General features: G+C 40.5%; 1 protein-coding gene across 2 annotated transcripts; it reads left to right on the forward strand.

Moving 5' to 3' along the window:
• Positions 1–16,090: 16,090 nt before the first annotated feature.
• SLAIN1 (SLAIN motif family member 1) lies at positions 16,091–70,097 on the forward strand. Of its 2 annotated transcripts, XM_043892334.1 has the most exons (8): positions 16,091–16,938; positions 31,038–31,177; positions 55,371–55,520; positions 56,771–56,920; positions 59,237–59,581; positions 64,168–64,323; positions 67,414–67,696; positions 69,001–70,097. In XM_043892334.1, exons 1-8 carry the CDS (start codon positions 16,322–16,324, stop codon positions 69,074–69,076), a joined length of 1,917 nt encoding a protein of 638 aa, XP_043748269.1. In that variant the 5' UTR covers positions 16,091–16,321; the 3' UTR covers positions 69,077–70,097. The 2 variants fall into 2 exon arrangements, with proteins under 2 accessions (XP_043748269.1, XP_043748270.1); XM_043892335.1 differs by lacking the exon at positions 55,371–55,520.
• Positions 70,098–144,179: the final 74,082 nt, after the last annotated feature.

Consider the following 144,179-nt stretch of genomic DNA (forward strand, 5'->3'; position numbering starts at 1 on the left):
AACCACTGGACCACCAGGGAAGTCCCAATAATGTCTTTCCTTGATGAACAAAGACGTTTAGATATGTGTGGCCATTTAAGTATGATTCTGACCCAGTACACTCATTAATAGGATCCAGAAATGAAGAGGATTGGGGACTTCTGTCCCTGAATAGCTCCACACTAGAGCCAGTCTGTCAGGGGCAAAGCTAGGATAGGAACCCAACATGCTGAAGTCTCTTTCACTAAATGTGGGGTTTTAAAATGAATGCAGTAATCTAAAAATGATCTCACCAGAACAGAACACACTGACAGAATAAGCTTCACATGCCATTCTTATTTAGATAATTCAGTATTTTATTAACTTTTGGCATTATAATGACACACTGCTGACTCCTACTTAACTTGTGGTTTTTATGATTCTGGATCAATTGATGCCATACATTTGCAAAACAAGCTCTGTCCTAGCTTGTATTTCTATAGATTTCCTCTTCCATAACTTATTTTTTTGTACTGTGCACATGTGTCACTATTGAATTAGAGGCAGAGTCCTTCTGGATCTCATTTAACATGAGATACTTGAAAGAGTCAAACCCTGGCACCAAATGATTTTACTAAAGTTGATATGTATTTTATTTGTTATATGTCCCTGATTTACTATATTTATCACTACTCTAAAAAAAGTAAAGTTAAGACAAATCCATATTATTTTCTATATCTTGCTATTTTGTATATGTATTCTAATATTTCTTCTGGAAGCATAGCTTGTTGTTGTTGTTTTAGTTGCTAAGTCATGTCGGACTCTTTTGTGACCCCATGGACAGTAGTCCTCAGTCTCCTCTGTCCTTGGCGTTTCCTAGGCAAAAATACTGCAGTGGGTTGCCATTACCTTCACCAGGGGATCTTCCTGACCTAGGGATCAAACCCGTGTTTCCTGCATTGGAAGGCAGATTCTTTACCACTGAGACACCCAGGAAGTATATATAACATACTGGCCTATAGTTTTTGGTTCCTTTCTAAAACACAGTTCCCTTTTTCACTTTCAGGATTTTCCATACATTCTTTCACTTTACATTTTTGTGTAGAAATAGATTTCATCTTGCACTTCTGTTAAGTTTGTGGGTCCCCAAAACTTCTGACATGAACTGCAAGTTCAAGAGGTCTCCACGACCACTGCCCAGCTCGATAATTCACTGGAAGGACTCCCAGAAGCTGTCATACTCCTGATTATGATTTATTATAGTGAAAGGTTACAGATTAATATCAGCCAAGCAAAGAAGCACACAGGGCAGTGTCTAGGAAATGGCAGGCACAGGTCTTCAGGTGTCTTCTCCAGGTGGATTTGTGTGGCCCATGCCTGTTTATCCAAGCAATTTTTTGTGACAATACACACCAAGTTGTGACAACCAGAGAAGGTCGTCTCAACTTTGGTGCTGAGATGTTTTCACTGGGGTTCAGTCAGCTAAATTTGGTTGATGGCTCACATCGTTGACCTTAGTCTACAGTCCCCCACCTCCACTCCAGATAGGGCTGATACTACATGGCCCAAAGCCTTCACCACAAATCTCAGAGTTAGAATAGAACATCTGGAGTGACTCAGGGACCCCAGACAAATAGAGACACACATAGAAGGCAGGGCATTGCAGGGGTCTCCCAGGAGTCAAAGGCAAAGTGCTCTCTGGGCAATGCTAATCCTTTACTACACAGCTTTCAAGTAAATAGTAATGTAAATCTTGTAAATCCGGAGACACTCAGGGTTCAGTCCTACCACAGTGCTACATTCATTCAAGAAGCATAGTTCAACTCTTGAATTGTAATTAAGGAGAATTCCACCTTTCAGTAGTAACTCTCATAGGACATTCAAGAGGACCCAAATACAAGCTCCATATCCGTTTTTATTAAAGTCCTCTTTCCCCATCCCCAATCCTATCTCCGCCAACCAGAAACAAAACAAAAAACCTCTTAAACTTACAGCCTACCTGATACTGCCCTCTTCCTTTTCTCTCTCTTCTTCCTCATCACATTGTTTAGACATTAATTTAGGCTTAAATTCAGCGCAAAATTATCCACCCATTTTAGGAAGTGGGAAGGGATGGCAGGTGGGGCTGACCAATGCAGATATTCTGTAATAGGCAGGGAAATGGGGAAAATCAATGCATATGCCATTATTAATTATTTTTTTCTGACATAGTAGCTTCCAGTCACTGGGCATCGACTTTGTTTCAGATACTTTACATACATGTGTTTCTGGATCTAATATCTTACCTTTTCCGAGATGTCACAAGGCAGGAGAATTTTCAACAATTGTAAGTGGAAGCAAAATCATTCAAGAAATACTATAAGAATTGCTGCTGATGTGCTTCATTCCATAATACTTTGATATGGTAAAGGAAATACATACTACAGGGGGGAAGATTACATATGTAAGTATCAAAATATTCAGCTTCAAAAACTCCTTTTTCTTTATTATTATTATTATTTTATTTGTGGTTGTCTTCTAGTTCAATGCTGGATGATTAATTTAAGGAGGAAAAGTGAAAAAAAAATTAGGATTCTACCAAGTTTTAACGAACACAGAATACCAAAAATGCAAGCACATATATATTTTAACTCTTTCATTAGGTATTGAGACTTCTATAAATGGGCTTCCCTGATAGCTCAGCTGGTATGGAATCCATCCACAATGCAGAGACCCTGGTTTGAATCCTGGGTTGGGAAGATCCCCTGGAGAAGGGATAGGCTCCCCACTCCAGTATCCTTGGGCTTCCCTGGCGGCTCAGACAGTAAAGAATCTATGTGCAATGGGGAAGACCTGAGTTTGATCCCTGGGTTGGGATCCCTGGAGGAGGGCATGGCAACCCACTCCAGTATTCTTGCCTGGAGAATCCCAGTGGACAAAGGAGCCTGGTGGGCTACAGTCCATGGAGTTGCAAAGAGTTGGACACAACTGAGCAACTAAACACGTTCTATAAACTCTAGTATATATGGGGATGATTGCATCTGTTATGAAGTTCCAATACACTTTATTTAGTAGAGAGAAATGAGCTACAGAGAAACTTCCTACTAGGTATGTACTCTAAGAGTTCAGTTCAGTTCATTCGCTCAGTTGTGTCCGACTCTTTGCAACCCCATGAATCGCAGCACCCCAGGCCTCCCTGTCCATCACCAACTCCGGAAGTTTACTCAAATTCATGCCCATCGAGTTGGTGATGCCATCCAGCCATCTCATCGTCTGTCATCCCCTTCTCCTCCTGCCCCCAATCCCTCCCAACATCAGAGTCTTTTCCAATGAGTCAACTCTTCACATGAGGTGGCCAGAGTACTGGAGTTTCAGCTTCAGCATCAGTCCTTCAGCATCAGTGAACACCCAGGACTGATCTCCTTTAGGATGGTCTGGTTGGATCTCCCTGCAGTCCAAGGGACTCTCAAGAGTCTTCTCCAGCACCACAAAAAGCTATCATCCGTTAATTGTTAAACTGCTCATATACCCCTGTTCAGGGTGCACTAAAACTGAATTTGAAACATAGGTTATACATTCTTTTGGCAAAATAAAGAAACAAACTTTCCTTTCTCACCTCCTCCTCCCCTCTACTCTTCCATCCCCAGCCCACTCCACTTACCTCAGCCTCATGAAGCTGTTTCAATGGAGCAATTCACTATGTTTACATTTTTAAAACACTGACACTGTATTACCAGTGCTTCTCCCTCCTTGGTTGTCATTTTTGAATCTACTCCAATATCCAGGCAGTGCTCGCATGTCCCAATTTATACTATCAATGTTCTCTAAGTTTGTTTGAATCACGATTCCAAAAGCTCTGTCCATTGCCTTTGATTAATATGCTCGTGGCTCTTAATCTAAAGATTTTTTTGCCTCAATCTCTCTCTCTCTTTTTTTTTACCATGCAGTTTTGTCCTTTTGTAGGAGAGGAGGAAATGAAGGAGGGAATGGGGAGAAGGAGAAGTTGAGTTGTTTGTCTCAGAAAGTCTCCTACTGTTCATATGTATATATTTTTTGATGGTTTTCAACATGTTTTTGGCCCTCTTATTGCTCTGTCCTGAGACGTGGTTGAATTTAGGTTTGGTGCTGGCGGTTGTGGTGGTGGTGGTATGTGTATGTAGATGAAGACTACTTCATAAGTGATATTGGGTACTTTCATCAGAAGCACATACTATCTTTCATTTGGTGGTATTAACAATTTCATGGCAATTTCAAAATGTAATGTTTTCATTCTACTTTCCCCTTTTCATTTATTAGCCAGAACACATCTATAAAAAAACACTTTCTCTCATCCATAATTTGGTTACTCTGAATATATATAGAAAAGGCAGGATAAAGACTTTATCCTTTATTTGAAGATATTAATCCCTCAGTCATGTCTGACTCTTTGCAACCCCATGAACTGTAGCCCACCAGGATCCTCTGTCCAAGGGGTTTTCCAGGCAAGAATACTGGAATGGGTTGCTATTCCCTTCTCCAGGGGATCTTCCCAACCCAGGGATCGAACACATGTCTCCTGCCTTGTGGGCAGATTCTTTGCCATTTGAGCTACCAGGGAAGCCTAAATAATAACTTAAAGCCTGAGTAGTCTCCAAAGATTATCTATGTATTTAAGTATCATTTTGAACTCCAGGATTTAAACATTATTTGATGTGTTTCAATACATGTCAGAGACTGTTCCTTATTGACACTTAAGTCGTCTGATCTTTGAATGGTGGGAGCTTATACAAGTGGGCTCCATGTCTTTTCACACAATCCAACTAGACTTTGATAAAAAGTTTCAACCTTATCTAGTATATTTCCTACCTTAGACCTCCCATCAGCTTCTTTTTTCAAGAACCCAGATCTCTCTCTTTGGAAAATTGTGTTTAAAGACCAAATTCTAGGCATTAGGGTAACATCGCTATTAGGTTGATCAATATCTCTAGCCCATGTCAGTGGATAGTGCTAAAAATAAATTTTTTTCACCAAAAATATATATGAATCTGCACTGTTACTACAATTCAATTCAAGGTTGTAAGGTTAAACTCATTTGTCTTAGTGAATATCTCCTTTCCCCCACCGCCCATATTATGGTGCACACATCACAATCTCCAAGTAGCTCTACCAACACCACTATCAGCAAAATATTTCCAGTAATTTCTTCAACTCAAATAAAAGTACCTCTAGGAAAGGGACGGAAACTTAACACTGACAGTATGAATCATTCTTTCTTAGCAAAAACTAATCCACATACCTTAAGCATATTTACTTAGTGTTATTTAAGATCTGTATCAAAATGTTGAAATACTGGGGTATATAGAGAAATTTCTCTCAGGAAGATAACAGAATTTTCTTTGCAGAATTAGAACCTTGTAATTCAAATGAGTCACCAGTAAGTCTATAACTAATTCTTATCTCGGCTACGCATCAACCAGAAGGCTAACATTTTTGCAAAGGAACCCTCTTGTAATGTGACAAGCTTCACAATAAGTTGATCTCCCTCCATGAGAAAGGCCCAGTAGGGGTCAAGCCATACCCGATTATACCACTGTTCAGTCTAGAAGCCCTGAACAGTTACCATAGCCACTTAGAAGCACTGAAGTAACAGATGGTAAATTTAAAAGAACAGCTTTTAAAATTTAAAACAAATCTAAATGTAAACCTTCCTCATCATCTCCAATCCACGCTTTCCCAAAAAAGGGGTGAAAACCATCACAAGTACAATTCTGAGATGTTTATTTAAAAAGTATCCTTTATCCTAGTTTTCAAAATCTACTACAATCCAATCAAACAGTGGTTTGTCCTTGGTGGTGTTTTCTTATTTTTTGGTAAGGTGTGCATGAGTGTTAAGTTGCTTCAGTAACCTCCAACTTTTTGTGACCCCATGGACTGTAATCTGCCAGGCTCCTCTGTCCATTGGGATTCTCCAGGCCAGAATAGTGAAGTGGGTTGTCGTTGCCTTCTCTAGAGGATCTTCCCAACCCAGGGATAGAACTTGTGTTTCTTACATCTCCTGCATTGGCAGGCGGGTTCTTTACCACTAGCGCCACCTGGGACACCCAACGGAAACATTACATAATAATGAATTATACACAAAGAAGATATAAATCATGAACATATATGCATAAATATACAACACAACAAATATGTATGTTCATATAAACAATATCAAGATAGGACATTCAAACACTTTTCAACCAGATAACTGATAATCTAGTAAGACTGTAGAAGATTTGAATAACAGTGATTTGATTTCAAATAAATTTATACAAATTATATATTTCATAAAGATTTTGTTTAGATAAGTAATATTTATATGTGTATAAATCTATATTGTTTGTATCTTGCACCTAACAAATATAATTACATGTATTATTCAAGCACACTTGGAATATTTCCAAATGCTGGCAGTATCCTAGGATAGAAAAGAAGTCTCACCAAATTTCAATGAATCAATTACTCAGACAAGTAGAAATGCTGCCTGATCTCACTTATATATGGAATTTAAAATCAAAGCACAATAAAACAAAACAAAAAAAATGAATTCACAGATACAGAGTACATGGTTTGATGGTAGAGAGGTGGTCAAAAGGTACAAACTTCCAGTTATAAAATAAATAAGTCATGGGGATATAATATTCAGCGTGATGACTATAGTTTAAAAATATCATGCTATATATTTGAATGTTGCTGAGGGAGTAGATCTTAAAAGTTCTCATTACAAGAAAAAAAATGTAAATACATGAGGATATTAGCTAGACTTACTGTGGGGGTCATTTCACAATACATATGATTGTTGAATCATTATGTTGTATGCCTGAAACTAACATAATATTATATGCCAATTATATCTCAATTTAAAGAGTCAGTGAATCTGATTTATATACACCATGACCTCTAATCACAATGCTATTAAATAAGGAATCATTGAGAAATCTGTGTGCAGGTCAAGAAGCAACAGTTAGAACTGGATATGGAACAACAGACTGGTTCCAAATAGGAAAAGGAGCACGTCAAGGCTGTATATTGTCACCCTGCTTATTTAGCTTATATACAGAGTACATCATGAGAAATGCTGGGCTGGAGGAAGCACAAGCTGGAATCAAGATTTCTGGGAGAAATAGCAATAACCACAGATATGCAGATGACACCACCCTTATGGCAGAAAGCAAAGAAGAACTAAAAAGCCTCTTGATGAAAGCAAAAGAGGAGAGTGAAAAAGTTGGCTTAAAGCTCAACATTCAGAAAACTAAGATCATGGCATCTGGTCCCATCACCTCATGGCAAATAGATGGGGAAACAGTGGCAACAGTGGCAGACTTTATTTTTCTGGGCTCCAAAATCACTGCAGATGGTGATTGCAGCCATGAAATTAAAAGATGCTTACTCCTTGGAAGGAAAGTTATAACCAACCTAGACAACATGTTAAAAAGCAGAGATATTACTTTGCCAACAAAGGTCTATCTAGTCAAGGCTATAGTTTTTCCAGTAGTCATGTACAGATGTGAGAGTTGGACTATAAAGAAAGCTGAGTGCCTAAGAATTGGTGCTTTTGAGCTGTGGTGATGGAGAAGACTCTTGAGAGTCCCTTGGACTGCAAGGAGATCCAATCAGTCCATCCTAAATGAAATCAGTCCTGAATATTCATTGGGAGGACTGATGTTGAAGCTGAAACTCCAAGACTTTGGCCACTTGATGCGAAGAGCTGACTCATTGGAAAAGACCCTGATGCTGGGAAAGATTGAAGGTGGGAGGAGAAGGGGATGACAGAGGATGAGATGGCTGGATGGCATCACTGACTCGATGGACATGGGTTTGAGTAAACTCTGGGAGTTGGTGATAGACAGGGAGGCCTGGTGTGCTGCAGTCCATGGGGTTGCAAAGAGTCGGGCATGACTGAGTGACTGAACTGAACTGAGTAAAAAATAATAAGAAACTTTAGATATATATTTAAACTAAAACTATATTTTTAAATTACAAATGAACTCAAGATATGATCACAATGAATTTCTAGCCAGATAACCATAAAAGCAGGAAATTCCAAAATTCAAGGGAGTCAGCCAAAATATTTAAGATAAATCTCAGCCTTCAATTTATTTAGTAGCAGGAAACATTTACTTAAAATTGCATTGTAGCAGGCAGTGCTGTGGGCATCTCCAGTGGCTCAGACGGTAAAGAATCTGCCTGCAATGCAGGAGACCTGGGTTGGATCCCTGGGTCAGGAAGATCTCCTGCAGAAGGAAATGGCAACCTATTCCAGTATTTTTGCCTGAAGAATTCCATGGACAGAGAAGCATGGTGGGCTACAGTCCATGAGGTTGCAAAGAGTCGATTGAGGGACAGACTTAACACTTTTCACTTTTCACTTCAGGCAGTGCTGTACGCTAAATAGTCCCAGTTCTCCTTCAGGTCACAGGATACTGTTGCCAAAACTCAGCCTCTGGTCACTGGTGCCGATTAGAAACGTGGGGACAGAGTTTTGGGTAAAGGAGCAAAGAGGAGCTTTTATTGTTTTGCCAGGCAAAGGGGGCCACAGTGGCCTAATGCCCTAAAGATTGTGCCCTCCAACACTGGAGAGGGTAGTGAGGAGTTTTATAGTGTTCAAAGAGTGGAGTGTGATCAGCTTGTGGACAGTTCTTGGATTGGTTGGCATCAAGGTGAAGCTTGAAGTGTCATCAACCTTCTGGTTTCAACTAGTCTAGGGTCCATGTTCTTGTGGTCAGCAGCTTTCATCTGGAGGGGGTCTGCTTCCTGTAAAAACATCTCAGGCCTGTGTGTCAGGACTTTATCTATATCTTTCAGGGAACTGCAAGTCCAGTGATTCTGCTCTGTGGCAGAATTATAATCTAAATTGTTACCAGTCCCCCCTTCCAAGAGCTATTCTTTGTTTCTACACCTCCACATTTCCCAATCATTAACTACTGAGTCAGCATTTCACTTCAAGAGACAAAGGCATAGGGGTTTGTCCACAGTTTCAGTTCCATGACATACTCCTGTTGCTTTAAAAGTATATGTAACCCTGTGGCTTGCTTTGGTCAATGAAATGTGGGTAGAAGGAATTTTTGCCACTTTCAGGCAGTAGCTAGCATGCGGTTGTCCAGGTATTTTATTCTTACCTTGGCAATGATGCATGCTAAGTCGCTTCAGCCTTGTCTGACTGCAGCCCTATGGGTTTCAGCCCACCAGGCTCCTCTGTCCATGAAATTCTCCAGGCAAGAATGCTGGAGTGGATTGTCATGGCCTTCTCCAGGGGATCTTCCCAGCCCAGGGATTGAACCCGCATCTCTTACATCTCCTGCATTGGCAGGCGAGTTCTTTACCACTGGCGCCACCTGGGAAGCCCCTGGCAATAACAGGCACCTGAGCAAAGATGACAGTCTTACGAGTCCTGCTCTGGCTCTCTTCCTGTGTGTCCACATGTGCAACGCCAGCTCATCCTAGAGACAGATGGCTACCATCTCATTTTCAAGTTAGGTTTCCACATTAGACTCTGTGGAAGATGTCTGTTTTCAATGAACTAAATTAATTTAGACCTCTCTTCTTTGAACCTGTATTTGCAACCTGTTGATCTCATCACATACTGAGCCTGATCTTTTAAAATTTTATTGTTTGTTGTTCTCTCTGTTCCAGGTTTTCAGTAGCACATGGGAACTTTCAGACACTGTTTTCATGGACTAATAGAAAAGTGCTTACAATTACCATTAAATAAAGCCTACAGTCTGAAAACAGAGGCTTTAAACTGGCTACAAAGCGGGAAAACTGTCTAGTATATAACCCCTGCCACCCACCCCCTATCCTATTTGCTGTTCTTTCGTTCTCAGAGTAAATATACCTCTGAGATATTTTGCATTCTGTTTTGATGAAAGGGATCATATCTTTTAATAAAGTATTTTCTGGGGCCTTCCTGGTGGTCCAGTGGCTAAGAATCCACCCTTCTAATGCAGGGGGCTCAGGTTCAATCCCTGGTTGAGGAACTAAGATACCACATGCCACGTGCTATGCTCCCCCATATTAGTTCATAATAAAGTATTTTCTGTTAATTGACACTTCCTTTCTGAAACTAAACAAACAAAAAATATTCCTGAAGATGAGAAGTAAGAACATGTTTGTAATCACGATGACACAGTCCTTCAGTGACATGATTATAACTGTTGCCTCCATGAAGGATTTAGGATGAGTGAAATAGTGAAATAGTGATACCCCTGGTTATGGGTATCAATTATTGCATTTTCTGAAAATTCATTATGTGCACTGACCATTGTTAGGCACTCACTGGAGGTTTATTTTGAGTAAACTTGCAGTGACTTCTTTGAGACTGGCTTATACTGATAATTTCTAGAATGTGATGATGTGCCAAGAGAACACTGCACTATATTCTGTATTGCCTTTTGCTTAGATTCCCATAATGTCCTTGCAGCTATGCCAGTAACTTGAAAGAGAACTAAAGGATCCACTATCATAGGAGGACTTCTTGCTCTGCTGTGTCAGACTTTCAAATGATTTCTAACTTTGATTTGTAACACTCCAGTGCAATCACAAATTTTTTGCAAAGAAGTTGTTTTTTTATTTTTTTAAAATAAAAGCTCTGGAAATTATCAAAGGAAAAAAGAGCTCTTTTGAATTAAAGAAAGAAAACTACCACACCGACTTTTATGATAAGAGAAACATTTGAGGAAAACAAGAAATTAGATTGTTCAAAATTCAAACACTTTCAAAAACTCTAGACATCCAGTGCAATGGTAATACAGAGTACCAATTTTTGCCACCAAGACTCAAGTTATACCAGATTCCTTTTTCTCTTATAAAGTTTAAAAAATGAAGGAAAAATGAAAAGATGCCTATTTTTTCAAGGTTTGAGTAACTTTATATGTTTTCTTTCAAAAAGAACAACTTGTTCAAAAGTGTCTGTTTTAGTTTTGAAAGTTTCAGATTTTGAAATGTTTATGAACTTCAAAAAATTATTTTTACAGCTTTGAATTTTTAAATACATCCAAAATCATGATGGGATCTGTTCAAACCCAACATAGGCTGTGACTTGGTTTCTTCTGAGTATTCATTCTTAAGAGCGGTATTGACATGTGAAGAATCCAAATGGCTAGAAATACAATACAAAGCAGGGATAGTTCATGCTGTTTTGTTATCTGTGCAGAAATAAGCATTGAATGAATAGCCTTTGTACTGTCAGAAGTGTTGTACCAGCACTGGCAACTTTGTTGATTTTGGAAACCTACTGTTTTCTCATCTGTGCTTGGTGACTTTTTAAGTTCCAGTAATATTTGCTTGTTAATGAATCAGACTTTGTTCAAGGCATTCCTGGCTATTGATTTTGCATAAGTCAATAGTTTTTATTGATAAACCATTAAGAACAGAGTATGGTATTCTGCTGGATTCAGCTTAAGACCAGAAAAGACATACTGCAATTAACAAGCTGGGACTGCTTAGCTTTCAATTCCTGGCTCTGCCACTTTGTGGCTGGGTAATTTTGGGAAAGGGCTTCCCAGGTGCCTTAGTGGTAAACAATCTGCCTACTGATGCAGGAGACACAGGAGACAAGGGTTCGATCCCTGGGTCAGGAAGATGCCCTGGAGGAGGAATTGGCAACCCACTCCTGTATTCTTGCCTGAAAAATCCCATGGACAGAGAAGCCTGGTGGGCTACAGTCCATGCGGTTGACTGAGCGACTGAGTACACAACTTTGGGTAACTTGTTTGACTTCCTGTGCCTCAGTTTCCTCATTTATAAAACAAGACTAATTATAGAAAGTACTTCAAAGGGTGTTTGATGATTAAATGAGTTAGTACAAGTAAAGGGCTTAGAACATGTGGCATTTAGTAAGACCACTAGCTACTGTTAAGGTAAGTATTTAAAGTTTCCTTTTAGTGGGCATGGTAGATGTGTGAGTGATTCATAAAAACAAAACAAAGTGACCACAGAGGAAATGATATTGACCAGGAGTTAGAGAGCTCTGTGCTGTATCCTACTTCTGTTGTTGCTTTGATATGTCCTAGATTCTGTCTGATAAATGAATATCACAATACTTGCCCAATGCCTCACAGCTTGATAAGGAGAATCAAATGAAATAACATATACTTTCTACATGAAATCTTCCCAAAACTTTAGCCCAAATTAATTGTTCCTTCTTGGGCACTCCCTAGGCTTTCGACTTGTATTTTTATCATGACACATAACACACTAAATCTTAATCAATTGTTTATATGCTTCTTTCACCAACTCGATAAGGTCTTGGTGGTGGAGACACTGTCTTACTTTTAAAAGGTTATCTAGCATCGTGACTGGAACATAGTAGATACGTGATAAGTGTTTATTAAAAAGGAGTCTGACAAGGATACCTTGCCAAGTCAACAGAATTATTATCATTACTATTATTGTTATAGTAACTACTACTATATGGGACTTTACAGGGTATAATTACAGGGGTTGTTGGCGTGAATTCTAGTGGTAGAGTTGGGTGGGGTCTGAATAGAACAACCCACACAGAGAATCATTTACATAAATTCTGGCTTCATATATTTTTGTTTTCTCTCTGTGTTATTCCCTTACTCTAAAATCCACACATTAATGCAGCAAGCATATTTCTAGCTTTTAATTGGGTCAGATGTGAAATAATTATCATGGAGTCTGCAAAAAGCCTTCTAATCCTCCCATGCTGTTACCATATGACAAATGAGGCTTATAGAAGTAACCGACTAGGGTCTTGTCTAAATTTCAGCTAGAACTTGGGAATTTATTTATTTATTCATTGAGTCTTTAAAAAGACACTTCAGTGTGTTTTTGCTAAGTGCTAGACTTGCTAGGCACTGGACAAGGGTAGTGGGGATCCACATTATTCAAGACTATTTTGCATGGATAAACAGGAATCCCAATTAAGAGGGAAAAAATAAAATCAAAGACTGTGGTCCCTCTAAATGAACTTGAAAATGGAGCTGGGGATCTTTAATCTTCAGCTGATTTTCTCAGGTGGCACAGTAGTAAAAGAATTCGCCTGTTAATGCAGGAGATGCAAGAGACACAGGTTCGATTCCTGGGTTGGGAAGATTCCCTGGAGGAGGGCATGGGAATCCACTCCAGTATTCTTGCCTGGAAAATTCCATGGACAGAGAAACCTGGCAGGCTACAGTCCACGAGGTCACAAAGAATTGGACATGATTGAGCACACAACCTTTAGTAACGTATCAGGTGATTTTCTCACCTTGTGGTATTTGGATTTATCAAGTTGAATGAATGTAGTGGTCATGTTAGGATATATCCATTGCACTGATGGAAAATCTGCATTTAAAACATAAAGGGCTTACTCTTAGTGGAATTTCACTCTAAGACAAAGGCATAAAGAGAACAGTGGCTGGGCCACTAGAAACCGTGCCAAGAATTGTTGTCGTTTTCAAGCCTGAATTGGGCAAGTAATCTAACTTTGTTAGCTTATCTGTGAAACTAGGATAATGGACTGTTCCTAGATTTACTTGGAGAATCAGATTTACAGACTCAGGAAGAAACTATGCTGTCTTTGCAATTTTGTGGCTGAATCAATTTGATGTCCATAGATACTATTACAGGTATATGTGAAAAATACAAATCAAAATAAGTCATTTTCTCTTTTGAATCTCACGAGAGTGACCCAGTGACCACAGTTCTGGAGTGTAAGGAATGGGGAGCACTGGTGAAATACCTGCTTCTTTATCTGATTTTGAATGTGCTATAGATGGATAATTCTCATCAATTTATGGTGTTGCAAATGTATCCTTAAAGTATAAAGTTTTTAATGAGATATGCGCCTTTATTTTCCATATCTTGTTTGTAAATCTCTGCAATCACCCCATGTATTTCATTTAAAACAAAAATATTTTAAAATTGAGAAGCTAGGCATGAAATTTCTTTCAACACACAGAGCTTACAAATTTGCATCAAAATAAAAAAATCAAGACTGCTTAATTGAAACCTTGACACCATCAACCTCTTTAATTATGTGTTAAAGAGACAGGCATCCTGGAGATAAGCAACTTAAAATCAGGGTGCACTTTGAGTGTTTCTGGTGTGTGTACATATGTAATCCCAAAAGGGAAAAAAAAAGAGGTGCTTTCATAGAAAAGTAAGAGATGATTTAAAATTTCTCTAGACCTCAATTTCTTCACACTTTAAAAACAGGAAGAGGGCAAATTTTCCTTTTTGGAAGAAGAATGCGGAATAGAAATTTAGGATGGGAACATTTCATCTCTTTGCGATGTCTGCATTTCACTAATTGCTACTTAGAAAACAGTTCTCCGGCTTGACTACTGATGGCTTGGATGTATTCTATACACCTTACTGAGTATATGGGGGAGGAGCGGGATTTTTTTTCTCTCCTCCAGAGTATATAAATTTTGCAGAAAAATGACTCCTTTTCTTTATGTCTTAATTCTCACTGTCTTCGCTCTTTTGCGACTATTCCCAATTTCTTTTGCTAACGTGGAACCCAGCAGCTCTTTGTTCTCATTGTATCTGTTGTCTTCCTTTCTTTGTGTTGCAAGGATACTGCTCTCTGCATCTGCCACTGAGCATGCGGAAAATCCTTCCATAGATTCTTTACTTTAGGACTTTCAGTAGAATCACTCCACTTCTCCAGGTTTTAGTAATAACCAAAATATCTAGAAGCTAGACTGAAACTTGGAAAGGTGATGGGTGATACAGGTGGTTCCGGTGGTCTAGCAAGCTGGGACGCTTGGTAGGAAGACTCAGGGAACCTATTACACATATTTATCTGATTTACAGAAGATCTCACCAAGCAAGTGAAAGGGAGACCACCCTCCCTACACACAGAAGTTGGAGATATAAATGGGCAACAGACAAGACACAAGTGTTTCTGAGCAGGAAGGCACAGAGCTGTATGTGTCATATAAACCAACAGATACAATATGGGAGCAGTTCCAGAGGGATGTGGTACATGAACACACAGACTGGTATGGAAGAGTCCCAGAGCTTCACTAGATAGTGTACCATCTGAAGATGAGAGCCAGTTGTACGGAAGTGTCTTATAATAAAGCCCTCAGATTTTTCTCCGTGTTAAACACCCCCAAATGCTACGTCAATATCAATGGAATGAAACTTAACTCAATTCTTCTGCTTAAGAACCCTCCCCCAACCCCGTTTTAAAAGCAGATCTATCAATAATTTCCGGAAGACAGAAGAAAAGGCAGTTCGCAGGAGAGACAGGGGTACCGGGGTCAGAGTTCCTAGGTTTTCTGCTTTCCTTCCCCACCCCCACCCCAGCAAGTCTGACCTAAGAGCTTGTAAATTATTTAACAGATGGAACATCATTCAATTTTACTCATGTTTCTCCCACAATGATTTTTTGTCTGTTTTGTTCACTTGAATGCTTGGCCAACTCTTAGAACGGTATCTGGCGCAGAGTTAGGAGCTCAAAGATCTTTTGTTTAATGAATGTATGAAAATATACATGGTATAAAAATACTCTTTTTCGTGTTAAACATTGGTGGTAGTAGAACAGTTCAAATCGGCGACTTTAGAATAAGCTGAACACTTGGCTCCTTACCATCTGGTCACTCTCCCCCTCTTAATGAGAGGGCGATTTTCTTTCTCCTGGACTCCGCTCTCTCACCACTGTTTTTGCACTACCAATTAGGGGTTAACAGCATCATCTCAAAGCCTTTCCGCTCCCCATTTTTACTTTCTGGTACTCAACGTTCCCTGGCCTTTTGGATTTCTATTGGTTTAACCATCTAGTGGCTAGTAGATGCTGTCGTTCAGCACAAGCGCTCTTGCAAAAGAACAAACCTGCCTGCATTCACTGGACCCCGCCAAGGCAGGCACCTGCAGCGCCTGCTTTTTTGGAACCCCGCCCCTGGCTCCCAAGTCGGCGCAGTTAGCTCCCCGGCCGCGGCTGGAGGAAGTGCCGGTGGCGGGAAAGTGCAGGCCGGGTCCAATCAGGCACCTGGGATTGGGTAGCGTGGGCGGGGGCGGGGGCCCAAGGACCCGGGCCCGCGCCCCGCCCCTCGCGAGCGCCTCGGGCCCCCACCTCAAAGGCTGGAGCTACACCCCGGCCCCGCCCACCCGCAGCCCGCGCCCCGCCCCGCCCGGGGGCCGCGGCTAAAACCCGGAGCCTCCACGGCGCCCAGGGGACTGGAGGAACGCTCTGAGCATGTGCAGAGCGGCTCGGCGGCGGCTGCCTCGGCTGGAGGCTGGGCCCGGGTGCTGATGCGAGTCGCCCGCTCGGCCTCCGCCTAGCGTGGTCTGCCGTCCGGGCCGGGGCGGTAGGGAAGGGGCCGTAGCAGCTCCCTGTGGCGCCAGGAGCCGGCGCTTCGGCACGCCCCCTCCCCCTCGCCGGGCGGCCGAGGCGCCCTCTGGGCCCACGATGATGGCGGAGCAGGTGAAATGCGCTTCGGCGGGGGGCGGCTCCGGAGCGGGCTCCGGGCAGGTGGTGAACACCGAGCTGGAGGTGAAGAAGCTGAAGGAGCTGGTGCGAATGTTGGAGAAGCAGAACGAGCAGCTGCGGAGCCAGACGGCCACCGCGTCCGCCGCCCCGCACCTGCTGCTCCTGTCGCCGCCGCCGCCGCCCGCCGCGCCGCCGCCGGCCGGGGCCTGTAGCCCCTTGGCCCCGCGGAGCCCTCCGGCCGCCGCCGCCGCCGCCTCGGGGGGCCTGGGGCTGGGGCTGGCCTTGGCCGCGGGGGGCGGCGGCGGCAGCGGCGGCTCCAGCCCCGCTTTCCCGGGGACCTACTGCCTGCCCAGCCCGGCGCCCTCCCTGCTCTGCAGCCTGGCGCAGCCCCTCGAGGCGCCCTTCGTCTACTTCAAGCCTGCGGCGGGCTTCTTCGGCGCGGGCGGCGGCGGCGGCGGCCCGGAGCCCGGGGGCGCGGGGACACCGCCGGGGGCCGCCGCCGCGCCCCCCTCGCCGCCCCCCACGCTGCTGGACGAGGTGGAGCCGCTGGATCTGGAGAGCTTGGCCGCCTGGCGGGACGAGGACGACTACACCTGGTATTGCCGAGCTCCGCTGCGACCCCCGGGGAGGGCGAGGGCTGGGCGGGAGACGAGGCGGGGGGGCGGACTATAGCCATCGGCCCTAGACGGGGTGACCTGGCTGGTGCTGAGCTGGGCGATGAGCAGAGGCTGTTGACCAATGTGGAAACCTATTTTCTCATAGCTCAGGCTGATCCATCAACAGGCTGACCCGTTGTCTGGGGATGAGCTGGTCCTTTTCATCTCCTTGTTTTGTCTTTGCTGATGATTGGGTACCAAGCTCCTCGTTAGCGTTAACTGCAAAATCCACAATGTCTTTTTGTCACTCAATCCTGCTTTTTTTTTTCTTTTTTCTTTTCAGTCTTTTTGGGGATGGGTAGGGGTTGGCCTCTATCTGCGCTGTTAGTGTTCTGCCCTTCCTAACCAAGACTGGGCAGCATTGGCGTGCTGAGCATACCTCCTTGGTACCCTAAGCCACCTAGTGATGGCTCTCTGTCTTCATTCGCTGCATCTTTGATAGCTTCTCACTTAAGAGACTGACTTGCTTTTCGCAGTGTGCGGAACTCACTGGCTTTCCTATCAGTAATGGTGTCTTAAAAAAAAAAAAAAAAAAGCTTTTCAGGGAATGGTGTGAGCAGCTTGAAGGACTTACCTAGGACCCGAGGAACTCGCTTAAAAAAATAAATTGGTGATTGAAAAAAAGTGAGAGAGAAGCTGCTTTTGTTTTTTTTTTTTAAGGAACTTCAAGTTATCGGAAAACTTGAGGCTGGCAGCCCTTATTCGGTTGAAATCTGTCAGCTCTATTTTCACAGATCAGTGAGGTACCTGGGGGCGGTAGTGGTTGTAGTTCTGATTTCTTTATTTTTAATGGTGCTTGCTCATGGAGTAGTCACTTCATGCCTTTTGGTTGGTTCATGTTGTCCTCCGGCACTAGAGGCAGTGTGATGCGGTCAGATGAGTAGACCCTTCAGATCAGGTGGGAGTTAGGTTCAGGCGTGCTGAATGAACAGCTTTCACCTCTACTTAACAGTGGCATGAAGAATTATTGTAGTCCTTTTCTCTTTAATCTCAGGTCCTCTTCCTGTCTTCAAGCTGGGTTTTCCTCACTATCTTTGTGTTTCTATCCCATGATTGTCTCAGGAGGGAATGAGAGATGGAGAACCTTTTTGGTTCCTTTTTTTCGCACTCTTATGGTGAGAACTGTGACTGTTAAGTTCACTGATTGATTCTGAGAGTCAAAATACTTGGAGCTCTTTTTATAAATAGGCATAGTCATCCTCCTTTCGAGTCCTTTCAGGCAGCTGGGCAGGAGGCGCAGGTTGTAAATGTTGAAGCCACTCACTGCTTTCTGGAACTTTAAGCTATTCTTTAGAAGATACACCTTCATTTTTGTAAAGTCCAGGCTGTATTGTAACCTCAAATTCAGCCTGAATATGCCCTCATGGTGGTTCTTAAGGTAGTTCCTAGTAACTGTAAGCCCTCTCGCCACTTTCAAATTATTTTAGATTGACTTAGTCCCCACTTGGCCTTTTCTGGAGATGTGTACTTAAATAATAGAAGGAAACTTACTGTATTTTGGATGGGGATCGATCCTGTGCTTTAAAACTATTAGCATTTTAAAACTTATTATGATACACTTACTATTTTACAAGTGTATTAGATTTACTAGCACATACATTGTGAATATAATTGTAATATTTTCTTTTATTAAGTGGATTTCAACTATATTTGGTTATTCTCCAACTGGTGCTAGTATTTTGATACCTAGGCTTTCCATTTGTAGTTAAATTTTTGTCAAAACAGCATTAAAGTGACTTAAAAAATCACCTACTTAGTGAGATTAGCCAGTTAGCACTTCAGATGATTTGAAGCAAATCTAACCAGGTTTGAGTTGTAGCACGATTTACTGATTTCACTCATCAAGTAGATAGGTGAATGAATAAATCAGTGCCTTGACACTTCACAGGTGTTTCTACAGACAAATGGCGCACCGTTTAGAGGATCTTCCACAGAACAAACCAGGGTTAGAATCCCAAGTGGAAAAACAGGGAGGGGTTGTTAATCTTAGTAGGATGGACTTAAATTTTTTTTTTTTAAAGTCACCTGATTTATAGAAAACTTCCTGTCGTAGCACTTTTATACATTGAGATTTTTGTATTGCAGTATTTGCTTTATTGCTGAACAAGCAGTCAATGGGATTTACTTTTCAAAACTAAGCCCACTTGTTGATGCTTGAAAAGTTCTCTGATGTTCCTTCATCCCTGTAAACCTCCTGTCCCACCTTGGTGATGTCATTTGGCTTCCCTGGTATGTTTGCAGGAGAGCAGCTTCACTTCCCACCCCTATTTATAAGAAGCAATTGAAGTTGACAAAATATGTACTTGATTATTTTAAAAATATTTAAAAATTTTACATTTTCATGGTAAAAGACAAAACACAGAAGTGAATATAAAGTCACAAAGGTCTTCCCTTTTGTCCTTGATTTACTACTGTGACTGAGTTAGCCCTGTAACCTTCAAGATAATGATACAAATTAACATGCAGATGTGCCCATCAGTACTTTTACACTTAGCTTTCATTGGATGTATCTTGCCAATTTGTCCCCCTGTGCAACCAGTTGGATCATTTTTTTTCCCCAAACTTTAAACTTTTTATTTTGTATTGGATTATACACTTTTATTTTGTATTGTATTTTGTATTGTATTTTTTATTTTGTATTGGATTAACACTTTGTGGTAGTTTTAGGTATACAGTGAAGGGGTTCAGCCATACATATACATGGATCCTTTCTCCCCCAAACCCATTTCCTATCCAGGCTGACACATAACATTGAGTAGAGTTCTATGTCTTATACAACAGGTCCTTGTTGGTTATCCATTTTGAATATAGCAGTGTGCACATGACCTTCCCAAACTCCCTAACTATCCCTTTGCCCCGGCAATCATAAGTTGGTTTTCTAAGTCTATAAGTCTCTTCCTATTTTGTAGGTAAGTTCATTTGTATCCTTTCTTTTTAGATTCATTATTAAAGTAACACTGTTAAGGAATAAGTTACTGTTAATTTTTATTACCTACAATTTTTCACGCATATTTATCATGACTTCATCCTAATGGGTTAAACTAATTGATTATTTAGAATAGTACTTCCTGCTTAAATGTCATAGAGAAGAAAGTTCAGGAAAGAAGATTCACAAATGTAGGTTAATCATTGAACATTTTAGAAGTTCTTTTATGTAAGTCTACTTCTTCAAATAAAATCTTAGAATATAACTGTTCATCTTCTATTACAACCTAGGCAACATTTGGCTCAAGAGTTATGAGTAGAAAACAGTGAATAACGGAATAATATTTGCTTGGTGATAGTTTATTAATCAGTCAGATCTCATAGGCCTTTTTTTCCAAACAAGTTATTTAACCTAAAAGCATCTTCTGATTAAAAAAAAAACTGGATGTAAGAATGATGTGTTCTGCTTTCTGTTTTGAAGAAAAGCTTTGAAACAAAACAATTGTCTTATTTCTTCAAATTCTTATCTTAGTTGAATTTTAAAGTGTTTAACTTTGCCTCAGAATAGTCTGGTTATTTTAGCACAGTTCTGCTAGAATTAAATGTGTGAAAATTAAGTTGATGCTGGTTTCAGAATCTTAATTCTTAAGTCCAGTTATTATAATCCTATAGTAAACTTTACATCCTGCACTACTGTTGATTGCATCATATTACGAACTTGGCAGCCTTAGCTCTCCAGGAGACCACAGACTAGAAAGTACAGGGGAGAAACTGATCATCAGTAGCAAATTAAAAGCTCAAAAGGACTAAAGTCCCAGTTGACGCATGGATGATTTGCTGGTCTGTACAGAAGAATGTTTTAAAGGGCTCTGTCCCAGTGTTACCAGGCTAAAAAGAACCAGGGTCCTTCTTAGGACCAGGAGAGGGAATCAGATGGGTATGAAGTGGCGATGGGCACAATAAGTCATTAAGTGCATGCTAGACTTTTCTCTGACCTATTTCAGTGTTAAGGGACTGAAGCTCCAAGGAGAAATTACTTACTTGAACTTCTTCAGTTATTTACTGAAAGAATTGACTAAAAATCAGATTATTTATGTGGATTCAAAAGTGTTTACACCATTGATTATTTTTTTCCTCCAGGCATGGTTGTGACCCATTAGTATGCTGTGAAGTCCATTTCATGGACTGACCTGTGTTATTTTTTAATGAAGTGCAATAGACTATAAAATCAGGATCAGAGTGCCTTGTATCTTATAATGCAAACATGGCTTGATTAAGCTTATTTCAGTTTTATGTGTATATGTCCTGCGTTGAAATAGTAAGTGCACTTGTGCATTATGGCTAAAGTTAGAATTTTCTAACTCCGATTTGTTCTGTTTTAAAGCAAAATGGATTTGGAAAAACAAGTAGAAGAGCACAGTTCCCTGAGGATAGTGCAGCGCTGGGGCATCTCAGGACCTGCACACCTCAACGAGAAGACGAGTATATTCAGACAAAGCCAAGATTAAAACGTGCCAGCTGATATAAATTGTAACCATATAAGGAAGCATTTATTTTAGTGGAGTGGCGGTTAGCAGAGTATTGGGGTTTATGTAAAAGGGATGTGGCAGGGATTTTAACTTGCTCAGTTGGGAAGGACAGGAGAAAAGTCCGTAATGATACAAGGGTAAAATGGTGGTATATACAAATTACGGAAAACTTAGTGAATGAGATATTCATCCTCCTTGTGTAACCTCAAGACCCTGGACAGCTGGCTAAAATCATTGCCAGTTTTGCATCAAAGCTGTTGAACACCTTGTGCTATGCATATGGCACAGCTAAATTAGACCGCCTAAACTGGTTTTTTTTTTCATAATTGATTTTCAGTGAAAAGACCAGAGGGTACTTCACTTTCTGACAATGCTAATTGAAAATATGCAGTGTTTTCTCAGTGCAAGGGGAGTTGACTGAAGTCTGTGCTGACGTGTCTTTTTAAATGAATAACTTTGAATCCTGCAGGGAGACGTTGAAATAGAGTTTAGATCTAAATGTGGAGGGGGAGGGAGTGTCTGCTTTAGCACGCTTCAATAACTAAAATTTAGACTTGATGTATCCTTTTAAATAGCTTAGTGGGGGTAGGTCTCTGACCAGCTTAACCCTAGCAGGTGCTAGTGAATCTAAGCTGACTAAAGATTGATTGATTGTGTTAATCAGCTACCGTGTTTTACCTTTCCTTAATATAAAACTTCTAGTGATTGACGCCTCTTAAAATGGCTTGTCTGAAAATTGACACATTTTCCTTTTCTGTGATTGGTCTGTGATATGCCTGTAATTGTTTTGCTGTAACATTTAGTTTTGATTATCTGTAAGAAGGTTGTTTTTAGAACCAAACATTGAGATTAGCCAAGACAATTTTTCTAGACATTTTGAAATACTTCATTTGAAGCATGGAGGGTTATTATGGTGGACTTTGAATTATTTCTTTTGGAAGGTTTGAAGAGAGGGGAAGGAAAATTAAAGTATGACATTTTAAATGATAGCTTTTCTAATATTTGTAGGATCCTCAAGGTTTAGACTAAGGCTTTTTAGAGATTACTGCCAGATTCTAACATACCATCAATGAAACAGTAGAAGGTGAAAGAGCAGTTGGTAGGAGATATGTTGTATTAACAGTGGCAAATTAGGATATTGTAAATATTGCTGGCATTATAATGATGAGGTGAACTTTATGACTTTTTAGAAGATAAGAGCCATTTACAAGAAATACAGGTTTTACCTTGCTTATGTAATTTTGAAGACATACTCAAGGAGTTTGTAACTACATGGTCTTCATAACTAATTGCCCTTTACCTCCTTTTAAATCCAGTTCTAGGCCTAGCCAGAGAAATAGTAGGCTCAAAACTATCCTGGGAACATTATTCAGAGGCTGACTTAAAAATGATCCTTTGTCTTCATGCCATATATTTTCATAGTGCTTCTAAAGTTCTTTCAAAGTAATACAATAAATACCATGTAAACAATACAAAAAACTCATGTACAGAAAGCAACAGTCCTCAGCTGTCTCCTACCCCTGAGTATTCAATATAGATTCTGCTGTATGCTCCTTTAGCAGTTTCTTTGTTCTTTATTTCTATAAGTCTTTATACTACATGATCTTAAAAAGCTATAGACTTGTAGAAAATAAAGACTAAGTTTTCTTCCCTTCATCCACCATATGTTCTTTCCTTTCTCATAATGGTTTTCATAGTTTTTTTCCTTAAATCATTAGTTATTACTGTTATTAGCTGAGCCCTGTTAATTGTATGTTACATTCATTTTCTCTAATCTCTTTGTTCTTCCCAAGAGTTAGTAACAGCCTTTCTTCTCTTGTCACTTTCTTTAATCCCTTGTTACTAATTGTTTCTCTAAAAATGCCCCTGGAGTCATAAAGTTTCTCAAGAAGGTGAAAAATATTTGATAATACCTTATATCTGTTTTTTTTTTCCATTTATTATTATTAGTTGGAGGCTAATTACTTTACAATATTGTAGTGGTTTTTGTCATACATTGACATGAATCCTTATATCTGTTCTTAAAAATTTACTTTGTGGTGCCATCCATTCTAGAACCCTTAATTCCATTGCTCCATCCTTCACTGTTGGCTCCTTAGACTAGAAGCACAGTGCTGTTGTCATTGGTAATTCCCTCTGTTTCTAGCTAGTATTGATCTCCTCTTTCATAAACCTTTGTCTCAGAATTTCATTTATTCTTGTGGGTGGGGTGCAGCCTCAGTAGCTTTCTGGGAAATAGGGCATGCATGAGAAGGACTTTGAAACCCTGTGTATTTGAAAATGTCTGTATTCTATTCTCATACAAGAGTCATAGTTGGGCTGGCTGTAAAAGTCTAAGCCAGTTATTTTCCCTCATGTTTAAGGGCCCTGTTCCATGGCTTCAGTTTTTATTGTTTTACAGCTGTTGAAGTGCGCTGTGATTTGGATAGTAAATTCTTTGTGACTTCTTTAGTTTTTTTCTTTATCCCTGGGGCTTTTAGGTGTCATTGTGTACCTTGGATGGGTCTGTCTGTCCATTTGTTGCACTGGGCGTTTGTGGGTGCCTTCAGTCTAGAACTTGATGGCCTGCCTTCAACTTTGGAAAATTTTTGGCCTTTAAAAAAACTTTCTTCACTTACATGTTGTTGAGAACTTAAAATAGTCAGATGGGCCCTGCCTGGTACAATCATTTAATTTTCTTATCCCTCTCCTCCTGTTAATCTTTGTGTTTTGCTCCTGGAAGACTTCTTCAACTTGATCTTTCAAGCTCACTTATTGAATATTTTGTTTCTTCTGTTAACAGTATAATAGTTTCATTTGCCAAGAAAGAAGGAACGACTTCTTTGTAAATATCCTGGTTTTATCTTGTGAATACAACATTTTTTCCTCAGATGATGTCAGTTACAATTGTCTTGGACTTTTCATCTGTTACCTGCATTGTTTTTCTCTTCAGTTCTTTTTTCCCCTTCTAGTTTTAGTCTCATGATTTTACTTAAGAGGAATATTCCCTGTTTCTGATGTCTCTTGTTGTCTGTTAATACCCAAAGGTGGTATTGAGATTGATTTGTCGGGGCTCTGTGTGGGTGGGTCTCTTTGGCTGACTCTACTAGAGATGGGGGGTGGGTGTGGTCAGCTTAGGTTCCATTACCTCTGGGTCTTCTCTTGGGTTCACCTGTGCCTCCAAACATAAACTTTCTGTACTCCTGGGAGATGGAAGGCAGGCAGTTTTCGGAATGTAAAGGGGAAAAGGGGACAAGTTAGCAAGAAGATTTCCAGTTAGTCCCTCTGGTTCAGTGAGGTGCTTCCTCTCTCTTTGAGCTAAGTTTGGTGTGCCTGAAGTCAGGGTTTCTCTGGGTCAGCCTTACCCACACAGTAAGCCTCTGGTCTGAGGTTGTGGAGGAGGAGTGGTGGGACTGTGAGTATGGAGTCAAGGAGGTGATCTGAGGTCCCAGTTATTCCTTAGGCAGACTTTCAAGTGAATTCTTTGCTTTCAGTTACAGGCTCACCTCCATATTCTGTGAACAGCAGGATAGGGGTGAGACATAGTAGCAGAAAGCACGCATGGACAACGGAAGATGAAAGAGAGAACTCCCTGTATGTGACCATGGCAGAGTGGGTCCCAGGGCAGTCACAGATGCCTCTGGGACGTGAGTGCTGCTTTTCAGCATGCTGGAAGGCCATGTGGTCAAATGAGAGAACCAGATTACGTAGGCCTGAAGAGATTAAGGACGTCTTTCTAAGGGGATCCCCTGCAAGCGAAAAGCAAAACGCACTACCAAAAAAAAACCCCCCGACTGGTGGGAGTGTGTGAAGTCCCGAGGCAGGCTGGTTGGTGGAGGTCCCTAGCGGCAGGACGAAGGAGCAGTTGTCCCGGGAGATGCTGGAGGTGATGTGCAGAGCAGCGCTTCACGTGGGCCCTGAGAGGTTTGTCAACAAGCCAAGGCTCAGACAGCGCATGAACTTGTGTGTGTATTAAGCAGTGAGGAAATTTCATTAAAAGAAACTGAAATATGAGGAAGTTGCACGGTGACTAGTGTTGTGGTTCACGTCTGGGGGGCTGTGGCGCCTGCCTGATAGACGGCAGCTCCGGGCTCACCCGAGGACAGGAGGCAGTCGGCTGCTTATTGTCTTGTGACATTTTTAATAAAGATTCATTACTGGGTAAGTGAACTGTAAGGTGCATATATTTAAAGTGTACTATTTTGTATATATTGGCATATGTATAATCCATAAAACTATCACCACAGTCAAGATACTGAATATATTCCAACCCTCCAGACTTCCTTGCGGCCCCTTGTATTTCCTTCTCTCCTGATCCTGACCACCTCCAACTCAGCCGCTGGTCTGTTTTCTGTCAGTCTAGGTTAGTTTGCATTTTCCCCACTTTTGTTGCAGTGAAACCACAGAGCATGTCCCTTTTTTGTTTGGTCTGGCTTCTTTAAATCAAGGTACGACAAGTCCCCTACATAAATGAGTTCTGAGAGTGCGTTTGTAAGGCCAGCAGCTAGCCTGGGTGCTCCACCAACACAATCAGCTATGTAGTACTGTGCTGTAATGGGTTTGTAATACTTTTAACACAAATAAAGTTAATACATAAAAAAGAAAACACTTTTAAGCTTTCAGGATAGTACCTTAAAGAGTACAGTAGTACAGTACAACAGCTCCACCATTGTTTTGCCTTGCTTCACTCTCTGTTATTGTCACTTTTGTTTCCATTGTTATTGCTTGTCACTTCTTAGTACACACTACATCGCTGCGGCTTTTACGCTTGCTTCCATATATCCTGGGTTTAAAGATACTGTCCTCTGTACAGTCCTACACAGTAAAGTACACAAAAGAGCCAATTAGAGAGGATGCATGCACGTTCACTGACAATATATGTCAGTCACGTGAACTATTATAACTTAATGTGATTAGTTAGACATGAACGCATGTTTGCATCTTTGAAAGTTTGTGAATTGAAGGTTCGGATGTGGGAGACTTTAATCATTTTGAAATTCATGTGTTGTTGCATGAATCACTAGTTCATTTCTTTTTATTGTGAGGGTTTTAGATAATAGGGACACAATAATGGTTTGTCTTGTCCGTTCATCTTTTCATGAACATTAAGGTTTTCAGTTTGGGACTCTTAAGAAGTCTTTGTGTGGACACACAGCATTTGTGTCTTTCTGGTAAATACTTTATGACTTTTGAGTGGCTGAATCAGAGAGTAGGTGTATGTTAATTTTTAAAGAAGCTGCCAGAATCTTTTCCAAAGTGGCTGGGCCATTTTATAGTTCCACTGGCAGTGTAGCAGAGTTTTGTTTGCACCAGATTGTCACCAGGGCTTGCTATGGCTGCTCTTCTCCTTAGGCATTCTAATAGCTGTGTCTCACTGGGGCTCTCATTTTTCCCTAATGAGTAATGGTGAGCATCTTTTCAACATCTGTTTGCCATCCATAGATCTTTGGTGAAATGTCTTTAAGTCTTTTGTCAATTTTTTTTTTAACTGGGTTGCTTCTTGAGTTTGCAGAATTTCGTATATATTCCCCTTACAAGTTCTTTTTTATCAGATAAGTGATTTGTAAGTATTTTTTCCCAATCCATGGTTTGTGATTCATTCTCATCAGTCTCTTGCAAAGAGCAAAGAGACTTGTTAGTTTTGGTGAAGTCCAGCTTGTTTGTTTGTTTTTTTTTTCTAGATCATGCTTTCAGTCTAAAAAATGTATCTAAGTAATACTTGACAACCCAAAGACAGCAGGACTTTCGTCTATGGCTTCTTCTAAAAGTTTTACAGTTTAGGTTTCACATTTTTGTGATCTGTTTTGAGTTAACTTTGGATATTGTGTCAAGTATGGATCAAGGCTCACTTTTTGCATATATTTGTTCCAGCACAGTTTGTTCAAAACACTGCCTCTTGTTCATTAAATTGTCTTTGTAGTTTGTAAAAAATCAGTTTTCCATGTATTTGTATTTCTATTTATGGACCATCTATTTTTTCCATTGAACTATTTATCTTCATGCCATCCTATTGATAAATTGTCTTCATTACTGTAGTCTTGTAATAAGTCTTAGTTAGCAGCAGCTCTCCAAATTCATTGTTTTGGCTATTCTAGGATCTTTGCTCTTCTATATTAATTTTAGAATCAGCTTTTGCAAAAAGCCTGCTGAGATTTTGATTGGATTTTTGTTAAATGGATCACTTTAGGGATAAGTGACATCTTCACAATATATAGTTTTCTGACCCATGGACATGGCTTGTCTTTATGTATCTTTTAAAAAATTTCTCTCGGGATGATTGTAGTTTTCAAGGAAAAGGTCTTGGCATCTTTCGTCAGATTTATCCTTAGGCATCTTATGGTTTTTCCTATGCTATTGTGAATGGGAAGTGAAATCTCAAAAATACTGATTGTTACTAATTTTTTTTTTTGAGTTGCTCTTTTCTTTTGTACTTTGATCTGGTATCCTACAATTTTGCTGCTAAACTCACTTATTCTAGTATTTTTTTTTTTGTATATTCCGGGCTTCCCTGATAGCTCAGTTGGTAAAGAATCCACTTGCAATGCAGGAGACCCTGGTTCAACTCGTGGGGCAGGAGGATCCCTTGGAGAACGGATAGGCTACCCACTCCAGTATTCTTGGGCTTCCCTGGTGGCTCAGCTGGTAAAGAATCTGCCTGCAATGCAGGAGACCTGGGTTCAATCTCTGGGTTGGTAAGATCCCCTGGAGAAGGGAAAGGCTACCCACTTCAGTAGTCTGGCATGGAGAATTCCATGCACTGTATGGTCCATGGAGTTGCAAAGAGTTGGACATGACTAAGCACCTTTCACTTCACTTTGTATATTCCTCAGTGTTTTACATAGATGATCATGTCATAAAACAGATACACTTGTTTCTATCCAAGCCAAATTGTTGCCTGATTGCAGTGGCCAGAACCTGCAGACCTTGTATTGTTCTTCATATTAAGGGGAAAGTGTTCAGTCTTTCACCATTAAGGAGCCTTTTTTTTGTGGTGATAGTGTCCGTCTCTTGCGACCCAATGGACTGTAGCCTGCCAGGCTCCTTTGTCCATGGGATTTTCCAGGCAAGAATACTGGAGTGGGTTGTCATTTCCTTCTCCAAGCTTTTTTTGTAGATGTCTTTAATAAGACTGATGATGTTTCCTCCTGTTTTCAATTTGCTGAGTTTTTATCAGGAATGGATGTCATATGTTTTTCTTTGTATTTTGAGATTATCGTATGGTTTTTCTATTTTAGTATATGTGGTAAGTTACACTGATATTTGAATGTTAAGCCAACCTCTCATTCCTGGGATAAATCTCACTTGGTAATGATGTATTCCTTTTACATATGGTTGTACTGAATTCGCTAAAACATTTAGACCTATTGCTTCTGTGTTCATAAGGGGTGTTGGTCTTTAGTTTCTTACCTTGTAATGTCTGTATCTGGTCTGGGTATCAGGTTTCATAGCTATGCTGGTCTCATAGACTGTTAGGATGTGACTCTCTCTCCTATTATTTGGAAAGAATTTGTGAAGAAGTGGTGTTCTTCAGATACTGGTAGAATTAGATAATGGAACTTTCTGGGCCTTGGCTTTTCTTTGTGAGTAGGTTTTGTTTCTCTTTGTGTTATTTTTTTAACATGTGTGTTTATTTTTAAAGTGCACATGTAGGCAGCATAACTGGGTCTTTTGTGACCCCTTTAAACATGAGGAGAAACTTGCTCACATGCCCATCAGAGTATTTCCCGTTAGTTTTTATTGTGCAGTGTGTTGAGGGTGTGTGCCTAAACTGATCATTGGGCAGATGGGATTATGGAATTGGCACAGTTGACTCAGCCCAGCACATCCCTCTCAAGGTAAAGGCCAGACAGCAGTATCAGCATTACTTGAACTTGTTAGACGTTGAGATTCTTTGATCTCACTCCAGACCTACTGAATATGGTAGGTTGGAGCTACCTGCAATAATCAGGTGTTAGCAATTTATGTTTTAACGAATCCTTAGATTTTGATACGTCAAAGATTGAAAACAACTGGCCTAGACTAACATTTACCTAGGGGTTTAGAGAGAGCCTTGCGGTAATAGTTCAGGGGTCTGACAGCAAGGAGGGGTGAAAGGCAAGGATCCACATAGCTTGGTAATCATCTTTCCATAGCAGGCCAAGGTGCGACTCGGGAATAAGAATTTTGAACTAACCAATATACTGTCAATGAAGGCAGGACTGTGGGCCACATTCTAAGGGAATAATGATATATTAGGAGTACTATTAAATTGATTGAAAAAGATATTTTGGAACCTTCCTCTCTAACAGGAGTCAGCAAACCATGGGCATATTGGACCTACTGCCTGGTTTAAAATCTAGCTGAACAGCTTAGATTTTTACATTTTTAAATGATTGGAAAAAATCAAAAGAATACTATTTTGTGACATGAGAAAATTATGGGGAATTCAGCATTCTGTATCTATAAATAAAGTTTATAGGAACACAGCCATACTTACTATTTATCATCTGATAATTTTGGGCTGCAGAGACAGAATTAGATAGTTAGAGACTGTGGCCCCAAAGCCTATATATTTACTAGCTGGTCCTTTATAGAAAAAAGCTTGCCAACCATGAACCGTAAGGATAATTTGCTAAATAGTACATTCCCCAACCATCTGGGATAAATTACTCTAATAGCTGGTGGACCAGACTGTAAGGTAAAAGAATGAATAACGAAGTATGTTATTTCAGGAATACCTCCACATTAGAATTATGGTAACTTTGCTTGAAGGAGTTTTACTTTAATGAGATTTGTAATTAGAATACAGCTTTATATAGCAAGGTCAATTACTGGAGCCTGTGATTGTAATTTTCTTTCTTCCTTTTTTTAGTCACCTGCTGGTTAAGCCTGAAGATAAAGCTTTTTGTATTGCCCTATCACTGGAAAATATTCTAAAATGTACCTTTGAACAGTACATCCAGGAGAGAAAAATCCATGTTATGACTTGTAGTGCCTCTGGGGTGGTTATCCTGCCCACTTCTGTATAATAGTGTGGGTGCTGGAGTGAGCTCTTCATAAAACAGATTTTTGAAAGTGGTCAAGTTTTAATTGGGAAGTAAGGACCTACCAAATTTCGTATAGATCTGAGACGGGGGACATACCTGATATACTTAAGGGTTGAGAGAATCAACATATAGCTGACTTTCATTTGTTTTTAGACTTATTTATTAAAATGCAAATCAGATTTGCCTTGTTTGCCACATCATGTTTATATGCATTAGCCCAGGGTCACAGAAAATGCTGTCATCAAAGAGATGAGATGAAAATGTCCATTTCCAGAAATACAAGTGAGCTGGTCAAATCATCATGGTGGCCCCTTCGCGGTCAGTTCAGTAACAAAAGCCTTAGATCTCTGACCCGCTGAGACAATGTTCCATAATTTTTTGAAGTCCTCCTTGCCACCAAGCTACAGAAGGTGTCATCTTCTACTCTGGGATGCTTGTCGGTTAAAAATAACTTTGGTATTTTGTAATAATTAAATGTTAAGTTATAGAAACTGTTAAATACATGTTGTTTTCTCAAGTAGAAGAGAGGTAATCTCCATATAGCTATATAATCCCTATAATGTAGATTTCTTTTTTTAAGGTTGTACGTTGGCTCTTCAAAGACATTCCTGTCATCAGAGAAATCCCTGAGCCCTTTGCAGTGGTGTAGACATGTCCTAGATAACCCGACTCCGGAGATGGAAGCGGCAAGGCGTTCCCTGTGCTTTAGACTGGAGCAAGGTAACCGCGACCGTCTACCCACCTCCTCAAACCCCTGCCACCGTCCACTGGGTCTTGTTGCTGGTTTTGGAGCAGACACTTAACTGAAACACCTTACCCTGAGGGGCGGGCGTTGCATGCAATTCACTTCACATGTTTACGCAAGAGGGTTTCTCAGTGTAGAATACATTTAGTTCTGTGCTTGTTTTCAGTCTGTTTTCAGCTCCTTTTAGTTAGTGTTGTGGGAATACATATGATTTTTCTATTTTTTTCTTTGTTTAAAAACATACCACTAAATAAAATGGGTCAGTCTTACATTCTCCTCAGGTGGTTATAAGATTGTGTGGCTGAATTCCAAGATAGCAAACTGGGGTTCCACTGGGATCTGGGTACAGACCTTTTGAGTTCCCTAAATGTTTACTTGGATGTGTAACTGGAACTCCTAACCTTTATAAACTATGAGATAGTCTTCATATTCTATGTAACATTAATTATAGAGCCCAACATATATTTAAAAAAAAAAAATCAGGATAGTTGTAGCAGGGAAAGAAAAAGCAAAAGGACTGAGCCGTACTCAGCTCTTGGCTATTTTGATAAAGGAGGCTAGTACTTAAGGCTGTGATTACTGAGACTTTGCTTGCTTCCTGTGCTCTTGGTATCTGTTTCATTATCGAGGAACACTTTATTCCATGGATCACTCATGTCCAGATCACACTGGAGCTTAAAAACAGGGTGAAGTGTTAATCTTAACCCTCCAGATGAAAGAGTCAGAGTTGTTGGGAGTAGGGCCAAGAGAATCTACATTGACATGGTCACGAGTGCAATTCTTAAGCACGTTGAGGTTTGAGAACATGGCCTATGAAACTCTTGAAGGGTAACGAATGCTTATAAAATGTGGACATGATAAGACAGCATTTCTTGAGCTTTTAATTCGGACAGTCAGAACATTAAGTTCTTGACGTCTTTCATTGTGTTCTAACTGTGCTTATCTAAGGCAGTGACTCCACTCACTTTTAGGGGTGAGAAAAGGGATGGTTAGAGAAGTTTACAGTATTAATGAGGACACAGTGGTCCTTGGAAGCAGAGCCAGGGCCTGGGTCTCCCTGACCCTGAAGACTGGTCTTAAGTAGTAGTCCATACTGCTTTACTGGCATAGTTAACAGAAAATGGGGACAGACAACTGTTTTAAATATATCATGCTCAGTCATGTCCAACTCTTTGTGACCCCATGAAATGTAGCCCGCCAGGGCTCCCCTGTCCATGGGGTTCTCCAGGCAAGAATACTGGAGTGGGTTGCCATTTCCTCCTCCAGGGGATCTTTTCAAACAAGGGATTGAACCCGAGTCTCCTGCATTGGCAGGTGGATTCTTTACCACTGAGTCACCTATGGGGAAGGCCAAATTAGAAATCAGCAAGTTTTACTAGCATTTTAACTAAAACGAAATAAGTGATGTAGTAATAGAAAGTTTGAAGAGTGGAGTAGGAACAAAGGATTTCAGTTCAGTCGCTCAGTAGTGTGGAACTCTCTGTGACCCCATGGACTGCAGCATGCCAGGCTTCCCTGTCCATCACCAACTCTTGGAGCTTACTCAAACTCATGTCCATCGGGTCAGTGATGCCAGCCAATCATCTCATCCTCTGTCGTCCCCTCTCCTCCCACCTTCAATGTTTCCCAGCATCAGGGTCTTTTCAAATGAGTCAGTTCTTTGCATGAGGTGGCCAAAGTATTGGAGTTTCAGCTTCAGCATCAGTCCTTCCAATGAACACCCAGGACTGATCTCCTTTAGGATGGACTGGTTGGATCTCCTTGCAGTCCAAGGGAGTCTCAAGAGTCTCCTCCAGTGCCACAGTTCAAAAGCACCAATTCTTTGGCACTCAGCTTTCTTTATAGTCCAACTCTCACATCCATACATGACTGCTGGAAAAACCATAGCTTGATTAGATGGACCTTTGTTGGCAAAGCAATGTCTCTGCTTTTTACTATGCTGCCTAGGTTGGTCATAGCTTTTCTTCCAAGGAGCAAGTGTCTTAATTTCTTGGCTTCAGTCACCTTCTGCAGTGATTTTGGAGCCCAAGAAAATAAAGTCGGTCACTGTTTCCATTGTTTCCCCATCTGTTTGCCATGAAGTGATGGGACCGGATGCCATGATTTTAGTTTTCTGAATGTTGAGCTTTAAGCCAACTTTTTCACTCTCCTCTTTCACTTTCATCAAGAGGCTTTTTAGTTCTTTTTCGCTTTCTGCCATAAGGGTGGTGTCATCTGCATATCTGAGGTTATTGATATTTCTCCCAGAAATCTTGATTCCAGCTTGTGCTTCTTCCAGCCCAGCGTTTCTCATGATGTACTCTGCATACAGAGTGACAGTATACAGCCTTGACATACTCCTTTCCTGATTTGGAACCAGTCTGTTGTTCCATGTCCAGTTCTAACTGTTGCTTCCTGACCTGAATACAGGTTTCTCGGGAGGCAGGTCAGGTGGTCTGGTATTCCCATCTCTTTAAGAATCTTCCACAGTTTGTTGTGATTCACACAGTCAGAAGCTTTGTCATAGTCAATAAAGCAGAAATAGATGTTTTTCTGGAACTCTCTTGCTTTTTCTATGATCCAGTGGATGTTGGCAATTTGATCTCTGGTTCCTCTGCCTTTTTTAAAACCAGCTTGAACATCTGAAAGTTCATGGTTCATGTACTGTTGAAGCCCAGCTTAGAGAATTTTGAGCATTACTTTGCTACCATGTGAGATGAGTGCAATTGTGAGGTAGTTTGAGCATTCTTTGGGATTGCCTGTCTTTGGGATTGGAATGAAAACTGACCTTTTCCAGTCCTGTGGCCACTGCTGAGTTTTCCAAATTTGCTGGCATATTGAGTGCAGCACCTTCACAGCATCTTCTTTTAGGATTTGAAGTAGCTCAACTGGAATTCCATCACCTCTACTAGTTTTGTTTGTAGTGATGCTTCCTAAGGCTCTCTTGACTTCACATTCCAGGATGTCTGGCTCTAGGTGAGTCTATCTGGGTCATGAAGATCTTTTTTGTATAGTTCTTCTGTGTATTCTTGCCACCTCTTCTTAATATCTTCTGCTTCTGTTAGGTCCATAACATTTCTGTCCTTTACTGTGCCCATCTTTGTATGAAATGTTCCCTTGGTATCTCTAATTTTCTTGAAGAGATCTCTAGTCTTTCCCATTCTGTTGTTTTCCTCTCTTTCTTTGCATTGATCACTGAAGAAGGCTTTCTTATCTTCCTTGCTCTTCTTTGGAACTCTGTGTTCAAATGGATGTATCTTTCCTTTCCCCCTTTCTTTCGCTTCTTTTCTTTTCTCAGCTGTTTGTAAGGCCTCTTCAGACAAGCCATTTGGCTTTTTGCATTTCTTTTTCTTAGGGTTAAAACTTTGGTGACAGATGCATGTGTAAGAGGATGGCCAAGACTCTGCTCTTGATTCTAGTCCCATTTCCTGATTGGCCCTAAGCAAACTCCCTGGGCTCTTCTCTTTCAAGGCTTGTATCCCTAAGTTTCCTTATTCAGACACCTCTGATTCCAGGACTTCTTATGTGTATGTTTTCATCTATGCATTTGGCTCAGTTTCATTTGAAATAAAAAAAAATAAAATTCAGAATTAGAATCCTTTAAGTTCAAGGGTCAACGACATGAAAGGGATCAGATAGGAAATATTTTAGGCTTTGTTGGGCCATCCAATTCTGCCATCCTAGAAAACAGCTGTGTATACAGATATTAGTGGACAAGGCTGTGGACAGAGAATTGAGTTTCCATGGTATTTTTTTTTTTCATGTGTCGAGAAATACACTGTTTTTTAAATTTTGCTTTTTACCTTTTTTAATGGTTAAAAATATTCATAGTTGGTGTATTATTAAAAAAAAAAAAAAAAAGCAGGATGGATTTGGGCCACCCAGGTCATTGGTTTGCCAACCCCTGCTTTAGTTCACTTGCACACAAGGTGATTTAACACAGTGTAACACTGCAGCTGAAAAATAATCCTAATCGTTGGTTATTTTTGAGATTTTAGAATTTATTACCTAGTTTTTCTTCTAGTTTTTTACTCTAGATATTTTATCTAGATATTATCTAGATTTTATCTAGTGCCTTATTATCTAGTTTTCGTTTCATTGGCAAGGGGCTCAAGTAGAATCGTGAGGTCAGGAGGACATGAATTACAGTTTTATTCATAGTGTAATTTAACTTTCATATGAAAGTATTTCAGCAGAGAACTAGCTTCTCAAATCCAAAATTAGTCTTTTACTAAATTTGTACATAAATCTAAATCCTCTTTTGCTATGACATTAAATGCTTTTGTTCCAAAGATCCATGATCCATAATCCCGTTATGAGATAAGAAAAACGGATTAGAATAGGTGGTCCAATGGATGAAAAACAGTTTTTGAAGCTTAATATGTTATATTGCACAATAGGTCTGTAGTTTAGTAAGTATTAGTCCTCTAGATGTAATAAGGAAAATAGCAAGTTCCCACCCCATTGTCCCATGCCCATTTTATTACCCAGATGCAGTTTCTTAAAAGCTCTTGTGGTTTTTTTGTCTACCCTGTTTTTAAATTCCGTGCTTTTATGGCTGTTGCCTGAGTTACTCAGTCTAGTCATTATCGGTTGGCTTTTTACTTTGAGTGGTGAGGTTTCATTTTTAACTCCCACCTCTCACCCTCTCCAGCTAGCTATTCTTTTTCTCGGCATAGTCTCCCATGTAGCTTTTACCAATCTTGGGATACATCAGTACTGATTATGATAGCAAGAGTCATATCTAAGCCATGCAATATTTTATCATTGTTTCTTTTTTGTTTCATTTAACTTTGTTTTTCCTAGAGTGAGTGACCTTTGTAATTAATTTATCCTCGGACTCTCCAAATGAAACCTTCGCAGTACGGTTAGATGTGGACACCCACCAAGGGTTTTCACTTGGTTTAACTCTTCCTCCTGGTAGAGCCCTCTGTTCTCCCCACAGCCGTACCTGTGCGCATCTGTCATGGTGGGACTTCCTTTTGCCCTCATCCTGGGAATTCCGCCTCGTGTCTTCTGCATCATATTGCTAATAGCGGAGGCTTCCTTTTCCTTAACTTCCCTAGTTTAGTGAAGTGTATTCGCTGTTGCTTTTGTGGGGAGCAGGAGAGGAAAGAGGCTATGTGGGAGGTAAACACTGAGAATGTCATATGTCTGAAAGTGACTCTGTTGTACCTGTCTTTCACACTTGATTGTTCTTTGGGCTGCATTTAGATTTCTTGGTTAGAAACCATTTCCAGCAGTTGAGAAGGTAGTGTCACATTATGTTTTAGCTTGAGGATTGCTGTCGAAGTCCTATACTGTTATCATTTTTTATCTCTCTGCTTAAAATACACTGGATATTTTAGAATGTCTTCTTCCTGGTATTTTGAAATTGCTTTTTTTTTTGGTGCTAGACAGTGGGCACTTCTAATCTGGAAACTTTAGCTCTGCAAAATCTCATGCATTGCTTCTTTGCAATCACCCTGCCCCTCCAGTTTTCTCTGTTCTTTCTTTCTAGCTACTCCTTCAGTTAGATGCTGAATTTCCTAGACTCCTAGACTGGTGTTCAGATTTTATATTTTTCTCTCCTTTTTTTTTTTTTTAATTCTTTATTTTTTGGGGGGAGTATTCTACTTTCTTGAAGATTTAAAAAGCTCATCTGCTAAACTCTTGCCACGTATTTATTATGGACCTGCTATGTGTTGGGCACCATTGTAGGTGATGGGGATCCAAAAGTGCCCATAACATATTTGAAGTCTCTCCTCATGGAGTTTACAAGCTAGTTTGCAGATAGTCTTTTGATCCTCCTGTCTTTTCGTAAGGCACCCTTATTTGTGTCAAGTATCATTAATCTAGCAGCTTTGTGTTTCAGTTTAAGTAATGAAACCTGTCTTTGGTAAAGCAGGAGAGGAGCAGCTGCATGAGCCAGAAAGGGAGCCCAAGGGTTTTGGTGCTTTTCCCATACGCTTTGCATTAGTCATCTTGTGTCTGCTCCCACAGACTCCCTGTGGGTAGGGTAGGGTAGGGTAGAATGCCTACCCTCTGTGGTACCTGTGCCTTCAGTTTCAGAGCTTTTCCAGGTCCTTGTTCGCTTATCCTCCACTGTGGACCATCAGAATGTTGAAACCCAGCTGGGTCCATCACCTAATGTTTATCTGGTTTTTTAATTTCTAAATAAAATGATTCTTCTTAGTCTGATAATATCTCCTGTCCTATTCGATATTCCATGTGGATTTAGACTTGGGTTAGCTGCAGTTCTAGAGTGGTTTTGTAAGAGAATAGAGGAGAAATCACAATTAATCCTCCATACTGAAGAATTTTTATTAGAGTAATTACAGCGAATTGTTACAACTAATTAACTGGCATCAGAAATTACAGTTTTAACTTAAACTTTATTTATAAAATAGCATGCATGGTCAAATGGAGTAATGTGTGCCATGTATTTTAGAAGTTTCAAGTAATTCAGTCATAAAGTGTTTGCTTTTTGTTTAGACTTCATTTCTCTCTTGAATCATCAGCATATTCACCTAACAAACATCACTGACCATCTTCTTTGAGACCAGGGTTGTATCTAAATTGCCCAAGGACAGACTCTGTTCTGTTGGTCTTACCAACTGTAGAAGGGAGCCTGACATATAGTAGACACTGTTAATGTGGAATGAAGGAATGTGGTGGGGAGGTTTTGATCTAGTGGATGCAGTGCTTCCTAGTGCCTCAGCCCTACAGAGCTCTGTAGTCAGGCACGTCACGTGTTCCTAGTGTCTTGCTTATAAGTGGGGCCATCTAACAGATTTCACAGGGCTATTAGAAAGATTTCAGGACATGTTGAATGTGAACCTAGTTTGAAAAATGGGAAGTGCTATGTAATTATATGGACACATTCCTAATACCTAGTTCTTTCTTTAGAGACTGAACCAAAAAATACAGGGAATCCTCTTAGTTTGGCTATTTATAGACAATGAATAGTGGTTTTTTTTTTTTTTTTCCCTCCTTTGGGGGGTGAGTCTGTTTTCTCTACCTATAAATAAAGATACTTGGTACAGCTAGGGGTCTCAAATGGAAGTTTTACGAGCATAGTTTATTCAGTAATAGTAGAAAATTCAAGAGGACCTCTTTAGTATATTCTTTCCTTTTATTTCTTGTTGGATCTGTATTCCATTTCTGACATACTTGTCTTCATTCTTGCCCACTTCCCCCACCCCTTAGAATATAAATAACAAATACCCATAGAACTTTCACAGGTAGCTTTAACTCACATGATATCCTAAATTGGAATAAGGCTAATCTAGAGTCTTTTGTTAAGTCCATGTCATGAGACTGGGACATTAAATAGCCAAATAACGATCAAAAAGTTTATCTAAGTAATATGAAACACCCAATAATGTGGCTCAGTTAATTTGGGGCCAGTTAATAAAAGCTTATCTTGCCTTAAGATTCTTGAATGTCCATAGCTATTCAATCAGGACAGGTCACACTTGAGGAGCACGGGTATAGTTTTCACCAACAGTGTCACCCTGCACACCTAGCCATCTTGGGTCATGTTTCCCTGTGACTGTCTCTATTTCCCCTGTGATGGTGTCCTAAGCAAATGTGAAGAGTGAAGAGATACTGCTTCTTTATGGAGTTTTTCCTCTTATCTTCATATGACATCAGTTCCCATTCTTGTCTCATTGTTATGATGGAGTGTGTCTCTCTACATTTAGCCAGTGAAGAAGGAAGTTGTCAGCCAACCCAGTGCTCTGAAGGTGGCCTTTTTCATTAGCAAAAGCCACAGAGATTGAACTGAGACGTTAAGAAGCTTATCAAGTGTCTGTCTCCCAGAACCTGTCCAGTTTCTCCTTGCGTGGCCTGAGATGCTATCTCCATCAGCTCGTGTTTCCAGTCTTGAGGTGCTCTTGTCAAATTCAGAACACAGAATTAAAACTGAGTCCCTGCGGTTCATTTTAGGTAAGCTTCGTACAGGGTTCCCTTTCTCGTTGGAGAAGTAATCTGGAATCTCACTAAAATGTTTGTATGGAGACAGGGTCTCTTGACATTTGCTGTTATCTCTCCGTGCTGGAAATCGAAGCTTCATCGTCATGGCCGTGTGCTTCCATCACAGCCTCGCTTTGCTTCGGGATTCAGGATAGCTCCAGCGTGTGTGCCTCGTTATTGGGGAGGATGTTGAGTACAGGCAGTAACTCACTAATAGGGACTATGTTCCCCTGAAATTCAGTTTCCATCCCTTTATATCCAGCAACATGGATATGTTATTTGCGAGATATTCCTAAATAATCGCCCTTGCTTTTATTTTGTCAATTATGCATGTGTTTCTGTTTGGTTTAGTTTTGTTTTGCATTTCTACCATGATTAGAAATAAGCTTATTTATTAAAATAAGCAATAACTTACATGACAGTACATAACATTTGTTATAATGAAGACATAATTGATATGCTATTTTGTTATCTACCCTAATGAGAAAAAACAGATCCTCCCAAAGCAGTTGTTGACTGCTTTTCTCGCAGCTCTGATGACTGACTGCACTTGTCTCTATGGCAGTAGAATTTCCTTTTGGTAGGTGCTCATACCTGTTTCTTGGGGCATCTCTGTGTTTAGTCACTCCTTTGTGTCTAACTCTTTGTGACCCCATGAACTGTAGCCTGCCAGGCTCTTCTGTCCATGGGGTCTCCCATTCAGGAATACTGGAGTGGGTTGCCATTTCCTCCTCCAGGGGATCTTCCCTGCCTTGGATCAAACCTGCATCTCTTGCATCGCAGATAGATTCTTTACCCACTGAGCCATCAGGGAAGCCCTGGGACCGCTCCGAGACAGTCCATTTCTGCAAGAATTTGTAGACACCTTTCCTGAGACACTAGGCCTTGATCAGAGATGGTTCAGATGCTAAATCATGAACTAAATGTATGGAACACTTGCCCAGTGCGGGCGCAGTGCTGAGGGCTAAGGGTGCAGTGGTGGGATGAGCTTTCCACCCGGCCTTTGCAGATGTGATCCTGCACAAGGGACGGGTGACGGCGATAGCAGCTCTCGTTCTTTTTCCCTTTCCCTTGACCACTGTTCCCCAACCCTTTTGGCACCAGGGACTGGTTTTATGGAAGAGAGTTTTTCCACAGCCCGGGGTGGGGGGTTTTGGGGTGATGCAAGCACATGGCATGTATTGTGCACTTTATTTCTGTTACCAGCCCCACCTCAGACCATCAGGCGTTAGATCCCAGAGGTAGGGGGCCCCCTGCCTTAAAACAAGCACCGTGATGTTCAGGGGCCTGAGGGGGTGTGGCCGGGAACTGCTTTCCGGGGGATGTGACATGTCAAAGCCTCAGCAAAAGTTCGGCTGGTGACAGTAGGGGAGGAGGGCAGGGAGCAGCCCAGACCCCCAGAGCTACTGTAGGAAGGCCCTGAGACGGGACGAGGCTCGTGATGGAAGAGGTGCCGGCAGACCATCGTGGTGGGAGCAGAGTGCAGGGAAGTGAAGAGAGAGAATGTAAGCTGAGTGACTCGGGAAACTAGGGTCGAGGACTCTGGACTCTCTTGAGATGGTTGGGAAGCCCTTGAATAGTTTAGGCAAAGGAGTGGCGTGACTTTGGACAGGAAAGCTTCAAGGTACTGTCTGAATTGGCTTACACGACTGAGCGTTTTATGAAATCTGGCAAGATTTGGAAAGTTGAAACAGTGATTTTAGAAATTCTTTGGCATGTTAAAGTTAGGCTTTAGCATTTTTTCAGATAATTCTTTAACTTGTTCAGTTGCTGAGTTGTGTCTGATTCTTTGTGACCCCATGGACTACAGCATACCAGGCCTTCCTGTCCCTTTAGCTTAAACTTGAAAATGTTTCCTCCTGCTTCTCTTATTAACATCCTGAATTTCTTGTGTGACCTCCTCTGAGAAGCAGGAGTTTAAAATGTGGCCAAACACTTCATTGTGCTTAATTTACTTTGAAAATATAAGGCTTTGATAGAATACATGGCGCTTTAAACTAGTATATAATGGCAAGTGTCACGTGTTTGATTTTTGGAGCTCCTGTCATCGTGTGTTGGATACTTGTGAGCTTAGTATTTTTCCACTTGTTTCAGCTGTAAGATTGTAGTTCAGTGAACTGGGGTGAGTGTTAAAAGTGTAAATCGTTTGACATTCAGGTTTTAGTAGTCTTGTGTGTGGCTGTGTATTCATATACATGTGTAAGTATGCACACGCAGTGTGACCATGTGTGGTCTTCCATTTGCATTGCATATTTTGGATGATGAAAGTGGAATCAGGAAAAGGATACTCTTGCAGTAGGAGTTGCTAGTGTGTGCTGAAGCTGATGACCACAAGTGGTGGGGGTATCTCATCTTTAGGGTAAAACCAGATATGTATTCTTATAGGAAGCAGAGAGATCTGACCGAGAAGCAGAGCTCGAGGCGACGCCAGGTGTCCATGTTAGACTGAGGAAGCGAGTAGGAGGAGTATTAGAGGAACTCTGAAAGCCTTCCACCTTCCTCCCCTCAGAGAGAGACCTCCTTCCGCTGTGTGGTTGGGAATCTCAGCCACTCTGCTGCTCCGTGTCCAGGCACCTGTGGGGAACTTGCTTATGGAACAGTCCACCTGTTTACGTAGTGGCTGTTGTCCGTTTTCTTAGAGGCGGGTTGGGGTGATACCTATACTAGTGCAGAAGAAACTCATGCTAGTTACCTATCAGATTGACTTAGTCTTTATTCATAAATAATGAACCAGCAACTAGGTCTCACTTGTGTTTTGAGAAACTTAAGAGCATGAACAAAATAGATCAACGACTTTGTAGGAGGAAGTAACTGTGGGAATAGAGGGCTCAATGTGATCCAGTTCAAGAGGGTGATACAGTTTTCAAACAAGAACAGATGGCTCAGAAGAGCGGTGGTCAAAGTATTACTATTTTTAGCCATTTTTAACTTCTCGAAAGTACTGAAGTAAAAATGGAGAGGGCTAAGAACCACACCACTTACCTGAATTAGGCAAAGGAATCTCCCCAAAAGAGAAGTTGAGAGAAGTTAGGGCACTTGGAGGACAGACCCAGAATCTCTCATCTTTAACAGTTTTAGATTCAGGAACAAAAGGATCAGTAAATAATGGCAGAAATTCTCTTTGAGCTGAAAAAAGACAAGCCCTCAGTGTACACTAGGATAGATGAAAAAAGACCTTGACATCCTGGTTTAATTCAGATTTTCCAGGGTTAAAGAGAAAAATCCTAAAAATATGCTAAGGAAGAAATAAGTTGTCTTCAACATTAGTAGACCTTAGACATTGCTTAAGTATTCAATACTATCTTAAAAGTTTTGAGGGAAAGTTCATTTCAAACTTTAATTTTGTACCCAGGCAAATAATAAGTTACGGAGACAAGTGGAGGAAGTTTTTGGATCTGTGAAGACCTAGAAAATTTTACTTTATGCACCTAATTTTCATGATGGAAAAAGTACCAGGAAAAAGATGCATCAGCTCTCAAAAACATTGGCCACTGAGATGACCTAGGAGAAGGCAAGAAATACAAGAAAATGAGTTGACCCTGCAAGCTGGCAATGTTTGGGTCGAGTGCCAAAGAATTACTTCTCTTTTTGCTTTTTTTTTTTTGTCCTTTCACAATGCTCAGTTCTCCAGTTAATGGTACTTACTACACCAAAACACTGAAATGCCACATTTATGTGGCTTAACCGTCGGTGGTCACCTTAAAGCCCAGCTTTAGCACAGAATGAATTCGCAGGAAGCCTTGAGAAAAGTGAGATAGAACCATCAAGTCTGCAGATAGAAGGTTGGAGAGGGTGAGCATGCCCTAAATGTCGAAACTTCTCACTGCAGGGGGTCAGGTACAAGCAAGCTGGTGGTTTGTCTACTTAAAGTTGCACTTATATGTAAATTACATAGTTGTTGTGAATTCCAAAACAACACTCCTGGAAAAGGGATCTGGCTGTTTTTGACCTTTATGTATATTTTAATGTTCTTCTCCATGCAGACATTTTAATAAAATCATGGAGGTGGTTAGTTTTAGGGCTGAAAAATGTTTCTGCTTTGTCAAAACTTGGCTGTTTAGGTTTACTTTCTACCACCACTCAAGATTAGTGGGTCAGAGGCCTTTTCTGCCACTGGAATGTTGGCCACATATATTGTGTCCCTTCCTGACAGAAGAGTACCCCAGCTCATGAGATACTAGACAGGCAGGATGGTCCAGAATCCATTTCTAGCACTCTTCTCTTTAGGAACTTCTACGTGCTATCTGTTGGCCTCCTGGGCTTGGATTCTTAGCACACTGGATGTTTTCATGGGCAGAAAGACTCTTACTTGTTATCTGGGCTTCCCAGGTGGCTCAGTGGTAAAGAATCCACCTGCAGTTCAGGAAAACTAGGTTTGATCCCTGGGTGGGGGAGATCCTATGGAGAAGGGAAAGGCTACCCACTCCAGTATTCTTACCTGGAGAAATCTGTAGAAAGAGGAGCCTGGTGGGCTGACAGTCCATAGGATTGCAAAGAGTCGGAGACGACTGAGCGACTAACACTTTCTTTTCAGTCTGTCCTTAGTGTTGGCTGGGGGGAGCCCACTGTATTCTGATGTGAGGTCATCTAGCCTGTTTCTTCATAGCCTCAGAATCTGTAACATCTTCCCTGTCTTGTTACTGCCGTATAGAACTTGCGAGTTGTTCTGACCAGCTGTCATGACTTGGCTCCAGTCTAAATTGAGAACAGCTGTCTGCAGTCCACACGACAAGATCGCATCACGGACAGAGCCTTAGGTCACTCTCTTGCCTTGTTCTTTGCGGGTTCCATTATCACTTTCACATAGGCGCTCTTCTCACATTCTGTGGCCATCTTCACTGCCCTTAAATTTGATGTAAGCCATAGCAATCAGACCTGGGGAAAAATGACTTCTCCGAAAGGGAATTTTTAAACATGCCTTTGAAGTCTAGTTACTACTAAGTTTAGATTTATTTTTAACCTCCCCTGTTAATTGCAGATGGAAAGTCTGATGATGATGATGATGATGATGACTTGTGAAACTGTAGAGGTCACTCCAGCCCTGGATGACACTGGATTTGGTCCATGTGCACTTAAAGCTGGCAGCTTGTCTTCAGTTCTGCCCAGTGATTAAGTGGGAACAAGCTGACAATCCACAGAATTTCTCTTCCCATCCCTCGTTTCCCAGCTTGACTTGTAGACCACTGTCCTGGTTAGAGAAGACCTGAGAAGGACCCAGGGGTAGCTGCGAGAGAAGAGTGTTCAGCATGTGGTCTTGGGACGGGTGAGGGTCTGAGAAGCAGCAGAGGCCTGATGCCTGAATCATGATGATGAACCCTTTAACCAGCAACGTGTTTATCTGTGAAGTTCAGATTAAGAGTGATTATGAGATTGATCCTTACGGAATAAATGTTAAGTAATGCTCCTTCGTGGTGAAATTCTGTAACTCGTATTCAACAAGTATTAAACGTTTATCTGCTAATCTTTGGGGGTATACACCATCTTTTAGTTCCTTTCAAATCTAATATATTTTAAATCTTAATCCTAATGTTGAAATTACTTTCTTGACTATCTCTAGGTATTATTTATGCGTAAATGAACTCTTTCATTAGATGTGTCTTAATGGTGATAGTCATGTTTCTATAAATTATTTGTAAACTATGACACTTGAATATAATTAGAAGTTTAGAGTATTAGCATGCTCTGGGATCATAGGTATATATATATTATATTTATGTGTAAAACATATATCATAATTTTAAATCATTATATTTGTCATCATAGGTTGAATGAACTGAACTCGGAAAAGATTCAAGTTAACCTAGTAGGATTTTCTGGCTGTAACTGGAAGATGGAGAGACTTGGGTTTGAGAAGTAACTTACTTTGATTAGGTAGTCTGTAAGAGTACACCAATTGAGGACCTCGTCATCTAGTTCTTTAATCTTTCTGTGAATCCACTGGCACATGCGTATGAGCTGAATCCTCTTTACTTTGTATTTGGGAAAGAGCACTAATGATCGCCTATTTCATAGTAGCAATAGGACCTCCTAGATCCCATATGCTTGTTTATCAGGCCATGGAGAAATTAATGCTACTGAAGTCCACCAAGTAATAACAGTGAATCAGATAAGCCACAAGCCATATGTTACTACTCCGGGGGCCTGGCACAGGTGGGAGCCAAGTCGGCAATGCTTGCGTCCTGTTAACTTAAGTCCAGAAAGTCTTTACCTCTGTCTGTGCAGTCAGTTTGTAATAGTGAACCTGTAAAATGCTGTCTTTGCCCAGGGTTTTTAATTCCCATGTTTAAGCTTAGTTCAAACATTTGAATGCATCTGTGTGCCAAGCATTTCTACCGACTGCAGAAAAAAAAGCTGTAATATGATCACCTAGGAAGTTTATTCTGGAGAGGATGGTTTGTGAAAACAGACCTCTTCCTGCCCCAGTGACTTGTGGGCTTGGATCAAAATGCTGTGGTCTGGATACAGCTTCTTGCCAATACAAGAAGAGTTAACGTCGCCTGTCCTTCAGTGATCCTGGAGCCCCCTGTAACTGGTGTTAGTAAAGGGCCGTGTAGTTGAATTCCTCTGCTTGTCTTAAAACTGAGCGCTGCCTGTGTGCTAAGTCGTTTCAGTCATGCCTGACTCTTTGCAGCCCTGTGGACTGGAGCCCACCAGGCTCCTCTGACTGTGGGAATTCTCAAGGCAAGAATACTGGAGTGGGTTGCCATTCCCTCCTCCAGGGGATCATCCCAAACTAGGGATCGAACCCGCGACTGTTGCATCTCCTGCGCTGGCAGAGGGGTTCTTTACCACTATCTCCATCTGGGAAGCCCTGAGGGCTGCCTGCCTGTTGTATAAAAGAAAGAATAAAATTAGAAGGATTGAATGTTTGTTAATCTCTCCTTGCTTCCTTTTCCTCTGCCTTCTGGGACTCTGTGGGAAAGAACATCATTATTTAAGAACATCATTATTTAAGAGTCAGAGATATGACTTAGGAGCCTGTGGTTTTGAAGAAACAGTATTTCTTAGAAAAATGTGTCATGTGGGACATTTGTTTCCTCTGAGATAGTCTTTGGGTAAATAAGTGAGAACTGTTGACCTATCCTGGTCAAACTGTTTGAAGGTTCAAGATTCAGTACTTTGTTTGAGTTGGTTAACAGCTGAGGAAAGATTAAGCCTGTGGACTCATTTAAATGAGCTATAATGTAAAAAGCATACGCGTCATTTTGAGAAGAGAGGCTAAACGGCCCAAGTATTAGGAAAAGTGGATCATTTCGGCATTTTTCCTTTCTCCCACCTAGCTTCCAGAACATTTCCCTTAGAAGTTATAAAATATCTTTGCCCCAACTTGCTGTCAATTTTCTGTAGTTTTCCTTAAAAAATGTTCTGTGGATTGTGAATACAGGCTGCAAACTTGTGTCTCACACTCGCCACAGCCCTGCCTGTTACGAAGAGCACACCTCTTCCACCGAGAACGCAGGAACACAAGGATGCTACGTAGATTTGCTCCAGATCTGAGAACTAGCATCTGGCAAAATGGAGACTAGAACTCTGGCGTCCAGTGTCTTTCAATCTTTCGTTGGTCTTTACTACAACATGTTAGAAAAAAATGACAGTGAAGAGGCATGCTATCGGCCATCATTGTTATATCTCAACCTGTGACAGACCCTTGCAATAGAATATTAATCCTGTGTATCAGAGGGAATATTAAAAAACTGGTGTGTGTATTATTAGTCCGAGGGCTGGCAAATGATGGCCATATCTGGCCTCCTACCTGTTTTTGTATGGCCCCTTTCACATTTTTAAATGGTTGAAAAAATTAAAAGAATAGTATTTCATGACCCATATTTTCTATTAAATCCAGCTCTTGGTATATGTAAAGTTTTGTTGGTGCCATAGTCACTCATATGTACTTTGTCTATGCTTAACTTAACGCTGTGATGGTAGCGTGGGCAGAGTTGAGTGGTTGCAGCACAGACCTAATGGTGGCAAAGCCTGAAATATTTACTGCCTGGCCCTTTACAGAAAATGTTTGCCAGTTCTTGTGTTGGCCTGTTGCTGTGATCTCTGACTTTTGTTGGCATTGAACACAGCCATCTAGCCCTTGCAGACCCGTATCTGACTCCTTTTACTAAGATCTTACCCTGTATCTCTCAAATTCCCTAGGGGCAAATAACCTTCAGTCACTAGAGTTTTTATTTTTTCCCTTACTACTTATAACAAGTGGTCCCTTTGACATTTCTATGAATAATACAGCCACCACAGTTCAGCTGTCTTAACCCAATAGGACATAAATGCCCTGTAGAGAATCATGAAGCGGACACTTGCTAATGTCGTGTGTTCTGTTTAGGACTGCCTGTTGAGATTAGTTTCCTTCCAGAGAGATGCTGTCCAGACTTACCTACATAATACCTTATACTTGTCCCAGGCCATTACTACTTCACAGATTTTTTATTCCAGCCTCTACCTTCTCAGCATGTTTGTTGCCTTCTAATTTACAGATGAGAGGCCACAAAGCCCACCTTCACCTCCTGCCTTCTCTGCTGCTTCCCCCTTTCCCACACTTAACGCGCCTTCCTCCAGCCTCTTTCCCTTCCTCGCTGTCTCCCCGGGGGCTCCCATTCGTGCCTGTGGCTTCACCTGACAGGTACATGTTGATGTCCTGTGGCCTCTTTGTCTCTAGCCCTCTCCCCTGAATTCTGACTCGGCTGGGCACCAGCATGTAGGCATGTCCTTGAATTCAGTTCATTTTTTCTTAAGCGTGCTCATCTCGTATCTCCCATTTTAGTGGATGACATGTGTCTTAGAATCCATAGTGTTTGACTTTGCCTTCCTTCTTCCCTCTGCTCCCTGTATTCATTGAGTCACCAGGTATCTCCGCTTGAGCTTGGATGCCACTTAACACGTTCTCACCCTGTGTTCTGCTGATACTTAATTTGGTGCCTTGTGAGGGCTCACCAGCTCCGCCATGAAGCCTCCTGACCAGTCCCCCAGTCATCAGTCTCTACCCAATTGGTGCATCATCTGTATGGCTGTTTATGCCGTCATCAAATAGCATAGCTGGTCATGACTTTCTCCTTTACAAAGTCAAAACACCAATTGAACATTAAAGCCAATACTGCATACTAGCAGTCCCCAACCTTTTTGGGACCAGGGACCAGTTTCCTGGGACACAATTTTTCCACAGACTGGAAGTAGGGGGATGGTTTTGGTTTGATTCAAGTGCCTTACCTTTATTGTGCACTTTATTTCTGTTATTATTACATCAGTTCTGCCTCAGATCACCAGGCATTAGATCCTGGAGGTTGGGGACCCCTGCTGCATGTGACAGGACGTAAACGGATCCTCCCAACCTCTCTAGCCCTGATTCTTCTCCACATTCCCTTTGCTTCTGTCCTAACATTGGCCATTCTCTGAATATGCATCTCTTGTTCATGTCTTCCTGGCTTTGCATGTGTGATACAGTCGAGCGGTTAGTGGGAAGTGCTCTTATAGGTACAGTTCTTCAGCTGGTCTCAAGCTGGACTGACATGTCTAGACTCACCTTTGTCTTCAAAGATACACTAAGTTGTAGTTATAATAGGTATAAGAAAGTTGGCAAAATCATTTAGATGTGAAAGTAGGAATGGTAGAATGGTTTGAAATAGGGAAATATTAGTGAAGCTGCCAAGATTTTAACCTTGATTTTAATGCTTAATGTGTTGCGCATTGTATTAGGTACTCGACTGGCTCTGTCTGTAATGAGGGGAAAGTGTGAAAATGATGCTTTGAACAGTAGAGCATTGCTTTATTTTGAACTTTTATAGGTTGATGCATACTGTCCTTTTGAGGAGTATCACTAGGATTTTCACATTAGATCACTTATTCTTTTTATGTGAATTAAGCCATGCTGAATTATTAGATTTTGATTATATGCATGTGTGTGTGTATATATATATATATATTCAACAAAAACTCGAATATTTACTATGAGTCTAAGCAAAGATCAGGATATGGAGTGTCTCTGTTTTTGGAAAAATTTTTGTTAGGAATATTTAGTGTGGAAAATTTAAAATATTTACATTCTTTTTTAAATCTCTCCCATTACCTATCCTTTATGGTTTTTTTTTTGACATTATCACCACTGGAGCATTTATCAAATTGATTTTTGCAGAGGGAGTCATATTTTGCTTAATGATGTATAAAAAATAGCTTTACAGATATAGTGTAATTTTTTTTTTAAGTTAGACAACTTTGAAGGTGTACATAAAATAACTTGATAGGCCATTATACACTCAAACTAGCTTCTCTCTAGGAAGATGAGGGATCCACCACAATTTAGTATTGATACTTTGTCACGTTTATTTCAATAGAAAATGCTTATTAGAAGGTGGCAGAGTTGAAAAGCTTCACTTCAGTCACTCAGTCCTGTCCAACTCTTTGCGACCCCATGAATTGCAGCACGCCATGCCTCCCTGTCCATCACCAACTCCGGAAGTTTACACAAACTCATGTCCATTGAGTTGGTGATGCCATCCAGCCATCTCATCCTCTGTCGTCCCCTTGTCCTCCTGCCCCCAATCCCTCCCAGCATCAGGGTCTTTTCCAATGAGTCAACTCTTCACATGAGGTGGCCAAAGTTTTGGAGTTTCAGCTTCAGCATCAGTCCTTCCAATGAACACCCAGGACTGATCTCCTTTAGGATGGACTTGTTGGATCTCCTTGCAGTCCAAGGGACTCTCAAGAGTCTTCTCCAACACCACAGTTAAAAAACATCAATTTTTCAGTGCTCAGCTTTCTTCACAGTCCAACTCTCACATCCATACATGACCACTGGAAAAACCATAGCCTTGACTAGATGGACCTTTGTTGGCAGAGTAATGTCTCTGCTTTTTAATATGCTGTCTAGGTTGGTCATAACTTTCCTTCCAAGGAGTAAGCATCTTTTAATTTCATGGCTGCAATGACTATCTGCAATGATTTTGGAGCCCAAAAAAATAAAGTCTGACACTGTTTCCACTGTTTCCCTATCTATATGCCATGAGGTGATGGGACCAGATGCCATGATCTTAGTTTTCTGAATGTTGAGCTTTAAGCCAACTTTTTCACTCTCCTCCTTCACTTTCATCAAGAGGCTTTTTAGTTCCTCTTGACTTTCTGCCATAGAGGGGTTTCATCTGCACATTTGAGGTTATTGATATTTCTCCCAGAAATCTTGATTCCAGCTTGTGCTTCATCCAGCCCAGTGTTTCTCATGATGTACTCTGCATATAAGTTAAATAAGCAGGGTGACAATATACAGCCATGACGTACTCCTTTTCCTATTTGGAATCAGTCTGTTGCTTCCTGACCTGCATACAGGTTTCTCAGGAGGCAGGTCAGGTGGTCTGGTATTCCCATCTCTCTCAGAATTTTCCACAGTTTATTGTGATCCACACAGTCAAAGGCTTTGGCATAGTCAATAAAGCAGAAATAGATGTTTTTCTGGAACTCTCTTGCTTTTTCTATGATCCAGCGGATGTTGGCAATTTGATCTGTGGTTCCTCTGCCTTTTTTAAAACCAGCTTGAACATCTGGAAGTTCACGGTTCATGTATTGCTGAAGCCCGACTTGGAGAATTTTGAGCATTACTTTACTAGTGTGTGAGATGAGTGCAATTGTGTGGTAGTTTGAGCATTCTTTGGGATTGCCTATCTTTGGGATTGGAATGAAAACTGACCTTTTCCAGTCCTGTGGCCACTGCTGAGTTTTCCAAATTTGCTGGCATATTGAGTATAGCACCTTCACAGCATCTTCTTTCAGGATTTGAAATAGCTCAACTGGAATTCCATCACCTCCACTAGCTTTGTTCGTAGTGATACATTCTAAGGCCCACTTGACTTCGCATTCCATGATGTCTGGCTCTAGGTGAGTGATCACACCATTGTGATTATCTGGATCATGAAGATCTTTTTTGTACAATCCTTCTGTGTATTCTTGCCACCTCTTCTTAATGTCTTCTGCTTCTGTTAGGTCCATACCATTTCTATCCTTTATCAAACTCATCTTTGCATGGAATGTTCCCTTGGTATCTCTAATTTTCTTGAAGAGATCTCTAGTCTCTCCCATTCTGTTGTCTTCCTCTATTTCTTTGCATTGATCGCTGAGGAAGGCTTTCTTAACTCTCCTTGCTGTTCTTTGGAACTGCATTCAAATGGGAATATCTTTCCTTTTCTCCTTTGCTTTTCGCTTCTCTTCTTTCACAGCTATTTTTAAGGCCTCCTTGGACAACCATTTTGGCTTTTTGCATTTTTTTTCCATGGGGATGGTCTTGATCCCTGTCTCCTGTACAATGTCACAAACCTCCGTCCATAGTTCATCAGGCACTCTGTCTATCAGATCTAGTCCCTTAAATCTATTTCTCACTTCCATTGTATAGTCATAAGGGATTTGATTTAGGTCATACCTGAATGGTCTCATGGTTTTCCCTACTTTCTTCAATTTAAGTCTGAATTTGGCAATGAGGAGTTCATGATCTGAGCCACAGTCAGCTCCCGGTCTTGTTTTTGCTGCCTCTATAGAGCTTCTCCATCTTTGTCTGCAAAGAATATAATCAGTCTGATTTCGGTGTTGATCATCTGGTGATGTCCACGTTTAGAGTCTTCTCTTGTATTGTTGGAAGAGGGTGTTTGCTATGACCAGTGCGTTTTCTTGGCAAAACTCTATTAGCCTTTGCCCTGCTTCATTCCGTACTCGGAAGGCCAAATTTGCCGGTTACTCCAGGTGTTTCTTGAGTTCCTACTTTTGCATTCCAGTCCCCTATAATGAAAAGACGAGCTATTGGTTGAAAGCTTAACCAATCCCAATTGTATTCTTAACAAGAAAGCTTTAGAAAGTCTTTAGATGTGGGGAGTGGAGTACAGGACAGTGGATAAGGGTATGAGTGAGATCATCTGTAGTACCTTTCAGATGTTGTATTTGGTGAAAAGCCACTGCACTACTTGAGAAAGGAAGAGAGCAACACAGTTAAAGTGGTCAGTGACCGACACAAGCCTGCTAGTGATGCTCAGAGCAAGCTGGCTGAGGGTGGCGTGAGTGGCTGGAAGTGGGTGAAGGAATAGATGTGATGCTTTAGCAAGAGATGGCCAGGGTATTGGTCAAGGAAGTGACTGTAGGACCACACGGGTGCAGACAGAAGTGTTCTGGCAGAAAGTTGGACTTAGGTATTTAGGGATGAATGACTTGCCGAGTCAAGACTTGCCAAACAAGTTTGTTTAACACAAGTTGAAGAAGCCCTTTACTTAAAACTCTGGAGTAGGGCGATAGGAAAATTAGCTGTTGAGAAGTTTATCACTCATTTTGGCCTTCATCAAAAAAATTGTCTTGCTGCTTTCTTTAGTTCAGTCACTCAGTCATGTCTGACTCTTTGCGAACCCATGAACTGTAGCACACCAGGCTTCCCTGTCCTTCACCAACTCCCAGAGCTTGCTCAAACTCATGTCCATTGAGTTGGTGATGCCATTTAATCATCTCATCGTCTGTCTTCCCCTTCTCCTCCTGCCCCCAGTCTTTCCCAGCATCAAGGGTCTTTTCCAGTGAGTCAGTTCTTCGAATCAGGTGGCCAAAGTGTTGGAGCTTTTAGGACTGATTTCCTTTAGGATTGACTGGTTTGATCTCCCTGTGGTCCAAGGGACCCTCAAGAGTCTTCTCCAACATCACAGTTCAAAAGCGTCAATTCTTGGACACTCAGGTTTCTTTACGGTCCAACTCTCACATCCATGCATAGATTCTTAGAGTCATTCTGATCATTCTATCAAGCCTCTCAAATAATTTGACATCCTTATATGCAGAAAATTAATTAAATTAATTGGAAGAGGCAAAACTGCCTTATGAAAAGCTCTTTTGTTTGTTTCTAATCTCTGTGAAAATGCTTCCCGTTAAAGTTGTTCTAGTTCTTCAGCCACAGAGTGAAGAATAACTAGGATGCAGTGGCTTCCACTCTACTCCCCTCTCCTCCTCCACCACAACCTTGGGCACTAATACAACATCACTGTTTTGTTTGCTTGCCTCCGCAACAATTCTCCTCCCTTTTCTTAAAATCCTCCATGCCAAGAGGACAATGCAGAGCTTTCTTTCTCGCAATAGATGCTAATTGTGTTCTCAGTTGGGATCTTGCTTCATAGCCGTGATCACTGTGCCATTGTGCTGGGTGGCTGGGTCACAGAAGTCATTGTGCAGAGTAATGAATGCTATTTAGTTGTGATGCCTGGTCGCCTGCATCTGTGGGTGAGAACACGCAGTCACTGTAATCTGGTGAGTGATCAGACTGGTGTGACGTAACATCATCTGTTAAGCAAGTGAGCAGTCACAAAGAGCAGTTGGGTGTTTCTTGTTTCTTTAATATAGAATTGTTAATGAGAAACTTTGAAGGTATGAGACAAACTACATAGTGGGTGTTGCATCTTAACTGCTGTTTCTCAGTGTATCTGGGCCTCAGTTTACGTATCTGGTGGTTTAGGGCAGGGAATACCAGCTCTGCACATCTCTGCTCTGGGCAGGTTGGGAAGGACTCCTTAACCCCCTTAATCCTTGCATGTTGGATAAGGGTCATGACTGGTGTCAACCAGGAACGTGGCTTCCTGGCAGAGTCCAGTTCTTGAAAAGTGTGGATTCTGAAAACGGAATCGCTGAATGCAAATTCCTCAGCGAGTTCGTTCTTCTACATAGGGAACAGGTACTTCTGTAATTGTTCATATGGGATGTACTGTTTCTCAGGAATTCTTGATGAAGTAACAGGAAGCATTTTGCTCTTGTAAATAACCTTGGTGATATTTTGCAAGGACCTCACCAGCCCCGGGATTGAAGCTCATTAACTTTCTTGCCTGCCCACAGCTTCTTCTTTTCCACCCTGCTGCCCCCCATTTTTGAACACTTTTCAGCTATTTGCTCATTAGCATCGCTCATTAATAGTGTCCTGGGGAGTGCATTTCAGAGCAGTCCTTTTTATACATGTTTCTGCAAGTTTTGTCAAATTTCCAGCAAATATAACCAAGTTACTGCTCAAAGTGAAATCTAATTTATATTTTTAATCTAATTTGTTTTTTATTTCTTCCCTCCTATCCTGCTTTTATATATACTAAATATCCACTTAGTATACATCTAAGGGATTGCTTTTTAGAAAAGTGTTTTTTGACTAGCACAGTACTCCATGAAGAGAGAGGGAGTGATTTTAGATGTGACTTAGGTTTTTTTTTACAATTTAGAGTGTTTTTATGATCCTGAGGTCCTGGGAATTTTGGAGGAGGGAAATACGTTAATTAGGACATGTGAGATAATGTACAGTTAGATCACCTGCCCATGCAGGTACATTCCTTTTTGTTCCTTGTTTGTTTCTTTAGTCGCTAAGTTGCGTCCGACTCTTCATGACCCCGTGGTCTGTAGCCCGCCCGGCTTCTTTGTCCATGAGGTTTCCCAGGCAAGAATACTGGAGTGGGTTGCCATTTCCTTTCTTCCTTATTTTATAGTATTAAATTAATAATATGTGTAATCCTACCTTTAAAAGTTACGTATATAACACATTCAATGCAGAAAATTTGGAAAATATTTTTTTATAAAGAAAAAATCCACAGATTATCAATTATCTCTATGCCTGCTATCTAAAATAACTATCAGTAAGTTTTGGTGTATATATACCTTTGTGTTATTTTTATAGATCATTTTTCCATAAAATTTGTTTTGGCCTCAAGCCCATTCAGAAATGTGGTAGTCATTTTAAGTTTCTTCCATAATCCATGAACAAGTTTTCATAAAAATATTTTGATCAACATTTGTTAATATTAAATGGATTGAAAATAAACCTTAGGAAAAAAAAATAGGACCATTAACAGTTAATATTAAAAGAACTTTCGGGGTAATTATAAAGATAAATTGCTTTGAGTTTTTCTTTTGACCTTAACATTTTATATTATTAAAACATTTAAGTTTTTGTGCAGAAATAGAAAAACAGAAAACATTCATAATGAGGAAATTAAAGACAAATTTTCATTGTTATTTAGACATACTGACTGTAATCAAGGTGCTACTGATTGATTTGTTCTTAATGGTGGTAGAAATAGGACCCTTCTTCACAAATAGCCCACTTTTACATGTCTTTCCCTAAGATGGATGAGAGGCAGTTAAGAGTGGAAAGTTGCTTTGTCTCTTCCTTTTTTAGCCCCTCCCCTTCCTCCCTCTGACCAGTCCGCATTTGCCTCTGCATAGCTAACTGCTGCTGTTTGTTTTCTGCTTCCGTGACAGTCAGCCGATGGCGAAGTCTCTTCCCTTCAAATGTCTCACTGGCTTTTCCTTATAGTCCTGTGGCGAGACTCAGCCCTTATAGCAATGGCATTAATACTCCCAGCTTCTCTAAAACCTCAAATAAAGCAATACTAACACCTGAAAGAACAGGTAATATTTCAACTTCTTGATTAGCTGCTTGCTTTGTGAATCGGTCACCAAACACAGCTTAAAAAATAATCCACTTTTCATTGAAAAGCTTGAGGGTAATCTTTTCACGATGGGGAGTTTGCTGTGCACCTACTTGGGGTATGAAAAAGGCTAGCATTAATTTATACTTAAAGATCATTAATCTCTTCATTGTGTATAGCAGGCAGCTTTCCCTCCTTATCAAATGTATATATTACATATATGTATTTCCAAATGTGCTTTTAAAATTAAATGTCAAACAAAATAGAGGTACTTTCACTATGGTTGAAGATTATAAGACTTTTATATCTTGTTTAAAAACTTTTTGATAGCTTTTAAAGTCAGGGTTATATAGAAAGAATAGTCATAGTAGCTTTTTATGTGATGGCCGTCTCAACATTTCCTTCATTGTTTGAGCACTGGTGTGATTCCATTCTTATAATTTTCTCTCTTGGGTCCTTTCTTCCTTGGTTGTTGTATCTCAAGTCACTACTTACTTTCACGAGTGACTCCTGGTCTCCTGTGATGACTCTGTCATCATAGACGGAGTGATAAAGATTTATGACGGTTTTGTATGTGCTTTTGTGTGGACGTGTGCCTTTTATGTGTGATATTCTTATCCATGTATCACACTGCTGTTTGCACCTGTTTAAAAACTGTACCAGATTAAAATTTATTGTAAACTATATAATCCATTATTACCAGTGAGAAGCATGTCTGATTATTAATTGGAAGTGTATAGCATGTGCATCTTAATACCTGTAGGTATATACTTAAGCTAATGGGATGCAGGTTTAGCATTATTGATTTTTCTTGCCTTATGGTGGTAAAAAAAAAAAAACACATAACATGAAATCCACTGAAATCTACCTTCTTGACAGTTTTTTTGTGGTGTACAGCAGAGAGTGGTTTTTTGAACTATGAAAACTCAATTTGAAAAAAAAACCCAGAAAATGAGTGGTTTTGTGTATATGAATTACAAACATGTGAAAACATGCATATTGTCTGGCCATTGTCTTGTCATAGTGGTGTGCTGGTCATTTTTTGGTGACTTATGAAAACAGGGAAAGTACAGAGGAGTCTTTTTTTTTTTTTTTTTTATCCGTCAGCCACTCTATATGTCCTTTGAGTGGAGAATGCCTTGATTTGCTGAGTGTTGATGTGTGAACTGTGAAGCACATTCAGATAGCAGTTCTTCAGAGTTAATAACGAACACGTTCCCTCGTTTTCAGGTCACACACCCAGGGGCTCCCCTCTCAGTCCCCAGTCGTCCATAGACAGCGAACTGAGTACTTCCGAGCTGGAAGACGATTCTATCTCCATGGGATACAAGTTACAGGACCTCACAGATGTTCAGATCATGGCTCGTCTGCAAGAAGAAAGTATGTTCTTTTTAAACTAGAAAATGTGTTAAACTAGAGGCTTCTACTTGAAATCTGAGATTTCAGGCATTTCTCCCCCAGGTAATGGGCAAACAGTTCTGTTCTTTCTCTTATACCATCCTACTCTGGAGGTGGAGCAGTTAATTAAGTGCTTCTCAGTCTCATGACCACTGTAAAGTATTAGATACACTCCAGCCAAAACACGTGGATGTGAAAACATTGCCAGTGTAGCCACCGTGGAAACAGTTTGCCAGTTTCTTAGAGAAACTTCCGTTCCTATAAGGCCCAGCACATCATATTCTTGGGCATTTATCCTAGAGTGATGGAAACTTGTGTTCAAAAACACAAAAGCATGTACATGAATGTTCACAGCAGCTTTTATTTATAATAATAGCTAAAAACCAGAATGATCTCTGATGTCCTTCAGTAATAAATTGTCAGTCAAGCTGTGGTACCTCCATACTGTGGAGTACTACTCAGCAAGGAAAAAGAAGGAATTTTGATGGACATACCATCTTGGGTGTGTCTCCAGGGAATTATGCTGAGTGAAAAAGATGCCGCAGGTTGCATACAGTATAATTCCCTTTAGATAACATTTTAGAAATGGATGGCATAGTAGTGGCTGTTGGGCTCAGGGACTTGGTGTGGGCTCTCAGGAGGGAGGTGGGCATGGTTATAAGAGGGCAGCATGAGGGGTTTGGGGAGCTGCGGCATTTTTGACTGTGGTGGCAGGTATACCAGTCTACAGGTGATCAAATTGTTTAGGATGTAATACTGACACTTGTACATATATATATATAAATAATACTGGGAAAATCTAAATCAGATGGTTTGTATAACTGCCAGCATTTTAGTTGTCCTTTTATTCTATGATTTTGCACAATGATACCATCAAGGGAAAGTGGGCAAAGTGCATACAAAAAAAAAAACTCTCTTATTCCCAAGAACTACATGTGAGTGTGCAGTTATCTTAATAAAAATTCAACTAAAAATGCCTTCTCAGATGCAAACTTTTATATATAGAGAGAGTGGATAAACAACAAGGTCCTGCTGTATAGTAGAGGGAACTATCTCAGTATCCTGGGACGGACCATAATGGAAAAGAATATGGAAAAGAGTGTATATATGCATGTGTAACTGAATCACTTTGCCATGCAGCAGAAATTAACAAAACATTGAAAGTTAACTATATTTTAATAAAAAACATACACTTCTCAAAATAGATAATTATGGAAGAGGAGTTAATTAGAAATGGGACAGTTTAGGGGATAATTGGAAATGGTTGTACAATAAAGTTACAACAAATAATCTGAGAGTGAACGACTTCCATGGTACTAATGGTATCAAAAAGCGAAAGAAGATGTAGATCACAGAACTGGGCTAAGCTTATTTTGGAGATAGCTTCTCCGGCCAACATAAATAGAAATAGCCAAGTATCATTTGAGCAAAACAGTTTTCCTGCTTTTAGAATTGGGCAAGGCTACTGTGAGAAACACCGTATTGCTTGTGCAGGATTAAATAAGATAACATTTTGAGAGGAGAAGTGATTTTTTATATTTTGTAACAGTAAACTGACTGTAACTCTTTCTAAAATACAGGTAGCTGAGAGATGCGATGTCAGCCTCAGAAATTAAGTAGTCAGGCACAGACCACTTTAAAAAAAGTTGTGAATTGGCAATGAGATAAATAAGTAGAGACTTGCAGGTTGACTGTTTTTAGATGACTGTCATTGAAGATGACCCCAAACTACTGAAATTTTGAAGTGTCAGCATGCTTTGAAAAAGGTAATATTAGTAACATAAAGAACAAGAGAAGTGACCTTGTTAAGAAAATATTGTGCCTTAGGTTTTGAACTTTCCTTTGACTTTGAAAGCTGGGGTGGGGAGCAGGAGGACCTCCTACCTGGGCAGAGAGTTGATTCTTGCAATTGTCTAACTCACAGTTAATACTCCTAATGATGATGAATAGGTTTTCCTAAGCAGCCTTCCTAAGCATCTCTCCAGATTTCGTCAGGAATTGCTTCGGGATATTGACAGACCCTGATTGATGACCTGGAGCCATGTATTTAATCACCCCTGGAATTAGGGCAGTTGTTTTTTTTTTTTCCCCCTAAAACAGGATAGTCTAGTATTATCTGTCTGGTAAGTAAATATGTCTGTCTTCTTGGGATTTAATAAACTAAGAACAATCCAGTGGGTCTCCATTTGAACCGTGCTTGGTATGAATTTTCCTGCAATATTTGATGAACTAGAACTCAATAATTAAGCCAAACTGAAATGCCTCCTAAGGTAATAGTATTTCTTGTTGTTCTCACAGGTCTCAGGCAAGATTACGCTTCTACTTCAGCATCCGTGTCGAGACACAGTTCCACTGTGTCGCTGAGTTCAGGAAAAAAAGGGACATGTAGTGATCAAGAATATGATCGATTCAGCCTGGAGGACGAGGAGGAATTTGATCATCTGCCACCACCTCAGCCCCGTCTTCCAAGATGTTCCCCTTTCCAAAGAGGAATACCCCACTCACAGACTTTCTCCAGCATTCGGGAGTGTAGGAGGAGCCCCAGTTCCCAGTATTTTCCTTCGAATAATTACCAGCAGCAACAGTACTATTCACCTCAAGTCCAGACTCCAGATCAGCAGCCAAATAGGACCAATGGAGGAGGTAGGTTGTATGCCGCTTTGGTATCTGGTATGCTTAGATCTTTCGTTGTGTGGCGAAGAAATGGGTTTTAAGGTCAGTATAAATAATGGGTAAATGTTTCCGAGATGAACTTAATTTTAAGTATAGCCTCAAGACCTTACCAGTTCAGTTGGTGTACACTTAAGTCTCTAATTGATCAGCTTCTGATTATGTGTCCGAGACTTAGAGATTTACAGCTTCAAGAAAACCTGTGTGATGTAACAGATGGAGTCAGAAATGGGAAGCACCTTTATGTTGCGCCTGGTACAGGTGTAGTGCGGCAGGGTTGCGTGAGTTGAGGGTCTCAGGGAGAGCTTCAGAGAGCTGGAGGCACAGGCCTCCACCCCCCCTTGTCTTTCTCAATACCCCGCATCTCTCCCCGCCTGCCTCTGGCTCAGAGCGATGGGTGGTGAGCCGGGACGACGGGGCTTGGCCAGGATGCTGCTCGTACATGTGGAGACCTAGTGGGTGCTGGGGTGTGTCTTTCCCCTGACTCCTCGACATCTCGAGTTAAGGTCTGCACAGCAGTGCGGATGTGGAGGCTGAGGTTGTGTGTGGTAACAGCGAGGCGATGTGTCCTGATGTCAACACAGAGGGTGGGAATATATGTTACCCTCTTTTGTATTTTTTTTCCTACCTCCCTCTTCACCATTTATCTTCCTTCTCCACTCCCAGGAGTTATAGATCATGACTTCCAAGAACTATATGGGGAATAATCGTGTGATATTTTAGCCTGGTATGTTTTTACAGTAATGATCAGTCTGACCCTCACACACAAATCCTGAAGCGTATGGAGAGACAAACCATATTTATAAACTAATATTTTTGAATTATTATGTAGCACCATTTCTCACACCTGGGCCCAAAAATGATCATTTAAGGAAGTTATTTAAAAATATTGCAAGGGCAGATACAAATTGTGCTAGTCACCACCTGCTAGCATGTACTAAGTTTTTACTTTCTCTTCCTCTGTACTTGTAATTATTCATGCTAATTGAGAGATCATTTGAACATATTTAAGGTTTAATAGTTAGCACTTATCTCTGCCTAATACTTGCAGATTTCAAATCTAAAAGAAAACAGTGGCAGGTGAAGTGACTGCCACTGATGACCAATTTATTAAAGCTCATAATGTCAAAGACAGTAACTACCGAATCATTAAAACTGCGGGAGCGAGCACCCAGAGTTGTTCCCATGAAGGGTTTTTTTTTTTTTTTTTGGTCACATCCTGCCTGTCCAGCAGATGCGCCCTCTGCATCTTGATTAGTATTGCCAGTGGGATCATTGTTCCCCCTTAGAAAAGTGGTGTTAACTTACATTCAACACCATTATGAAAAGGATTAGGTTTACCTAAACCTGTGTTACGATGGTTCCTATTAGGAAAATGGAAACATAACTCAGCCTCATGCCTGACTGTGGTAGTTTTGTTTCTCTCAAAGGGCTGGTCTCCACATGCAAAGGAAATGGAAGATAACAGCAGTTCTCTGGATTGAACTTCTGGCTAATCAGCTTGATGGCTGAGCACACAGCTCTGAAGGCTGGTAGATGCTGAGTTGCCAGCCTGGCTTACCACTTACACCTTTCCCCGTCTTCCTATGTCTCTGAGTTTTCATTCTAAATGCAGACAAGTAACATCCCTTTCTTAGAAAACTCAGATATAATTGGACATCAAGTCATCTGGTATACGTTCTCCTTCATTTAACATGTAATCCTTTAACCTAAGTTTGTTATAAGGAATCAATGAAATGATGACTGTTTCGCCTGAAACAAAAATTGCTGAAAAAGTTTAAAGTGCCAAAAAGTAAAGGCTGTATCCTCATCTCCACTTTTTTTTTTAACTTTTACTGATATGGCTCAGATATCTGAACCTTCATTTGCTACCACAGTATTATTTAAACAAAACTGTAGAATGAGAGTTGTAACTTGAAAACAAATCTATCAATTATTTTTCTAAATTATTAAAATAATATAGATGGAAGAAAATAATTGTTTTATTACTGATCCAATTTAATTAAAAATAAAACAGAAATGTGTGTTAATACTTAACTGTTTCCATAGCTCCTACACTGCCTGGGTTCAAAAGGGAGGGCTCTTCAAAGTCCTCGGAATATTTCTGGGGCTCCTGGGATTAAAAGGAGCACACAGTAGTCCCTCCTTACCTGTGACTTCGGCTGCCCATGGTCATCTGCAGTCTGAAAATGTTAAATGGAAAATTCCAGACATACACAGTTGTAAGTTTTAAAGTGGGCGTTGTCCTGAGTACTGTGAGGCAGTCTTGTGCCTTGCTGCTGTGTCCCAGCTGGGACACGAGTCAGCCTTTGTCAGGCGTATCCAGGCTCTGTATGCTGCCTGCCTGGCATCCCTGTGTGGGAAGAATGTCCTATATATAATGCTCACTGTATGTGTTAGTCACTCAGTCCTGTCTGACTCTCTGCGACTCCATGACTGTAGCCCGCCAGACTCCTCCGTCCATGGGCTCCTCCAGGCAATACTGGAGTGGGTTGCCATTCCCTTCTCCAGGGGATCTTCCCAACCCAGGGATCGAATCTGGGTCTCCTGCACTGCAGGCATACACTTTACCATCTGAGCCAGCAGGGAAGCTTTATAAAGTTCAGTACTATGTATTAATACTGTTGATGGATTTGGGCGTTCCCGAGGGTCTTGAAACGTATCACCTGCTGATAAGGAAGGGAGAGACTGCTGTATTTGGAATAGTTTGCTAGGTGCGATAAACGATGAAATCTTACAGGACATTTGCTGACTGTAATTTTTAGGATTTGGCGGGGGAGGAGGGTGATCAGCGACATGGTGGTGTTAGCCTGAGGACCTGTATTGACGGGAAGGCTAGATTTAGATGTTTGGTGGGTAACTGGCTGCTGCCTTTATTCCTTAATGGATCCCTAAAGATGGATAATAGAAGGAAAGATTGAGGAACAATGGTCTAGACTATAATCCCACTGAGAATTGGAAACTCACCTGCCTAACACACTGTATACCATGAGTGAGTGAAAATTGCTCAGTCGTGTCTGACCCTTTGTGACCCCACGCACTATACAGTCCATGGAATTTTCCAGCTCAGAATGGGGAATGGGTAGCCGTTCCCTTCTCCAGGGGGTCTTCACAACCCAGGGATCGAACCCAGGTCTCCCACATTGCAGGCACATTCTTTACCAGCTGACCCATAAGGGAAGCCCACTGTATAGCATAAATATGCATTCATTCATTCATTCCACAAAGTGAGGAATGGTGTCCAAGAGGAAGGACCAGCATGCTCACGGATGCAGGAACGTGTGAAGTATTTGGAAGCTCCGTGGTTCACTCTGGTTGGCGAGCAGGCTGTGAGGCAGGGGCAGGAGGTGAGGGTGGAGAGGTCTGCAGGGACCACACCTTGGAAGGGCCTTTGCTCAGCCCAGGAGCTTGGGCTTTCAGAGGAAGGGGCGTGATCGGAGGGTTTTAGGAAGCGGCTGGAAGTCACCAGCTGTATGGAAGGTGGGGAGAGGAACAGACGGTGCACAGAAACCCGTTAAGAGGATTTTGTGAAAGTGTGGGTGACACATACTGAGGTCTCTGCTCGGGAGGTAGAGGGAGATGTGGTAACTACCTACGAGGCAGAATTGACAGGACTTGGAGCTGAGGAGGAAGGGAGGGGAAACTTGGAAGATTACACCCCTTTTTAGATTAGGTGACTTCAGGGATCTAAGTGATGTGGATGGAGCTGTGTGTGTGTGAAGGGGAGAAAAAGGAATCAGGTTTGTCCTTGAATGGGTTTTTGCTTAGTATTCAAATATATCTGTTTTCTGAGCTTGAATGACCCAATACATATACGTTAATTTGGCGGGCATGGTGTTAATTAAGAGAAAACTGTCTACTTTGTAGAGGTACAGCCTTGTGTGTGCATCCATGCCAAGTTGCTTCGTGGCTGAATTAAAATTCATCAAGGTCTGTGCGTGGCTTACTCTCTGCTGCCTCTTAGCGGTAGAAGGTGTATTCAGCAAGAAGAAGAAGGGGAAGTGTTTGAAGTCTCTGAAGGTTTGGTGGCATACTCATGACCCTTAAAACTTGGCAGAAGTTAATGTGATCATGTTGATGTGATGAGTGGCTATCTCAAAACATCTCAAGTTAGAATTTTAAGAATTTCTTCCTTTTTGATGCTCTAGCAAAAGTTTCAGTAATCGTTGGTTTGACACCTCTAGGTGTTTTTTTTTTTTTTTTTAACTAACATGTAACAATTTCTAGGTTTTTTTATGTTAATGGCTATAAGATTATTGTCTAACCTCATTTCAATATAATTTTATCTAAGAACAGACAGCTAATTGACTAACTAATCCCTCCCTCTTTTATAGAACAGATGCTTTCCATTAACTGTTTGGTGGAGCCTTTTTGAAGATATTAAGTGTCTCCCTATACGAGGGGTAATCAGTTAGCTTCTTAGAGTTCATAACACACATGATAATCTGTTTGTCATTGAATAAAATATGATTTCTCTTTGTATTTACTTTTAAAATCTAATGTCTTAATCAGCATAAAAGTAGCGATTCTTTTTTTAACACAGTAAAATACTTTTCTAGACAAGCTCCGAAGAAGTATGCCTAACCTAGCTCGGATGCCAAGTACAACCACTGTTAGTAGCAACGGGAGTTCTCCAGTCACCGTGCGGAATAGTCAGAGTTTTGACTCAAGCTTGCATGGAGCTGCAAATGGAATTTCAAGAATACAGTCTTGTAGTAAGTATGACAGTTTTTTTGGTATTTCTTAATTAGTTGTAACACCATTTGGAACATACCTTACTATTTCATTTTTCTTTCTTTCTCTGAACACTACAGGAAACTTTTCTCCTTGTGACTTTTATTTTGTATTTCACCATTAAGTAGTATTTTCACCAGTGCATATGTTACCAATTAATAATTAGCAAATTATATGTTAGCCTTTATACCTAAGGATGGAAGTAAAAGCCCTGAAAGGTGATCTCTCTGCTCATCATACAGAAATGTTCCCTGTGCAGTCCTGCCTCTTTCTAGCTATGCGCTTGATGTGTTTACTCGGAGGAGAGCACAGCTGTTCTGTCCAGCTCCTACTGTGGTCTTGTTGTGCGTCAGTCCGTAGCTTTCCTGGGGCAAATGAAGTTCTGTTTCCGTGCGGCTGAAGAGTAGGGTTCACCTGCTTCATTGCAGTTTGCCCGCAGTCTTTCATTGTCTGTATGTTTTACCCAGTGACGAGCAGCGTGGTGAGAGTACAATCTAGCATTTTTGTGTCCTCACTTCGTGTGGGGATGTCGTGGCCCCATGTTCCCCGCCCCCCACTCATGCTGCCTGTGTGGGTAGTTGGGGCTAAGTCCAAGACTGACCGCTGGGAGGCAGCTTCAAGGCCACAGGCCCAGTATTGATACGCCCAGACCTGCAGGCCAAGTGTGTGGCCAGGCGCCGGCAACCAGACGTCTTCAGGTTGCACCCAGCAGACCCCGTGGAGCCCCTGAGAGACCCCGGCTGCCTCCAGCGCGTGCTGAGGGTGGCTCAGGATTGTGGTTGCCGCCTGTGCCGTTCACTGTCACACTTACTGCCGCGTCTGTCTTCCATCCTAGCTTACTGGCTCGCCCTAGGCGTGGACCGTGGTTCCTCTGACTTTCTGTCCCCAGCACCTGACTTGCTGCTGGGCACATTGAGCTCTCAGGAGCTGTTTGAGCGAATGTATAAATGAATGCTGTAGGGCTGGATCTTAGGGCTTCATCTGTTAACATTTGAATTAAAGGCTTGTGTAAAGACACAGAAGATAGCTAGGAGCTAATGGTGGGGAACGGAGGACTGCTTTCTAGTTTTCTGTCAGGAGGTTAGGACAGATGGCCAAACACATCATGATGAAATTTAACTGAGAGAAAAGTTCTGTGCTTGAGTATAAAAGTCAACAGTATCAACAGAGAAGGGGAAAATACAGTAGTGACAGTAGCAAACAGGGTAACGATTAGGAGTTTTTGTGAACTCTTCATTCATTGCGGATCAGTAGCACAGTCTGAGTGCCAGAAAAATGTACGTAACCCAAAATAGGACATACCCTACAAACAATGGAAAGTCTTGATGGAAGTCCTGAAAAAATGATGAGAGCATGTCAAAAGGATATAGGAAACAACTTGATGAAACTACCAGAGACCAAACTTGCGACAGATTGAGCCACAGAATAAATGATTATATTAAAAGATTATAACCCATAGATTAAAATAAATAATCATAGGTTCATACTTAGTTGAATAAATAAATGGAGTAGAGGGGAAATTCTCCTTTATAGAAGAATTGCAATTAATAAACATAAAGAAATGAAGAAAATAGAAAAATCATTGTGTATAACTCAAGCATAACAATGAGAGAAAAACAAACGAACTTGAGTGCTACTGTGTAAGAGGAGGTTAGTCATGAACTTGTTTCAGATCTCAGGACTCTGTTCTCATTGACTTTCATCCCTAAGCGAATATCCTTTGTATATCACGAGTGTATATAAACATTGTGCATGTATATAAACATCATGTCTGTGTATCATGAAGAGCTAGTTCTGGACTGGTGTGCCTTCTGGAGTGAACAAAGTGAGCAGAGAAAGTGGAGAGACAGCATGATACAGAGGGAAGACACTAGGTTTGCAGTCAACAGCTTGAGTCTGGGTCTTGTCTAAGTCATAAGTTTATGGGAAACTATCCTTTCTGATCCTTGCTTTCTCATTTGTAAAATTAGGATTGTGTCTATTAATCTTGACTAGTTTCTCTTATTTCTTTTTAAACTCAATGTAGTTATCTATCTTGTGTGTAGGAGAGTTAATGTGACTAATAGGCCTGCCTTTCTGAAATAACTCTTCTGGAGTTTCATTTTAAATGATACACTTTTTGAACTTTCATTTAATCTGTAGATAAATTTTAGAATTGGTATCTTAACAATATTAGTTTTCTAATTCACTAACATGGAATATTCCATTTACTTAGATCTTATCTGTCAAAGTTTTGTAGCTTCCTGTGTAGAGGTTTAATACAGTTATAGTTCAGTTTATTCCTAACTATTTTATCTTAAAATGCTTTTATAAGTAGTATTTTTTTCAAATTTTAGTTCACTGATAACTTAGAAATGCAACTGATTTTTTTCTGTTTTGATGTTCTGTTCATCAGCTTTGCTAACTTCATTTATCCTAATAGTTATAAATTTGGAATGTACTTACAATACATGTGAATGCCAACGCATATTCAAGAATGTTCATAAAACCCCAGACTTAGAAGTAATCAAGCTTTGCATCATCAGGAGAGTGGATTTTAACATACATCCCATGGAATACCACACAGCAATGCAAATATATGGATAAATCTCAAAAACATAATGTTGAGTCAAGGAAGCCAGTCAAGGAAGAGAACATACTCTGTAATTCCATTTACACGAAGTTCAAAATAGGAATAACAAATCTGTGGTGATAAAAGTGAAAGTAACAGTCACTTGGGGGGCGTGTTGACTGGGAGAGGACATGGGAGAAGCTGCTGAAGCTCCGGCAGCGTTTGCTGTCTTGATGTGGATATGGTTACATGAGTCTGTTCATGTCACAATTTCACTCTAGGCTTAACATGTGGGTGCCTTTAGCCTGGCGTGCTACAGTCCATGGGGTTGCAGAATTGGATTAGCACAATTTAGCTGCTAAACGATAACACTTTATGTATATTGTGTTTCAGAAGAAACTAGGCCCAGTATGTAGATACTTTTATATGGACGTTTAAAACCCTTTCAGACAGCATCAGCGTCTTTGAACACGACACGTGCAGACAGAGGTAAACGTGCACATGTTCTTTGTCCTCCTAGTTCCGTCCCCAGGACAGCTCCAGCACAGGATCCACAGCGTGGGACATTTCCCAGCGTCAGCGCGGCAGCCTCTTAAAGCCACGGCCTACGTGAGCCCAACCGTCCAGGGCAGCAGTAACGCGCCCTTAGCCAGCAGCTTACAGCTATACTCCAACACGGGGATCCCCACCCCCACCAAAGCTGCAGCTTCCGGCATCATGGGCCGCAGCGCTCTTCCAAGACCTTCACTGGCAATAAATGGGAGTAACCTGCCTCGAAGCAAAATTGCACAGCCTGTCAGAAGGTGAGAGCCTTGGTCCGTTCTTCCTTGTAGCCCCGTTCGTCATCTGCAGTTAGAAGCCGCTCCAGGTACCACCCTGACGTTCCCTCTGTCTAACCCTGGTCGGGTCCTCTGCCCCTTCTGGCCTGACTCGTGACCTTCTGCCCCTGGATTCAATATTTTTCAGTCTTTTTTTGTTTTAATCAGAATGGGCACAAATGATGTTAGGCATGTACACAACACACCCTCCTCCCATGGTCATGATTTAAAAAACATCTTAGTGATATTTAGTTGGGGCTTTATTAGCTTATGTTGGGAACTTTGGTATGTTCCAGGTAGAATTTTTTGAATTCCACATTGCTTGCCGGGCACATGTTCAATGAGCTCACGGTCATGTTATGGCCTTTCTGAAGTGGGTCTGCTGGAGTGTTTTACGGTTAAAAACAATTCCATAAAAGTGAGTTGACAGATTAGATGATGCAGCAATGGAGGCAGTAAATACATACAACTCTTACGAGAAATTAGTATTTGAAGGAGGAGAGGGAGGGGAAGCCATGATGACAGTTTGCAAAGGATGTGGGAACAAGAAATTTTTCTTTGTTTATGCATTAGGTATGTATAGTTTGTATTTTCTGATGCATAATAGGTGCTCAGATCAAAAGCAAATTCAGAAACTTTTGCAAAACAAAAGTAAATAATCTTACTATCCAGATAGAGATCACTTTTGTGTGTGGTTAGTTCAGTGCAGGGCTGTGTTTCATTCATGACTGAATAGAATCACATTGTTTGATGCATATATGTTAACTGTGGACAGTATATTTGTCCTTGGATGTCTGTCTTCAAACTAATCTGGAAAGGCTGTCATTGCCAGATAGAGGGTCTGGTTCCCCAAACTTAGGCAAACATTGGTTTTAACGCTTTTTAAAAATTCGCTGCCAACATAATAGGCAAATCTCTTGATTATTTGTAAGATTGAATACAAATAGAATTACATGAAGACATTTTCAGTGAAGCAACCACTGATATTTTCAGGCCATTTTTCTATCATGTTTATCTTTCTCTGATTTTAAAATGCTCTTACTACACTTCAGGATATTGGTCATTTTCCACTTACATTGCACATCTGCCTGTGCACACACAACACTCGTGGCAACGTGCTGAGAACTGGGTTTTCCTGCAGATGGGCATGTTGACGGCCGGAACCACAGGGCACATATGGGAAAGTGCCAGCAGGCTGTCACTGCTGGGGCGGGGGCGGGGAGATCAGAGAGAGGGACGGGACTGGTGGGCTTACTTACAAGCCGTTTCCTTTTTTAATCCCTTCACAGTTTCCTTCAGCCTCCAAAACCTCTGTCTTCACTCAGCACGCTGAGGGATGGAAACTGGAGAGATGGTTGCTACTGATGCAGTTTTCTGTACCCTTGAGGAGCGGGAAAGAGCTGGAAATGAGGGTCAGGTTACCCAGCTGGCTGGGTAACAGTGGGTGTCAGGATATTCTTCCCCTTCTGCATTTTAACACATCTACTGCATTGTTTTTCAATGGACCAGTCACCAGAGACTAATTATTGCACTTAAATATTTGCCTGAGATACTGCAACGTTCACAGATCCACGGTTGCAGTATTGTGAGACTTAGAGCTAGGAAGTTTTTGTAGAACTGATAATGTACCTGAATCCTTTTTGAGAGAATTGAGATGTATCCATAATGCTTTCTTTGCCATCTGAGGTTTTTGTTGTTTTTTTTTTTTAACCTGTTCAGTTTACTTACGTGTTCTAAACATCTTCCCATTACATATTCTGTATTTTAATACATTGCATAATTACAACTAGGTTATATAACATATGCTTTGAAATTTACTTTTTTATAGTTTACAGGAATTTTATTTTTTGTGCCTATTTCTTTTTACACCTATGTGAACCACTATGGAACAACTTAAATTTTGTGCCATAAAAATATTTTTGTGGTAAGGTACTATTTTTTTAGCTCTAGGGATATATCAGCAAAAATCCATCACACAATTGAGACATAATTTTCTGTTGAATGAGCACAATGTAAGCTGAAGCATTGCAAGGAGACAGCCAGACAGCAGCGTGAAATGGGTCTTGTTGTTTTCATTGTTAATTTATTGTCATTCCTGGCTTTCATATTTATAATGGCATCACGAGCTCATTGCACTTAATACCTGCAATGTTTGCTACTGTACCACAATTGATTTTCAATACTTTTACAGAGGATGAAACTGTAACGTTTTATTAACAATGCTTCTGGAAATGAATGCATTTTAAAGCAAATAAATCTTTTTGATAGACCTTTTACAAAATCCATTTGCACTAATGTATGCTTTCTTATGGGATATGACTTAATATTTGTTACTGTGTACACCGCTGTTTTGGAATGTTCAGAAATAAAGACTATTTCGGCAATATCAGGTCATGCATGAATGTGCAGCATAAATGATACCAACCCCACACCTACGTTTCACCGCAATTGTGGAAGTTGCGATGCTCTTGTACAGGTCAGTCAGACCTAAAGTGGGTAGGCAGAGTATTCACATTTGTAAACAACTCTTTCAAATGCTTGGGATAAGAGATGTGAGATTTTAGTTTTGTAGTGGGGTTTGGGTCCCACGTAGGAAGGTCACTAGAACCCAAAGAAGCAGAAACCCATTCCTGGATGAATACTGTCAGTGGAGATGCCAGTATTTTATGGGGGTTGAACTTGAGGTACTTTCTCAGTGTCAGTAAAACAGCAAGGTGTTATTAGTCTACACTTTATTCGCTATATATTGGAAAACTTTTTGCCAAAAGGTGCAATGGAAAAGTTAGGTAAAGGTTTTAATGCGAAGTTTTAAAATTGAGTTTTTCTGAAGTTATTTGAGATTTTTATTTTTAAAAAGTGTGCCTTCCTACATAGTTCCATGGAGAAAAACATTGAAGCTGACTTTTGAATCCAGGTGTATCTGATCTCAGAAGTCTGTTTTTACCACTACTGTGCTCTTCCTATGAACATACATAGTCAAGTCAGTACATTTAATAAAAAATGAGTTTATATTCTACTGAGAAGATGAAAGAATTCAACTCATTTGCAAATCAAATATTTCATTTATATTCAAAAAAGTCTGTTCAGCCCTTGCAGTAAAAACCAAAGATCCCTGCACCTTGGAATTTACATTCCAGTTAGGAGAGAGATACTAAACCACGTACAAGTCAGTAAATTGCAATACGTTAGGTCTTCAGTGCTATGGCAAAAAAGGAAAAGGAGCTGAACATAAGGGGAGTTGAGAGAATGGAGATGGGGAGAGATCACACTATTAAGTGGGGTCATCTGGGTGAATCTCACTAAGAAGTTGACACCTGAACAAAGACGTAGAGATGGAGGGTCAGCCCTAAAGCTAGTTCACAGCCTCTTTCACCTGGAATTCTACTGAACACAAAATGATGTTGGTGGTCATTTTCACAATTCTCCCTAGGGTGGTATAGAACATTTATTCTAGATGCATAGAGGAGAATTTAATGTATTACATCAATAGAGGTCCTAGGGTAGAGCTTCTCAAAACGTGGTCCTCACATTAGCAGCATTAGAATCAGCATTTCTTGGAAACTTACTAGAAATGCAGATCTTTAAGCTCATCCCAGACCTATTGACTCGGCCCTCTAGGTCGTTTGAAGAGCCACCTTTGGGAAGAGCTGCTGGAAAGGAGGAAGCCACCTAGGCGAAGCCTTAGGGCAGTGTACATCTCTCTGGGATGTCTGAGGAAGAGCAGAGAGGCCAGTGTGGCTGCAGGCAGAAGGAACGCGAGGGACGTGGGAGACATGAGGTCAGAAAGGAGACAGGGAAAGGCCTGTGGAGGGCATGTGGGCCACAACGAGGCTTTGACTCTCTCTGGAATGGGAGCTGTTCATGGTTTTGAGCGGCAGCGTTCATGATTTGACTTTTTTAAAGTATCACTCGTATTTGGTGGGAGCAGACTAAGAAATGGAGATACATAAAGATGAACTGTTCAGTCTAGGCAAGAGAGATGATGAGCTAGGCCATCAGGATAGCAGTGGAGGAGATAAAATGGTCAGATTCAGGCTACCTTTTAAAACTGTAGCTATCAGGATTTTTTTGTGGATTGGATGTACTGTTAGAAACCGAAAGGAAAACTCCAGGTGTTTGGGCTGGCCACTAGAAGGATGGAGTTCCTCCAACAGAGATGAGGAAGCTGTGGGTGGGGAAGGTTTGAAAACCATGGTTCTCTGGTTGAGCTCACGGACACCCTGTATCTCGCGTGCAGTCCTCACGCTGGGTAATAAACCAGAACTCACACAGGGAAAGGGGTCCCGAGAAGCTCAGTTCTCCAGCACAGAAGGGAACTGTGGTGCTGAGTGGAACTCAGCCAATCTAGCCCAGCTGACATCTGTACTAGTTAGCTGTTGCCACATAACAGGCTTCCGTCGTGGCTCTGTGGTAAAGAATCTGCCTGCCAGTGCAAGAGACACAGGTTCCATCGCTGGGTTGGGAACATCCCCTGGAGAAGGAAATGGAACACACTCCAGTGTTCTTGCCTGGAGAATCCCATGGACAGAGGAGCCTGGTGGGCTACAGTCAGTGGGGCCGCAAAGAGTCAGACACGACTGAGCGACTAAGCACAAAACAGCCTTATACTTTTATGTTTTGCTAACTAGAGTAGTTTTTTCCTTCAAGAGTGTCACGGATATTCTTGTTCCTTTGCATTTCCATATGTATTTTTAAATAAACTAGCCAGAAAAACATGCTGTTGGAATTTTGATGGGATTGCATTGAAATTATAATTCAATATGTTGGAAATTGACTGTTTACATATTGAATTTTAAAATCCTCAATATGGTCTACCTCTTCTTTTATGGACTGAGGTATTCTTTAATCTCTCTCAATAAAAATGTGCAGCGTCTCCCCGGAGGACTGAAATGCATTTTGCGAGATTAATTTCTAGGTATGTGATGTTATACTTAACGATATTTTAAAAACTTCATTCCTAATGGTTGGTTTCAAATGTTTTATTCAACCACCTTAAATGTATGTAAGTTATGTTAGTTTATATTTAGACTCTTCATATACACAGTCAAATGTATGAATATTAGATTTCTTTCTTTCCTATCCTATATCTTGCCTATGATCTTCAATGAAGTATTACATACAAATGATAACAGATATCAATCTTTCTGCTAATTGAAAAGCTTTGTGGTTTTATCACTAGGTTTCAAATTTGCTAAGAGCTGTTTACCATAAAAGAATGTGAATTTTAACAAACTTCCTGCATCTCTTAAAATGTGATTCTCATTTTTTGAAAATTTATTTTTAATTGGAGGATAATTAGTTTACAATATTGTAATGATTTTTGCTATATAACACCATGAATCTCCACAGGGATACACACATCCTCTTCCTTTTAAACCTCCCTTCCACCCCTCCCCATCCCACCCCTCTAGGTTGTCACAAAGCATTGGCTTTTTGATTATCTCATTTAATCTATTAATATGATGACTTTATGATGGATTTTTCTAATGTTGAATCAACCTTGAATTATTGAGATAAATCCAACTTGGTCACAATGCATTATTCTTTTTTTAAATAGATTAATTTGATTTACTAATATTTAGAAATGTTTTGTCCAATTTTTGGAATAAAATTGTTCTGTACTTTTTCTTTCTCAAACTGTCCCTATTAGGTTTTGGAATGAAGATGGTGTTAGTCTCATAAAATGAATTGGGGAGTACTTTGTGTTTTTGTAGCTGGGAGGATTTATTTAATATTGGAGTTATTTCTCCCTTACGTATATGATAAATCTTAGTGGTAAAGTCACTGGGGCCTGGAGTCCAGTCAAGTCATGTTTTTAAAATCTGATGTTGTGTTTTTTCTACTTCCAAAAGCATGATTAAACCTCTTACTTTATCGGTGGATTATCTATATACTCTTTATAGTTCTGTCAGATTTTGCTGTATGTCTTCTTACGCCACATGATTTGGTGAGTACATATTTAGTATCTTTCATCTTCCTGGCAAAGTGAACCTGTTATCCTTGAACTAGTCTTCTTTATCTTTTTTTTTAATGTCTTAAAAATCTGTTTTTCAGATTTTAAATAGCTACATATTTCTTTTAGTGTTTGTATGATATATATTTTTAAACCTTTGCTTTCAAACTTTTATTATTAGGTTAAACAGCATGCAGTTCGGTATTTTTTAAAACCTATAATGAAAAAAAAAAAACCTATAATGAAAGTCTTTGTCCTTGAACTTGATCGTTTAAGCCATTGTATATAAAATATTACTGACATTTAGATAGAAATCTATCACCTTCTTATGAGTTTCGTTTGTTACATCTATTCCTTCTCCCCCGTTTTTGTCTTCCTTTAGATCATTTTTTCATTCTACCTTTGTCTCTTATTCATTTGTAAATTATACCCTTATCCTCCTTTGCTCTTCTTTTAGTGGTTAACCACCAAAATGACAATTTGTGCTCTAAGCCTATCAAATAATAATTTACCTTTATCATCCTCCTAGGTAACAAAAGGACCCCCCAAATCACCTTACATCTAATCCTTAAATTGTATGTGAAATTCATGATTCAGCCAGAGACTAGGGAGAAGAGACAATATCTAGATTTTGGGGACTCCCTAAAATTCAGAGAAATCAGACTTAGTCATGTAAGCAATGCAACACTGTATGATAAAATATATATTTAGAGAAAGAGTGGTGACCAGACCAAGGGAATGATCAGCTCTGTAAGGTCAGCAATTTGGTCTTAAAGCAGGTTCTGCGTTCACTCAGCCAACAAATCCCTGAGGCTGTCAGGTTTTGTTCTAAGAGGCTCCCAGGGTACCCCAGCCAACAAGTCAGTCGTGGTCTCTTACCTTCGTGAAAGTGCCATTCTTGATTCTAGTAAGAGACAAATTCAAATCTAACAAATACCATGTCTTTCCTACAAAGGAACAAGCAAGGAGCTAAGATACAGAGTAACGGGATGGGAGGAGTGGGGAGGATGCTCCAGAAAGGCCTTTCTGAGAAGAGATTTAAGCCGGGGATGCATATGAATTCATCAAATGAAGGCAAACGGGAAGGTTATTTCTGGTAAAGATGAAAAATTTGGAGTGTATACAGGGCCAAAAAAACGTTGGTGGGGCTGGACCTTAGTGGCCCAGCTGGCTCTGTGCTTTGCGGGCCCAGTTCACAATGAACAGTGTGAAAACAATTACAGGATGGCCGCAGTCCAGCATTAAACCAGCCACGGGGCCCTTCTGAGCACCAGGCTACGTGCCACTGCACAGATCCCAGGCCCGCAAAGCCAGCCCTGGCTGGAGAGAGCATGAGCTGGGGCATGAGCTGGTGGAACCTCAAGTAAGGAAGGGCTTTGAATTTTACTCCAAGTTCAATGGGAAGCTACTTATTAATAGTAACACTAACACTCATATTTCTCTTCCTATTTGCCAGGCACTCCATGAAGCTCTTTAGAAGTTTTCTCCTAATTTAATCTTCACACAGTTTGATTGTTCTAAAATTATACCTGTGCGATTTTAATCTGTGGAAATGACTGAGTGATGACTTCAGGAGGTTGATCCACTGAAAGAAGACTTTTATGACTCACATTTCCGGAGAGGAAGGGGCAGGTCACAGCATGCAGAGGCAGAAGTCTAGGCTGGAGTCTCTAGCTGGGGTCTCTGCAAGAAAGAACAGCAAGGCAGAGTAAACAGTCTAGAACTGGCTGATCTGAATAGTTCCAGGGGTGGGGGGTTGGGGGGGTGGCGAGGGGAGGTTGCTATTGCGTGTTTCTAGTTGCCTAGTACTTGGCCCTGGTTTGATGAGGACGGGGGAGTAATGGTTTGGTGTGTGAGAACTGGATATAAGAAGGGGTTGGGGACCCAGCCTTGGAGCAGCCAGTCTGCCCACTCAGGAGAGAGGTCAACAGTTGGTTGATAGTTTGACCCTGTGATGAACGGATGCCAAATAGACATAACAAATCTAAGAAAGCATAGTTAAAACACCCACTGATGTAAATACTATTGAGTGTGTCTGCATGTTCAGTCATATACTCAGTTGTATATAACTCTTTCAACCTCATGGACAGTAGCCCTCCAGGCTCTTCTGTCCATGGGATTTCCCAGGCAAGAATACTGGAGTGGATTGCCATTTCCTCTTCCAGGGGATCTTCCTGACCCAGGGATTGAACCATAGTCTCTCACATCTCCTGCATTGCAGGTGGATTCTCTACTGCTGAGCCACCTGGGAAGCCTCTGAATACTATTAGCATCCCCACTTTATTTTGTTTTTCTACATCCCTAGGATTTATTTTATACCTGGAAATGGATACCTTGTGACCCTCTTCACCCATTTTTACCTACTCTCCACCCCCTGCCTCTGGGAACCAGCAGTTTGTTCTCTGTATTTAGGAGCTCGTTTTTGTTGTTCCTGTTTAGAGTCCCCATATACATGAGCTCATATGTTGTGTGTCTTTCTATTACCTATTAGAGAAGTTAAACAATTGTCACAGGGCTATTGGGTGTCAGAGCTCAGATGTGAATCCTGGCTTTTAACCAAAAAGTAACTTGCACAAATACGAAGTTAAAATTCATTTTACATGGAGAAAGGACTACAGAGAGCCAAGTGTGGAAGTGAGCACAAAGTGGGGTGGTCATTCCTTGTGGAGGGGGCAGTACATGAGCAGGGAAATGGCATGTGCCAAGAACAGATGCTAAAATGCTTGGTGAATCTGGTGAGCTATTCCATTTAGCAGCCTGCTGTGTGCAGCGGAGCACTGGAAGAGACTCAGCTGAAGGTGTGGGCAGGGGCTAATTTAGGGGGACTTGAAACCCATGCAGAGTACAAAAGGGAGCCAATCCTTGCCGAGAGAAGCCAGGAAGGCAAGAGTGCTGTCTAAGACAGCGTCAGCCTGGGCTCAGTGCAGGGGCCACAGACTAGCTGTTTTGAAGCAGAAGGAATTTGATGGAGGAAATGAATGCTTATAAGATCACTGGAAAGACAGGTGGGCCACTGAGAACTGCTTCTCACCCCACATCGCAGACCAGGAGACGGGCTAACGGTACCAGAGATGGGGCAGATGGAATCGGAATCTGCCCCGGAATCCTTAGCTCCACTAATGCACCACCCATGCTCTGGTCCAGGGGCCAGGACACGCTGGATCCAGGCTTCATCACCGTGCCCTCCAGATCTTTAGCAACAAAAAGCAGATGGACCATGCGCCCATATATCCCACCCATGAAAGTGCTGATCAGATAAGGGACTCCTGCTAATGTTGCCATGGAATAAAGCCAGTGCCTCCATGTTTGCCCAGAGAACGTCAGATGTTTGGTAAAGAGTCCATCTGCCAACCCAGGAGACACAAGAGGTGTGTTAGATCACTGGGTTGGGAAGATCCCTCCTAGAGTAGGAAATGGCAACCCACTCCGGTATTTCTTGCTTGGAAAATTCTATGGACAGAGGAGCCTGGAGGTCTATAGTCCATGGTGTCGAAAAGAGTCAGACACGACTTAGTGACTGAACAAAAATAAAGAGTCAGACACGACAGAGCATGCACATGCCCAGGGTAATTACACGTTTGCAAGAGCATCTGACCAGTGGACCCTCAGCTGCATCTGGAATCCTTGCAAGAAAGTCTGAGGGATGAGGGTTTCAGCTGTCCTCTGCAGTGGAGGGAGCCACCCCCATCAGACCACCGCATCCACGTCCGCCACAGAGATGACCCTACTTGCCCGGCGGACAGTGGATAAGGAAGAGAAAGACATGGGAGACGTGAAGAAGGTAAGACAGGCAGGGCTTGGTCCCTTACCAGAAAAGACTTAAACCAGAGCTAAGCCAATTTAATACATGGGCTTGGCAGAGCCATTTCTGTGAACGTTGTGTCCAATGATGAGAGGTGAGTGGGGGCTGTGGTCCGTTCTCTGCAGCCTCCCGGATGAGAAGCTAGCACAGGTGTGTTGCTATGACAAGGGCATGACCCAGGTGACCACTTTTCTCACTCTGATGTCATTTTCCTCATCTCTCACTGCTTGGCAGTTAAGTCAGTGACACAGAAGGGCTGCATTCCTGCACTAGTAGCTGGGCTACTAAGGACAGATCTATTCATCTGACTTTCCCCAGAGGCAATAGACTCTGAACATTCACTGGAAGGACGGATGCTGAAGCTGAAGCTCTAATACGCTGGCCACCTTATGCAAAGAGCCGACTCATTGGAAAAGCCCCTGATGCTGGGAAAGTTGGAAGGCAGGAGGAGAAGGGAATGACAGAGGATGCCATGGTTAGATGGTATCACCAACTTGGTGGACATTAGTTTGAGCGAACTCCGGGAAAGGGGGAAGGACAGGGAAGCCTGGTGTGCTCCAGTCTGTGGGGTCGCAGAGTCAGACATGACTGAGTGAATGAAAAATACCTACAGAGTCAGATTCTGAGACAGTGGTCAGCAGTTTAACTGGGAGGTGTGGGGTGTGCCGCAGGTGAGTGGGAGTCAGGGGAGAGCCAGGAAAGGGGGCACTCAAGGGGGTTTATTTGGCCACCTGCCAAAACTGAAGCCCGTAACTATACTCTGGGAAAGAGTGAACACGCCCCAGAGGGTCTCCCGCTCAGAGCTGAGATGTTTGTTCAGCAGCTCGCAGTAGTCAAAGGGTGTTAAGTCCCCAGATCTCCCCATCTGCTATGTTGTGTGACAAAGCTTTGCCTTCCCAAGCTTCAAAGAAACTGGAGCCTATTATACAGAGTGAAGTAAGTCAGAAAGAAAAACACCAATACAGTATATTAACACATATATATGGAATTTAGAAAGATGGTAACGATGACCCTATATGCGAGACAGCAAAAGAGACACAGATGTAAAGAACAGCCTTTTGGACTCTGGGAGAAGGCGAGGGTGGGATGCTTTGAGAGAATAGCATTGAAACATGTATAGTATCATATGTGAACTAGATCGCTAGTCCGGGTTCGATGCATGAGACAGGGTGCTCAGGGCTGGTGCACTGGGATGACCCTGAGGGATGTGATGGGGAGGGATGTGGGAGGGGGGTTCAGGATGGGGAACACATGTACACCCATGGCTGATTCATATCAGTGTATGGCAAAAACCACTACAATATTGTAAAGTAATTAGCTTCTAATTAAAATAAATTAATTTACAAAAAGAAAAAAAGACACAAGTGGCTGGCGGTCAGTGCACACTGCTGGATCAGGGTCTGAAAACTACTGATCCCAGCCCACAGCACATCTTCCCGCAATCTTCATACAAGCTAATGGTGACTTTAACACTTTTATAGAATTGTGTAGAGCGTATGTGACAGAGACCATGGATGGCCTGCAACGCCTAAAATGTTCCCTTTGTAACCCTTTACAGAAAAGTTTTCGTAACCCCTGATGTGGATTATCTTGCAGTAACAAAGAATCTCCACATTTCAGGCTAAAAACAGCCATTTCTCTTGTGTGCTCTAGGGCAGGTGCCCCCAACCTTCAGGATCTAATGCCTGATGATCTGAAATGGAGCTGATATAATAATAATAATAATAATAATAATGAGAGAAATAAAGTGCACAATAAATATGATGTGCTTGAATCATCCCCAGACCATCCCCTTTGCCCAGTTCTGTGGAGAAATTGTCTTTCACGAAACTGGTCCCGGGTGCCAGAAAGGTTGGGGACCGCTGCCTGGGGTCCAATGGAATCAGAGGAGGCTTTGCTACACGGTGGTCATGCTGCCCCTTCCAATAACAGGACTTTCTCAACAGGGAGCGGCAGGGCTCATCAGAGCAGGGAGAGAGGATTCAGAGTCAGAGGCCAAGCCCCGAGTACTCCAGACCGAGAGGGACGTGGGCCGTCTCCGCTGCATGTACCCAGAGCTGCCTCTCTGGCTGCACAGGCAGTAGGAAACGTCATCTTCTGTGTCCAGGAAGCAGAAGAGATTTGGGAACATTGGTGAGCTCTGCTCAAGGCTGCCCGCGTCCTTTCACATCTTCCCTCCATTTCCCCAATATAATTAAACAAGATTTTACTCTCAGCAATATTGACTTCGTATGCTATATTTTCCAGGAGACAACGACTATTTCATGTCTTTATTTTAGACTTTTTATTTTGTATTAGAGTATAGCTGAACTGTGGTGTTGGAGGAGACTCTTCAGAGTCCCTTGGACTGCAAGGAGATCCAACCAGTCCATCCTAAAAGAGATCAGTCCTGGGTGTTCATTGGAAGGACTGATGCTGAAGCTGAAACTCCAAAACTTCGGCCACCTTGTGCGAAGAGTTGACTCATTGGAAAAGACCCTGATGCTGGGAGGGCTTGGGGGCAGGAGGAGAAGGGGACGACAGAGGATGAGATGGCTGGATGGCATCACCGACTCAATGGACATGAGTTTGAGTAATGTCCGGGAGTTGGTGATGGACAGGGAGGCCTGGCGTGCTGCGATTCATGGGGTCGCAAAGAGTCGGACATGACTGAGCAACTGAACTGAACTGGACTGAACTGAATGGCTGATTAACAATGTTGTGATACTAGTAGGTTCAAGTGGACAGCAAAGGGTCTCAGTCAGGCGTATTCCTGTATCCATTCTCCCCCAAACTCCCCTCCCAGCCAGGGTGTCACATTAACATAGAGCAGAGTTCCCTGTGTTATGCAATCACCATTTCATTTAAACAACTGCTCTGTATTCCACACAGCTCTGATAGTCAAAAATATCAGTGATCCATCAATGCCAATTTTTCTTTATTTTCCTTGAGGACATTCCTCTGGAGCCTCCTCAGTTCTGTTGTTACCCGAGTCTGTTGTTACACAGCTGAGTTCCCTTGGCTTCTCTCCTGGATTGGATCTCGTGTTTCCTAACACCAGATCACTCTCAGTTTATTCCTGCGTTTTCATGGAGCACACTTATTAGTATTTGGTTGGCCCAAAAGTTCGTTCGGATTTTTCAGAGATGTTACAGAAAGACCTGAATGAACTTTTGGGTCAACCCAAGATTGAGGGCAGGAGAAGGGGGTGACAGAGAATGAGATGGTTGGATGGTATCACTGACTCAATAGACATGAGTTTGAGCAAACTTCAGGGGATAGTGAAGGACAGGAAAGCCTGGCATGCTGCAGTCCATGGGGTGGCAGAGTTGGACATGACTTAGCAACTGAAAAACAACAATAGTGTCCTTGAAAAAGGGTAAACAGAAGATATATTGCTTTGAAGACATATCAGGTTTAAGAATGCTTTTGTTAAGGTGCTACTACTAAGGTAGCTAAGGTCACATAGAATTCCAACTTGAAAATCATTTACATTTAGAATTTTGTTGTCATCATTTTATTGTCTTCTAGAGCCCAGTGTCATTACTCAGAAATCCTATGCTGTTCTTCTTCTCATCCTTTATATTTCCCCTTTTATTTTCTGACCCTTTGGTGTTCCAGTTTCATTGTATTTGAATAGTGCCCAAAGGGGCCTGGAAATCTGAAAACTGTCAACGAAATATTACTCAGTTGATTTAAGAAAGAAATGGAAAATTTTACTGGAGCCAAATTGAGGATTATGATACAAGAACACCATCTTGGCAAGTTCCAAGAACTGGAGCTTCTTTAAATATGTGTGTGTGTGTGTGTGTGTGTGTGGCAGGACTGTACTTTAAATGAAGTATTACTGACAGTTACAAAATCCAGATTTGCAGGTACAAAGTGGTGGGCCATAGTGACTCTTCGCAGGATCAAGAAGGAATGTTCTCTTTTAAGGAGCTGTCTTATGGGTGCTAGGAGAACTCTGTGCTTTATGGCAGAGCAGGTATTTCTGCCCATGGCTGATGCATAACTGCAAGGTACACAGTGTGCGGTAGAGAGGACAGAAGAAGCCAAAGGACGGAGAAAAATTTTAAGTTTGTATTTTTTTGGCCTTGCCATAAAATATGAATTTTATTTTACAAAATTCATGCCCATTTTCTGTGTTGTAATTCCCCGGCTTCTCCGTACTTTTTCTGTCCTCCTTTCTTAGAACTGCTGTTAACACTACTACTTTTCCTATCTTTCTTCTTCCATTATCCATCCTTTTGCATTTCTCTCCTGAGATCTGCTCTAATATGTTTCAAACAGTTTTGATTTTTTTATTTAGGCTATTTTGAATTCCTATGACCTCCTTTTAGTGTTCTGTTATTCCTTTTTCATAGTATTCTGTTTTATTTTTTCATGGAAGCAGTATGTTCTTTTCCCTTTCTGAGAAACGTAATAGAGTTGTTTGAAATTTTCTTCCATTTCTTTTATTTTCTTAGTTCCTTCAAAGCTTCTTTTTGTTTCTTTCGGCCTTTCTCTGGCATGTGGAGACTGACAATACTTAGCAGTGAGGCACTTAAGCTGATGGAAAGACAGGCATGTGTCTATGGGGCTTGTTGATCGATGGATTCTTTGAATGCTGAATGTTTCATCAGTGGCTTTTTGTGATCTTGGGATAACTCCCAAGTGTCAGAGCTCTAGGGTGGTTTAGTGTCTCCAAAGAGGGACCCTCTGACCTCTTGCTTTGGGGAAGTAAGCTTGACGGTAGGTCCTCCATTGTGTGAGGAGGATGCTGAATCTTCTTGAGTCCTCTGACCTCAGGATAGCTTCTCAGCATCCCTTTCCTCTGTGTCTTGTGGCCCTGGAGGTGAATCATTATTCATTTTATCCAAAAGGAAACACCCTATCTCTTAAAAGTGTAGGCTATGGTTAGTCCCTTGATTTCATATAGTGAAGGTAAGGACCTAAGGAATTAACTGCTTTGTCTGTCATCTTTTAAATAATCTTCCTGTTTTCAGATTCTATTTCTTCCCCACCCTCCCCTCTATGGTCTGGGGTTCTGCAAACTCAGTCTTCTTGATTCTTGCTGGTGTCTGCAATGCAGACACACTCTAAATATTTTTGGCAGGGACATCCTACAGAATGAAAAGATGTATTTGCAAACCACATATCTGACAGGGAGTTAATATCAAAAATATATAAAGAACTCACACAACTCAATAACAACAAGAAAAATCAAATAAACCAATTAAAAAATGAGTAAAGAGTCAAACAGACCTTTCTCCAAATATGATAGATAAAAGGTAAACAGGTATATGAAGAGAATCTCAACATCTTTAGTCATTAGGGAAATGCAAATTAAACCATAATGAAATATCACCTCATACTTGTTAGAATGACCATCATAAGACAAAAGACAACAAATGCTAGCATGAATATGGGGGAAAGTAATGCTTGTGCATTGTTGGTGGGATTGTAAATTGGTACAACTACTATGGAAACACTATGGAAGAGCCTTAAAAAATTATAAATAGAACTCCCATATGATCCAGCAATTCCACTTCTGGGAATATATCCAAAGAAACAAAAACAGTAATTTGAGAAGATATCTGTATCCCCATGTTCATAGCAACATTATTTATAGTAGCCAATACATGGAAATGACCTGAGTGTCCATAGATGGATGAATGGAAAAAGAAGTTGTGATATATATATGTGTGTGTGTGTGTGTGCATATATATGTAATTCAACCATAAAATTGAGAAATTATCACCACTTGTGACAACATTGATGAATCTCATTGAAGGCATTATGCAAATTGAACAAGTCAGTTAGAGAAAGGTAAATACTGTATGATTTTACTGTGTGGAATAAAAAAAAAAGATCTCAAAACACCAAACTCATAGGAAAATAGGTCAGGCTTGCAGTTATCAGAGGTGAAGGGTGTGGGTGCAGGAGGGGAAATTGGAGGAGGCTGGTCCAAAGTTACAAAAGTAAGTTTTAAAGTAAATAAATCCTAGGGATGTAATGTATAACACGATGACTACAACTGACATTGACACAGATACATACGTTAAGAGAGTAAATCTTAAGAGTTCTGATCATAGGAGAAGTTTTTTTCCCCCTTTTTTTCATTATATCTATACAAGAAGATGGATGTTAGCTCAATCTATTGCGGTAATCATTCACAATATATGTAAATCAAACCATCATGCCCTGTGCCTTAAACTTATTCAGTGATATATGTCAATTATTTCTCATAAGGTTGGGAAAAAATTAGCAAGTTGAATTCAACAATGCATTAAAAGCATCATATATCCAGGTCAAGTAGGGTTTATTCCAGTGATGCTGGGCTGGTTCAACATCTGCAAATCAATGTGAAATATTACACTAACAAAATGAAGGGTAAAAATCATATAATCACTTCAACAGATGCAGAGAAAATATTTGACAAAATTCAACATCCATTTATGACAAAAACTTTTCAACAAAGCAGGTATGAAGGAAACATACTCAACATAATAACAGCCATATATGACAAGACCGCAGCTAACATCATACTCAATGATGAAAAGCTGAAAGCTTTTCCTCTAAGATCAAGAACAAGACAAAGATGCCCACTTTCAACACTTTTATTCAACAAAGTATTGGAAGCCCTAGCCATGGCAGTTAGGCAAGAAAAAGAAAATGCATTCAAATTGGAGAGGAAGAAATAAAACTGTCATTATTTGCAGATGACATGATATTACACATAGAAAACCCTTAAGTTGCCATCCAAAATTGTTGGAATAAGTAAATTTGTTGTAGGATGCAAAATCAATATTTAATAATCTGCTGCATTTCTATACATTAATAATGAACTGTCAGAGAAATGTTTTTAAATTCCATTTACAATTGCATCAGAAAGAATAAAATACCTAGGAATAAAATTAACCAAGGAGGTAAAATATCTGTACACTGAAACTGCAAGACATTAAAGAACAAAAATGGAAAAGGACACAAATGAATGGAAATATATTCTGTGCTCATGGGTTAGAAGAATTAATATTGTTAAAATGTCCATACTATCCAAAACAATCTATAGATTCAATGCAATCTCTATCAAAATTCCAGTGGCATTTGTTATAGAAATGGCACAAACAATCCCAAAATTTGTATTGTTGTTGTTCAGTCGCTCAGTCATGTCCAACTCTTTGCAACCCCATGGACTGCAGCACTCCAGGCTTCCCTGTCCTTCACCATCTCCAGTAGTTTGCTCATGTCCATTGAGTCAGTGATGACATCCAACCATCTCACTCTCTGTCGTCCCCTTCTCCTCCTGCCTTCAATCTTTCCCAGCATCAGGGTCTTTTCCAGTGAGTAGACTCTTCACATCAGGTGGCCAGAGTATTGGAGCTTCAATTTCAACATCACTCCTTCTAATGAATATTCAGGATTGATTTCCTTTAGGATTGACTGGCTTGATCTCCTTGCAGTCCAAGGAACTCTCAAGAGTCTTCTTCAGTACCACAGTTCAAAAGCATCAGCTCTTTGGTACTCAGCTTTCTTTATGGTCCAACTCACATCCACACATCACTACTTGAAAAATCATAGCTTTGACTATACAGATCTTTGTTGGCAAGTAATGTCTTTGCTTTCTTATATGCTGTCTAGGTTGGTCATAGTTTTTCTTCTAAGGAGCAAGCATCTTTAATTCATGGCTGCAGTCACCATCCACAGTGATTTTGGAGCCCAAGAAAATAAAGTCTGTCACAGCTTCTATTGTTTCCCCATCTATTTGCCATGAAGTGATGGGACTGGATGCCATGATCTAAGTATTTTGAATGTTGAGTTTTAAGGCAGCTTTTTCACTCTCCTCTTTCACCTTCATCAAGAGGCTCTTAAGTTCCTCTTCCAAAATTTGTATGGAACCATGAAAAACTCTGAATAGCCAAAGCAATCTTGAGCAAGAAGAGCAAAGCTGGAAACAGCACACTCCTTGATTTTAAACTCTATTACAGAACTACAGCAATTAAAACAATGTGGCAATGACATAAAGACAATACATAGGTCAATGGTACAGAATAGAGAGCCCAGAAATAAACCCACATACATTACCACAGAGAAGCTAAGAACATACAAGGGGGAAAGGACAGTTTCTTCAATAAGTGGTTTTGGGAAAACTGGAGAGCTACATGCAAAACAATGAGAGGATCACTATCTTACCCAAGCGCAAAAATTAACCTTAACTCAAGATGGATTAAAGACTTGAACATAACATCTGAAATCATAAAACTCCTAGACGAAGCAAGCTCTTTGACATCAATCTTGGCAAAGAATTTTTAAAATCCAACAAGAAAACTAACAAAAACAAAAATAAATCAGTGGGACTAGATCAAACTAAAATACTTCTGCACATCAAAGGAAACCATCAATAAAAAGGCAACCTACTGGCTGGGAGAAAATGTTTTCAAATTGCCTGATAAACGGGCTTCCCTGGTGGCTCAGATAGTAAAGAATCTGTCTGCAAGGCAGGAGACCAGGTTCAATCCCTGGGTTGGGAAGATCCCCTGGAGAAGGAAATGGCAACCTGCTCCCAGTATTCTTGCCTGGAAAATTCTACAGACAGAGAACCCTGGCAGGCTACAATCCATGGGATCAGAAAGAGTCAGACATGACTGATTGACTAACACTTTCACTTTCATCTGATAAATGGCTTAATATTCAAAATATATAGAGCTCATACAACTCAATAGCAAAACCCCGAACAGTCTGATTTAATAATGGGTAGAATATCTGAATAGACATTTTTCCATAGAAGACATACAGATGGCCAACAGCTACATGAAAGCTGGCTCAACATCACTAATTGTCAGGGAAATGCAAATCACAGCCACAGTGAGGTATCTCACACCTGCTGGGATGGCTACTAGCAAAAAGACAAGAAATAAGCGTTGGTGAGGATGTGTTGAAAGGGAGCCCTTGTGCACTATTGCTGGGGATATCAGCCAATATGGGAAACAGCACGCTGGTTCCTCTGGGGGCTCAGACTGTAAAGAACCTGCCTGCAATGCTGGACACCCAGGTCCAATCCCTGGGTAGGGAATATCCCCTGGAGGAGGGGATGGCTACCCATTCCAGTATCCTTGCCTGGAGAATTCCATAGACAAAGGAGCCTGGTGGGCTAAAGTCCATGGAATCTCAAAGAAATGGACATGACTGAATGACTAACACATTTCACTTTTATGGCAGTTCCTCAAAATATTACAAATAGAACTACCATATGATCCAACAATTCAACTTCTGGATATTTATCCTAAGAAAATGAAAATACTAATCAAAAAGTTATATGCACTCCCATGTTCACTGCAGCATTATTTACAACAGCCAAGATATGGAAAAAACCTAAGTGTCCATGGAAGTATGAATGGGTAAAGAACTGTGACATATGTATATCATGAATGAAATACCCACACCCAGTAGAATATTATATATTATGGGTAGACCTGGAAGCTATTGTGTAAAGTGAAATAAGTCAGAGAAAGAGAGAAATAATGTATGTTCTTTTATACATGGAATCAAAAAATAATAACCAAGCTCTTAAGAGATTGGTGGTTACCAGAAATGGGAATGGGGGGATGTGGGGTGAGAGAAATGAGTGAAGAAGTTCAAAAGGTTTAAAAATCAAGGAAAAAAGAGATATAGCTTTTCACACGTTAACTTATTTAGCATGAAATTCACATGTCTATACATGTAGGAAGAATTTCATTTTGCTAGCTTCTAGCTCTTCCTTTGCTACATGATAAACTTCTAAATACAGCAAATATGAGGCTAAGATATGGGCTTCCCTGGTGGCTCAGTGGTTAAGAATCCGCCTGCTATGCAGGAGAGGTGGGTTCATCGCTGGGTGGGGAAGATCCCACGGAGGAGGAAATGGCAACCTACTCCAGTATTCTTGCCTGGACAGAGGAGCCTGGTGGTCTGTAGTTCATAAGGTGGCAAAGAATGGGACATGACTTAGAGACTAAACAACAACAGCTAAGATACGCATGTGTTACATTGTTCCATCACTTGAATCTTGCACCACTTACACTTCACAATGCCCATTTCTTAATGTGCATTGGTCTTGCTGAGGATCTTTTCAATCATTTCTAATATTTTCTACTTATTCTTTTCTGTTCCATTTTATAGCTCTTTAAAAAAGTTTATCATGACTCACAAAATGAATTTCAAAAATTGATTTCATGATCCATGGTTTGAAAAACATTGTGAAGGGACACATTTTATTTAAATGGATCATCTGGAAACATTTTAACAAATATATTTATGAAAAAAAATTATTTCTGAGGAATTAATACAGACTAAATTATAGGTACAGATGGGTCAACAAAAGTGTAATCCTCAGGAGTTCACTTAAAATCCTTAGAAGATAATTAGCAATACCACTTCAGTCCACAGGAGGGCAGCATCTGTTTTAGTTATATTTTAGGATTCGCTGTAAACGTGCTCCCTTTTGCAGAGAACAGGAATTCTGTCAAGTGAATTATTTATAGTGTACTGGTGTAAACAAAAAGTGGTTTATGCTTGGTTGTTGAGAATCAGTCCTGTCGATACCAAAAGAACTGCCATTTATTTTGGGGTCGGATCCAAAAGAATCAGTTGAATTCTCTTTCCTCTTGGCATTTCTCTTATTTCATTTTCCTTTTCTTTTTTGTCCTTTCTGTCCATCTCTGGCCTATGTTCTTGCTCAGGTGATCCATGGGAAGCCAAATTGCCATGCGCCCTGAGGAATGGAGTCATCAAGCCCAGATGCCGACTCAGATTCTTTGTGGTGACTTTCTGAGTTTCCACGCTGAACTTGGACCTCTACCACCCGGCTTGCTACATGTGCTAATAATCAGAGGCTCTTGTGGTACCACTTGGGTGGACCGATGTCACTCTCTTAATTAGTGTGAAGCGGAGTCCAGCCTGGAGTGAGTCAGCACATGTGAAAAACATTCTTAGACTGCTAGGCCTTGTAAGGCTTAAAGGTAATGATGAATAGGGAAAGGACCATGGTATTTTGAACCCCTTCTTGCCTTTACTCTGGACGCACTACCATCTTGTGGGGACCCACTAGACCATTTAATATTGTGGTTGGATTTGACCTCACCCTGCGGCTCAGTCACTAGGAAGGAGGCAGGAGGGCCTGAACATTCTAGTGGGTGTGGAATGAACTCCCTGCCTCTTGTTTCACTTAGGTCTGTATTGTCACAGGTTCTAACCCTGACCCTTAGTGAGTATTTGTTTCAGATGATTCTGTCTGGGGAGGGGCTGGGTGAACTGGATCCTGTTTCCACATTTCTAAAGGGCCTGAAGGGCATCAAGGGCAGCTACCCCCATGGAGTTCATCTCTCTTCTTCTTACCAGTGCGTCACGTGCAAAGTTTCTGCACTTGCTCTGCTTCCTCTTGCCTTCGAGCCTCTGCCTCTGTTGCGGCTCTGCTCAAACTCACATTCCTCAACCCTCTCCTTGTCTCCGCGCCCTGCTTCAGGAGTTACCTGAAACCACTTTTGAGAGGGCTGGCCTGTGGCTGGTGGGTCTCATAGCCTCTCATCAGCTGGCGTCATAGGTGCCTGTTGACTTCTTGGTCTCTCACAATAGACGGTGGCCCCCCACCCCCCAAGATGAAGGCCATGCCCTCTTACTAGACCTGTTGTGGTGCCAGGCACCTAGCAGGCACACAAGCCCTGTTGTGTGAATGAAGCAAAAAATAACTGCTGATGCTCTGGTTGACCCTGAGTTGATAGACAAGGTACTTAACAGACAGGTTGGTGCATAGTCAAACTTGTAGGTAGACAGGTAGGTGTCCAGGGGCTTAGATGTATTTGGATGGAGAAGGGTCCAGCGTGGGGTGGGATGAGATCAAGAAACTGTGGGGATGGGAAAGCTAAGCTGATGAGGGTGGACACATGAAGAGTCTGACGAGGGCTGGGGGTGGGGGTCACACATGCAGCTGAGTGCTTCTGTTCTGGAAGGGACAGGTGACAGGCCTTCAGCTTGGTGGCCTTTTTCTTTGGTTGCTGGGACCAGTAGGCAACGCAGGAGGCCTACCGGCTGCCTGGGGTTGGGAGGAGGCGCCTCTCAGAAGGGCAGCCCTGGAAGAGGGTCGCCCTCTGTACTCTGGGCACTTGACCTGGACCCTGAGTGGCGTTTGGACAGTAGGAGCCTGCGGTTCTGGAGCAGAGGGGGAGTAACACACTGCCTGGTGAAAGATCCTCCAAACTACAAAATTGCCAGAGCGAGGCATTCCCGGTTTTGATTTTACTCCAAAATGCAGACTCCTTTTTTATTCTTCTAAATATCTCATTATAAAACTCCAAGCTCCCCCTCCCCAAAATAGAAGGGGGCTTCCCTGGTGGCTTAGTCGTAAAGAATGCGCCTGCCTATGCAGGAGACACGGGTTCGATCCCCGATCTGGGATGATCCCACATACTCCCGGGCAGCTGGGCCCGTGAACCACAATTATTGAGCCTGTGTTCTAGAGCCCGGGAGCTGCAGCTACTGAAACTCTCGTGCCGTAGCGCCCGTGCTCCGCAACAAGGGAAGCCACCACGGAGGAGCCCGTGCGCTGCAACCAGAGAGGGGCCCCACTCGTCACAGCTAGAAGCAGCCTGCAGGCAGCAACATAGTGAATAAATAAATTAAATATCGAAGAAAAATAAGGGGAGAAAAGTCTTAAAAAAAAAAAAAGCAAACACCTCTTACTGTAATTCTTTAGCATCATACACCTCTCTTCCCCATCTCTCAAGTCCTAGAACCTAAAAAGGCATCACCAACCCTCATGTCCTCAGAGGCTCAGACACCAGTTTCCAGGAACAGCCCAGCTACGCTGAGTTCATTTTCTCCTCTTTCCTGGAAGGCAGCCTCTAGGGTTGGTGTGGCCCAGGGTGTCTGAGTCAACCCCCTGCTAAGACCGAAATAGGCAATTGTTTGAAGGAGAGCAGTTCAGGACGTGCGTGTGAGGAACAGAGAAATGATGTGTTTCCATAGTTAGCGAATTCCAGAATCAACGATTTTAAACCACAGTTTGAAGATACCTTGGAAAAAACTCTCTTATTAAGGCCCATAAAGAGCCATATTCTAGAAATTGGAGAGCTTCTCTGAATGAAAATCTCCTCCCTTTGGTCATGGAAGGGCACACCCTTAGGAAAAAAGAACCCTCAGAAGGTTAATAAATGAATGCTTGATTGCTTTGCTGCTATTAGAGATATTTTTAGTTGCTGTCAACAAACTTAGTTTTTCTTAATTCAGAATAAATGTCTGGGAAGGCACATAAGGTTGTTACAGATGCACAAGTAAACTTTAGGCAAGGGGGTGAGTTGAACATTTGTCCTTTAAGTTTCTTTTTTTTTTTCCCCCATAACTATAGCCAAAAGGAGGAGATGGTTAAAATAACTAAAAAGTAAGACAGATGTATGCTATGGGGCTTCCCAGGTTATCGCTAGTGGTAAAGAACCTGCCTGCCAATACAAGAGACATGAGAGACGTGGCTTTGACCCCTGAGTCAGAAGATTCCCTGGAGGAGGGCATGGCGTCGACTCCAGTGTCCTTGCCTGAAGAATCCCACGGACAGAGGAGTCTGGCAGTCCATAGGGTCGCAAAGAGTTGGATATGACTAAAGCAACTTAGCAACACACATGCATGATACAGTAAAAAGATTCAAGGATAAAAACACTCATTGAGGTAATTTTTATAACAATAAAAAAAAGGAAATAATCTAGTTGGGGATCAGTAGGAATGTGGATTAAAAAAACCCCTGGGACACAGTGGAGAACTATGGTAGCTAAAGTGAATGGACTGCAGTCTATGAAATAACATGGAAAAACTTTGGAAATGTATCTTTTCAACTATACTGAAATCCAATCAGCATAGAATGGAAACATAGTTTTGAATGAAGGAAGTAAGTGGCAAAGGATTTATGCAAAATGATAAAATTTTAATTTGAAACAAAGTGATACATTGCATCTTGTTTATAACAAAAACTTGCAAATACTTACAAGGAAGGATAAATCCCACATTCAGGATACTGATTGTCCTGGGGCTAGGAGGGGAAGGAGCTGGGGATTGCGATTGTAGTTAAAACTGTACATGTTGTACTTTTTAAAATAAATTTCTGAAGCCCAAATGGTAAAATGTTAAAGTGTATCAAATTGGGGGGATAGATACACAGATGTCTATTGTATTACGTTTTGTTCTTTTTGGTGGTTTGGAACTACAGTCATAAAATTGAGATGCATCTACAAAGTAAGCCTCAGATAAGGATTATTGTTTTTTATTTCTTTATTTTGGTTGTGCTGGGTCTTGATTGCTGAGCATGGGCTCTCTCTAGTTGCGGCGAGCAAGGGCTACTCTCCAGTTACAGTGCATGGGCTTCTCATTGCGGTGGCTCCTCTTGCTGTTACTTCCAGGCTCTAGAGCACAAGCTCAGTAGTTGCAGGGCACGACTTTAGCAGCTCCTCAGCCTGTGGGATCTTTCCCAACCAGGGATCAAACTCATGTACCCTGCATTAGCAGGTAGATTCTTAGCCACTGGATCACCGGGGAAGTCTCAGAATTATTGTTAAAAGACTCGGTTTATCTGTCCTCAGCCTCTTCAGATAGAAACCCCATTTCATTCAATTGTGCCTAGCTGATTCTGTGCCTCTGTGAAATCAATTGGGGAAAGGAGAGGCTTCCAGAGGTTGTGGAAATGCAAACCGAAGCAAGTCTTCAGCAGCCAGGAGGTTTTTATTTTCTCCCAAATGGGGACTCTGAATGGAAGGACAGTCTTTGATCTTCCTATATTCATCCAGCATATCCAGCCAAGTGCTAGGAACACAAAGGCAGCTAAAAATATCAATAACAAAGCTTCTGGTTGTCCTTCTGAGCAGCTCAGGGCAGGTTCACATGGATTCCCTCCTGTCGCCTCACTGGGGTCCTGGGAACCTGATTCAGATCACATTACCAGCGTCTCTCTGTCTAATCACAACGGGCTTGTCCTGTTCAATATGGAATCAGGAGGGCTTTGTTCTAAGAGAGATGACCTGGGACATCCTGCTGAGATAGGTTGGTCTGGATTGCGTTTGGCTCATCTCGTTACAGGACTGATAAACGTCCAGAACAATGACCGTGTGTTTCTCTGTTGGATTTTATTGAAAGGATCTTGCATCCAATTCTTCTGACTGTGACGTCTTTTCTCAGTGCCTGCCTGACAATTTCTGAGGGTTTTCATGGTTTCTGTCTATAAACCAGCATTTTGAAAATTCTCTGCACGAAAGATGTAGTAAGAGTCGTTGTTCAGTTGTTCAGTTGTGTCTGACTGAGACCCCCATGGACTGCAGCACGCCAGGCTTCCCTGTCTTTAACTATCTCCCTGAGTTTGCTCAAACTCATGTCCATTTAGTCAGTGATGCCATCCAACCATCTCATCCTCTGTCATCCGCTTGTCCTTCGAGTAAGAATTACATCAAGGTGATTCAGGAAAATGACATGTCTGTGCTTATTGGGCCCAAGTTCGTTACTCTCTAGGCAAGAGAAGGCAAGGTGACTTGCTTAGCACAGTCCATTGGATCTGATTTTTATGTCACAGGTTAGCTATGAAAGCAGATGGCCAGAGAGGACCAGAACACTGAGCGTGTGTTACACTGCAGATATCTTTCTGCCATTAACATCCTAATTTCTGATAATGTTCTTTTGATTCACAGCAGATGGTTTGATTGTTTCCAAAGGATTGAGAAAAAACCCTGGACATTAGAATGAAAGTCTGATAGCTCCTTTAGGCTGGTGAGTGGCAGTCAAGTGGGTGTGGGTTCCACTCTAGGCCCAGCTGCCTCACCAGGAAAAATGATTTTAAAGAATGCAGAGAAAATAAAGACATCAGCCAATCTCTTGGGGGATGGTAGGTAGCAAACTATGATGTAGGGAATGATCTCTGTGGGGGCTAAGGAGGCAGAAGGGAAGTGTGGAATCCCAGAGCCCTTTTTAAAAAATGTATTTTTATATCTTTATTCACAAGGACATTTGGTCAGTAATTTCTTTATTTAATAATTTTATTTTTTAATTCATTTTTAAATTTTTGGCTGTGCTGTGGCTTTGTTGCTGAGGAGGCTTTTCTCTAGTTGCAGCAAGTGGGGGGCGGGGGGGAGCTTCTCCTTTTGCAGAGCACAGTCTTTGGAGCACAGGCTCAGTAGTTGTGATGTGAGGACTTAGTTACTCTGAGACATGTGGGATCTTCCTGGACCAGGGATCAAACCCCTGTCTCCTGCATTGGCAGATGGATTCTTTACCTCTAGACCACCAGGGAAGCCCTCAGGGTTCTTCCAGTGGGAGCACCACTGCACGGTGTCCACTCGAAGGGGTGGGGTCAAGCAGCAGGTCGGGTCATGATGGGAAGGAAGAAGAGATGTGATTTGGAGGAGGAAGACGGGAAAACTAGTATTGCTCATGGCTTCCGACGTGACATGTCAGCTAGACTCGACTTCTGATTTTGGTGGAAAAGGAAGAGAAAGACACAGATTTGAGTTCTTACTGTGTTCTGGGCACTTCACTGAACACCTGAAAATAAATTTTAAATCACTTGTCAAACATGTAATTATATATTTTTAGGTTAATCTTTTCAGAAGAGAAAGCTAAGCTTAGAGAAATTTACTTCTCCAAGGTCATGTAGTAACTGGGAGAGGTGGAATTTAAGTCTAGGTTTGTACTTGACTTCAAAGCCATGTTTATTCTATTTGCTACTCACTATTTGGACCATGGAGTGGATCATAATGCAAATGAAGGCATCTGTGTGCACAAACACAACACACACATTCACTCACTCATATGCTTTACACAAACACAACACACACGTTCACTCACTCATATGCTTACACTGTGTTTACAGAGGTGACAGCTTGGTGTGTGTCCCCCAGTAACACAGGCTGATCAGCTTGAAAGGATGGGAAGAAAATATTAGACCCTTCATTTACACTTTCATCTCGGGTTTTTAAAGTGACTACTTTCTGTGCTTGTTATAATCTAAATACTATATTATGTACATTATTTTTACATATATATGTATGTGTGTATGTATGTATGCCTGTGTCTGTTTATATAAATGCACATGATGTGTGATCAGAAATGTTTGACGAGTGATGATATAGACCAGGGGTTGGAAATTACAGCTCATGGACCAAATCCAACCCACTACCTGATTTTGTAAATAAAGTTTTAATGGATCACAGTCATGTTCATTTGTTTACATATTGTCTGTAGCTGCGTCAAGTAGTTGCGAAACAGACCACACGGCCTGCAAAGCCTAAAATGTTTCCCAGGTGGCCTTTTACAGAAAACGTTTGCCACCCCCAGATTTGTGCAGTAGAAGTAGACAGTATAAGGTTCAAAGCAAAAGCTTTGCCCAAAAACATAAACTGTTTTTCCATCACAGTTCTTCCCAGAAGTTTAGCGGAGCCTAATGGGTGTGTGTGTGAACTCAGTCCTGCCTGACTCTTTGTGACCCCATGCACTGTAGCCCACCAGGCTCTTCTGTCCTTGGAATTCTCCCAGCAAGGATACTGGAGTGGGTTGCCATGTCCTCCTCCAGGGAATTTTCCCAATTCAGGGATCCAACCTATGTCTCTTACGTCTCCTGCATCGGCAGGCGGGTTCTTTACCACTAATGCCAACCGGAAGCACAGTAGGGCCTAACAGAAGTGGCTAAAACCTAATGTCTCATCTCAACAATCAGAAGTCAACATTTTAATTAGTACTTGATATCCCATTACCTAAAATCCTAGCATCTTATAAACCTATTCTGTGCAAAGCATGTTATGGTGAGCAGGCAAAAGTGTTAGCACAGAAAAAGTAAAGGGAGATGTTCAATAAGGAACAAAAAAGGGATACTTTCTATGAAAGCCAGGATTAATCTACCTGCCTGCAACGCGGCTCCCCAGCACACCTCCGCTTATCTTCCTTGGCTGCAGGAGGTACAGAATTAGAGCTGGAAGCTCAGTCTTGCTTGGTACTTGGTCAGCGTACAGACCAGCTTGGCCTCAGCTCCACGAGCAATTTCTGGAGTAATTCTAGGATTTGTTCTGCCTGGGGCTCAGTTTTCCTGTTTATGGTCTCATTGGGATGAGCTACTGAGTTAGGGTTGCAACCCAGCCAGAAGCTACTGAGTTAAGGTTGCAACTATGTTTTAACCCTTACCTGCCCTGATACCTACAAAAATGGTTTTCTTCCTTCCTCACTCAAAATTTTCCAGGATCCTGATGTCTCCACAAGGGGATCTGAATCAATGCCTTGTGCGTGCACATGCTAAGTTGCTTCAGTCATGTCCAACTCTTTGTGACCCCATGGACTGAAGCCTGCCAGGCTCCTTTGTCCATGGGATTTTCCAGGCAAGAATACTGGAGTGGGTTGCCATGCCCTCCACCAGGGGATCTTCCCGATCCAGAGATTGAACCCATATCTCTTACATCTCCTGCATTGGCAGGAGGGTTCTTTACCACTAGTACCACCTGGGAAGCCCCAAACCTATGCCTTATTTTAATAATTCACAGACTCAGACCTCTTCTCAGTTAAAGAGCCTGGATCACAACCACATCTCTGCTTGAACTCAGACACCATGCTTTGGGCTGCTGGCTGTTCTTAGCCTCAGAACTAGCTTAGCCTCTCTGGCACATTCCATGCAGATCCACGCTTGTTGCCTTCCTCTGACAGCCCATTTGGAGGCCTGAGCATGCTTTGCAAGTAAGAACATAAGGATTATGCCTGCAGTCTTCCTGAGCAGTAAAATTCGAGCTTCAAATATTTGAAATAAACAGGGCAACAGAACAAAGTCACTTAGGAGATAAATAAGTCACAACTGAGATGTTTCTCAAGTGATTAAGCATCTTGCCTATAAGCCTAGTTCTTCATGTTGAATTCCTAACAGCCTTTTCACCCCTTTCAGGTCAGAAGAGTTGGCGTGAGGTCTGAACCCTCTAACTAGACAGTGATCAGAGATGAGTAATTCCCTCTAGCCATGACTCCTATGCTCAGTGGAGATTGTGATTGCAATACCACTCCAGGCTTCGGAGGCTCTCATCAGGGTCCCCAGTCTCCGAATTGGGGAATGTCCACTTAACCCTACTGAGTCAGTTAAGCAAAACTTAGTATTGGTACCGAATTGCTACATGATATTACATGGCGGTGGGTTGACCAAGCTGCCACTCACTGTTGTTCCATCACCAAGTTGTGTTTGACTCTTAGTGACTCCATGGACTGCAGCACACCAGCCATTCACTACTTCGTTGGTACGGATGCTCACAGATTGTTACCTTGCTTTTGTTTGGGTAACCTTAAGATAAAACTAATGATCCTTTGGGATCTGGTCCTTTATAATTCCTTTCTAAAGAGTCACCACATCATAGAGAGTGCATTCAAGAAGATGGCTGGTTTTGTTCCTGGTCTTCCTCTTCTTACTCTCATCCCTCTAGCCAGACAGATTCTTCAGCATATAAATCAATGAGATTTCTCCCCTGATTCAAATTTCTTATGGTTTCCCAGAGAAATAAGACTCACAAGTCCCTGCAAATCTTCACCCCCCTCCTCTCATGCTTTAGGCACGTCCATCTTCTCTGCTCATTTCAACCTTAGAGCCTTTGTGGGTGCTGGTTTCCCCGCCGGGAATGCTCTTCCCCAAGATCTTTGTGTGATCGCCTCAATATGATCACCTTGTCTTAGCACAAATGTCAGCTCCTCAGAGAAGTCTTCCTTGACCACCCTAACAAGATAGATACTCTTCCTGCTTCTTACTTTCTTCCCCAGTTACCCTATTTTACTGTCTTCATGGCACTTATCACTGTATGGATTTATGTTGTATTGTTTATGCCATTTTCTTTGCTTGCTTTTTTCTTTTTTTAAATCATTCATCCATTTATTCATTTATGTCCACATTCAACAAGAATAAATTCCATGTAGGCAGAACGTCATTTGTCCGGTTTCCTACCTTATATTCAGAGAACAGTATTCTGTTCTTAGTAAATATTTTTGGGCAAAGGATTAAAGCAACAAATGAAGCAATGGGGTAGTTTTCTTTGCTTCTTGCATCACTTATCTTCTTCCAGTGTTTCATTTTCATGAAATTCTCATGTGCATCCTCTCAGCCAGGCCCCATATTTCACAAAAACCTTCTAGAAACCTCTAAACTGACTTTGAAGTCAAGATTGACCTCATCCCTGTAGACAAATAGGAACATCAGTTTCTCTCAGCTGAACATCTCTATTTCTAAAGTGCTAACAGTAGCTCCTTTGACTTTCACCCCATTAAAGCCTGCCCACAATTCTTAACAAGAAGGCCCCCAAACCCCCTCTGCTAAATGCTTACATATTCTCATAAATGTATCAAATTAAATAATGGAAGTTGAGCAGGCTGTGGAAAGTTTAACATATTGTGCCAATTAAGATTACATGTGCATTTCAGAGACATCATGTCTTATTGATTTTGAGAAATGTGCTATCTTAAAAGAGCCCAGATACAAAATGGAAGCCAATAGCAATTCCTCAAATGTGTTTAAACCATACATTTTTAATCGATCTCATGCAGGTGTATCAGCAAGAATTTGATCAGAGAAGCAGAACCATACTGAGTGATAAAAAAAGATGTATAATAGCGATTTGACTTTGTGTAATTGTGGGAACTTGTTAAGTCGTTATGTAAATACGCTGCCTTCATGGCGGGTACTGGGCCTGGGTCAGCTGGGAGAAGCCGGAGGGATGAAGGGCATGAAGTGTGGAAGGTGAAGGACCAAGTGAAACCTAGTGAAGGTTGGCGGGGACTTGTGTCGGTCTCTCGCTGGAACTCAGGGTGGTCTTCTTCGACTGCTTCCATGCTTTCTACTTTGATGGCGTGGATAACTGCAAAAGAACCGATGCTCTTTGCCGTGTGGGAGCTGAAGGATAAGATCTGAGAGGAGCTGAAAGAACTGAGGCCGGACGTGGCCCCACACCGCCAAGGGGAGCCAGCGCATCTGTGACAATGTGCATGATGTGAGCCACAATGGCGCTTGACGCGCAACCAGTCTTCCCGGCGTAAACATGGCTGCCGCTCCCCTTTCACCTTCTAAGTCTTGAATGCGTTTCTCTTTCAGCCAATTCCAGCTCAACTCATTCAGGGGAAAATGTTCCTGGCTCAGCTGCGCTCACACAACCCCAAGTCACCGTAGTAAGTAGCAGATTTTATAAAACACTACCATCCACACAATCATAAATGTCTACTTCTTTGAAGCTGATTGATTCCAGATCATTCTGGGTAACTCATTTACACTTTACCTCCAAGCAGTGCCTCACTTTTCAGAAATCACTTAAATATTGCACTGGCTAATTAAGGGCATTTTGATGATAGCTCTAACTGGCTTTTATGCTATTATGTCCTGGCATAATCTACCTTCTTCTTATTTATTTATTTATTTTTGAAGATTTATTCATTTTTGGTTGCATGGGGTCTTCTTTGCTGCCTGCGGGCCTTCTCTAGTTGCGGTGAGCAGAGGCTACTTTTCCTTGAGGTGTGTGGGCTTCTCATTGCTATAGTTTCTCTTGTTGCAGCTCCCAGACCCCAGAGTACAAGCTCAGCAGTTGTGGTGCAGTGGCTTAGTTACCCTGGGATCCTCCCGGACTAGGGATTGAACTCACGTCCCTTACACCGGCAGGCGGATTCTTAACCAACAGACTAGCAGGGAAGTCTAGTCTTCTTATTTTTTAATTTAAAAGAACTGAATATAGAAAACTCGACCAATCAAAATGATCCTTGATCAATGTGCATACCTATATTCTAGTTCTAAATCTATGAAGTTTTATAATATTTATATTTTCAGATATAAATACTGAACTCTTTGTGGATGAAATGACATGATGTGTGTGATTTACTTCAAAATGATAAGAGAAAGAAGGAAGTGCCAGGGAAGGAAGGGAGTAAATAAGAAATACAATAGAAAATAAATTAATAATTGCTGAGATTCATAGTTGTTGAATGTGGGTAATGGGTTCGTTACACCATTTCCTCTACTTATGTATATGTTTGAAATTTTCCATAGTAAAGTGTTTATAAAAACAGTTGCTTGCCAAAAAGTTTTGGCTATTGCATTTTGTTTTTTCTCATTTTATTATTGACTAAGAAAAATGAGGTGCCTTCATTATAAGATCCCCAGGGAGACAGAGCCCTCTGCCCATACGATAATTTATACCTACTGGTCTTCATAAATGATTCTCCCCAGCCCTAGCTTCTGGTTGCAGTTCCAGACCTGGGAATGTTTGTTCACTCACACAGCAAGACATTATCCAATATGCAAAATGTAATACAATCCGCTGTTTTAAGTGAGGTGCTTCACTCTTGACCTCCCTCAGCCCCTCTTCTGGCAGAGCCTTTCTGGTCCAGTTTCAGAGAGAATTAATCTGCCTCATGTCTGTGTTGGTCACCCAGCTGTGAAAGCCAGGGAGTGGACTTGGAAGTCTGTTTCTTACAAAGATCTGAATGAATTCTGTTCAATCAGCCCCCTCTCACATCCTTTTGAGAACTGACTTCAGTTTTTGGCCCCGTTAAATCAATTATAATTAGTCCTTGGAATTTCCATCTTCCAAAATGATATTGATATATATTGTTTCCTATTATCCCATCTATAATGCTTTTTGTTTTTATTAATTAGTATCATTTTTATCCTTCATTCCGGATTTTAGGGCTGAGAGGGAGCTAGAGATAAGCACATTTGTTTAATCCGATTCCTTTAGCTGAAAATCCCTGCTTGAGCCTGTCAGCCCAGATCATTGCCTTCCTTTATTTTCATAGGACTCATTTCTGGTGTCTTGTGTGGATCTACCCTTCTTCCTCATATACTAACTGGTTGTATATTTTGAACCATGCCAGCCTGGACTTGCAGTATCTGCCAGGCTCACCTGCTGAACCAGATTCCTACTTTTAGAATCTTTTGATCAGTATGGTCTCTTCAGACACGAGTAATGCTTCCTTGGATAGAATTATTATCTAGCTTAACCAAAGCACTCAGAGTGATCATTACCATCAGAAGTATCAAGACACACTGTGGAAGAGACACTGATGTGTACTTTAAAAGCAGAAACCAGGAGAATGCTACCTTCTGGAAGCTTACAGTGTCAAATCCTGCTTGCAAACAGCAGCTCTGAGAGTCAGCTGTGTACATTAATAGGTTCAGTAAAAGGGGTTGGCTTTTTCTTATAGGGATCAAAGGTTCCTTCTGGTCATTTTATTTTTAGTATGTGAAGCATCTTTGGAGTGAGTGACAAGCTTCCAGAGGTGGTGATGATAGCTCCCCTCTGTCCACCTTGTAGAACTGGTGGAGAGGGAAGCCAGCAAAAGGAGAAGCCAGGGCATTGGAAGAGATCCTGGGAAGTTTTGCCTGTGGAATGAGGGGTGTGGGGAGGTCCTTTTCCCATCCCCCACCACAATCTCAGTTTTGTTGAGATCCAGAAGGAATTATGATCCTGAGCCAATTTGTAAAGCTGCATTTGGAATGTGTACTTGGATTTAGACAGTGCTCTCTACTAACACTAAAAGAGTGGTTTTGACACAGCGTGCATGCGTGTGTGCTAAGTCCCTTCAGGGGTATATGACCTTTTGTGACCCCATGGACTATAGCACCCCACGCTCCTCTGTCCATGGGATTCTCCAGGCAAGAATATGGGAGTGGATTGCCGTTTCCTTCTCCAGGGCGGGGGGGCCTTCCCGATCCAGGAATCGAACCTGCATCTGTTATGTCTCCTGCCTTGCCAGGAGCATTCTTTACCTCTAGCATCACCTTTGACATAGCTATTAAAGTTAAATACTTAAAGGAAGATAGTCCCTTATTCTGCAAGCCCTGGTTTTTGCTTCTTTATTAATACTTCTTGTTGCAAGCTCAGAGCCTTCTGAAAATAACACATTATTTTTCTCCACTTTCTTTTGCTTCTGTCTCCTCTGCTTCTCTCCAATTATTATTTTACATTCCCTGGTAGCTCAACTGGTAAAGAATCTGCCTGTCATGCAAGAGACCCCAGTTCTATCCCTGGTGGGGAGGATCCCCTGAAAAAGGGATAAGCTATCCACTCTAGTATTCTTGCCTGGGAAATCCTGTGGACAGAGGAGCCTGGTGGGCTACAGTCCATGGGGTTGCAAAGAGTTGAACCCAGCTGAGCAGCTACGCACAAGCACATCACAACATTCACTGAGTTGTTGATATTAGAGATTAAGAAGAGTAGTAAGACATATCTCTTGTCTTCAAGGAGCTTGCCATCAATACAAGAACATTGAACTTTGGGGACTGGTATTCAGTTAAGAAGACCATGTGCATGATGAATCGCTCAGTCGTGTCTGACACTTTTGTGACTCCATGGACTGTACCTGGCCAGGTTCTTCTGTCCATGGGCTTTTCCAGGCAAGAAGAATGGAATGGTCTGCCGTTTCCTCCTCCAGGGGATCTTCCCGACCCAGGGATCAAACCAATGTCTCCTGCATTGACAGGTGGATTCTTTACCATTGAGTCACCTGGAAAGCCCTCAGTTAAGAAGAGGAGCTAAAATTCCAAAAAGAACCAGATTTTCATTTTCCATTTTCTTTTTTCTTTAACCTGGTGCTCTGTGACAATCTAGAGGCGATGGATGGGGTAGGGGTGGGAGGGAGATTCAGGAGGGAGGGGACATACCTATGCCTATGGATGATTCATGTTAATGTATGGCTGAAGCAACACAATATTGTGAAGCAATTACCCTCCAATTAAAAATAAATAAATTAAAAAAAATTTCATTCTCATTGTCTGCCTCACTTTGTGTCTGTGCAGAGGCATTGTCACCATCGTGTGCCAGCCTGCCAATTTCCTATGGATAACTCACATGTGACCCACATTTGCCCAACTGCCTTGCTTTTTCACAGAAGGATGTGTCGTCTTTGGTTGGGGTTTGTTAGTTCTTACTGAGGAAGTCTGCCCCAAACTCAGCCATCCTTTTTGTGGGAGGGGTGTCACCCTTCCCTTCGGAAATAAAACCGATTGTAAACGAACTTCTCATCTGTTTCACATTTCTGTGTGCACGACTCATGAGCTTAGAATTGCTTTCTTCCATTATCTTAATTGAATCCATCTCTACATGTAAACATTTTAAAAGGAAATGTGAATTGTGCAAGGGTAGACTCGGACCCTGAGTTTGAGGCCTCTTTTTATTATTAATTGGCTGCATTTCCCATGCTGCTCAGGCACGTTTTTGCCTCAGTTTCCATCCTGGGAATTCCCTTTAGAGTAATGGCTGTTTATTTCATGAATGTTGCAGGTAAGAAAAAGTTTGCATGAGCAGGCATGAAACATACTTTCTGTTTAAACCACTTTTGAGACTGGAATATCACAAAATATGGCTTCCCATTGCCCCAGCATAAAACAAAGATGTATAATATTTTATATTTCCTCTGTGTAGTTCAAAGTTTGTTTTGAATTTATTAATCAGTTGCAAGCCTCCTTTCTTATTTTGGGGGAAGCTATATTGTTCTGATGAGATAAAATAAGCTTAAAAGTGTCCAACTTGTGAAGATAAATTTTTCTATGCCTTATAATTCCCTGTCTTCATTTACTTCACATTATGCCTTTTCTTCTATATCCATATGTTATTTTTGCCTGATTAAAGTGAAAGTAACTTTTAAAAGTCTAACAGTGAGATTAAATTTTCTCCTTGTTCAGACTATAAAAAAAGATCTAGATAGGTCCATAAGGTTGTAGGGGATAAAATTAAGATATTTTGAAATATCTTGATTATTTTTCTTTTAAATTAAGATATTTTGCATCTATGTACTACATATCCATAGTTGTTTCTGTTCTTATTCCACCTTAATAGGAAAATCTGTTTCCATAAAATAAACAGTAGTTCCACAGCCATGGATTCTTTATCTTATGAGACTAAGGATTACTATGATGCCTTGAGACTATTATTCAGTTTACCAAAATCTGGTTGTTTGTACATAAATTTTCAAAAATTGCATGAAATCATGCATGTCATTCTCCACAAAGCAGACAGTCATCTTTTAAAACATTATTTAAATAATGTCTCATCTCTCCTTAAGGTCCAATGTAGATTTTCTATTGTATTTAGAACAGAACCCAAACTCCTTCCCGTGGCCTTTGAGGCCCAATGTCACTTGACCCAGGCCTCTTCTGCACATTTTTTTCCCCTCCATTTCCTTCCACTTACTATATTGCCCAATACTAACTCATTGATTCATTTATTCACTTGACAAGTGTTTTTTGAGGACCTAATATGTATTAGGTACTGTTATATATGGGGCTTCCTCGCGGCTCAGGGGTATAGAATCTGCCTGCAGTGCAGGAGATGCAGCAGACATGGGTCCAATCCTTAGGTCAGAAAGATCCCCTGGAGGAGGAACTGGCAACCCACTCAAGTATTCTTGCCAGAACAATCCCATGGGCTTGGTGGGCTATATAACCCATGGTGTTGCAAAGAGTCAGTCATGACTGAACATGTATGTGCACTGTTCTATACACTATAATTACCACTTAGAACAAATGCAGCAAGTCTTTTCTCATATGGAATTAGTAACTTGGGTGACAAATAATAAACACAATAATATGTTATGCGTTAAGACATCCAGTGGAACCAAATACAGTGTACACTTCAGAGCAAAGATGGAGGAAGAGCTCTGATTGGGTAGTAAGGGAGGCCTCTTTAACATGATAGCATTTTAAAAGAAGTGAATGGAATGAGAGGATGGATGAATGAGGAGGTTTGGAGAAAGAGCATTCTAGGCAGAGGAAACAGTGAATGCAAAGGCTTGAGGTAGAAATAAGTTTGTGTGTTTGATGGACCAAGAGAAGGGGGTGGAAAAGAATGAGTGAGGGAAGAATGGACTATGTGATTGTAGAGACTGGCAGGACCAGGTCATGTAAAAACTTGTAGATGAAAAGCTGGATTTTATTCTGAGTGTGTTGGGAATGTATTTTCAAAGTGTAAGAGAAGAAACTAGGCTTGGGGGCTGGGGTGGTGGTGGTTACTGCAATTGTATAGGTGAGTGTGCATGTAGGCTAAGTCACTCCAGTCGTGTCTGACTCTTTGTGACTCTATGGAGTGTAGCCTGCCAGGCTCCTCTGTCCATGGGATTCTCCCGGCAAGAATACTGGAGTGGGTTGTCATGCCCTTCTCCAGGGGATCTTTCTGATCCAGGGATCAAACCTGCATCTCTTATGTCTCCTCTGTTGGCAGGTGGGTTCATTACCGCTAGTGCCACTTGGGAAATGTATAGGTGAGAGACGATGGAATCTGGGATTAGGAAAATAGCAGTAGATTGTGAAGAAGTGTCTGGATTCTAGAATTTTAACCCTGAAATTTATTATTTTGTTTTATAATTTTTTTCACTGAGATATGATTAATGAAATTGCAAGATTTAAGAATGTGCAATGTGCTGACTTTATATTTGTATACACTGTGAAAATATTCCCCTCAAAGAGTTAATTAGTATTGATGCATTCATCAATTCACATTTTTACTGGATTTTGTTTTGTTTCAGGTGAGAACATTTAAATTCTCCTCTCTTAGCTGTTTCAGAGTTTTTTTTTAAAGATTACATCAAAAGTATTACTATTGGATTTGATATACTGTGTAAGATGTCAATGAATTTAAGGATGACTCCTGCAGTTTTAGCTGAAGCAAATGGATTAGTGAAGGCTCCATTTACTAAAAGTGGAAAGATTGAGAAAGTATCATGACTGGGGGGAAAGCAAGGGTTTTGTTTTTTGTTTCTTTTTTGGATACATGGAATCTGAGCTGCCTGTTAGACATTTATTGGAAGATGTCTAGGCAATTCAAAATGTAAATCTGAAGCTTATGATGGAGTTTGTGTCTGGGATATCCAGATGGTATTTGCAACTGAGAGAGCAGGTAAAATAAATTAGAGAGCTGATGTGGCTAAAAAAGGGGGAAGAAGAGGAGAAACTGCCTGCACAAGAGGTTGTGGAGGGGATTAGTTGAGGCAGAAGGAAAACCAGACTGTGCAATTTTCTGGAAACAAAGTTACTGAAGACTTTCAAATGGAGGAAATAACAGTGTCAAATCCTATCAATCAGGTCATGTGAGGTGAGGACTGTCTGGACAACTGGATTTGGCAGGAGAGAGCCACTGGTCACCTTGACAAGAGTCACTGATGTGCAGCAGTGGGGTGGAATTTAGCAAATTGATATTATTTAGCAGTTTAGCAGCTGGCTTGGTCTTCCCTGATAGCTCAGTTGGTAAAGAATCCACTTGCAATGCAGGAGACCTCAGTTCAATTCCTGGGTCATGAAGATCCGCTGGAGAAGGGATAGGCTACCCACTCCAGTGTTCTTGGCCTTCCCTTGTGGCTCAGCTGGTTAAGAATCTGCCTGCAATGCAGGAGATCTGGGTTCGATCCCTAGGTTGGGAAGATCCCCTGGAGAAGGGAAAGGCCACCCACACCAGTATTCTGGCCTGGAGAATTCCATGGACTGTATCAAAGAGTTGGACATGACAGAGTGACTTTCACTTTAAGAAATACTTTGAATTAAAAAATAAAGCAGTATTATTTTTGTTTCAGCTCAGTTCAGTTCAGTCGCTCAGTCGTGTCCGACTCTTTGCGACCCCATGAATTGCAGCATGCCAGGCCTCCCTGTCCATCACAAACCCGTAATGCATTAATGTTAAGATTAAAATAGCTGAGGTTGCCAGAGTTCAAGGTCTTTGTGAAGTTGCATGAAACTTCGAGTTCATAAAATAAATGAGTACAGGAGGTGGGTTCTTCACTGATAGGTGCTCAGGCTCACAGGCAGTGTGGGATAAAGTGATTGCACATAATTTCCAGGGTCAAATAGTCAGTTCAAATCCTTGATTTCCTTCTGTCCAAACTTCACTCAGTCAACCCCTTGAGTTTTTATTTCTTTGTACATAGTAGGAATAATATTGGCAATGTCAAGAAATTGCTACTAGAATTTACTGGAATAATATATGTTAAGGGACCAGGAGCACAGTCCCTTACCTTCCCTCTCTAAAAAGTTTTAGAAAAGTCACTCAAACACCACCTGTGTCACTGTGTGCTGAAGCTCATGCCAAAAGAGGGGCTTCTATCTCCTTGGATTTCTCTTATTCTGGAGAAATAAAAATAGTTCAATTAAAAATGTCAGCTTCATCCAAGTGTGCATAAAGTTAGTAGTCCCCATACTTAGAACACTTTCCCTGGAAGAAGCTATCCTGTTGTTTTCTTTTTAAAGAGAAGCAACGTCTGGATAAACAATGAGATCCTACTGTGTAGCACAGAGAAATAGATTCCATATCCTGTGATAAACCATAATGGAAAAGAACATATATGTATAACTGAGCTACTTTACTGTACAGCGGAAACACAACATCGTAAATCAACTAGACTCCAATAAAAAAGAGACGCCATCTCTGTGCCCTGTCCCCAACCTCAATGCCTCTCCCTCTCACCTTGCTCCATCTCTCATCTCTCTCAACATTCTCCTAAGTTTTCTGTACATTTCTACTTTCTTCTGTCTACTTCCCTTGGTTTTCTGATTTTGCAGATGATGTGAAGATGCTGGGAAAGATTGAGGGCAGGAGGAGGATGGGGAGACAAAGGATAAAATGGTTAGATGGCATCATTGACTCAGTGGACATGAGTTTGAGCAAACACCAGGAGTTAGTGAAGGACAGGGGAGCCTGGTATGCCGCAGTCCATGGGGTCACAAAGAGTCAGACAGGACTTAGTGACTGAACAACAAATGTGTGTGTGGGGGGAGGGGACATCTTAATTTGTAAAGACGTGGTTGACACCAGTGATGGCTGCATCAGGTGTTTTCTCTAGGAATTCCCACCAGGTGATTCCCTGACTCTCCTCAGGCTCTTCTGTGGCTGAGGACAGAGAGGACTCATTCCTGTTCTTGTGTTTCACATAACATGATAGAGGACCTCCGTGGAAACTTCTATGGATCTTACCTGTGATCCCTTTCAGACTCCTCCCTTTTCCCCAGACTTTTCCTCTTTCCGTGAAATATCTTCTTAGTTGGGGAATCTGAGTCCTCAACAGCTCATGGAGCTGCAGAATTCCTGCCCTCTTTGCATGATTCACCAGGCTGTCCCTTAACTCCGATAGTCCTCCCTCCCTGGCTCTATGATGCTTTCTGGCAGCCAGTCCTGGTCCTCCTGTGTAGGACTGTTCCTGCATAGTCATTGCTTGGGATGTAGAAGACTTTTGTGCTGAGTGACAAATGATGACATTTCAGAAAGCTGAGTCCTGGAAGGGATTACTCTCCCAAGAGTTGTGAGTTCCGCTGCCTCTTTTGTTTATTTCGTGGAGGTGAATGAGCCTACAGAGACAAGATGTGCTCCAAGACGTCCCTGCAACAAGGTTGCAGCCCTGGTTTTTGCCTAAGTTGTGTCTGTCACCTCCATTGCTGCTCACAAAGAGGAAGGTGAGGCAGGCTTTGCTCTGGACTCATTGAGAGGTGCAGGAGGAAAGGGGACCCCTACACTGACCCGAGCTGGGCTTTCTCTGTCTCTTGTAGGTAGTCAGATTTTCTGTGCCTATGTCCTTGGGGAGCCTTCAAGTGCTTACATGAACTTGACAAGCACCTGTGATTTATATTAGGAATCTTGCCCAAGTTTGTACAGTGAACTTTTGGTTTAGACTGTGGGGGACATTTTGAGCTGACACTGAGAAGGCTGCTTGAAAACCAGATGATGTAAGTTGAGGTGTAACTGCTCTGAGTTGTTTTTAAATGGAGTAAATATGAACTTCTAGAAACATGTACTCAGAGCCAGTGTGGAGGTTCTTGGCTAAGAACAGATGGGGATGGGAGATCCGTGTGAACTCTGAAAAGCCTTGCTACCCACATTTCAGTTTTCACTTATGCTTCACAAAGAAGCATCTGTTACATAAACCACAGAAGCCCATCAACAGTACTGAATCTTGAAGCTCAAGGTGGGTTGAGAAGCAGAGTATCAAATGTGGGTCTCATGATTTCAATCAAGTCCTGTTAGAAAGATTCATCTTTACAAAATGAATTGTATGTTTGGAAAAAATAACCTTGAGAAAATTCCCACAACCAATAACTGAAGGAAATATTTTGCATTTTAGGAAAGTTGCAGCCTTTTATGAACTTGAACTTGCAGTGTTAGCATCCCAACATCTTATAAAAGAGCCAGATGAGTGTATTTGCTGTTCTAGGTGAATCACTGGGTTACAGGAAATGTTTTAAGGCTAGTTTTGGTTTTCTTTTTAAGGAAGTATCAATAGTTTTAAATAACAAAAGCAAATTCACCCAACTTGCTACAGAATTCTAATCTACAGAGACTTGACTGTTTTCAGAGAGTAAAAGTCACTCAGTTGTGTCTGACTCTTTTGCGAGTCCATGAACTGTAGTCCTCCAGACTCCTCTGTCCATGGAATTCTCCAGGCAAGAATACTGGAGTGGGTTGCCACGCCCTTCTCCAGGGGATCTTCCCAACTTGGGGATTGAACCTGGGTCTCCTGCATTGCAGGCAGATTCTTTACCGTCCGGGAAAGACTTGAAAGCCCCAAGCCTATGACGGTTTTAAGAACCCCATAAATCAGCTTTATGTCCACCATGTGAAAGTTCTAAAATCTTAGAAGAAAAGGTTAAAAGTAAAATCTCAAAGGCCACTCTTGCTGCTGTTTTTCTACATAAAATGAACTACAATAACAGCAACAGAGGAACAAGACCAAAATTCCAACCCCAACTGCAGACAACTGCCAGATGGTTCTTATCTCATAAAAACTCACATAGATATCAGGAAGTCACATCAGACCTTCTGTTTTTTTTTGTTTTTTTGTCGTGTTTCTACCACTTGTTATCTTATCTATAAATTTTCCCCAGAGTGGGAATTAAATAAGATCCTTCCTTCTACATTTGTTATCTACTTTAGGAATTAAGGGGGATCCTACTATCTTTTCTCATGAGATTGTGAAGTGTGATGGTTGATGAAAAGTGCTCAGTTGCAGGGCATCAGATTCAACTAAACACCAGCTTCTTTGGTCCCCAAGACACTATGGAGGGCACAGAGTTTGGAATGTTCTCTACTGTGAAGTTCCTGGGGCCCTTGGGGAGATACAAGCTCCTGCAGAACTGCATTTGAGCAGTGACACTTCAGTAGTTGTTTTGTTTCTCTGGGTTGAGATCAGAAGTTTTCTTACATGGAACATGTTCACCATTGTGAAAGCCCATCCTGTCAATGGTGGGACTTCCCTGTTGGCTCAGTGGTAAAGAATCTGCCTGCCAAGCATGAGACACGGGTTTGATCCCTGGTCTGGGAAGTTCTCCTGGAGAAGGAAATGGCAATCCACTCCAGTATTCTTGCCTGGGAAATCCTATGAATGGAGGAGCCTGGGGGGCTACAGTCCATTGGGTTGCAAAGAGTTGGACACAATTTAGTGACTGGGCAAGCAAAAAAAAAAAAAAAAGGGAAAGAAAAAATGGTAGAAAGAATTCTACCTGATTCTAGATGCTGAAGATAATTCAGCTCTATGAGTTTGGCTACTGGACTTCTCTCTTTAGCAATACAAACCATAGGAGAGTTTAAGGCTATTCAGGATGCTGGCTATAGTGTCACACGTTTAAAATGATCAAAAGGCTTCATGTTTTCCCAAAATTCCTATACAATTGTGTTAACTCATGTAATAAAGAGCTATTGTTTCTCTAAAGGATGATTTTATATGAAAATTTCCAGGGTATTTCACATAAACCCTCAAAGATGGAGTGTTGGTAAAACACGGCATATGCTGCATATTATCAGTCAGTTTTTGCAAGAGTAGTAATTGCTCCTATTGCACCATAGTCATTTCTCTTTTTATGTGTGTGCACGGTCTTGTGTGCAGAGTGTGTGCGTAGTACTTTGGCCACCTGATAAGAAGAGCTAACTCATTGGAAAGGACCCTAGTGCTGGGAAAGATTGAAGGCAGGAGGAGAAGGGGGTGACAGAGGATGAGATGGTTAGATAGCATCACCGACTCAATGGACATGAATCTCAGCAAACTCCAGGAGATAGTGAAGGACAGGGAAGCCTGGCATGCTGCAATCCATGGGGTCGCCAAGAGTTAGACATGACTTAACAACTGAACAACAACAAAATAATCTTGTCTTAGTAGTTACCAAGCACCTGAAAAGCAGAGGCTCTATTATGGTTTTTTTATTTACCTTTTCTAGAGACAAAATGGAGGCTCCATTCTGGGGTATCTGCTACTGGAGGAGAGGGGCTGAGGACAAACCCACGTTAGCTCTGAGTCCTTGTTTTGTACCCTCATCAAGAGCCAGGACTTTGTGAGGACCCTGGGGGTGTGATGATGACATTTTAGACACCTTTACACAGCTCTTGCTTTATGCCCATGCTCAGAAGACAAATCCTGGGTGCCTCTTCAGGGAACTAACGTTGTCCCACTCTACCCATCATCTTTCTTACTTTCTGCTTTATGTCTTGGCTCATGGCAGAACTAGATGAAGTATTTTTTGTTGTTTGTTTTACTCCTGAGAGTGGCAAAAATAACTTCAAGCAATCTTTGCTTTCCAGTCTATGCTTAAACATATTGAAACACATAATTGACATCTAGCACACAAGAAGACTGACTGTATGCCAAGTACAGAGAAGATGTTGTATGTGTTTTTTATTCTCAATCCTTCTGTTCTCGCCCACCATAATCAGCATGGTGACCGTCTTCCTTTTCTTTGATGTAAACAAGTGAGTTTCTATCTCATTGCCTTTAAATCTGCTGATGCTTTTGCCTAAACTGCTTTGAAATGCTCCTCCCTCTGCCTTGTATAACTGATGCTGCTCATCACTTGGGTCTCAGCTCAGTGTCACTTTCTTAAGGAGACTCCTATGACCAACTTCTCTGTCACAGCATTCACCACAGTTACTCTATTGGAACGATCTTGTTTATTGGCTTATATTCTTATTTTCCATCTCCCCTCATAAGAATATACACTGCCGAAGAGAAGGAGCCTGCATGTCTGGTTTTCTGCTCTGTTCCTAAGTATGCAGAGCGCTTTGTAGTATGTACACAACCTACTCTACTGGTTGAATAAATGATCTCATGATTCGATAATGAATAATAGTTTGTAACAACTGTATGAAATATTACCTTTCTCATTAATAAGAATTGAGAGTTGGGGAAATTAAGTAATTAGCTTGATATTGCAGAGCCAGCAAATGGAATGTTTTGTTACTGAATTTGTCAGATTTTCATGATTATCAATAGCTCTATCTTTGTTCCCATTTTTAGCCTTGTCACACAATCACAAGAATCACCTTGAAATGTGAGTAACGAATGTGCTTAACCCTAGGACATTGACTCATTTATTTATACCTTGATAAACTAGTGAAATTTCAAGTGACTAGAATACACACTCTGAATCTAGATGATGTTTGTGATCAAATCAGTGCAAGAAGATAAACATCCCAAGAGTAGATGAGATTTAAAATGTAAGATGTACATTGGGGTGCATGTTATCTTTTTGAAATAGTGTTTTAATTTTTTTCGGGCATTATACCCAGGAGTGGAATTCCTGGATCATATATTTTATTTTTAGTTTTTTGAGGAACTTCTGTTTTCTTTCTCACAGTGGCTGCACCAATTTACGTTACCATCGACAGTGTACAAGGGCTCCCTTTTATCCTCATTCTCACCACATTTGTTATCTGCAAGCTTTTTCATGCTAGCCATTCTGACAGGCATGAAGTAATATCTCATTGTTGCTTTGATTTGCATTTTTCTAATAATTAGCAATATTAAACATCTTTGTAAGTGCCTGTTAACCATCGGTATGTCTTTGAAAAAATGCCTGTTCAAGTCTTTTGCCCATTTTTTTTTGAACTGTAAATTATGATTTAATTTAATTCTGACATTTCAATGTTTTAGTAAATGATAGTGTTTTTCTTCTTTTTCTTTTCTTTTTTTTCATTTATTTTTATTAGTTGGAGGCTAATTACTTTATGATTGGGTTGTTTTCATGATATTGAGTTGTATAAGCTGTTTATATATTTTAGAATACTAACCTCTTGCTGCTCATATCATTTGTGAATATTTTCCCATTCAGTAGGTTGTATTTTTGTTTTGTTAATGGTTTCCTTTGCTGTGCAAGAACTTTTAATTTGAATGAGTCTTATTTGCTTATTTTTGGTCTTGCCTTAAGAGACAGATCCAGAAAAATATTGCTATGATTTATGTCAAAGAGTGTTCTGCCTATGTTTTCCTCTAGGAGTTCTATAGTTTCAGCTCTTATATTTAAGTATTCAATCCTCTTTATTTTTGTATATGGTGTGAGGGAATGTTATAATCTCATTCTTCATGTATTTGTCCAGTTTTCCCAGTACCGTTTAGCAGCACTATTTACAATAGCAAAAATATGGAAGCAACCCAGATGTCTATCATCAGATGAACAGCTAAAGAATGTGTCTTATGTACATATACAATGGAATATTACTCAGCCATAAAATGAATGCAATTTTTCCATTTGTGCCAACATCGTTAGACCTAGAGAATATTATGCTTGGTGAAATAGGCCGGACGATGACAAATACTATATGACATCATTTATTCATGGGATCTAAAAATTACAACAAATAAATTAATATAGCAAAGAAGAAACAGACTGATGTAGATAACAAACTAGAGGTTACTAGTGGGGAGACAGAAGGGGGAGTTGCAAGATAGGGGTATGAGATTAAGAAATGTGAATTACTATGTATAAAATAGATTAGCAATAAGGATATATTGTACAGCACAGGGAAATATAGTGATTATTCTTTAATAACCTTTAATGGACTGAATGATCCATAAAAATGTTATGCTGTACACCAGAAACTAGCATAACACTGTAAATCCACCATCAGTTCAGATCAGTTCAGTAGTTTAGTCGTGTCCAACTCTTTGTGACCCCATGGACTGCAGCACTCCAGGCTTCCCTGTCTATCACCAACTTCTGAAGTTTACTCAAACTCATGTCCATCGTGTTGGTGATGCCATCCAACCATCTAATCCTCTGTCATCCCCTTCTCCTCCCGCCTTCAGTCTTTCCCAGCATCAGGGTCTTTTCCAGTGAGTCAGTTCTTCACATCAGATGGCCAAAGTATTGGAGTTTCAGTTTCAACATCAGTCCTTCCAATGGATATTCAGGACTGATTTCTTTTAGGATGGATTGGTTGGATCTCCTTGCAGTCCAAGAGACTCTCAAGAGTCTTCTCCAACACCACAGTTCAAAAGCATTGATTCTTTAGTGCTCAGCTTTCTTTATAGTCCAACTCTCACATCCATACATGACTACTGGAAAAACCATAGCTTTGACGAGATGGATCTTTGTTGGCAAAGTAATGTCTCTACTTTTTAATATGCTGTCTAAGTTGGTCTTAGCTTTCCTTCAAAGGAGCAAGTATCTTTCAATTTCGTGGCTACAGTCATTATCTGCAGTGATTTTGGAACCCAAGAAAATAAAGCGTTTCACTGTTTCCACTGTTTCTCCATCTACTTGCCATGAAGTGATGGGACTAGATGCCATGATCTTAGTTTTCTAAATGTTGAGCTTTAAGCCAACTTTTTTACTCTCCTCTTTCACTTTCATCAAGAGGCTCTTTAGTTCTTCTTCACTTCCTGCCATAAGGGTGGTGTCATCTGCATATCTGAGGTTATTGATATTTCTCCTGGCAGTCTTGATTCCAGCTTGTGCTTCATCCAGCCTGGCGTTTTGTATGATGTACTCTGCATACAAATTAAATAAGCAGGGTGACAATATACAGCCTTGATGTACTCCTTTCCTGATTTGGAACCAGTCTGTTGTTCCATGTCCAGTTCTAGCTGTTGCTTCTTGACCTGCATACCCATTTCTCAGGAGGCAGGTCAGGTGGTATGGTATTCCCATCTCTTTAGGAAATTTTCACAGTTTGTTGTGATCCACACAGTCAAAGGCTTTGGCGTAGTCAATAAAGCAGAAATAGATGTGTTTCTGGAACTCTCTTGCTTTTTCGATGATCCAGGGGATGTTGGCAATTTAATCTCTGGTTCCTCTGTCTTTTCTAAATCCAGCTTGAACATCTGGAAGTTCACAGCTCATGTACTGTTGAAGTCTGGCTTGGAGAATTTTGAACATCACTTTGCTAGCTTGTGAGATGAGTGCAATTGTGTGGTAGTTTGAACATTCTTTGGCATTGTCTTTCTCTGGGATTGGAATGAAAAGTTACCTTTTCCAGTCCTGTGGCCCCTGCTGAGTTTTCCAGATTTGCTAGCATATTGAGTGCAGCACTATCACAGCATCATCTTTTAGGATTTGAAATAGCTCAACTGGAATTCCATCACCTCCACTAGCTTTGTTCAAAGTGTTGTTTCCTAAGACCCACTTGACTTCACATTCCAGGATGTCTGGCTCTGGTGAGTGATCACACCATCATGGTTATCTGGGTCATGAACATCTTTTTTGTCTAGTTCTTCTGTGTATTCTTGCCACCTCTTCTTAATATCTTCTGCTTCTGTTAGGTCCATACCATTTCTGCCCTTTATTGTGCCCATCTTTGCATGAAATGTTCTCTTGGTAGCTCTAATTTTCTTGAAGAGATCTCTAGTCTTTTCCATTCTATTGTTTTCCTCTATTTCTTTGCATTGATCACTGAGAAATGCTTTCTTATCTCTCCTTGCCGTTCTTTGGAACTCTGCATTCAGATGGGTATATCTTTCCTTTTATCTTTTGCCTTTAGCTTCTCTTCTTTTCTCAGCTATTTGTTAGGCCTCGTCAGACAGCCATTTTGCCTTTTTGCATTTCTTTTTCTTGGGGATGTCTTGATCCCTGTCTCCTATACAATGTCATGAACCTCTGTCCATCGTTCTTCAGGCACTCTGTCTTTCAGATCTAATCCTTGAATCTATTTGTCACTTCCATTGTGTAATTGTAAGGGATTTGATTTAGGTCATATCTGAATGGTCTAGTGGTTTTCCCTACTTTCTTCAATTTAAGTCTGAATTTGGTAATATGGAGTTCATGATCTGAGCCACAGTCAGCTCTTGGTCTTGTTTTTGCTGACTGTATAGAGCTTCTCCATCTTTGGCTGCAAAGAATATAATCAATCTGATTTTGGTGTTGACCATCTGGTGATGTCCATGTGTAGAGTCTTCTCTTATGTTGTTGGAAGAGGGTGTTTGCTTGAATCAAGGAAAATCAGAAGTGGTCCAACAGGAGACGGCAAGAGTGAACATTGACATTTTAGTAAGTGAACTAAAATGGACTGGAATGGGTGGATTTAACTCAGATGACCATTATATCTACTACTGTGGGCAAGAATCTCTTAGAAGAAATGGAGTAGTATAATAGTCAACAAAAGAGTCCAAAATGCAGTACTTTGATGCAATCTCAAAAACAATAGTATGATCTCTGTTCATTTCCAAGGCAAATCATTCAATATCATTGTAATCCAAGTCTATGCCCTGACCAGTAATGCTGAAGAAGCTGAAGTTGAACAGTTCTGTGAAGACCTACAAGACCTTCTAGAAATAACAACCAAGAAAGGTATCTTTTTCATTAAAGGGGACTGGAATGCGAAAGTAGGAAGTCAAGAGATACCTGGAGTAACAGGCAAATTTGGCCTTGAAGTACAAAACACAGGTCAAATACAGTGTAGGTCAATAAAAAAATGTAGGATGAATCTCAGATAAATACGTGCAATGCTCATCAGAAACTGGTGCATATTCTTGAATGAGCTGCAACTTTGGTTTTACATTGTCTATAAGAGAAAAAAAAACACCACATTCTTTACAGTGTTCATAAGGCAAAAATTAACCAATTATTCTAAAGTAGAGCAATTTTGAAACCCCAGAAAAGTATCCTTGGCTTTTCTCTTAAAAGGTGCTATACAGCATGAGAAATAACTTTTTCTGTTGCATCTATATGGTGTGCTTACGTTAGTCTCTCAGTCTTGTCTGACTCTTTGTGACTCAGTGGACTGTAGCCTGCCAGGCTCCTCTGTGCATGTAATTCTCCAGGCAGGAACACTGGAGTGGATTGCCATTCCCTTCTCCAGCATCTATATGGGAAATAAACCCAAAATTCTCATGTTTGTCTCCCTGGTGGCTCAGTCGGTAAACAATCTGCCTGCAATATGGGAGACTTGGATTTGATCCCTGGTTGGGAGTTCCCTTGGAGGAGGGTGTGGTAATCAACTCCAGTATTCTTGCCTGGAGAATCCCCATGGACAGAGTTGCCTGGCAGGCTTCAGTCCATGAGATCGCAACACGACTGAGTGATTAAACACAGCCCAGTCCTATGACAGCACACCAAAGTGAAAAACAGTTCCATGAGGACCCCGAAAATAATTCTATGGAGATCCCAAAATGATGCTATTGGTTGTCCAGCTTGTTGCTGGGATGGCTTCCTGAAAGATACATTAGATCGCTTTGGTTTACATCAGGTCATAAATACTGTTCTCTATCCAGGCTGATCAGTACTAATTAGCACTTGATCCAAGGAGGGTGGGAGACGCACGCCCACACACACATACATGAATTTCGGCAACTACTTAGAGTACAAAGACTCTGATACTGGTTAGGTGTATGATTATAAGCTCAGAATTACTGAAGATCAGAATAGGCTAGTCAGCTTGGTATAGATCATTGGATCTGTGGTTGAAAATTTTAAGGAAGTGTACTTGAATTTTAAGAGTTGTTGATGTATTTTTGACTTGTGCAATGGGGAGTATTTTATTAATAGGGCAAATTTCTGTGTCATACTCTTTTCTACTACCTAGTGTCAGATCTGAGGCACTGGGGCATCCACTTGACACTCTGAATGCTTGTTCTTACTTATTCTTGCCAGAGCTTAAGGAAGTGGAACATTTAATTGTGGGTCTGGACTGACACCTCATCCAATCTCTTGTAAGTTGTTATTTAATTTTGTCTAAATTTATTGAATCACCTGGATGGCTCAAAATATTAAATAGATGTAATAAGATTTCCATACCCAAGCAAGTAATTTCCAACAGTGGTTTGATTATACAAGATGGGAAATCTTTGGCATGTCAGGCATATGAGATGCTGGGAACTAAGTCAACGAAACACTAATCAGTTCATTTAGGAACTAATAACATCAGCCCCGAGGCTACAAGAGCCATTCATACTGGGCTTCCTCCATGAGGGCTCATGGTCTCTGAACTGGTAGGAGAGTGGATTTCATCAGATAAGCTGTCAAATGCTTCATAGAACATGCCTTGGAGAATTAAGCTTCCACTGTTCATACAATTTTATCAGACACTGGCAAAGTAGATTTTCCAGTAAAACAGGAAATTGCCCTAAGGGCATGCTTTTGAACATTTATTCAAGATGTACTTTAAATGCTGTTTCAGCTGTCAATTTTTGCTATCGGCAGAAATGTCTTTGCTTTTGTTTCAGATGAACAGTTCTCTTTAATCACCAAAATCAACTAAAATGCAGAGAAAACAAGAGCTGTAAAATTGAAGTGTGTGCAAGAAGGGGTAAAAATAGGTGGGTTTGGATGCAAAAGCAAGTTGATTTGGAGCTATGGTTGAGATCCTGAATTGGCAACAAAAAGATTTGTTAGTAAGATGTTATGAAAGATTTGTTAGTAAGATGTTATAAAAGAATGAATATGGGGGCACTATAGCATAGGAGTTAAAGGCATAAACTCGGGAGGCAGACTGCCTAGTTTCAGATATCAGTTCCAACAATTCTCACTTTTGGACTTTGAGCACATTACTTAACTGCTTTGTGCCTCAGTTTCCTTATCTGTGAAACAAGAATAATTACCTAATGCATGTGGCTATTGTGCAGATAAAGTAGAACACTTTATAAGCACAAGACTGATTTGTTATTACACTACAGTTCTCTATGAAATCAGTAAGGACTTCCATAAAAGTTATAATACAGACATATTGACTCTATACAGCCATTTAAAGCATCAGAGTTAATAACTTCTGGAAGGTACATCAGTATAAGATTTTAGGAGCCAATATAAAATTTCCAAGTTTGTTTGGGAAAACAGAATGTGTGTCTCAGAAATATGGAATGAATATATAGCAATATCTAGTTGTTGAAACACTCAGTTTTCAACAAGTAGAAAGCAGGATAATTAGAACCTTCCCACCTTTCAATAGGAAATAAGCTCCTGGTGGATGGTAAATACCTACCATAAAATAAAACATTGTTTTATACAAATAAGCTTATTATAGCCCTTAAATGAAAACATAGTTACTTCTCATTTTATTATTTATTAATCTAAGCCAGTGTGTCAGGAAATGACTGATCTCATGTGGTATTCATGCGGTCCTTTACTTTCTTCTGATAAAATGGACTGGAAGAGCCATTAATGTCTTTTGCCGCAAGTCATTTTGTTGGAGCATTAGTTCATTTCCTATGTAAAGGAAAATGAAGTTGCCTCCTTGACACATGTTCTAAAAGGCAAATATGGCATTATTAAACTATAGTCCAAGTCAGTAAGAAGCAAATCGCTTCAGGTTGCTTCAATGGTCTGTATGGATAACACAGCCACACTGCCCCCTGGATGACCTGCTATTTATCTTTAAAAAATGCCGGATATACCTTATAATAGATGTTGACTTTTACTCAACTTTTAAACTTATCCCGAAAAGGACAAACATATCTGTTGACCAAGCTCACTCTTTGATTTGCAAAGAATATAACTTTGTTCTGAAGTTTGTAAAAGTTCATTCCTCAGTTTGTCAGAAAGACTTTCATCTTGAGTGGTCTGTGGAATGTTTTCTAGTCTTCCCACTGCACCTGTATGATAAGGAGACATCATATTATCCCCACTGGAGAGAATGCCAAAGGACGGTGGAACAAGCCAAAGTGATTTGCCTAAATTATATTTTAAAAAGAGATCATAACTTCACACCATCATTTTACTTTACTTTTACTTTCTTTTTTAGAATCTTTGAGAAACAAATTGACTACCAAGGAAGGATCTCTGTTTATCACAGTTTTGGCTTCCTTAAAGGGATAGACAGTAAGAGTCTTAATTAGGTAATACCACATTTGGGTATCTATCCATCATGCCTATGAATAGCCCTCTTCTCATTCCTACTGTTGCTTTTTTTCTAACTCCTAAAGGATTTATGATTCTAGTGGTTGATTCTTGTTGCTGTTGTTTAGTTGCTAAGTCATGTCCCACTCTCATGATCCCCTGGACGATAGCTTGCCAGGCTCCTCTGTCCATGGGATTTCCCAGGCAAGAATACTGGAGTGGGTTGTCATTTCCTACTCCAGGGAATCTTCCCAACTCAGGGATCAAACCCCTGTTTCCTGTATTGATTGGCAAGAAGATTCTTTACTGCTGAGCCAGCAGGGAAGCCCATTTTGACAGTGAAGTTGTCATCTAAAAGGAATATGGCCTCCCTGAGAAATACACCTTCAGAGGGGAAACTGGAATGGAAATAGGAATGTGGGAAAAAAAAATTTTGAACATCTCCCATGTACCAGGCACTGTGCAAGTCCATTTTATGTGTGATCATAGTTGGTTGTCACAATAATTCCATACATTCTTCTAATTCATCAAACTCACTGCATAAGAGCTAGAGATGCTGTCAACAGCAATAGTTCTTTATTTAAAAAACATGAATTATGGTTGACTTAAGTATTCCAAAGAAAACATGCAAGGGCCAACAGGCACATGAAAAGATGCTGAACATCATTAATCATCAGGGTGATGAAAATCAAAACCACAATGAGATATCACCTCATGCCTATCAGAATGACTAGCTTCAAAAACACAGCAATAGTACTTAACCTTGGCTACACATTAGAATTGCCTGCGTTTGAGAGGAACTTTAAAAAAGTCCTTTTGCCTAGACAATATTTAGCACAATGGAATCAGAATCTATAGGGGTAGAACCCAACCCAGATACTGGTATTTTTTTTTTTTTTAATATTCTTCTGATGGAGCCAATGTGCAGGCCACATTGAGAACTGCCGACACAAAGAATGGTCTCCTTTCCCTGGTGAGCCTGCCTCACAGAGGGAAGTGTGAGAGCAACTCCAGGAGCAAACTCATTCATTTAAGTGTTTGCTTTCTATGGACTCTCCTCTTCATATTCTAATAGGATAGAAAAGGTACTCTTAAAATTAATACTTTAATTCAGAGGTTTTAGAAGGGTTGTTTCCAGGTTAGGTTTGTGTCCAGGATTCTGTGTTCCTGTCCACATGTATTTGTATTTGGCTTGTTTCTGGTGCTTGGGCTGTTTATGAATCAAGCTGTTGGGAACATTTATGTACAAATCTTTATGTAGAGGTATGTCTTCATTTCTCTTGGGTAAACACCTAGGAATAGATATGCTTGGTAATGTGGTAGGAGTGTGTTTAACTTGAAAAACATGGTAATATGGTAGGAGTATGTTTAACTTGAAAAGAAACTGCTTTCCAAACTGATGCATGTTGCCATCAACAACATGTAAGAGGGATTTCCATGGTGGTCCAGTGGCCAAGACTCTGTGTGCCCAGTGCAAGGTTTGATTCCTGGGCAGGGAACTAGATCACACATGCTAAAACTAAGAATTTGCATTCCTCAACTAAAGATCCTGCATGCTGCAGTGAAGATCAAAGATCCTGTGGGCCACAATTAAGACCTGGCACAGCCAAATAAATAAATAAAATAAAAACAATATATGAGAATTTGAATCACTCAGCCTCTTTGCAAATACTTGGTATGGTCAGGGTCTTTGATTTTACCCACTTAATGGCTGTGCAGTGATATCTCACTGCATGTACTTTTCTCTAATAGTTAATGATGTTGAAAATTATAGTAATATTGATGATTCACATATATTCTTTCATGAAGTGTGTTTGACTCATTAACTATTTTACAGTTAGGTTAATTGTCTTATTATTGAGTTGACATTCTTTCTCAATGGCAATTCTGTGAAAGAATTAGCCATTTATGCCCAGCATCTACTGTATGTATTATCTGCTGTCCAATGCTTTATTATGGCATAAATTATGTGCAATTCTTGGGAGAATACTTTGGAAGAATAAGAAGATAGTCATATAAGTTTCTGATTTCAGGTACAGAACCTTGTTAAAATTCATTTACACATATAACACACAATATTTGCCCCCTGTTGGTGGTTTATCTTTTTGTTTGCTCTTGATCTCAAAGAGAAGTTTTTTATTTTGATGGTGCCTAATTATCATTTCTAATGGTTCATTTTTGGGTCATTTCTTACAAATCTTTCCCCATCCCAAAGTTAACAATGTTTCTACCATGTTTTCTTCTAGAAGTTTTATAATTTTTGCTTTTACATAGAGGTACATATTCTGTTTGAGTTTAATTTTGCATATGTTGTGAGCTAAGAGTCAAGTTTAATTGTTTTTCATGAGTATCCAATCATTACAAAATCATTTGTCAGAAAATTCCATCCTTCTCCATTGAGTTACTTTACTATCTCTTTAAAAAATTATTGACCTTATATAAATGTATATATGGATTTGTGAACTTTTTTTGTGCTCCATGGATCTACATTTCTTTCCTTCTGCTGATACCACACTGTCATGTCTGATAACCTTATAGTACATCTTGAAGTCAGAACAGTGACTCTTCCAAGTTGGTTCTCCTTTCTATCACAGTTGTTTTGGCTATTTGTATTTCTATATACATTTTTTTTTTGTATTTCTATATACATTTTAGAATCACGTTGTCAATTCTTAGAAAAGAATCCGCTTGGATTTTGATTGTGATTCCATCAAATCTATAGCTAATTTTCAGAAGGATTGACATTAATCGAATGTTCATAATATTAATTGACATAATAGTGAATGTTCCAATCCACATATATGGTATACTCTGCATTTATTTAGGTCCAACTCAGTTTCTCTCAGGGCTTCCCTCATAGCTCAGTTGGTAAAGAATCCACCTGTAATACAGGAGACCTGGATTCGATCCCTGGGTTGGGAAGATCCCCTGGAGGAGGGCATGGCAACCCATCCCAGTATTCTTGCCTGGAGCATCCCCATGGACAGAGGAACCTGGTGGGCTACAGTCCGTGGCATTGCAGAGTCAGACACCGCCGAGTGACTAAGCACACAGTTTCTCTCAACAATCCTTTTCAATGAAAAGATTTTACACATATTTTAAAAACTTGTCCCTAAGCAGTTTATGTTTCAGAAAGATTTTTAAAGTGGTATTTAACTTTTTAAAATTTTCTAAGTGTTTATTATTTTCTGAAGTGACTATACAGTATCATATTCTGACTATACAGTATCATATTCTGACTATATCAGTATCATATATAGAAATACAATGGGTTTTTATATGTTGATCTTTATCCTGCAGCTTTCCTAACTTCATTTATTAGTTCTCATATATTTTTTTATTATAGATTATGACTGTAGTTTTTTCTACATACTTATAGCAGTGTTCTTTGTGGAAAAATACAGTTTTATTTTTTCCTTTTCTTTTGTTTTCTTTTGTCTCATTTCTCTGGCTAGAACACTGTTGAATAGAAGTAAAGAGAGCAGAATCCTTGCCTTGCTCCTAATCTTAGAGGGAAAACATTGTCTTTTTAAAATATAACATTAGCTGTAGGGTTTTCATAAGTGACCTTTATCAGGTTGAAGAATTTTCCTTTTATTTTTAGTTTGCTGAAAATTTTTTATCACTAATGAGTATTGAACTTTACCAAATTAATTTTTCTGAAACTTTTAAAATGTTGTTTCCCCCATCTTTGTTCCATAAAAAATCCTTGTGGAAAAGCAAAAAATAGGAATGTGTTATCTAGTGTTAGTGGGGGTCATCTTCATGTAGAAAGTTCTTATACTCTTACATTCTGTGTAAAAAACAGACCAATGAAATTTCTCAACTTTTCTCAAACTTTGAAAAATACTAAACTTTATCATTTGTAATAAAAAAGTAAAATATCTACCTGATAATTCAACAAATAGTTTTAGGGCACCAGTAGTAGGTTGAGTGGTCCCCACTCCAGATTAAAATATTCAGGCTTTCCAAAAGTAATTAACAGAATTAATAATTAATAACTACAGCATTAATGAAAGGGAATGGCACTAGTGGTAAAAAACCTACCTGCCAATGCAAGAGACATAAGACACTTGGGTTTGATCCCTCGGTCTGGAAGAGCCCCTGGAGGAGGGCATGGCAACCCACTCTAGTATTCTTGCCTGGAGAATCCCATGGACTGAGGACCCTGGTGGGCTACAGTTCACAGGGTTGCAAAGAGCAGGACATGACTGAGGTGACTTAGCATGCATGCATGCAATACTGGCTTAAGTATGAAAAGAAAAGGACCAACGAAACAAGATAGAGTTTACAAACAGATCTACCTGTAAATGGTTATCTGATATGACAAAGTTGACACTGCCATATAATAGATAAAGAATGATCTTTTGAATAAATATTTCAGGGTCAATGTGATATTGATATGAAAAATAAGTTAACTTGACTCTACCTCACAAAAACCAACATCCACATCAAGGTATAAATATAAAAGAAATAATAACAAAATTTTTAGAAGAGCTACATCTTCATGATCGCAGAGCAGGTGAAAATGTCTTAGGGACAAAAAACCCTTTAAAACATGAACGAGAAAATGGTAAATTGGATATTAAAATTGAGAACTTCTGTTCATCAGAAGATATCACCAAGGTAGTAAATAATACAACTCACAGAGTGGGTGAAAATATTTGCAATCACATACTAAGAACTTCTATCAGTCAAAAAGAAACAAATATAAAAATCATTAGAAAAAATGGACAAAATACTGGAATAGACACTTCACTGGTAATTATGCCAGTATCAGTTATCTTTAATTAATTCTGTAATAATTGATTCTGTTAATTACTTTTGGAATGCTAAGAAGAGAATATCAAAATGATCAATATGTATATGAAACATGGTTTACTTTTATTAGTCATCAGAAACATGCAAATTAAATCCACAATGTGACTGAATATATACCTACTAGAATGGCTAAAATGAAAAAAGAAAAAAAAAAAAGCAAAATACTGGTAAGGAAGTAAAGTAACCAGAATGCTTGTGCACTGTTAGTTGGACTATAAATAGGAACGACCACTGGACTATCTGGGGAAAATGTTTGACATATTAATATGTATATCCATGTCCCTGTCATTCTACTCCTGCTTACATTCCCCAAAGAAATGCAAATACATATTCAAAATTCATATGTACAAAATTGTTCATGAAAAGAAAGTAAGTAAAGGGAAAATGTTAGTCTCTCAGTTGTGGTTGACTCTTTGTCACCCCGTGGACTGTAGCCCACCAAGCTCCTCTGACCATGGGATTCTCCAGGTAAGAATACTGGAGTGGGTAGCCATTCCCTTCTCCAGGGGATCTTTCTGACCCAGGGGTTAGACCCAGGTCTCCTGCATTGTAGGCAGATTCTTAACCATCTGAACCACCAGGGAAGCCTGCTCCTCAATAGTAGAATCAGTAATATGTTGAAGTATATTCATATACTTCATATACTTCTTTCTTTAAAGAAATATTTATTTGGTTTATTTGGCTGCATCAGGTCTTAGTTGTGGGCATTCAGAACCTTCCTTGCTGCAAGTTGGCAGCAATGTAGTTGTGGCACATGGGCTTAGTTTCCCTGTGGGCGTGTTTCCCTGCATTGGAAGGTGGGTTCTTAGGCAGATTCTTAACCACTGGACCACCAGAGAAGTCCCTACTTTCAATGAGAATGAATATGCTACTTCTATATGCAACAACATACAAGAATTTTAGAAACATAGTATTGAATGAAAGAAAGCAGACACACAAAATGTCTCTTTCCACTTGTGTACAGTTTGAATCAGTTAAATCTAATGTTTGTTTACAGAATTCATGAGAGTGGTTGTCCTTGAGGAGGCTGGTAGTGACTGGGAGAGGACTCAGGGGTGGATTCTGAGCCACCGAACGCATTGACTTTTTCTGTTTCTCTGGGTTCTGGATAACATCCTCAAGTGCTCTGCCCCCAGCTGTGGCTGTTTTCTCCCAGCATGTACAAACCGGAGCCATTTGGCACAGGCACATGAATTTTCTGGGAAAAACTGTAGGTGTTAATAGTTTTTGAGGAACTTACTTAGAAGATTCTAGGAATTTGAGGAGATGATTAGAAGACTCTATACAGTTTTATGGTTTTTTTTTTTTCCCTTCTCTTGTGTTTTCCTGAGTCTTGGAGGTTATGGTTCTCCTGTTGCCCTCTCTGCAATCTATTATCCTCTCTGCTTTGTGCTCCTGAAGATTGCTCCCTTTCTGAATTCTGATTGGTCTCAGCCAAAGGGAAACTCTGACAGGAGATGAAAGGACTGGAAGAAAGATAATCAGTGTATTTCACGTCCTCTCTCTTTCTTCTTTGATTGTCTTTGGGAGTAGCTGAATACTACAGCTCTTCCCTGGCAGATCCTCCTCTGTGGCTCCAGACTTCATTGTGCTCTGATGACACTATTTCCTCTCCTTGCTTCTTTAACCAAAGTGATAGCCTTGACTTCCTTCTGTTGTTAATATCTCTGTGCCTTGATATCTCTTGTTGGTTCCTTTAACCCAGCACTCACCCCTGTAGCCATTCCCTTTATTAAAATCCTTTTATTCGAATAGGCTTCCCTGATAGCTCAGTTGGTAAAGAATCCGCCTGCAATGCAGGAGACCGTAATGTGATTTCTGGGCTGGGAAGATCCACTGGAGAAGGGAAAAGCTACCCACTCCAGTATTCTTGGGCTTCGTTCGTGGCTCAGCTCTAAAGTAATACAGGAGACCTAGGTTCGATCCTTGGGTTGAGAAGATCCCTCGGAGAAGGGAACAGCTATCTACTCCAGTATTCTGGCTTGGAGAATTCCATGGGCTGTATAGTCCGTGGAGTCACAAAGAATTGGACACAACTGAGAGACTTTCAATTTATTAGAATAATTGTTCTGAGTCCAAGCTTTTACTGTTCACTGCATGACAAGCAACAAGCCAATAAGTCAAGAGATGAGTTATTGGGACAAGGAATAGCGATTTTATTTGGAAAGCCAGCAGACTGAGAAGATTTTGAACTCAAAGAACCGTCTTGCCTGAGTTAGAATTCAGGCTTCTTTTGTATTAAAAAGGCAAGTCAAACATTTCCTAGTTCTGGCCAGCCCAGAGGAGATGTGTTCACTTCTTCCTCCCTGTAGTCATTCACAGATGTCCTATTTCAGTAAAGCCCAAATAAGTGCCAATGTGGAAATTCATTCAGTTAGGCTCCTGTCTGTAATTCTATAGAGGAAACATTTTATTAGATCAAGTAAGATGATTAAATTTTTTAACCATTGTGGAATAATATTCTGAATTCTGTACATTAATATAATGAAGCACTCAAGAGCATCTGGGCTTCCCTAGGGCTCAAATGGTAAAGAATCCCCCTGTAATGTGGGAGACGTGGGTTCAGTCCCTGGGTCAGGAAGATCCCCTGGAGGAGGGAATGGCAACCCACTCCAGGATTCTTGCCTGGAGAATCCCATAGACAGAGGAGCGTCATGGGCTACAATCCATGGGGTTGCAAAGAGTTGGACATGACTGAGCAACTAAGAATTTCACTTTCACAGTAAAGCCCCCCAAATGCTGATTTCCTAAAAGAACCAATGACTTTGATGTCAGGTAAATATTATTGCATAGACTGGATGTTGGATACTGAATCCAGGTCCACCCAGGTGTTCTTTGCCTAGAAGTCTCTTGAGTAGTTTGCATGTGTTGTGTTGGGTGAGACTGAGCTTTCAAATGGACACTAGAGGCAGAGAGTAAAGTCTTCCTCCCACTATTCATGTAATTGTATGAATCTTCAGGGCCCGCAGCAATAAGCTTGATGAGAGGGCTGGTTGAAAAGCCCCATTAGAGGTGAACAGGGTCCTCTCTCTCTTATTCATCTGCACTGCTGGTAGAGTTAATGTTTTGAGTCTGAAGGACACTATGACTGTTATCAGTTTTATTGGACAAGTGAATATAAAGGTAATTAAAGAGACCATGCCTAATAACCCAACTCTTACAATTTAAAAGTAAGAAGGAGGCCTGATAGGGTACCAGGGATACACCTATCATCCTAATTAAGTGCTAACAAGACAGTTGTCCTCACTTTGGTAACTTCAGTGTATTCCCCCTGTTAACGGTCTCTATCCAGTGGACTCATCTACAATTCTTAATTCTTGCCCACAGTTACCCTTCATTCTCCACATGAGCAATGTTTCTAAAGGTTTCAGTGTTTAGCAGGTGGTGTCCCCAAAGCACTCACCCCAAATTGCCCGTCCACTTTATTCATTCATCCACCATTTTACACCTTCCCCCTGCAGTTCAGGTTTGGCCAAATTGCCACCCAGTTTGAACTTGTCATCTCTCCTAGCATTTCTACTTTATTAAGCAAGCACATCTTGTAAATGAAAACAAGAGAAGATGTGTGCCTAGCTCATTCTGTTTTTTATTTAAATTAAAAGAATCACCTAGCCACCTGCATTGCTGTAGGGAAGCCGGTGGGGATAGATCAAATAAATAAATGAATCAGGTGAGGATGGACAAGTGAATATTCAAATACGAGCAGCAGTTTTCTAAATCAGAAAAGCCTTTTACTCTAGCTATAGTCAAACCACTCAGTGCTGTGATCTAAATGGTCTGAAAGACAAGAAATGCTGTTTTTAGAAATACAGAATAATAGTTACTTATGTTTGTCCTATACAAGTCAAAGAAAAACTCTTTGTACAATTATCTGAAAACCTCCTATTTTTGTTTGACAGTTTGTTTAGTATCTTTTTAATTATAAGTAATTTGAATTCTGGGAAGGGATCTGCATCGATCTTTTCTGTAAGGGAGATTAGGAAAGTTAAACACAAATAGCCTGGCCCATGGGCTTTCCTGATGGCTCAGAGGTAAAGAATCCACCTGCCAATGCAGGATTCATTGGTTCAGTCTCTGGGTTGGAACCATCCCCTGGAGAAGAGAGTGGCAACCCACTCCAGTATTCTTGCCTGGGAAATCCCTTGGAGAGAGGAGCCTGGTGGGCCACAGTCCATGGGGGTCACAAAAGAGTCTGGCAGGACTGAGCAACTAAATATCAGCGGCAACAGTTGCTATCAATATTTGCTGAATGTTGACCCTAAGAAGAAATGGATAAGCTATTTCTGTATGACCACAGGCCTGGGTATAGTTCCATGGACAAGATAATAGCTTTAGTTGAAGGGTAAAATGATGACATCTTAGTCCTGTTCATAATTCACAAAGAATAATTTCCTTTAGGGATAATGAACTACTATAGTGTGCGGCAAAGTATAGCCCACTCCCAAAACATCTTTTCCAAAATCCTAGAAACATCTCTGTAGGTTCCTGAGAAATTTATACATCCTTACAGTTTTCACTAGAAAATTCATGAGGGCATTCTAAATGGCTCTGGCTTGTATATGCTGGGAGAAAACAGCCACAGGCTGTGGACAAGGTATGTGAGGATGTCAACCAGAATCCATAGAAACAGAAAAAGTTAAGTCTAGGCCACTGATGGCCCAGAATCTGGGAACACTGGCCAACCAAGGATCTGGATGAAGATACCTGTCGATCTATTTCAGGGACCTACAGAGAGTCAGAACAACAAATCCGCATCTTTCTCCACCTCTAAACACTTCCATTGGATAAACCATCAGCATTTCAAACTCAGCACATCCCATTTGTCCATCGTGAGAAATGAGGAAGACAGAAAGAGTGACAGGTTGTTGCCTGCTGATGTGTGTGTAAGCTTGGTGACAGACTTATGTGGGGGATGATACGGGAATGTTGAGGTAGAGGCATTTGTAGACAAATGCTAGTTTAATATTTGTTTTAACTATTAGAATATTGGATTCGTGGTAAAAAGCTATTTTCTTTTGTAATTAAGCTTTCTTTTGTGTAATAATTTTGATTCCTATTAATTACTGTTTCCTTTTAAAAAAAAGTCTATCTTCTTTAGGGATTATCTGGGGCCCAGTAATTCCATCTTGCTAATAATTTATGACTGTCCTGCTTCACCTCCTGGTTGACAGCTGTTTGCAGGTTCAGTCTTAATGAAAACTTCCCCCTCATTTTCTTCCCAGTGATGGGCAGTCTGTACCCGCCTTCTGCCAGCCAGATTGCAAACCAAATATGTTCTTTGCAGCTTCCATCAAAATGTATGTTGTTTTAATCTGGAAATGATGTTTGGTAAAGTTCTTTAGCTTAAGGAAAAATATTCTGTATTCTGTCACACATAATACTAACTCCCATATGCTTGAGTCCTTGTTGATCACATTCAGCGATTTTCAGGAGAGTTGGTTTTTCTGTGCCTAAAGTCAGTAACGAGATGCAGGAAGACAACTAGACTTTTAATCTGCATTCTGCCACTGGAAGACAAAATAAAATTCCAGTGGGGGAGGAAGAATATTCTGTTTGAATTGATATCATATTATAGCCACTAGCATCTTGGTGTTGTCTCCATGCCTCAGTCTGGGTATATCTGTGTTGACTATCTCAGAGGATAACTGCTAGAAGGCGGGGACCTGGTTGGTGTCATTCTTTGTACAGAATCAGGAACAAGTCTAGACATTACATCCAATAGAAAGCTATTGGGTATGATATCCACAGTGTTCAGTCTGGAGCTATCATTTGAGATGACTATGCCTGCTTGAGCAAGGAATCTTGGAGTAGTTTACTGATTGGAGTTCCAGAGCTTAAAACTAGGCTTTAGATACCAAACAAAAATTTTCTTGATTTCAGGGGTTACTTTTGAATGACTTATTCTAACTAATCTCATATGGCACTTATATATATAAGTCAGGACATCAACTAAATAATGGAAAAATAGCTTCCTTCCTTCCTTCTTCCCTTTCTGCCTCTTTCTGAACATCCTTCCTTTTTTCCTTCTTCCTGAAACCAATCAGTACATTTCTTCTATTTGTTTGAACTTTTACATAGTTCCTCTTATTTATGGAGGCTCCTATTTTATTGATGAAGAAATTGAAGTTCAAAAATATTGAATAAAGCATCCATGTTCATACAACTCATATATGGCCGAATCCAGATACGAATTGAGGTTCATACAGCTTCAAAGTTTCTGCCATTTATTCATTTATTTTAACCACATTGGGACATAGTCTTCTGGCCCACTAACGGTCTTCTTCCCCTACGGGAAAATCTTCATGGAAAGCTTTATTATAACAGAAGTATTTATAATCCGAGTAAAAGGTAAGCAGAATGATTCGATACTAGGCTAGTGTAATTGAGCAACTTAGCTGGATTATTTTATTTCCTCTGAAAGAAATGAAATTTCCTACCAAAGGAATCCAATATGTAATTTCATAAGCCAGAGAACCCTTTAACCTGTACAATATTTTGAGACACTCTAAAAAATGTTTTTTCTTTGTGCTTCCCCTTTTTGTTAAGCCAGTTGTCCTTCAAATGAAACACAGCATTACTAATAAGACAGAAAAGACAAATGCTGAGAACCTGAAAAGAGCAAAGGGGCCTGAGTCCTTAATAATATTGTTGAACCACTGTGTCTATCTTAGTACTGCTTATCTCCAAATCACTTAATAAGAAAAGGAAAAATTATGTTTATGGTTTATGCCACTGTTTGTCAAATTTTCTGTGATTTGCTGTTCAGAGTTTTCCTTACTGATATATTGAACTTTATGAGAGTGCAGAAGAAATACATTCTGCCTAAATATGTTAAATACAGACACTAAAATTCACATTTGCAATGATTTTGAATTGCGTATCCCTTTGCTTGGCTCATAAATTAGGTATAAGTCCAAAGTTCCAAGTAGTAGAGTTTTTTCCCAGCTCCTGAAAACACTTTTAGTTTAGAGGTGCCCCTACTCTAGAATGTACTGTCACATGAGATAGTGATCTCCCTGGAGATCCCTGGAGATCCCTGGAGATCTCTCTGGAGATACCCACACAGGGGCTCAATAACCATCTGTCATAGGTACTATGGAAAGGATGTCTGTGCTGGCTGGGAGATTGGGTAGGATGGCTTCTCCTAAATCTATTGACTGCTTTTTCTAAGTCTTAAAGATGTTAAATAGAAGTGGCCTCTTTATTACATACCTTATTCACTAGGTGAGCTTGGACAAAGGAAACACATCCAAACTTTGGTTATGTCTCTACCTAGTTTTGTGAATTTAAGAAAGTATGTCCTCTAAGTTTCTGTTCCAGTCTCTCTAAAATGAGGAAAGGTTTTATTTAAAAAAATTAGAACACTCCTTTTTTTTTTTGTTAATGTCTTATTATATGTGTGTTATTTGCTCAATTGTGTCCAACTATTTTCTACGCCATGGACTATAGCCCACCAGGCTCCTCTGTTGATGGGATTCTCCAGGCAAGAATACTTCTCCAGGGGATCTTCCTAACCCAGGGATCGAACACGGGTGTCCTGCATTGCAGGCAGATTCTTTACCGTCTGAGCCACTGGTGAAGCCCAGTGAAATAGTTTTAAATAGAAAAGCAGAGCATCTCTGGTCCTCCTGCCCCCTATCACTTTATTCCTCTCCTGTTGGCCCCCATGGGACTGAGGAGTCTGTACAGCATGGTTTGAGCAACTCTCTCTGAAATGTTTCCAAGATCTTTCTAATCAGAACCTTTTATGATTTGACTACAGGGTACAGAGCATTTCCCAGGTGGCACTAGTGGTAAAGAACTTACCTGCAAATGCAGGAGACATAAGAGACATGGGTTTGATCACTGGGTTGGGGAGATCTCCTGGAGGAGGGCATGGCAACCACTCCAGTATTCTTGCTGGGAGAATCCAAAGGGCAGAGGGGTTTGGTGGACTACAGTCCATGGAATCACACAGAGTTGGACACAACCGAAGCGACTTAGCACACACACACACGTGAATACAGAATCTTAGCAGGAAGAAGAGCACAGAATTCTCACATCCTCATAAATGCAATCTGACCTGTTGCTTTTTTTCTATTGTTGAGTTAGTACTGACTGAAAGTATTTTACCTATTGACTCATGGAAGTAAAGAAGTGTTTAATCAAAGAGCCATTAAAATATATGGAGTAATTTTGCTTACTTCTCAGGCTTAATCCACATTTGAATATGTGGCTGCTTTGAATGTAAGTCTTCAGACTGTTCTGCTAAACTGGTGATTTCTCTTTACAAATATTCCAAGACAAAAGTGTGCCCACTTTTCACATAATGAGACTTTTGAGGCCGAATACAAATGATGCTATTCTTACATCAGGGTGAAATAACTTGCTCACATCTCTGCTTTGTGTCTGCCCAGCACTTGCCCTGTTCTTGAATGTATGCCTTGAAGTAAATATGTTAAAAAATAAGAATTCCATTCCTAAAGATATTTTTTTTATGTTTGCTTTATATTAGTTTCTTACTTCACTTGCAAGTTCAAGTCATAAAATGAATAGATGTGGCTTTTATTAAGCTTTGAAGATCTGGGGTGCTTCTATGTGAATATCATTTCATCTATAGCATTTGAATTGGAAAAAAAAAATCCTTTGTGGGTCTTCAACAACCTTTTGTCCACATAGTTAAATGCACTGACAGAGCCTTTTGACAGAACCACAAAAAATTCTCTGCTGAATACTTAATCAGTTCCTAGGTTGGCTTGCTTCCACTTTTCCTTTCTTCAAAACTATGTTGCTAGACTACTAGAGTCTTTTTTATTTGTGAGTCTGAGAGCTTAAGACTAAATAACTTTTAAGTATAGTCTATATCATATTTTCATCACATATGTTTTCTCTTTTACATACACACATACATTGGGGTGTGTTAAAAGGTATGTTTATAATTTTGAAAAGCATGTTTATATCTTTACTAATACATTCTTTTACATTTGATAATTCTTAATTCTTTACATTATATTATTATGATATCTTTGATTATTAACACAGGAATCTAAATCAGATTGAGTCCTATTTCCAGGAATCAGAATAATTTTGGACAATGAAGAGTTTATTGAAAATTGCTGGCAGACATACTGAATCAAGAATTATGGAGGAAAGCCAATGACATTCAAAATTCTCTCTCTTCCTAGTGCTTCAGAGCAGAAACTGTTTCTGGCAGATTCTGTGGCCAAAAAAGGCAATAATCTTTTGCTTCGAGTCCTCATCCATTAGATGTCTGAGTGAGGGGAGTAAAAGTCAGCTGGTTGACTGATCCCTACTTTTTCATCTACTAAGGTAATCAAGCCAACCACATGTTTTATCATTGTGATCTCTACATAAATAGATTTCTCTTGAGGATTGTGGTTCTTTTGAAGATGGATCATATCTTCCTAAAGCTCCTTTCTTATAGACCTAGGAAATGCTAGGGCCATTGAAGCTATTTTTTTAATCTTAATTTTAATATGGAAAGAGAAAGTTACTTTTGTTTAAACAGGAGTTGAAGTTTGGAGAAATGTTGCTTTGAGAGATGCAACACGCATTACAGCATCATGACATACTCAGCCAGATGTCTGCAAGACAGAAAATCACATGACTAAGCAAGCCACGTAAATGTTCTTTAAGAAGGAAAAAAAAAAAATAGAAAAAACAAATGTGCGTCAGACATTTCCTTTCTGTGGAGCACATTATGCCAAATCATGTGGCTGCCTTATGTGTGTAATTTGTCAATTACAACGTATCCCCTCATGTACGTTAAACTCAGGGATCATTCTAATTTTGGTCTTGTATCACAATCTGTTCTATATATTTGCTTATATATATTTAATTATATGTTTACATGTGAGGGCAGCACACAAGGCTCTCCAGGTACCTGTTAGGGCAGTTGTTAGGATGTAGTGAGAGATTATTCTTTGCCACTCATGGCAAATGTGTATGGATTCCATTTATTCTCTTGGGTTGCTAGACCCTATAATTGAAAAGTATATGCACTTCACAACCCTGAGCAATATTGGAATCATTGAATTATCTTTTTATATTCTGTGTTGGCAATCCCATGGTATGTCAATAAATATTCACTAAGTGATCACAGTGTAAATCATAGTTTCTCAGCCATACACTAATGGTGGTTCCTCCAGGGAGGTCCTTACCTGGAGAGAAGGGATCAGAGCCCTTTTTAGAAGAGGGAAGGACAATTCCAGTTGGGAAAATGGTCATGGATTTACTGTCACTTCACTCTATTTTTAACAACACAAGCATTCCTCTGGTGACTGTTGCCACACACAGCCTCTGGCATACATAGATACCCAATACATAATTGCTGAATGAAAGAATGAATTCAGTCTCAAGGGCATCCATTTCATTTTCTCCACAGCTATACCACCGGCATGGCAACAGCCCAGTCAGCACATTATTTTAATAATTTTTTATGCTAGTTTCTGTAGGGTAATGATCTATAAATGTTTACTCCTACATCACTATTAATTAAAAAGTTTTGTGTATGTATTCCCAAATAGGTATTTTATAAATAAAATATTATGTTATATTTTAAACATTTACAAATTAGAATGAGATTAAGTTAATAAGAGTTCTAACATTTTAATTTCTGCATTCCAGTAGATTGTCTTCCTTGTCTCCATTCTGGGTGAAAGTGAAAGTGAAAGTTCCTCTGTTGTGTCCAACTCTTTGCAACCCCATGGACTGAAGTCCATGAAGTTCTCTTGGATAAAAAAGACAAAAGAAGGAAAAAAATTCAGTTCTTGCTTGTGAAGCATACATCTTCTCTGGTATGCCAGACTAACACAATGAAGGGCATTGATAGAAAAGGTGTTTCATGGCAGGGTTTACTAGAAGAGAGTCCTTGTACAAAATTTTCCTGAAAACACAGATTTTAAAGCACATTTCACAGTCTATGACCTTTGATTTGTAATAATATTTCTGATGTTGTAGTGGGCTCAAGCACATTTAGAACTCCTCAATAGATATGCTGTATTCTGTTGACATGATCCACATTAAATATTAAAAATTTTTTTTTTCATATTAAGGTTTCTCTTTTTCTTATCCTGCAAAATACGACCTCTTACATTTGGCCTTCTAATCACCCGACTCAGTAAGTGTTACTATTTGATGGGGCATTTTTGGTTTGAATTTTGACTCAGGAAGGAAGAACATATGGGCCAGGTGTTCTTTGAATACATTAACCAGTTTCATTTACTTCAGGCATGTGGGATGATGTAGTAATGTATTTACAGAGTATGGACATAAGCACAGTGATTCTATAAATAATCCAATCACTTCGGTTTTCTTTGGGCCACCAGTCTGGGTACTGATGTCATGGGAAACATCTTTTAACTTTGATGTCTACATCTCTCTTCAGGGCTCTTTGGGTTTCTCATTATCTAATTGTTCAATCCTCTTTTTTCACTCCTACTTCTTGTCTTTTATGATCTTAGGACCCATATTATGTTTTTTCAGCATAATATGGTCCCTCAAATGAAGGAAATTTCAATCATTTAGAGTAAAACTAATAAATACCCACATAAAGCAGATTTCTATAGTCATTTGTAGAGCATGTCTGCATGTTCTTTTGTGTCTGATTCTGACCACATGGAGCCTGCCAGGAGCCTGCCAGGTTCCTCGGTCCATGGAATTTTCCAGGCAAGGATACTGGAGTGGGTTGCCATTTCCTCCTCTCCAGGGGATCTTCTGACCCAAGGATCGAACCCAAGTCTTATTCATCTCCTGCATTGGCAGGTGGATTCTTTACCCCATCTGGAAGAGCAATTTTCCAGATTAAAAAGGGCTTCCTGGGTGGTGCTAGTGGCACAGAATCTGCCAGTCAATGCAGGAGAAGTAAGAGATGCAGGTTTCATCCCTGGGTCGAGAAGATCCCCTGGAGAAGGGCATGAAAACCCGCTCCAGTATTCTTGCCTGGAGAATTCCCATGGACAGAGGAGCCTGGAGGACTACAAAGGGTTGCAAAGAGCTGGACATGACTGAGGTGACTTTGCACCACCTTAAAAATGGTTTTGAAATAAATCCCTTCCAGTCTCTATCTACTAAGTGAGTCAGATATATTTGCAGTGAGATTATGATGTAACACTGATCTGCTCATTTGTACTGTAGGTTGGCTATTTAAAATAATTATGTTAACAGGATTGTGGTCTTCATAGAATCTAGGGCAAAAAAAAAAATAACTCAAAAGGTAGGATTGGTAAATATGTTTCTGAGAATTACCCTGGGTACTCAGACCAGTACAGGTATTATAATAAATGAATGCATTGGCATCAGGCTTTATAAATTTGTTTCTTATCGACTTGGCTAATGTTAGGTCACCTGAGCAAATTTAACTCTAAACCCACTATATGGTGGGCTAGAATCTGTATCATGATGGACCTATGAAGACATAAAACAAAATGAAGCTCTACTCAGATGGCCTCTTTGACATTGTTCTCTAACTTTGGTAGTAATCCAAATTCCCCATCTGCATTGACTTCTATAGTAGGCATATTGTGTAACAAACTTGTTTCATAGATATTTTGAATAATTATTAACATATCTACCATGTATTCATTATGGTGATGCTAACCACTTTAAGCCAAAACCCCCCAGTTGCTAGTCACATAATAGGACAACTACATTTTTTTTTGTTTATACAACACTCCAGTACAGATGTTTCTGGTGGGGAGTTGAACTGCTTTGTCCCATTCACTTAAACATGGTCCAAGTGGATGGGGGCTCTGCCATCTTCAACCTATGACTTCCCATCACAGCAGGGAGGTGACATCATCACAGCTGCTCCCATTTCACAGGGCAAGTCAGTCACATGTCTACATGTAGGTGAAATCGGGAGAGGATTAGGGACTATCGGCACTTGCCAGCAACAACTCTTCAGTAAGGAAGGAAAGTATGAAACCTAGAAAAACAGCTAGCCCTCAGCCACCGTTCATAGCAAGATGGAATGCTACCAAGGACAAGAGAAATGTTAATGTAATCATTAGAAATCCTTTGCTTTGCCAAGAAACACTATTTTATGCTAAGAACAAGTCATGTATCTTACACTAACAGTGAAAGTTTAAATTATGAAGCACAATGTTTAGATTGCTTTCAATATACAAAGAGATGGCCAGATATGACAATTAACTGCCTGATTGCATTGGCGTAGACAGGCTGACTCTTATAGACCTAAAACATGGATTTTTAATCTGAACTATCTAACTTGCTATACTACAATCTAAAATGGATAAACTCTCCCCTTGTTTATATTACATAAATATTTATAATATAAATATAATACAAATATGTTTTTTCTCCTTCCCCAAATTATTTCTAATTGATTGAAATAAAAAGTTTTAATTTTTCTGAGTATATAATAGAGCAGGAAAAAAATCCTCATTTATTTTACAGTTTTAAGATCTGTTTATAGAAATACTCAGTGATGTAGGAAGAAATTCCATGAGATGTATCAGGTTACAGAAAATATCACCCAAAGATAAATATATATTCTTTAGCACATGGTATGTTAGAAAAATGGAAATATTTCATGAGCAAAAGATAGACTGAAGTAAATATTGAAGCTACTTTTCCATAAAAGGACCTGAATTCTGTTTTAGTGTATAATCCAAAGTGTGCCCAGGCTTCTTGTTAATGCACTTTTTCCTTGAAGGTGCTTTGACTCATAATTCTGTATTCAATGAAACAAAAAAGCAAACAAAGAACCAAACAAAATATTTAAAGATCAAATTTTGAGGGCAATTGCCTCTATTTTGTTTAATTTTCATTATTATTTTAGATTTTTTCTCCCAATAAACTGAATTTCTGTCAGCCCTGTATGTAGGTGTCATGGCTAAAGCTTTGAGTAGTAACATGATCCATTTGACCAGGCCAGAAGAGTTTTTCCCAAAAAGAGAATGTCACGTCTAATCAAACAAATGAGGTAAATGTTCTTAGTATCAGCATTTAAGGGCAGAGGATGGATTATGCATGAATATGACCGAATATTCTATAAGATCTAGCTGGGTGTTTTATTAATTTATAGTTAGCAAAGGGACATAGGTCTGGACTAGGACAGTGAATCTGAGCATGCTCAGGGAAGTTTCAGGGGAGTGCTCCGGGAAGGTTCTGGGGCTGTAACCTTCCTCTTTAAAGCTACTGTATTGAACAGCTAGAGTTGGGATGGTGATACAGTGATGTCAATGTGGGTGCATGCGAAGTCACTTCAGTGGTGTTGGACTCTTAGCAACCCTATGGACTGTAGCCCGCTAGGTTCCTCTGTCCATGGGATTCTCCAGGCAAGAATGCTGGAGTGGGTTGCCATTTACTTCTCCAGGGGATCTTCCCAACCCAGGGAATGAACCAGGGTCTCCTGCATTTCAGGCATCTGTGCCATCAGGGAAGCTTGAGCATATTACTGACCTTGGATTTAGATGTGAATTCATCGCTTGAGCACACTATTAAGCAATGTGCTGGTTGTTCAGTTGTGTCTGACTCTTTGTGACCCCAAGGACTGTAACCCACCAGGCTCCTCTGTCCATAGGACTTTTTCAGGCGCAAATGCTGGAGTGGGTTGCCATGCCCTCTGCCAGGGGATCTTCCCGACACAGGGATCAAACCTGTGTCTCCTGTATCTCCTGCATTGCAGGCAGATTCTCTACTGCTGAACTGCCAGGGAAGCCCACTGTGATGAGAACAGTTACCAATTAAATACCTTCTCTGTGTTGGAGGATTAAATATACTTTCATTAAATTTCAGAACAACCTTTCAAAGAAGGTTTTCTTATTCCCTTTTTGTAGATATGGACTGGAAGTTGAAGGCGGTGGGGTGATCAAGGCCACGTAATTATTTGCAGAAGAGGCAGGATTCAATCCACTTGTGTCTGACCTAAAGCCCTTGCCCTTTTTCCTAGGCTAATCCTCTTCTCTCAGTGAGGTACCCACAACAAACTTTCTGGCGCCTTAGTCAAGTTTATCATCACACTTTTGCAGAAGCTGGTCTCCCTCTTGTTCTGACATTAGCGACCGCCCCAGGCAATAGCATTTCATTGCACACTGCAGCAATTATTTACGACTTGGAGGTTTGCAGCCTGGGGCTGGTTTACCTGAACTGTTCTGAACAAAAACAAAAGAATCTCTTTTTCTCGGTTGCTCCAGGATTCTGTGATCCAAAGAAAACCTGTCTTCTGTAGGCGACGTGGAGGAAGAGTTCACACAGAAGAAAGGCCCCTTCTAGGCCAGTGGCCTTGCTTGCTTTGTGTGAGTTTAATTTTCATGCTAAATCTCATCAACTTCAGCTGTTTCTTTACTGTTACTTACAACTTGCAGTGACTGTCGTGGTGGGGTAAGAGTGGGTGGGAGATCGGAGGGGTGAACGGGATGGGCACCAGCCACAAGCAGGTGAAATGGGCACCATCTCCCTAAGTGAATGTATATGAAATCTTTGTCCCTGGAATGTTGAAAAAAATTAATCCCTGTTGTGGACATACTCTGTGTTGCTGCCTGTGTGTCCCTTGTCGCTTTCTTAAATCTGACCGTTTCTTTAAGGCTCAGCTAATGCTCCAACTACTCCAGGAGTCTTTTCTGATCTTTTTATATCCAGGCCCATAGGGCCAAACTATGCTTCCAAGACACTCTGTTCCTGCTTCTACCAGGTTAGCATTACAATCAGTATTTGTGCCTGATAGTAATTTAAAACAATACACGGTACTATGGTTTTATTTCATCTTTACACTGCCAGTACAGGATTTATTTGTATAATAAATATTTAGTGAATACATCCTATGTGAAGATACAAGAAAGAGGAAAATCAGACACTGTCTGCCTTGCTTTTCTGCTCCTAAGGCCTATCAGTTAGTTGGAGGGATGTTGGCTTAAATAGAGCAAAAGTCTCAAAGCTGATTCTTAGTCAAGGAAAAACCAAATCATGACAATAGTAGGAAGACCCTGTAGGCACCATCCTAGGAAGTTACTCTTCCATTTCAGTTTGTACATACTAGATTAACAGTTGCATTGAGATTTGATACCTGAAGCCATTCAGATTTGTCTGTAGAATTGGTTTCTTTCTTTCCATTAAGCGCAAACTTGTATAACCATCCCAGTTGAGGGCAGCTAAGAAACAGGATGGGTTTCCCTGGTGGCTCAGTGGTAAAGAATCTGCCTGCAATGCAGGAGATGAGGATTTGATCCCAAGTGGGGAAGATCCCCTGGAGGAGGGCATGGCAACCCACTTTAGTATGGTTGCCTAATGAATCCCATGGACAGAGGAGCCTGGCAGGCTGAAGTCCATAGGGTCTCACAGAGTTAGAAATGACGGAAGTGACTCAGCAGCAGCAGCAAGAAAGAGGATATCCAATAAAATATCATTAAAAAAAATAGTCAAAGGGCAAAAGTGAACCAATCAGTTATACTGACATCTGGACACTAGTTTACATCTAGAAGAACTATAGTATGCAAATAAGCTTAGCTGCCAAGATAGAAGCTCTCTCTTACGAAGTTCAGTTATTTTCAATTTCTTCCCCTTCATCCTTTAATTTCTGTTGTATTTGTATTAAAGTTTTTGAACTACAGGCTCTGGAATTAAGCTTCCTGACTGCTCATCTCCTTTGGAATGCCCACTAGTTTAATAAACTGAAACTCAATTTGCTCACCAACACAATAAACTAGAAACAACAATACTATCACCCGTTTTTTTTTTTTTGTGATGACTGAATGAAATAGTGTCTACTTTAAGGATTTGTCATTTTTCACCCCTGGACTTGAATTTTAATACAGAGCTTAAAAAAGCATACTGGTATGTTTCATTTTTTTGCATATGTTGTTTTTATTTTATTGAAGACTGTCAAAAATGCTGATTTCTAAAATGTTCCTGTTTAAAGAGGTTTCCATTTGCAACAAACACGTTGTGTTTGCCCAGAGCCCTTATTATTTTTTGTGGACCCTGCTTTGTCAATTATTCAAGCTGTGTTTGCTAATCACAGAAACCAGTCTGTTGGCCACAGAGATTAGTCCAGGGGGTGAGGCAGAATCTTTAACTGAGCCAGGACTCTTCCCTGCAGGCAAAGCTGTGAGACCTGCAACCCTAAGGACACTTCATTCCCTGCTGTATAGAAACAGTCAATCCGAGTAGATGAAGGTGACCTCGAAACCATAGAGACAGTGGGGCAGAGTATTCTGACACGTTGGTCTCCGGCTTCAGCCACTGTGTTGACCCAGCTGTGCCATGAAATTCTCCTGGTAGCATGTTTGATTTCAACCTGGGCTTCTATCATTTGTAACTAGAGTCCACTAATGCAGAAACATGTTGGTATGAGTGTGTGTGTGTGTGCACGCGCACAGGTTCAGTCGTGTCCAATTCTTTGCAATCCTGTGGACTGTAGCCCACTAGACTCCTCTGTCCGTGGGATTCTCCAGACAAGGATACTGGAGTGGGCTGCCATTCTGACTCCAGGAGATCTTCTTGACCCAGGGATTGAACCTGCATTTCTTGCATCTTTTGCATTGACAGGAGGATTCTTTACCACTGAGCCACCTGGGAAGTCTCATTGATATGAATGCTGATTGTTATTCAAGGCTAGGTAGAATCTGCTCTCCTATTCTTGATATTATTATGACATTATAAACATGGCTACATTTTAAAACACTCTTCATACGTTAATTTAATGGCTGTGTAATATTCTATCAACAGCTATATCAAATTTTAATTTTAACCATATGAGGGAAGTTTAGATAATTTCCTTATATAATAAACCTAAAATTAAAGGATAGAAAGTTCTTATACATGTTGCTAAATTGTTTTCAAAAAGAGTCTCATTGGCACTGTACAAAAATGCTATTTCATTGCACTATTGCTAACACTGAGTATTAACACGAAAATGTTTTGATACTTTGTGTTGGCAGTCTCAAAATTTTCCCACATGTTTATCCTTTTCCACTTTTCTATTTAGTTCTCAACTCATTTCCTATGGATGCATATTGATTCCTTCTTCAAAGTAAACTCATTTACCTTTTGTAACATTCACACTGATTTTTCCTTACAGTTTATTGTTTGCTTTAGTATTTGGTCACTTTTTTATATACAAAGTTTTACATTCTGATGCTATCAAATGCACTTCTCTTTTCCTTTACCTTTTGTTCATCACTGTTAACCTTAAAAGATTTTCCTATGCTAGAGATCAGATAAATATTCACCTATATTTTTTCCTCTCTTAAAATAAATATTTAAACATTTCCCACTAAGTCATCAATCTGGAATTCACTTTCTCCAAAACAACTTGTTAGTGGTCAGAGGACAATTTATTGAATAATCATTTTTTCACTCAGTTATCTATAACAAGATATAATCACACAGTATATTTTCAATAAATATTCTATGTACGATAAAGTTGCTGTTGACTTTTCCACAGGACACAAAGGGGATGAACTTAGATTTCACAAAGAAGGGAAACCTAAACATAGAATCTTTAAAAAAAGATTCTACATCTTGAGCTGGGAGTCAGTAGTGCTGCATGTAGGGTGCTCATTCTGATTGGACAGCAATACTGCATCTTCTTATCTGTTGTATACTTCTGGTGTGAACAAATGATAGATAATATGCAAATAGAGAAAATGTTGACATATTCTTAAAGTGGGTTTTTTGCTTTGCATATACCTAGGTATTTTTGGAAGTGTCATGGGAATGAGAAACGAGAAGTCTGAAAAGCTTGTCCTGAAAATATGAGGGTGCTTGAGAGAAAAACTTACCTTGTTTTCATTTGTTTTGGAAGAGATTGTAAACAGCTTATCAATAATAGAACCCTGGCAACTATTTCTCTGTGTGTCTGTGGAAGAGCAAAACAACAGAGGTTTGCTTACTTATTGTACATCTAGAATTTCACAAAATATCCAGATCTAAGGGAATAAATGTTTAACTTTATCCTTATAAAGTCAAGTCCAGTGTTTTCAAGAAACAATGGTGATATAGTATGTCACTGAAAATGAAGATTGTTAATGTTATAGTCTTTATTGCCTCTGGCTAGCAATCTCCCATCTGCTTCTATAGAAAAGTATGAAAAGGGGCAAAGCAGAAGTCTTCAGAAATATTAATGAAGAAATGTGAAAAGAGAAAATAGCCAAGACATGAAAAATAGCAGGCTATATCAGCAGCAACAATGGGGGTAATAGATTTGAATAGATTGAACCATTTGCAGTCATTGTATGAAAAGCTATTTAAATCTAATATAACTTACGTTTTTTTTTTAAGTTTCTGACGATCCCATAAAAAGAACATAAATACTTTTTTGGGACAAATTTATTTATTTATTGGTTTATTGATTTATTCATTTATTTTATCTCCAGACTGAATCTTATGAAACTGCTATTTTTGAGGTCATGAATAGTCCACCATCAGCAATTTATTACAGTTAAATATATAAGGTGTTGGTAACCTTGTATTATTAAGAATATAGGAAAATTTAGAGAATTCTCTGAATTCATTAATCTAAACAATGCAAATAAGGTCACCAGGCTGGCTATTTAACTGGGACACAATACATATGCAATGTTCTAGAAATGGGACTTTGAAGTTAGTCTGCCTGGGCCCTGGCTCCACTAGTTACCTGCCATATGCTACTGGGCAAATAATTTAACCCCAGTCTTACTCCGTTTCTTTATCCATAAAATGGGGCTATTATGACATTTTGATTTCGCTTGTTTGACTTACTATGAATGGAATGCTAGATTTCTAATTTAAAAAATTAGAGAGTGGGCACCCTTGTCTTGTTCCTGATTTCAGGGGAAATGCTTTCAATTTTTCACCATTGAGGGTGATGCTTGCTGTGGGTTTGTCATATATAGCTTTTATTATGTTGAGGTATGTTCCTTCTATTCCTGCTTTTTGGAGAGTTTTAATCATAAATGAGTGTTGAATTTTGTCAAAGGCTTTCTCTGCATCTATT

The sequence above is a fragment of the Cervus elaphus genome, chromosome 30 (assembly GCF_910594005.1).
Source record: "Cervus elaphus chromosome 30, mCerEla1.1, whole genome shotgun sequence".
In the NCBI taxonomy this organism is placed as follows: Eukaryota; Metazoa; Chordata; class Mammalia; order Artiodactyla; family Cervidae; genus Cervus; species Cervus elaphus.

Bases quoted from the DNA above. Each gene is read 5' to 3' on its own strand.
- SLAIN1 (XM_043892334.1), top strand. From the start codon at position 16,322: ATGATGGCGGAGCAGGTGAAATGCGCTTCGGCGGGGGGCGGCTCCGGA. The intron at 31,178-55,370 runs GTAACCGCGACC...CTTCCGTGACAG, and splicing joins GTGCTTTAGACTGGAGCAAG to TCAGCCGATGGCGAAGTCTC. The intron at 59,582-64,167 runs GTAGGTTGTATG...ATACTTTTCTAG, and splicing joins AAATAGGACCAATGGAGGAG to ACAAGCTCCGAAGAAGTATG.